This window comes from Pagrus pagrus (assembly GCF_965226575.1).
Source record: "Pagrus pagrus genome assembly, chromosome: 2".
Lineage (NCBI taxonomy): Eukaryota > Metazoa > Chordata > Actinopteri > Spariformes > Sparidae > Pagrus > Pagrus pagrus.
In genome coordinates, this window is record NC_140186.1 from 16,405,599 (window position 1) to 16,527,494 (window position 121,896).

The 121,896-nt window shown below is 41.9% G+C and overlaps 2 protein-coding genes across 2 annotated transcripts; one reads left to right on the forward strand and one right to left on the reverse strand.

The window, feature by feature from the left end:
• Positions 1 to 624: 624 nt before the first annotated feature.
• On the reverse strand, positions 625 to 52,071 carry zcchc7 (zinc finger, CCHC domain containing 7). Its single transcript, XM_084380777.1, has 10 exons — positions 51,982 to 52,071; positions 48,453 to 49,067; positions 47,433 to 47,658; positions 23,861 to 23,913; positions 22,996 to 23,133; positions 22,724 to 22,894; positions 19,960 to 19,995; positions 4,251 to 4,358; positions 3,416 to 3,533; positions 625 to 3,034 (listed from the first exon to the last, which is right to left on the reverse strand). The coding sequence occupies exons 2-10, from the start codon at positions 48,972 to 48,974 to the stop codon at positions 2,436 to 2,438; spliced, it is 1,971 nt and encodes a 656-aa protein (XP_084236903.1). The 5' UTR covers positions 48,975 to 49,067; positions 51,982 to 52,071; the 3' UTR covers positions 625 to 2,435.
• A 12,921-nt stretch (positions 52,072 to 64,992) lies between these two features.
• On the forward strand, positions 64,993 to 119,845 carry pax5 (paired box 5; the record flags this gene model as incomplete). Its single annotated transcript, XM_084368771.1, has 11 exons — positions 64,993 to 65,051; positions 80,617 to 80,782; positions 85,645 to 85,842; positions 86,502 to 86,566; positions 91,121 to 91,246; positions 98,674 to 98,858; positions 107,809 to 107,941; positions 113,564 to 113,665; positions 116,773 to 116,859; positions 118,126 to 118,212; positions 119,763 to 119,845. The coding sequence occupies exons 1-11, from the start codon at positions 65,036 to 65,038 to the stop codon at positions 119,843 to 119,845; spliced, it is 1,248 nt and encodes a 415-aa protein (XP_084224897.1). The 5' UTR covers positions 64,993 to 65,035.
• Between the last annotated feature and the right edge of the window lie 2,051 nt (positions 119,846 to 121,896).

Sequence of the window (121,896 nt, forward strand, 5' to 3'; positions counted from 1 at the left end):
GCTAACTGCAATGAACCAGTGAGAATAATTCATCAATATATCATATATCACCCTGGAAAAAGGGCTGTTCTGTTTGGTTTGCTTTTTGTGCACCAGTACTATTGTACTTTTACTTTACTAAAGTTTTGAATGCAGGATCTATACTTGTATATCTTTATTTTGGTTAAAGTATTTCTGACACTACTGATTAAGTGACAAAATTTGGGGCGGTAAGGCATGTGTAAAGAATAGTTTATCATGTTTGCAGCTAGCTGTATTTTTACTTTTAAGGCATATTCATTATTCATGGCGTGTGTTCTCAGATGAACAAACGTGAAGTAACCACTGATCAACAGGGAGACAGTCCAAGCAGTGACTAGTCTAATCTAATCTTTGACGCCCACTAACATTACTTTAAAAGGTTACTTCTAATTCAGTACAGCACTCGCCTGTATGTTCTTGCTTCACATATTTATGTGGCTATTTTCATCAACAAGGTGGCTCACTTGTTGGAGCATCACTACATCTTTTTTCTGAACATCTTGAACATCGGAAATCTTTCTGGAGACGATAAATGACACACTGAAAAGACGGCTGATGTTCCCATACAGGTATCTCATCTGGTGGGAAAAACGGACACAGGGAGACTGGAACCAAATGACTTTAATGGATTATTTTCATAATTTACATGAATGATTAAGAAACAGTTTCAAGTTAAACCAGGTCTTAGTGAAGCACAAAACTGATTTCTCCTTCTGAATCACAGAACTGAAGTCAGACAGAGAAGATTCAAGTTTTATTCATCCAAGAGACTTCAGGTAACCAGTATTGTTATCAAGGAACCATCTCAAACTCGTTATGTTAGTGATGATGTTTCATCCAGAACAAAAAAGGCCGTGTACAACTGAATTTAAATAGTTAGATAGATGGTTAAAAGTTAATACTGTCAGGGCTGCATGTCAGTGATGCATTTTGTCCAGATCACCCAGGAACTGCTAAAGTCAAATCTGTAGATTTGCATTAAACATGTGTAATAGACATATTTACAGTATGTTCATATATTTAGATGGTAAAAATTAATTCAATTCTAAATGAAAAGTGTATTTGGAAAAAAACAAACATCACCATTCTTTGGTTCCAACTTCAAAAAGCGGCAACAATTTTGAAGCTATATGTTCAGAGCAGAGGCACTAGGAGATTATCTGACTGTCCTTCAAGACGCAGAGTCTGTTCAATGTGCAGAAACTAAAGTGAATAAAGAAATTAAAGTATATGATAGCAATGACAGTGATAGTCCAATTTTAACCATTCATTAAACGATCGACTGAAAAAATTGTAGGTTGATGCAACTAAATTGTTGCTAATTGTGAAAATGTCATGACGTGATGCCACAGTTTGAATCTGTTGTAATTCTAACACTGACCACAGGATGAAACTATGAAAAGCAGCCCAGACTACAGTATCAAACACAATAGATCTTTTCACAGCAGACATTTTGACTTGTTAAAAGCACAGGTGTTAACATTAAAGGATAGGTTCACCATTTTCAAAGCCCATCCTTAAACAATAACCAGGTTCCCTGTGTGAACATTACAGGTTTTGCTTGCTGTAATCATCCCTCCTATTCATATGACATTTAGAGATCCCTTCCTAAAGCACTTCCGGTGTAAGTGATGACAAAATTTGCACTCCAGGTTTGTGCAAAAGTTTATCTGAAGCTAATGTGACACTTTAGGAGTCTGAGTAAGAGAAAGTAAGTAACATAATCATCTCCTCTAGTTTCCCCGTTGAGTTAAAATGGAATGATTATAACAAAGGGAGGAAACTTTGTACTAAAAAGACTAACTTTAAAAGACTTGTTTGTCTCACAGCTGAAGCCTCATACTACTATTGTTACTTGCGTTCGGAGCAGATCTCTTAATGTCGGGGATACACAGGAGGAATGATTACAGCAAGGTCACCCTGTTTAAATGTTAATATGGACACCTGATGATCATTTTAAGATAGAATTGACAAATCGTGAACCTACCCCTCAGAGCAACAAAATGTAGCTTGCTGGAGAAAGATAGTTGGTTGATTAGTCTCATTCCCAGATCATCAAATACTGACATTTTGAGTTGGCAACTCGGGTCAGCAACAACCCAAAGCATCAGTTTTTGACAACTAGGCGACGTATTCAAGTGACAGTGAGCCAACGTGATTAATACCAGGACCCTGAAACTGAAGCAGCTAAATTCAGCCATCATTCATTCTTATTTCTCACATCCTACTGTTACACGTCAAAACATCTTCTGTGAAAAATAACCTAAGAACCCCCTGAAGCAGCCTGACAAACTGTTTTGCAGCGAGACCTGAGTCAACAGGATGTCTGACACGTCCCTAAATGTCATACACACATTCTGCACTATCCTGGTCATAGATGTCTCAGCCCTGACAGCCACACGTCACAAGAACTGCTATCTGCTGCGTTTCCTCTGTTTAATGTTAAACAGGTTTTCATCCGTTGGTTGCGTCTGTGCAGCAGCTTTTTTCTCAGCAGACCTCTTGTTTTTATACCCCCTTTTCCTCTTTGCTTTGTCTGGCTTTGACTCTGACCCGTGCATCTCTCCAGTCCAACTGGGACGGTCTGCTTTGCTGCCTTTGTGTCCTTTCGGTGCTGCTGAAGGAGCTTGCTTTGGTTTCCTCTTCTTTTTCTTCTTCTTTATATCCAGGCTCGCTGCTTTGCCTCCACCTCTGGGAAAGTCATCTGCCTCATCCAAAATTAGTTTAGATGGTGGTTTCCTCGAGGTGGGCACTGGTCTCTTGGGTTTCCACGGTTTCACATTGCTGCTGCTTTCCTGTTGCTTGTGCTTTTTGGATTTATTTGTTTTGGGTGTTGGGGCCATAAAGTCATGTTTGTCACTAAAAAAGATGTGGCTTGGGCTGGGTTTGTGGTTGTTAGGACTTTTGTGAGGTGTATGGTTAGACTTATGGTTGATTTTCTGTTTCTTCTTCGGTGGTCCTGGAGTGCGAGGGGTCAGAGGACCGGCAAGGAAAATGCCATTTTTCTGCAGTTCTATGGAAAACAGAAACAAACAGGCTTTAATGACTTTTTACATTGATAGAAGTGTTTGTCTAACATTTTAAAGTCAGGTTAGACAAAAACTTTTTCCAATGTTTTATCTCTGCAAATAGCCACACCCAATATAAAAACACCATTGCAATTGGAGGAACACAACCATGTTTTTTTCCCCCATTACAATTATTTACTGACCATACACAAATGTTTGAGTGAGTTACAAACACATCAACATTGTGTATTGCTACTGTAGAAGACCACAAGTTCAGAAAGAACAAATGACTGCAGTCATAATATAGAGGAGCAGATGTGTGTGTGTGTGTGTGTGTGTGTGTGTGTGTGTGTGTGTGTGTGTGTGCTTCTATGTTTGAGACTTACCTTGAACCTTCAACCCAATCCTGTGTTGTCTCCGTTTGATGTCCTCCGCAGTGTCGTAGTGGTTGATGAACGGGGTGGTTGGATACGTCCCATTGAACATTCTCTGCCGTGTACATGCCTGAGGAAAACACACAAATAAAACATACAAACAAGACACAAAATGTTTAATGACAAAAGTGGACAGAAACTTGAGGTGCAATCTATCAGGACACAAGAGATGAGGGGAGGTCCGCGTTCGAACTCTGACCAGGGACTATACAATTGCATTGCCAGCAATTTTAACCCTCAGGCCAACAAGATGGCACTTTAGGAAACAAGCAGTTACATCACTGTAGCAGTTAAATTGATTAATTTAAATACACTTGGTGGACAGGTGTGTAGGAGAATGAAATCATGTGAAAGAAAAGGTTGATTCCTGACACATTTCTATGCTTCAAATGTTTAATCTCTAATAGTCTCTTAGTGCTGACAGTGTGCAACATTTTCTTTCATATTTTTGTAGAAGTTAAAACCTCACTGCATACAGGAAGCTCTTAAAGTTGAGCCTGATAAGCAAACCTAAGAAACTGGATATGAAACACAATGTTTGCTCCTAACAGCTCTCTTGCATGCAAAAGCCTGGTGTTATAAGATTTGAATTACTTCTGTAGTGCTGCAGTAAATAAACTTTTCAACCACTTTAATACTTTAAACAGTTCCTGCAAATTTTTTATGCTAGTCATTCTGGATTTTATTTTGGCTAAGAGCTTAGAAAACAGTCTCTAAATGCAAAACATACCCACACATGTAATATTTAACACAATTCAATTAAAATCAAACAGACTGAGCTACTCACGTGGCCATGGTGTCCCTTCCTGGAGCAGTTGTAGCAGTAGGCGGGGGTCCGACCCCGGTCTCCTCCTTTCTTCTTCACAGGAATACCCTTTTTAGACACTTTCTCAGTCTAAACACAGATTGAGAAAATGAAAGGAACTTGTTACTAGAAAAGCAATTTTCTCTCTATGAAGAATGTGGTGGTTTAACGTTCTGTTTGTCTCCCATTCTCCCTCTTCTCTGCCATCATTCCCATGCTGTCTATTGATACGAGCTGCTGTGTATTGTACGGTGAATATGAGTGCTGATATAAACCAGTGATTACTGGGGCTATAGTTAGAGGCCTGTAATGACCCTGTATGATAAGTAACTGTGTGTGTGTGTGTGTGTGTGTGTGTGTGTGTGATTGTGCGATTGTGTGTGTGTGATTGTGTGTGTGTGTTGGACACAGGGTCCCGTCCCCTATGGGCCTTGTGTTCTGAAAGCCTTCCATGCTCCAGCGCCCACAGCAAATATACACTGATAAAGAGAGAGAGAGGAGACACAGGCACAGTGCATTTACTGCTAATGTTACACACACACACACTTAATGCCATTCTTTAAAAACACACACACACACACACACACACACACACACACACACACACACACACACACACACACACACACACACACACACACACACACACACACACACACACACACACCTTCATACTCATCTAAGGTGCCCCCTCCTTCCTCTCTCAACCCTGATTCGGAGATTACAAATCATTTGTGCCCCACGTCATTTCTTAAACATAGCTTAGCTTTTCTTCTCCTCTCCCTTCCCTCTCTCCTCCATCCCCACATCTATCCCTCACACTTGTTTTTCCCCCCTCTCTCTCTCTCTCTCTCTCTCTCCCTCTCTCTCCCTTTTCCGCTTGAGTAGTTTTGCGGCAGAAAGGATGAATGCTATTAGAGCGTCGCGTCATTATCGGGTCAGGCCGGCCGGGCCCATCTCCATCACAAAGGCCAGGAGATCACAGACCTCTTGCAAGCACACACACACAAACACACATGTGCACCCTAAGGAGATCACAGTCCCCCGTCTCAAGCCCCCCCGCCCTCCACCCTTCCTGCCCCTCTTCCCATTCATCTTTCATGTAAATTGGCTGTAGGTCTCCCTCTGTCTCTCCCTCCCTGACCTTGGGCTTGTGTTATCTCCAAATACTCTGATCCAGCACATAGACAGAATGAATGAAAGCACGAGAGAGAGAGGGAGAGACGGAGAGAGAGAGAGAGGGGGAAGAAAAAAGAAGAAATTAAATCCCCTCCCATTCTCCCATTAACCTGTGATAGTTGTCTGCAAACCTGGTGTGAATGTGCGTCCGCATGCACGAGAGGCGGAGTCGTCTGCCTCATACAATATTAATTAACTGGATGAACCTTCATCCCTCCCTCATTCCTGCTCTTTCTGTTTTCATCCGGCGCTTCCTATCAGGGCCATCTAAATTGCTCACAGGGTGAAGGCCTGAGGGATCATATCAGTTTGGTGTCTTTCTCTTTCTTTCTCAGGAGTCCTAGAGAGTCTGGCTGTGCAGTGAAAGTCAATATGATGCAGGCGTATTTTAACTTTTCTGAAAATACACAAACAACAAAAATGTGTAGTTAGAGCTATACGTCTTTCTTTGCAAAATCCAGAAGTAACATTTGAGATGATGAAACCCTGGATCAAATTATATTTTCTTAAGTAAAGGTTTAACCACAGCAGTCTTAAAGCTAATGGGGACATTGCCAGCAGTAAATGATAAAAATGTACAATATTCAGCATTGTAGGTCCCAGAGATGGTCAGAGATCCTTAAACAGTTTAGCTGACGTGGGATCAAGTTAGCAGGTAGGTGAATTCGAGACTTAAACCAAATTGTAGTAGATAGTTTTAAAAGTTTTAAGAACTGAGACTAACTGGGAATCATCGTGTGAATGTTGTACAGCCAATTCTGCAGCGGTAGCCAGAGATGGGGAGGTCATTTTATTACAGAAAATATCTGAGAATTAATTTGCCGTGAAGGGTGCACAGCTGACAAGATGGTGGTTTTTGATTAAGTTTAGCAACAGCGTTAAAAAGAAATTTAAGATTGTGTTTATTGTTCCTGATATGGCGAGAGAAATATGCTGATTTTGATTTTCCACAAGCTCTGTCGCGAGCTGGTCAGGAAAGGGACCAGGATCACTAAGTGCAGTTAACGTGCCGGGCCAATGTAATGAATCGGTGTCAACAAGCTACTTTCTACACTCCAGAGATTCTGCCGAGAATCTTTAATGCAAAAAAAGCGTTGTTCTCATCTGTTTAACCCTAACCGAACACTGGATGGTGAGGTGAAAAGCTGTCACAGAGAGGGGTGAGAGGTGATAACTGTTAAACATGGGGATAGGGGCAGCTACTTCAGACGGTCTTTCCTCGAGGTAATTCATAGCTTTGCATGTTTGCAGACACAAAAAGTGACAGTAACACTAATTGTGTAAAAACACAAAATAAAGAGATACTGAGAGGCAACTTTACACTCTGCTTACCTCCTCACATTCACACGCCCAGCCAATCACTGTGTAAAGTGGGTGTGAGTGTCTGTTTTGGAGTTACAGAAGCAGTTGAACGCAGCCAATTCTGACTACTGATGGATTTCCAGGAAACTTTGATGGCTCTCGGCCCAGACTAGACCCCACTAACTGTTTGTGCAGATCCAGGAATTTTTTCTCACCTTATTAACACTGCGAAATAGGGCAATATTCAAAACTTTTTGTGAATTTCTCAGGGAATAATCAAAAAAACAATCTGGCATGTTTGTTTGGCTTGTATCTATAATTGAGTACAATTTGATGCGGATACTAATAAAATTCTGTATCTAGCAGATTCAAATTAAGCCTTGATTGGATTAAAGGGGACTGTTGGGCCTTGGCGGAGGTATGCGCTCTACTGAGTGCCATTCTAATTTGTTTCATTTATTTTTATATTTTTTGTCTTTTGTCCAAGTCAGATTAAATTTGCGTTTTTTGCTTTGTTTTTCTGTTGTGTGATTATTTGAATATGTGTTTCATGATTGCTGTCAAATCATCAAACATCGAATCATTCCTCATCTATTAAACACGATGTCACAACCACACTTTTCCTGCTTTCCAGAAAGCGCTCCATTCATAAACTTTCTTGGCAGACAATTCACAGCATGGGAGGCTGCATCAAAAACGTCTGTATGTGTTTACCTAATGGTCCCTTTCGAGTGCAGGAGAGATCTGATCCACTTCCTGCTGATGAGACATGAAGAGCTTGTGGAGCTGCTCAGAGACACTTTGCCAGTCAAACAAAAAGAGGACTGACGCTTTAGGATGTGTGTACAGGAGGGTGTTTCGCTGCGTGGACACAGACAACCAGCCATCCGTGACCTCTCATGCATGCATGTGCGCACACACACTGACACACACACACACACACACACACACACACACACACACACACACACACACACACACACACACACACACACACACAACCATGTTTTCCCACAGTTGTCCCAAACACATACACTGTCTCTCTCTAAGCCCAGCTCTCCTCTGCTCCTTGCCTTAGCTGCTGGTGGCAAAGCCGTGATAATCCTTTGGCCAACACAAAGCTCAGACTGTTACAGACTACAATCTGAAGGAACACACACACACACACACACACACACACACACACACACACACACACACACACACACACACAATCCGAGAAGCAAACAGGCTTGTGTGTGTGTGTGTGTGGGGGGGTGGGATCTGAACAGTAACGGGTGGTGGGAGTATGGGGGCCGGGGCCAGCGGCGCTGTTTTGCATATGTTATTGCAGCAATGGGGAGAGGTTTGCATATGTTACTGGACCCACAGGGGACCAACTCTGCATGCTTTATCATAGAAAACAGCCACACAACACAACACAAGACTACTGGGCTCATACCAAAACAAACAGACCCTTGTGGTGCGTGGGTGTGCAACATGCCAGTATGTACACATTAGGTTAACAGGGAGGGTTAATTAGACAGTTGTGAAACGGCTATAAGGTGAACGCCTTCTCAAGGAGAATACAACAAACTACAGGACTGTTAATCCACTTATTCTCATGGGTGAATTTTAATTGTGCAAAATTTAAGCGTTTAATTATGTTTACCTTCACTCATGAACGGGAGCAAGAAAATCAATCACTTAGGAGAACGTTTAAGGTGGAGGTGTGCATGTGTGCGGTTAGGGAGGCTATGGAGGAGGAGGAGGAGAAGAAGAAGGAGGAGGAGGAGAAGGAGGAGGGGGTCCTCCAAATAACCAGATGTGATTCCTGCCCCCTTTGTGTCTGCCAGTTCACAAAGACTCAGACCGAAGCCGTAACCCCGCGCCCTGCGAGGACCCGCACTCACACAGTGTGTAATTCCCAGAGGCTCTTCCTATCTCCTCCCGTCAGTCAGTCAATCAGTCTGAACACAATCAGCAGGAGTCCTGATTTTCTCTTTAGAGAGAGAAAATGCTCCTGGAATGTAACGATAATGTGATGCAGGTGTGAGCGGCGGTGGGCTGCCACCTCTGGAGGAACAACCCCCTCCCCTTCCCGTTTTTTGGGGCAGCGACTGGAGGTAATCTGGTCACACCGTGGAAGGCAGAACAGAGGATACAAGCTAATCTATTTAAATCTAGCTCTAAGTCATTTGATTTCTATTCTGCTGAGTTCAGAGGCTCTTTTTTCTTAATTCTTGCCAGTGTGAGGTCATGTTTATGGAAATATATCATTCAATTTAGTCCCAGCAATTAGACAGAGACAACACATATGTACATGAAAGACATGAGGATTTAGATATAGTTTATACAGATGGACTCGGCCTCTTACGCTCTGGTCAGGATGTTAAACCCTAATTTTACATCTCAGCCAACAAATCACATCAACTCAAACTTCCAGACACACACACACACACACACACACACACACACACACACACACACTAAAATCGACACCATCCAGCTAAGCGGAAAGGCACAAAGACCTGCAAAGCCTGCAAGACCTCTGATAACAGCGCACCTGTATGTGTGAGCGTGTGTGTGCGCATTTATGTGTACATTCCTATGGTTCTGCATGTACATTCAGGAGTGTATGTGAAGACACCTGTACCAAAAAATAAACTCCCAGTGAAGTGTCCCTGTTTCCTTGCATGAAAGGTTTGATAAAACGCTGTGCTTTACTTTACCGCTCTCTTTTTCTTACTTGTTGTTTTAATTGTCACTAAAGATTTCTACCTTTTAACTAAGTGATGGTTTGTTAAAGGGATGAAACGAATGATTATTTTCACCACTGATTAAATGCACATTATGTAATTTAGTAGTGGAATCATGGGAGTTGTTGTCTTCATTATGAAAATCTATCTGACGTGACTCAGGCAGGAATGTGTTAAAGTTGTATTCACATATGTTTAGTTACGTTATCATCTGATGGTTCCCCTGAAATTATAGCAACAGGCAAACAAATTAAATGCACCCTTACCATGAATAAAATTACAGATTTGTCTGGGTTTGAAGATTGTTGGAAACATTAGCGATAAATAAATACACATCAAAACAAAATGGGTGAACAATGGGTCTAGTCGTTTTTAGACATTTTAGGGCAGAGATGTTACATATTATATCTTTAATTCAATCGAATAGAAATCTGCTGATTAATCGTTTGGTCTAATCACTGTCAAGAAAGAAGTGAAAACTATCCATCACAATTTTAAGTTCACGGTAACATCTTCACATTGCTTGTTCTGTCCAATCAACACTTCAAAAACAAGATAGTTTAGCTTACAATAGGCATTGAGCAATATGACAATCTAACATCATGATTATTCTGTCCAAAATAATTGTGATTCACGATGTCATCCTCATAATAATCAAAATAGGCTTAAAACTCAGAAAATCGCACTAAAACAAAATTAGTTTACCATTCATTTAGCTACAAAATAAATACTTTTCATTCCAGCACAGATAGGACATACACTTTTTAATGATCATCCTTTTTTGTGGTGGAAAAAAAGCAATTACAAGCTATGACTATATCTACTGTATCGGTTTCATCAGGAAATCGATAAAGGACTGTACATTATCGAGCCAGACAGCTTTCTCAAGTCTCTTGATTATGGAAATTCACGGTTAATTCACGGTTAAGTTCACAGTTAAAATTTCATGGTTAATTGTTGCAGTTCTAGTTTATTTGTTTTTATTTGGTTCCCTGTCAAAAAGTCTGTTTTCTTTGAGTCTACTTTGAAATGCTGCAAGAAAAGTGTCCCATGTGAGACAATAAAGAACAAACTGAGTCGTTTTTGAGCTGGATGTGAGGCTGTACAAAGATACTGACCGTCGTTAACACTTCACATCTCCTTTGTGAACTGTGCTACCTAACAGACTTGTACCTGCAGGACTTTACTTTCTTTGCCCTTATAGCTGTAATTTTTAATACAACTGGACTGAAAACATACAAAAGCCGTTTCCTTTTTACAAATGTACCCTCCACTCCCCCAGGTGCCGTCAGTGTCTCAGTCTGAGGTGGGAATAAAGAGTTGAGAGCCTTTTGACACGGCAGAGGTGAGAGTCTGTGCTGTACAATGATGAGGCAGCAAAAACAGCTCACTGAATAGATGTGGATTTAAAGGATTTTTACAGAGTGCTGTTTGAATTGAGCACATTCTTGTAAGTGGAGGAGAGAAAAAAAAAGAGGTCAGCCAGACAGAGGGGAGGACAGAAGACGAAGAAGAAGAAGAAGTGGATTAAAGGTCAAAACTTCAATCTGTCATTTCAAGTTCAGAAGGAAGAACAGAAGAGTTAAGAGTCATTACTGTTTCAATTCTGAGTTACTTGTGAGGCTCAACTATTATGTGAATGTGAGGTTTTGTCAGAATAATAATGATAGAATAATAAATATCTCTCTTATAAGTTAGTCCTTCACCAATGCGTCTGTGTACAGTATATTTGTGACTACAAAGTTACACATCCACCGAATGTGTTCTGTCACTGTTACATGCATTATGTAATTTTGTTAATTTATTTAACTCTAGGGCTAATTATTTTCATAGTCCCTTTGTTTTTGGTCTATAAAAAGTCAGAAAATGGTTAAAAAAAAAAAAAAAAGTTCTTGTGTTTCCCAAAGCCCAAAATGACATCCTCAAATGTCTTCTTCTGTTCACAACTCAAAGATATTCAGTTTACTGTCACAGCGACGTAAAGAAACAAGAGAATATTCACTAAAGAAGCTGGAATTAGAGAATCTTGATTTTTTTTTCTTGTGAGAATGATTCAGACTGATTAACTGATTACCAAAATAGTTTAAGATTAATTAAATAGTTGTCAGCTAATTGATTAATTCTGTTTAATTTTGTCAGTAGTTTATAATATGTGTTTGTTGACTATTTTGTTCTTTATTTCAGCGGCAGTCTTCTTCGAGTTTTTACTCGTGACTTTTGCTAGGTGCGTACTACAAATGTCTAATTAATATGGCTGTATGATAATGTCACTTAAACGTACAGAAAAATATACCCACACACAGCCGTTTCATTTTTCTAATTATTCTTTTAGTCTACATGGACAAGACATTTTTTTCCCTGCAAGACTACCATTTGTGTCCATGCAAAATAAAAGAATAGTTGGGAAATAATACAGCAGTGTGTAGGCATTTGTTGTGTTGTAGGTATTTTTGTCTTTTTGTGTACATAATTGTTTTCGTCCATCAGCAAAAACTGCATGAATGTTTGTGTGCCTCCTTAATGATTTATAAAAATAGCACATAACCTTTAATCAAAGAGCTATTGCCACTTTAACCTCTCACTTGGCATGAATTATACCACTGGTGTTTTTCTAAAGAGGGACAGAGGGCTGAAACACCACGTGTGTTTAGGACAAACTAATTCTACATGGAGTTAATTTGATGAATAACTTTCTCCTCATCGCGTGTGATCACAGTGCAGTTCTCTGTCTGACCATTGGAGGGCGCTCTAACACAGCATGCTGAACAGGACCTGGGGTCAATTTTAAACTACTGAAGTGAGGCTGGTTGACTACAGAGAAGATGCACTCTGGCATATTTATTAACTTATATTTCACAGAGTAAAACAGTTTTAAACAAACTTTCCTTCTAACATGAGTCTTTTGAGGGAAAAGATTTTTCAAACCCATGTAGAGGCTGTGCTTTGTGCTTCGTGACCTGACTGGGTCACTGAGGAGGAAAAGCATTTTCTACTTCCGCTTAATGCTCTGGTAGTTATACCTAATCAATATGAAACAAGAAATGTACTCAAAGCTACTGTCTTTGGAGCTCTTGTCCTATAATTCAACAACTGTTTAATTCACTGTAAGTCAGTGAGACAAACAATGAACCTGGAACACAATGTTCCCAACACATTCACTGTGATCGCCTCTACAAAGAAGTGGACAGTTATCAGTTAGATGTAAAACAAGACTAATACGTCTGTATGTACACAAATCATTTCCTGTTGATAGATACATAGAGTTCCTTGTATTTAAAATTATCTTATAATACGAGAATTGTTTGGTTTCAAAAATAAACTCCTCTGTATTCCCATGTCATTGTAGAAACAGAAGAACCAACCTTAACTTTAAACTTGATCATACAAATTCATCAACACAACTTCAATGTATTCAAATTATTTCTCTGTGAATTAAAATCTAAACAACGTCAACTTTTGTTTTATGTTGTTCTTTAAAATGAGATTTATATACATATATACACAGCACATGCTAATACTGCATTTTACTCTGCACATCTGGCGTGCATATCAGGATAGAATTCAAAGAACTGAAATCTCACCTGTACAGACGGTAAAGAATAATATCACAGAAACTACTTGAATATAAGTGATGTACACTCAGCGGCCACTTTATGAGGGACACTTGTGATCCAATATAACAGCACTGCCATTACAAAAATAATAATGTTCAGTTTTGATTGACTTTATCTAAATGTTTATTATTAAGGTTGTAGTTTGCAGAGGTGTTGATCAGGACTGCATTATATTTAGAGGGGTTTTAATAATTTGGCCACCTCATTTACATACATGAGAGAGGCTGTTAGGAATACCTTTCAATACAACGCACTCCAGTACAACACCATCACCCAGGACAACCTCAATAAAAAACATAAAGTAGAATTATTACAGTTCTGAAATTAAAAATCAGTCAATCAAAAATGTATAATAAAAAAAATACAAGCTTTGTAAAAGTAGAATTCATGGCAGAGTTGTGTTGGATTGCCTTACACTGCACCGGTGAACCTAATGAAGTGGCAGGCCAGTGAACATCCTGCAGACAAGGTTTTGGTAAACATCTTTAAAATGGTATAAAAAATAAATAAATAAAAATGAATGCAAGCTAAGGGTCTGCATAACTATTTTCAAGTTTCAAATCAATTTTACACCCGAGGATGAGTAAGTCACACAGACACTGACACTGCAAAGGATTTAGACTCTTAATGTTTTAAAAGTGTCACATGCGTGAAAAATTATTTACTTCAACCTACGAAAGTGGAAGAAATGAGCCATTGAATTATACAGACTAAATATTTTAATAGTTTGAAGCACATTATGCGCTATGAGCTTTAATTTGACATGGACAAACTCAAGGGGTCTACTTTGTTAAAAAGTCATTCTTATTTTTTTTTTCTTAAGAAATTTAAATGTATTTTTTTTTTCTCTGAAAAGAAGAGGATTTTAGGGGGTAAAACGTCCTAACCTTGGGCTAACAAAGGCATGTGTGAATTGAGCATACAGCAAAGAAGCCTGTGGAGAAAGAGAGTGAGACAAAAAAGGTATAAAACGGTTCAAAATACTAAAAGAAAAGGGAGAAAAAAGGGCAGTCAGGTGAGAAAGAGGGACACCGAATGGAGTTTAAGGAAACGGCTTAATTTCTGTGAACAAAAAGGTCACCGGCTGTTTTTTTCCACGGGCTCCCTGAGAGACACACCACACACACACACACACCTGTCCCTGAGGAAAAGATCGATACACACACACTGATACCACCGTGAGGAGAGAATCCGCTCGATACTCACAAACACACACACAACCGCGGGCAGAGGTGCCGATCAATAAACACACCCGTACAGGTGTCACCACTACTATCTAAAGAGAGGCCAATCAATGCTCACACACCGTTATACCTGTACCAATCAGCTGCTGTGTGCTCACATTCACTCTCTCTGCTCGCTCTCGCCCTTTTTAATACGCTCACCCCTCCTTGTTTCTCTCGCTCTCCTACAACAACACACCTCTCTCTCTCCCCTTTCCAGCTATCTCTGTCTTCCCTTCTCTGTCTCTGGTCCATACAGTTTTTCCTCTGTAGGTGTATCATGTTGAATCTAATGTCACGCTCTGATACACCACATATAGCTGGCAAAAACATACCTAAAAGCTACACGGCAGTTAATTATTGATTAGGATTTGATGCACATTCAGAGTTTTACAGATTGAAAAGGAGGAAAATTCTCACTTCAAATATCCTCACTAGTTCAAGTGAGAGACTACACTTCCTTCAGCAGCCACAGGGTGGCGCTCTGGTCCTAACTCAAGCACAGCAGGGTCCTGACAGCACTAACAGGAAGAAAAAGTCACTGTATGTGTGTGTGTTGTGTGCATAAATGCACGCATTTATGCATGATCTTTACATGCATTAATGCAGCCTGTGTAAGGACAGCAGGTCGTTCAACTTGCACTGCCTTTCCTGCCCTTCCTGGTCAATCTCCATCCATCCATCCATCCAGTCCCCTTTTTATCATACTCCACCTTACTTGTCTTCCCCTTTTCCTGTCTTACATCTTGGTTTTTCTCTCTGTTCTCAACCTTTGGATCTAAACCTTATGTTCTTTCTCTTTCCTGTGATGTTTGGCTGATAATGATAAAAGTGATTCTTTATTTCCTTTCTATCCCCTGAAACACCACCACTGTTGAGTTCAGATTACAGTGCATGGTGAGTTACAAAAGACAGAACATTTATCACAAATTATGGTAATCTATTACTTGTTTTGAGCCTTTTATCAACCAACAATGCCAACCATTCCTGAGTGTCAGCTGCAGAATTTGCTGCTTTTCTCTTTTAAATATCATCACAACTTGAATGCCTTTCAGGCTTTAGGCTGTCTGTAGGACATCCAACTTGAAGCAAAATGATTAATTGATTAATCTAAAAAAAATAACAGACTCATTGATAATGAGAATAATTTTAGATTCAGCCTATTGCTACATTTCTTAGTCAGTATGTATGTAGTTGTGTATTCCTGTTATTGATCAGCTTCACATAGACCACATGGCATCACTTTCACATTTTCAAACATTTTTATCTGAAACACCAACAATTAACATTGTGTTTTGGCATCACTCACTCAGAGCCTAAAGAGCTTCTCTCTACAATCTCTGTTTTGCACTGACACTCAACAATCAGCAGAAACCCAAAGCAGGGGAGGCATGATGCAACGTGATTTGTCTGAGAGGTTAGCAAGATCACAGCCTTGCTGCGTTAATAAAAGTGACTCAACCATATGCCCGTCTCAGACTGAGAGTATCACGCTCACACCTGTTCTTTTTGGGCTTGTTCAAAGGCATTCTGGGAAATGAAGGAAAGCGATACCAGAAACAGAATAAATCGATGAGGTTGGCTGGTGGAAATAATTACACATTTTCATCCACCCAAAAATGTGTTGATAGTATTTTGGGGGATTTTTCCAATGAGATTTTGCATGACGAATACTTGGTGAGTAAGATCAGAAGAGACAAAGATGGAAGGAGGTGGGCAGACAGGGGGGTCTCGGCAGGAAAAGGAGACTCCACGCTGTAAAGCTGTATGAAAAAGAAAGAAGTAAAACCAGTCTGTCTGTGGGTGTGTGTCTGTTTGTGTGTGGGTGAGTGAAAGAGAAAGACGGACCGAGAAAAGAGTTGTTGAAGTGAACCTGTTCTTCGAAGCAAATCTTTCTGTGTAAATATCACTGTTGTGTAAAAACGTCCTCCAAACCGTATGACAGAGGCAAGATGAAAATGTTGTGGATAGCTTTTTACTCCATTTACTCACTCTCTATATATATATATTTGTAGAAGTGTTTGCGTGTGTGTGTTTTGTGTGTCCATGTGTGTCAGTATCTTACTTTCACAGTAAATACCCCAGGGCTTTGTGGTCTATACTGTGTGGTTTGGAGGAGTTTGTTAGTCGAGGGCCAGGTGCAGGCAGACAACACATACACTCACGGAAGATAAACGGACTCCACACACACACACATGCTCATACACACACACACATACACACATGCTCGCTCTCTCTCTCTCTCACACACACACACACACACACACACACACACACACACACACATGCTCATACACACATGCTCATACACACACACACACACACACACACACACACACACACACACACACACACACACACACACGAAGGATAAATGGACCCAGTAGCAGGGAGGTCTGACAGAATGCCTTTTCACACCTGGCTGAGCCCAGCGGAAGGTGACAGAGTCACATCTCCCAAAGCAAACACACACTCACACACACACAAGCACAAGTACACACACACACCTTCTCACATTGGGGAGTTCAGGGTCATAAGCAGCATCATGAATAAAATGAGGCTGTCTTAAACAGAAGGAGCCCTGTGTATGCATGTGTGTAGGTGTGTTTGTGTGTGTGGGTGTGCGTTTGCGTCTGTGCGGGCCCCTAACCCCCATGCCAGTTTGGATCTGTAACGACCTTCTGTTCCCAGTGCTTAAATGGCTTAAATACTTCAATTAGACCTGGGTCACAATCCTCCACCCGTTAAAGCACGGCGTCACACACAAACACACACACAAAAAAAAAGGTGGTTTCATCATCTTGCGAGACAACCAAAGGAATCTCTCTTTCATTGGCATCTTCTCTTCCTCTGTGGTTCAAACTCCACAGTAAAACATATAGCAGCATCCCCCGCCACCATGTGAGCAACAATTAAACTTAACTCCCATCCTCTCTGCCAGCGTCTCCCCTGGAACTTCTCTGTCGTCCTCCTCCTTCCTCCTCCTCCCTCCGCCTCTCCCGCCGTGCTACCCTAGCGCTAACGATGCTGCCTTTTCATTAGACAGCCCCTGCTAATTAATCTCCATAGAGGAGAGTGACAGACCTCCCCCAACACACACACAAGTGCATGCCAAGATATATGCAAACACACACTCTTCTTCCCTCTCTCCCTCACTCCCTCGTCCCGAGTGGCGTTGGCAGCCCATTTCATGCTTTATCACGTCTTTTAATTGACAAACAAGCTGCTCTTTTCTCTTAGGCTGAGGTCTATATCACCCCCTCGCTCAGATGCACACACACTCTCTCAGACACACATACACACACTCTCTCTCTCACACACACTCTCTCACACACACACACACACACACACACACACACACACACACACACACAAGGCGCCAAGAAACTAGTTATCTTTTCAGATTTTGGATAAACACACACACACAAATAAGCAAATGCATCCCTGCTGACATCTGGCCCATGTGACTGTCACACAGTTTTCTACTCTTTGACACATTGTTTCTGCACAAGCAAACACATACACACACACATACACACACGCACACACACAGGGATGTCACGTGTGCACTAAGGTTGAAGGGAGAAAAAAAAAAGTAAAAAAAGGTTCCCATCACTCTTGGCACTTCCTTAATCTTCTGAGATGTGTTTTTTCCGCCATGGTTCACCCATCTGCTACAGGGGAAGGTCAATACCAATCACAACTGACTTATTGATTCGGAGTGATCGTGTGACACCTTTGCCTTCATGGTGCTCGTGGAAATTACATTTCTTTTCGGTGGGCTTTTTTTTTTTTTGGGAACATCCACATGCTAAACTACGAATGATCTGGTTCTTGTGAAGGCTGTCACATCACTAAAATTACTGTCACTTTTTGGTTGATGGATCTGGACCTTATCAAACTCGTCCGGCTTTCATTGCATGTCCCTCGAGGTTGTACTGATCTTGGAAGATGTACTTTTAATTTTAAACACCTGATGATCTGAAGCATTTCACAGAGAACTCTAAAATTAACACTTGATAGGATTTGGTGAATTTAAATCTGCAATTACAAACCCTTCAGCCTCTGATTGTACCTGTTTTAATTGAATTGTATCTTTTATGAACTGTATTCATATACTTGTTTTAGTTGATGTTTTTATTTTTGTGTGTTTTCATATTTTGTTTCTTTTATGTTGTTTTAAACTGTTACTCGTGATCATTGTAAATGAAGGTCTGCCCTCAATGATCTTCAAGTTTCAAAGTTTCATAAAGCATCCGGAGCACAGTGAGATGAGGGTCATCATCCAGGGGATTGGTTTGATAAACGCAGCTTCATCAGCACTTTTATGTAATTTTTCGTGTGAGTGTAACATATCGTATTCTAGAGATACAACGATTAAGGAAATAAGTGGTTTAATGTCAACTTTTAAACTGACCACCATTTATTTTGATAGTGGATTAATCAGTTTAAGTAATTTTTCAAGAAGTCAACATTTTCTGATTCCACCTTCTTAAATGTCAATTTTTTTCTTGTTTCTGTAATTTTCTTAGACAATAAAGTGAATATGTTAAGATTGTGGATAAAACATGACATTAGGGGGCATCATCCGGGGCTTTGGGAAACACTGATTGCCATTTTTACCATTTTCTGACCATCGATTAATTGGGAAAATAATCAACAGATTAATTGTTAGTTGCAGCCCTAATCTGTTCTGTTCTGTGAATAATTATAAAGTGTCTCTTGCGGGGTCACTTTGAGCTAATAATTTAGCATTGTTGAATGTACAATTGGTCGAGACGTATTTTGCACAGTAAGATCTAAAATATTTCTATTCTGATGAGGCAGGTTCTGCATGAAAAAGACTTAAAAAGTGTCACTGGCTGTAAGTGGGACAGGGTGAGTGTGCTGCTGGCTTAGTCATCCCCTCCTCCTCCTCCTCCTCCACCACCTTGTTCTTCTACATTTCTCTCATTTTAATTGGGACTCTGAGCAGAACCACTACGTCCACTGGGACTTCGCCAAGTTTCACACAGGTTAAACTGTTAGTACACGCTACATACTTACAACAAGAACTATTTCTAAATGTAGTGTTGGGGGGAGTGTTCCTACTCCTATGTCCAGTCCAAGATTACACATTTTTTGTCACTCCCATATATTTTGGTACCTTTCGTCTTCATTCGTAAGTAGCCTGTCTCTCCCTTTTGTGTTTTGACACTGGTGAGGTGTGAGATAGATCAGCTCATTTTCTTGACTTCAGTTTTTGCCAACAAGTTTATTTTTTAATTTGAGAGGCCTTCAAGCTTACTGTATCCTAAGTACATACCTGTGAAGGAAAAGTTGCTGAAAGTAGCCTCTAGTTATGAAATTGAAATCACTAGCATTGATAGATGAGTAAAACAAAGCATTTAGGAAGCTCTTAAGGCTACTATGGTTGTAAAAAGACAACAACGAGGCATTCCTGAAAAGAAATCACCAGTTACAACTTCCCTCTAATTTGGTAGGACTCTGTCTGTGCATACTACACCCCCATCAAGCATTCATGTGTCCACAGACTTATCATTCCCTGCTCAAGCCCACTAACAAAAACATAAAGAAGCGCAGCACTGCTTAGATGAAAGGATAGACAGCCCCGGTTTAATGGTAAGATACTCACTGTGATGTGATACTGCCTCCAGATCTCTGGACAAGCCTGTGGAGGGGAAAAAAAAACTTGATATGGTCACCAAATACACATACAGATTGTTCATTTATGGAGAACATAAAATGAATAAAGAAGATTGAACAGTGGGCAATGACAATGTCTAAAAAGTGTGTTTGAATGCTGATAATTCTGAGTGGGATACAATAAAGACACAATAAGGAGGAAACATTTAGGCAGATACTGACTAACAGACATGAGAGGACTGAGAGAGGGCCAACAGGAAACTGAAAAACAGACCATGGTGTCATTTGTTTGCCTGCCAGATCCCTTAAGTCTCTTCCTCTGTCTCTGTCTCAACCTTTATCACCCTGATTTCTTAGCCTGTTTCCCTTCAATGTGTCTCTCCACAGTCATTCAGGCAAACAGTCAGTAAGTGAGGCAGTCAGTCAGTCGTTTTGTCCCGGTGTGGCTAAAGAATTATCTCCGGGGCTTCGCCACGCTGTTCCTTAAGCGTTCCGACATCCTTTCCCAACCGCCGCCACTTCCCACTGGGAAATTGAAAATGCCGCAGTCGCCGCAGGCAACAAGATTTATCTACTTACACACCTACTGAGTGAGACAGAGAGAGAAGGAGAGGGAGATCTAAGCCTGTAAAGAAGTCTGTGCTTGAGTTTTGTTTTTGTACACTAAACAAGTTATGCAAATTCTTTCACATTAAAAAAACAGAGTATTTGGCCCTCTGTGTTTGTTCAAAACCTGACCTTTAAAGAGCGCGAGGCACCTTTTCTGGCTTAATCTGAGCTGTTTAGATTTGAATACAGAGACGGAACATGAATTTCGATAGCTGTATCCTCCTCCACCTCTCATCAAGCTTTCTTTTCTTCAACAACCCCCTCCCCACCACCACACCCGCTCCCTCCCGTTTGCTCTCTCCCTCCAGACCGCCGGGGTAGTGTGTTGTTGTCGAGGGCGACAGGCGAGGCGAGCGACACACTCGCGCTCCGTCAACCGTCTGTCTTTAATGAGAGACACAGAAAGGCCCAGGGGACAGAGACCTGACTCTCTTTCTCTCTCAAACACACACACACACACACTAACACGTACAGTATAATTTGAGAGTGTAAGGGGGGAAAAAAAGTTATGCGTTCCAAGAAAAGGGTAATTACAGCACCACGCAACTTTGTACCTTTGTTTGCTGTTGAAAACAATATGTAAAAGAGAGAGGAAGAAGAAGATGAACGTGAGGTTCTGGAGGAAGAATGGGTGTGAGAGAGAGACAGAGAGAGAGAGAGAGAGAGAGAGAGAGAGAGAACGAGAGAGAAAGAGAAAGGGGGAGAGAGAGAGGATAAAATGGGCGGTGTGTGTCCTGGTCTCCCCTCTCCCTCTGGTGTTCACCTGGTTACTCATCCATTACACAGAGCACAGTACATGACTGACTGGCGTATAGCGAGAGAGAGCAAGAGAGAGTAAGAGAGAAAGAGAGAGAGAAGGGGGTTAGAAAGAGAGAGCGTGTGATGTGGGGGAGACACAGGCAGTCTCTTACATGCACACAGGGTTTTCCATTCTATGGCATTAGTGTAAATGGCCAAGGTAATGAACGTTGCGGTGGGATAATTGTCATTGATGGTCATTAGATTCACCCTTCAGTGCCAACGTACACACACACGCACACACACACAAGCCCACAGCTGGAATATGCAGCATGGCAGAGACATAACTAAGCTGTAATTGCTGAAGTGTATCAATTAATGTGAACAGCAGCGTGTGCTGACCCCTGGTCACTCATTATTACTGGGAGAGGAAGTGGGGGAGAAAGAGGGGGGAAAGAAACAGATCGGTAGATGCAAAGAGGGGAAATACGGTGAAAAACGGTGCCTCACCATGTTTACATTCAGCATTAATTGTTTTTACTTCAAGCCAACACCCCTCACACTCATCTGTGTGCTCACTCATACAGCAGCATCAAGTTGATTGATTCAAGTCTTGTAGAGTCACTGTTTAACTACATTACTCATTTGTGACTGCATGACATAACACAGGTGTTGCTATTTGGTTCAGTTATAGTGTGTTGGGTTCCACTGTGTCAAATAGAGCATATGACTAAAAACATGTACATACTTTGGTTTGGCCCTTTACTTTCAATAATGGGTAATCTTAAGGCTACAGCTTACAATGATATCTTAAAGGGGCTCTATCTAACAATCTGCAGCAAGTGACATGCCATGTGTGAGCAGACTCGAATTTTCCACAACAGTCCAAAGGAAGTGACTTTATGCACATTCACGTGTTTCTCGTATCAGTGCCCTTCTCTGCGCTCCACTTTTTTCGTGACGTATGGAGGCTGCACTGCTGAGGGTGCAATTGTACAACTATATGTAAATTTTGTCACAGTCAGTCAGTTTTGCAGTCCATCTTGCACCTGGAACGTTTTGAGGAAACTAGGAAATTCCAACCTCTGACACTGAAATAGAATTTAGAATTCATAATTATGTTTTAATTAGTGCATAATCACCTGAAACTAAGAATCATTGTGTTTTTGTTACGTTCAAATGACCCCTTTTCATCTACAGAGTCTGCCATGTCTCAACACCATGTTTCTGCAGTAGCCCAGAATGGACAAACCAAATACTGACTCACGGGGGGGCCTTTTAGCGTTTTCTGTATTCTGAGCGGCCACCATATAGGTGAGCAATCTGCAACCTCACTGCTAGATGCCACTAAATCCTACACACTGGTCCTTTAACTCCATCCAAATAAACGAGAATGCTATACTCACATCAAAGAAGTGCCCCGTCATCCCGCAGCGGTGACACTGTTTATGCCAGTACGCTTTCTCGCTGCAGGACTCGTAGAGGTGTCCAGGCTGGCCACAGTTGCTGCAGTGCCTATTGGGACACTGACTGACCAGGTGGCCTGGGGTGCCACAGAGGAAGCAGGGTGACAACTTCTGCTCACACACACACACATAACACAGTTAGTAGGTTTACGTTCTTGTACTCATCAGTGTGTATAAGCTGTACATGCTACTGTGCAGTGAGTGGAACTGACTTTGGGCTCAGGGCAGTTCTTGGAGAGATGTCCAAGCTTGTTGCAGTTTCTACATTGGACACTCTTGTCGGTGTAGTATCTGTTTGACAGCCGCTGAACCGCTACCCTGGCACCCTTGTCTTTGTTATAGATCCGAGCCTGAAACACACACACAGTTAGTGCATCATTAACATCATGATTGTGAAACTAACGTCGATATTTTGTACCCACAAAAGATAAAGATCAACTGTTAATTAATTTCTAGTGAAAATCAGACATTATTTTGGAATCACTATCAAAATGTGCAATAAGAGTATGCCATACCTTCTGATGAGAGTAAAATATTTGTTTAAAGTAGCACTATGTAGTTTTGGAAAAGAAATTCAAACTCAGAAATATTCATTTTTTACATAACTGAATAAACAAGCTGCTCTCGGAGGAAAATAAGGTCCCCAGAACACTGTTTGGAGCTAGAAAGGTGGCAGGGTCCGCCAAATATAAACAAAGTAAAACGGTATGAAATTGTGCTGTCCGTCAGTTTGTTTATTTAGTCATGAAACAAAGAGCGTTTGTTTATTTAGTTTGTTTAGGCATAAAAAAATTGTAAGATCTCTTCTTGTCTTACCCAAAACTACATAGTGCACCTTTAACAAATTAAACATTACTGAATATATATGACTTTGGCTTATATTTGTACAGTGCACATTGTCAATGTATATATTTTTAGAGGAAAAATGTTATAGTTTGGATTCAACACTCAGAAATATCATTCATATCATTTCATAGACAAGCACAAACTACAGTATTTTATAAAAAAAAAAAGACCTCAGACGGCAGGAATGGCTGAATGTCAGGACGTATGTTACATGCTGTAATTGCCACCTACCTCCTTGTCCTTTGCAGAGACCAACCAGCTGCTCCCTCGCTTTTCTTTAACATCTGGCAGGACAGAAAAATGTCTATTAAATCACTGCAAATTTAATTGCCTAGGTTTAGGATCTTATTTTCAATTGTACTCATCACATTGTCTAATATGATTGCAATATTACAAGCAAACATCATAATGTTATTTCTCTGTTGTTTTTATGTTTGTCAAGATGCAGCTAACAGGCTAAATGACAGCTATCAACCACACACACACAACGATACAACAAAAAAACATGAACAAATCACAATGCAAAGATTAGAGTCAGATAACGGTGCCTTTCTGAATGGGAATGCACAAGAACACAAGAAGGATTTGTTACAAAATCTGTTTTTATGAAGTGTCCTGATACACTTCTGAAAGCAAAGTTTGGACCAAATGTACATCTTCAATACTGGTTACACGTGTCAGTCCATGTTGCTCTACGAAGTGTGGCTTGACAAATGTCTGTTTATCGCAGCCTAACCTAAATCTAGAAAAAATAAAGTTTTTGCTTTCTACAGTTCGTTTTGTACTCAAACATGTCAAGATTTTGAACCTATAAGAACCAGTTGATAAATTCTCAACAATAGCCAACCTTATTAACAACTCTAAAGCCTGAGGAGTAAGTTTAGCTTCCTGTAAGAGAGGGACACACACATACACACACTGAAACTGACACAGTGGCAGCCCAGCACATCTGTATGAGAGTGGCACTAACAGCGCCCTGAGGGAGACCACTGTATTCTCCTCAGGCCCACAGAACTGTAACTGACATCCAGAAATCGTAACATACACACACACAGACACGCAGAAACACACAGACACGTGTACTCAGCATAAATTATGTGCTGATAGCAACGACCCACACAGCCTCACATGCTTTCACAAACACATACAGACACACCCACGCATCGACCCCCACGATTAGCTGGTTGACAGTCTTTAGCCTTTGGACAAACATACAGCCTTGAGCCATAATCAAATATTACAGTCTCCTTTCCACCTCACTCTCTCTTGCTCTCTTTTTCTTACTCTCTCTATCCGGCCCCTTATCGCAATTCTGCTCAGCCCTCCTTCCTCTGCTTTCGCTCTCGCTCTCTCCCCTTGTTTTCTACCTCTCTTTCCCCCCCTCTCCTCCCCGGGTGTGCGGCTGCAGTGGGAGGTTATCACCACTCTTCCCTGTCAAACAAATTAAAATGGCTGCTGTTTGGATGGGGCTTCTTTCTGCTGCGACCTTCACCTCCAAAAACACTCGCACACGAACACTCCCTCACGAGCAACTAAACATCATCGTCATCACACCAAAAGCTTGTAGCTCCAAATTAAGAGGTTTTTTTTACTTTTAAACATGATTTGAAAGAGGCATCACTTGAGTAGACGAAAACCTTTGAAAATCACTTAGAAGGTGGCCCATTTTGGACAAAAGCAGTTTTTCTACATGTGTGTACCTTGTGTACAACCACACTCAATGTATATCATGTTTTAAGAGGGGCTTCTCTCTAATTTCTGTCGGAAAATAATTACCTTAATGTAGAATTTAAGCCGAACACTGAGATTTTAGACTGTAATATCAGTCTCTACACAAAATCAGTCCAAAGTGAATTGAATCTTTCAATCACGTGTCACTAATTTTGAATTTGGTCCATTAAATCGTAATGTGTACGTGACTATGTTGGACACAACATTGATCATTTTCAGGAGGGTTTCTCAGTTTAGATCCGTATAAATTTGAGGCATTCAAATTTTCTCCTGTCTCTCAAAAGAACTGGGTGGTGATGAAATCAGTAGTCCAATATGTATTCAAAATATTCAAGAGCAAAGCAATGTGTAATGACTAACCTGAAACCAGACAGCTATGAGGTAAGCAGTATTTTAAGAAATATTCACAGAAAATGCACATAGTTTATAAATAGGAGCAACACAGAAAAAGCATTTAGGTGACCTGGTATCAGTTAAGGACTGCAAACAATAATTATTTTCATTATCGATAAATCTATCAATGTCACTCTGATTAATTTATTAGTTGTCTAATAATAATGAGAAATGTCCACCACAGTTTATAGAGCCCAATGAAATGTCTTAAAATGTCATGTTCGGTCTGATTATCAGACAAAGATATTACATTTCTAATGATATAAAATAGAGATAGGCAGTGAATTATCACATTGGAGAAGCTGGAAGAGCAAAATGTTTGGCATGTTTGAGGTTTTGTTTTTCCTCAATCGACTAATCTTTTCAGCTGTATTTCAGTTAAATAGCAGGGGAAGAGAAAGAAACCACAAACTAACCATAGTTCTCCTAAGACATAAGTATTTCAATGTGTTTGAGAGAGATTGGATGAAATTGTTAAAAGCTGCTTGGTCAGTTTAGTTTATCTTGACTAGCTTCCATCCACCAGCTTGCAAATGTTCCCAAGGGTCAAACGGTAAATGGTACAACCACAGAAGATCGTTGTCTAATCCATGTTTTGGTATGTTCACTTTAAGCTTCAAGTACTTCTTTCACTATTTCATGTCTTTATTTTCAATGCTCTCACTTCAGTGACGCTTTTAAATTCACTGTACTGTCCATGGGTTGTTTCTCTCTGTCACACTGGAGTAAGAGTTAGTCCAAGGTAGTTTGCGTGGTAAGTATTCAGAAGTGAATGCGGGAACCTCTGCGGTGCTCACCTACTGTGAACAGACTGGGGGGCCTCTGTGTGACGTGTGTGTGTGTGTGTGTGTGTGTGTGTGTTTCTGTGTGTCCGTGCACACGTAGTTGTTGTTACACAACAGCTAGCACCCAGTCAATGGGCAGCTTGAAGAAAAGGCAGGGGTGAAAGGTGTGTGTGTGTGTGCGCGGAAGTGCGTCTGAGTGTGTGTGTGTGTGTGTGTGTGTGTGTGTGCGCGTGCGCGAGTAGGCGTTAGTGACTCAACGAAAGTCATTCCCAAAGCGTCTCCCGGGGGGACTCCCCAAATAAAGAGCAGGAAGCTTTCCCTTAATCTAAGGGCCCCCCATCTCACCAACACACACACGGATAAAGGGTGAAGCTCTTTGTCACGGCCGAGGAATCAAACACATGGGTGGGGGTGCCGGGTGGTGGAAGAGAGGATGGAGGAGGAAAAGAAGAGAGGGTGGATGTGTGGGTGGGGGGGCTGTTGTCTGTACACTGGGTGAAAATATGCTAATCAACATTGAGGCCCTGTTCAAAACCAAACCATCAGAGCTGCTCGCTTCATCGTGGCCCGACTGATCTGAAGGAGTCTGGAGCTGAATAAGCAGATGGCAGCGGCTTCATCGAGCAGCTGAACGGACTCGAGAGAGAGGCCTCCGCCATGTTGGCTGCAACTGTTCAATTTCAACCGATCTAATGGCGAAGCGTTTCTTACAGCCATCTTTAAAGACATAAAAACAAAACTGTGGGTCAGAAGAAGAACAACAACCTCTGGGTCTTGACACGTTTTTACGTGTATTCAATCAAACAATCAACAGAGAGAAATTTCTGCGGGTTCCACTGATTTTTATTCTGCGGGACACACTCGTACATTATCACATCACCGTGTCGTCGAGGGAGAGTCGACACAATGGCGTGGAAGAGGGGGAGACAGAGAAACAGGGGGAGGGAAGGATCAGGGGAGAGAAGGCGACAGATGCTACCTGTCTGTCTCATAGGTACCCTGATTACTAGAAGATGAGGAGGAGAGGGGAGGAGACTGCGTGCCAGTTCATCAGAGCCGGTAGAACAGAACAAAACACGGAAAATGTGTGTGTGCGTGTGTGTGAGGGGGAGCTTGTATGTGTGTATGAATGCTCTGAATCTGTCCCTTCTACCAGTGAGAACAGAACAGAAGTGTACGTGTGGCTAATGAACCATGAACACCCGGCTCTCCTGGGGTGAGACACACACACACACACACACACACACACGCACACACACAGAGACACGCACACGCACACGCACACGCACACACACACACACACACACACACACACACACACACACACACACACACACAAAGGGAATATAAGGGACGAGGAGTAACATCCTCCTCACGGGACAAGGTCCAGGCAGGGTGGTTTAAGTCAAGGACGAGACATAAGACACACACCCAAGTCTTCGGTGTGGCAGTCTCTCCTGACAACAACCCTCAACCAGCTTCCTACGATGTGTGTGTCATCTACTGCAACATCAAAGCCTTGGATTGACCTGCCGTGCCCCTATCCCTCTTTCCCTGTCTCGACACTTAAACAGGCACCCCAAGCCTGCCCGCCCATTGTACCACACTGTTGCCCGGGCCCATTAACACACCAACCAGCAGGCACGCACACAGACACAGACACAGACAAACACACATACACACATACACACACACACACACACACACACACACACACAAAATGGGAGTGAAAGAGAGGCCTTGCCCCCCAAATGGAGGTTATGTTTGATACTGAAGCGACAGGGCCGGATTAGCAACACTATACATGACAATAGTTAGGGTGGGCGGGAGTGTGCAGGCTGTGTGTGTGTGTGTGTGTGTGTGTGTGTGTGTGTGTGTGTGTGTGTGTGTGTGTGTGTGTGTGTGTGCGTGTGTGCACAGAAAAAAAGCGCTTCCTTTGTGACATCACCCTTGCCCTACAGCCTTGAGGTTAAACACACCAAAAAGGTTGGCTAAGTCAGACACTTGCACGCAAGCACAGGCACGCACAAACCCGCCGTAGCTTTTTGGAGCTCTTTTGTGTGACAGAAAAGTCTGGCTGAGGGTGTAAAACACAATGGCAAAGAGAGCAGGAGAACAAGTGAGATGAACAAGAACAGTGAGAGGGAAGGGGGGGGGGGGAGCACATTACAACACAACAAAAGAGAAGCTGGCTGAATATCAAGCTCACCGGACAGCAAGGAACATCCAGGTAGAGGACTAAGTGTTTGTGGGAATGGTAGTGGGGGGTGAGGCAGAGATGATGAAATGATATGCAGAACAAGAAGGAGATAGACTGTGTGTGTGTGTGTGTGTGTGTGTGTGTGTGTGTGTGTGTGTGTGTGTGTGTGTGCGTGTGTGTTTGCCATGCAGGGAATAGATCAATAGCTGTACAGGCCTATTATAGATTAAAGCTGCAGATTTCATTTGGCTTCATTTCATGCTCCTTCTTTGCCCATTTCCACTGATCTCTCTGTTAGACAGACACAGGCTGAGAGAGAAAGAGAGCTGAAATGCACAGGATCAACGACAATACGCTTCCAGTCAACAGGCGTTCTCCAACGGGGGCAAAGATTTGCTTCATTTACAAACGTGATATTAGTCATAAATCTATCTGTTGATGAACACTTGACTGAATTGACATTCACTGTTCAAAGGCCCTTCTTACTTCTTACTTTAAGCATAGCGATCCAGCATGAACATATAAAAGTTTAGTTTCATTGCAACTAATGGATTTCGGTCTATGCTGTTTCAGTCTGTGCTGTCGGAGACATACGAGTCAGAATATGATGACAGTAGATGCGTTTGAGTTTGTTGTTTCTTGCTTGGCAACTGTCAATTAAATCGTATCAAACCACACTGACACAGACTAGCTGTAGCAGATAAGCTGAGTTTTTGAGTGTAAATAAGACCAAACTTGAGTATTTTATTGTGGTTCGGTTGGTTTCCGGTTTTGCTGTACGGGTCTGACGTAAGAGCTTTAACTGGTTTGATTTTGTTCCAACCGACTGAACAGGCATTTGTCAATTGTAACGTTAGGTGGAGAGTTAGCAGGAACCCCGGGAACCAACGATAAGCTCAGCTCCATAGGTGGTGCGGTGCTTATGTCTTGGTATGTTGTACTAGAGTTGAAAGTTGCGTAAATAGCGCCCCTACACTACTCAGACCGCCATCGGCAAGAGAAAAGTCCCATCAGTAACCAGTTGGTGCAGGTTATACTGCAGGTTATAAGCGCTTCAGTACGAAGACTTGTTTTGATCTGCCGCTCCTGTTTGCTCTGTTTAAGCTACTGCATTACACTGTTAATACAAACTCAACACTTGCTGTATTCATTTCAATTCAAAAGTCCTCTAGAGTTTCAGTGTTCAGAAACCCTACATTTCTTAACAAGGCTTTTATGAGAAAGATTTGCAGGAATTTGTTGCGGTAAACTCATTGCAATATTCACAAAAGTGGGCAACCGTTGCTGCTGCCATCTTTTCTCCAGTTTCACTTAGCTGAAGTCTTATTTTATTCATAACGACCAGCTTCCAGCAAAACACACAAGTTCCAAAAACCCCTTTACTTTCATCCTCTGGCTAACCTGTCTGTTTCCCTTATATCACTGAGCATCGCAAATGTTCTTGCGGCACATGGCACACAAAGATGCATGTTTTGTGCATGACTTGGAATCATGCCCGAAAACGTCGGGGATAACATACAGGCACCACATAATGTAAAGGAACAAGTTCCCATGTTGGTAATAAACCTCTGCCAGCACAAGTCAGACAGACGAAGAGATTTTTATAAAAAAATAATCAAAGCTATACTCAAGCCCACCTACATGTAATTGGGTGGCAGAACCCCTTTTAGCCAAGCTCTCTGGAAATCTACCTCAATCACAGTCCAAGAAAACACAGAACATAACCTTGACGTAACAGACTGTACATACATCAAAGGTGATCTGTCAAAGGCAGATCCAAAAGACGTTTTGTGATCAGTGATTTGGCAGATTATTTTCCGACTGCAGGTTGGTGAAAAGGCAAAATGCAGTCAGATGCCATCACCCTGGTCCCTGTTGAATCTGCCTTGTGTTCGGCCATCACATATTTCGTTGCAGCCCGTCTCTGATTATCCACCCCCTACCCTCGCGTGACAAGCCGAGCCTTCACCCCCTGCCAGCCCCGTGCCACCTCCTCCCTTCCTCCTCGCCCCCTTCCACACCATGTTGGCAGCCAGGGCAGGGCAGGTGGCCAAACCTGTCAGTCAAAGCACCGTCGCCACGCGGCAATACCACAGACACCAATTACCACACAGCAGGGGCGCGGCCTGGCAACCGCATGGCAACCACATGGTCCAATCAGGGTACACAACAACAGGGACCAGAGAAGGCCAAGAAAAGTGAGTGAGTCTGTTTGTATGTGTGTGTATGTGTGTGTGTGTGTGTGTGTTTGTGTGTGTGCCTGTGTGAGTACGGCGGAACCATGTTCAAGTTATCCAAAACCGAGCCTGTGCACGTCTGCGGGTTTGACAGGTAGTCATTGTGTCTTTTTAATATCCGTTAGCCGTCTATTTAGTCGAGATTTTCAATTCAAACGCAAAATTTATCTCCATGTATCTGTTGATTATCAGCGGTTCTTATTAAACACACAGCTCTGACTCATGATCAGTTCTGCTGGTCTCACCAATCATGCATCCATGTTTCAAAAAAAAAAAGAAAATCAAAATTTGACTTATTTATGCTTGGCTGGTTTGTGCCTATGACACATCACAGGACAATGAAAAATGGTGCTCACTTTTAATTACCGTTTTACTGACTGTTGCTAACTTGAAGTACAAGATCATGAGATTTTTTCTAAACGATAAGGATGATGGTTTTAAAGTCACATTGATCGAATGAAGACTCTGTAACAGTTTACATCATCGACTCAGACTTCAACTTAAATAGCTTTGAACCAGAAACTCACCTGGAGGTTATAGAAAAAATGGGTTTTTGGTACATTACATTACACAGCATTGTGTAAAAGACGCAAGAGAGGCTTTCAATCGGGAGATGAAACTGCCAAGACCAATTAGTTTGAACAACTAATGATAACTGATTCTGATTCTAAACTGTCTTTAATAGAGATACTATAAGCGCCACTTGTGTAAAGAAATATATCTATTGAAAGAACCCTCGTCCTTGGATGGATATTATGTAGATACACAAAATGTATGTTTTAAAACATAAAAAAAACACTTGTTGAAATTATGTATTATAACATGACTCAAACTGTTTAATTTAGAGTAGATACATTTGTCAATTGACATGCGGCAAATCTTTTGCCATCAATCATTTACGTCAAACAGTACCTCCCCTTTAGCTTCTAAATTGTGAGGATGTCCAGGTTTTCATTGTCCGTTATCTTTGGATTTGGAACATTGGTTGAAAAGAAAAGCAATTGGATGATAAACCCTGGATATAAGGAAATTATAATTGGCATTTTTCACAAATTTCTGACTTTCTATGAGGCAAACAGCTATAAAACAATTGTTGGTTGCATCCCTAATTTAAAGTTAAACCCTCCTAAGAGTTTTACATGATACAGTTTACACAGTCGCCGACAAGAGAATAAAACAACAACTGAATCAGAGGGCACATATGTTTCACTCAGTATGCCTATTTGTAGGGAGGATCACTGTGGACTCAGAACAACAGCAGAGCAGCGTACTAGTCAACAAGTGTTTGTATTTAAAGTCACACTCGTGTGGGCGAGCCCATAAAATATCGCTGATAAAACTGACCAAATTATTCAGGGAGCCCCTTTTGTCTTCTGCGGCGAAACACGCTAACACACCAGCAAACGGCGTCTGTAAGGGGCAAATATATTTTAATAAAACCAGTGAGTTGCAACCTCAATTTCATTTTGATGAATTTCCTCCTGCGGGAGTGAACCAGGCAGTGGGCGGGAGGGCGGAAAGGCGGGAGAGCGGGAGAGGGAAGTGGGGTGATGGGGGCTGGGAGGCAGATAGAATTTTCATGATTGTTATTTTTGTTATTATACAGCGAGAGAAGGGGGGGAGGTGGTGGAGGGGGTTGAGATAAACGGCGTTGGTTAATCTGAGGCATTTTGTGGAGCGCTCCATTATCGGGCAGGTTGGGCACGTCGAGGGGGTTATTTTTCCGAGGGATCTTTGGCCCCGGTAATTAAGCTCCATTCACCAGGCCCTGTTCCCCAAATTAAAAATTTGTCATTAAGTGGAATTTACCATAATGCCTTTTTATCTGCCGGCGCTTCAGCATGCCTGCATACATGTGTGTGTGCAGGGTAGAGGTGAGGAGGGGCAACCAATAAGGGGTTAGACTGTGGTCACATGCACGTACAAACACACATATGAATGGCCATGCACGCACACACACACACGAACACACACAGAGGAGCAGAAAGGGCAAATTGAAAAACTGAAATAATCCTGGACAGCAGCAAGCGTTTGCATGAGCAAACACACACACACACACACACACACACACACACACACACACACACACACACACACACACACACACACACACACGCACACACACACACACACACACACACCCTTCAATCCTTCAAATCCACAGCCTTTGGGGTAATTAAATAATGGTGCTTTAAAGTTTTAATTTAGATTTGGCTTTTTCCTTCCTGCTCCTACTGTATGCCGTACAGAGCGCACACACACACCCACACATTAATCCACACACACACAGACACGCACACTCAAAACAGTCACAGTAGGTTATAGACTTCACCCGGCGAGATAGCCCTCGATGGGCAGGGTACATTGGAGGAGAGAGTGAATGATTGAAGAGCAGAATCTCTGTCTCTATAGGCTTTATAAAACAATACAATTATTAGTCTTTAATTAGAGCAGTCCCTCTGTGGGACAGGGGACAGACAAAGAACAATAGAGGATTAGAAGAGGAGCTCCTAATATGGCTCTTTTATCGCTCTGTTCAAATACAGTTTATAAATGCATCCAGCTGTCCTTTTCATCTGGCAAAGTTGGAAGTCGGTGGCAGATTTGGGAGGGAATGGGAATAAAACAATATTACCTTTTATTATAACCAAGGTCTGCAAATAAATATTAATTTTGTTATCAATTCATGTGAAGTGTTCAAATTATTGATTGCTAATGACATAAATAAATGTCAAATATAGACATTTTAGGCTCCAACCATGAAGTGGTCCAGCAGAGGACCTTTGTTACACGTCATTCCCGATCTCTCACATTTCCTGTCATCTCTCTATCGGCGAAAGAAAGAAACTATAAAAAATTACTAGGATCACAATTTCAGTTTAACTACAAAAAAAGATGCCAGTTTTGTCTTTAAAAGCTTATTTTATCGAACTGTTTATTAATAAAACACAAGCATTGCTGTGAAAAAAAACAAAGAATGCAAAAATGTATTTACATAAACCTGTAATAACCAAATGTTACCTTTTTTTATCATGATTAATGATTCAGACAAGTAATAGGATATCAAACCTTCTATTATCCTGGCATAACTCAACATTATCATTATCAAGAGGGGAAAGAAAGCAGGAATGGAGGCCTGGTGGGATGATCAATACAGCACAAAGTCTCAAAAATGATCAGGCAGTAGACAGCCTTTTCTATGCCAAGGAATAGAAAATAGGGGATACGTGTGATTAGTAAGACAATTTGACCTTAAAAACATTATTAGTCAGATGTTACTGGATGTCTAAAACCCAGCGATAATGACATAATGATAACTGCCCACATACTAAATGTTAAAAGGGTGCCGTGAGTAAAACTAATACTGAGTCATTAAGACTTTTTATGACTGCTTCACACCATCTTTGCTAAAAAAAAAAACTTCTGACTTAGGCCACTGTGCAAATACAAAAATATCCCTCCGACTCCTCAAGGTAAAATTCTCCACATGCCATCAGAGACTGAAGGTGGGGGCCTTAAAATGAACAGAGGGGGGAGCTGGGGGCTGGAGGAAGAAGAGGAAGAGCAGAGGAGGAGGGTGAAAGGAAGGAGTAGGAAGAGAGGAGAAGGAGGGGGGTGGACAGATGGCAGAGGTTATGCCTGGCTGAAGGGGGCACTGGGAGGAGGCTGTTCTGGGTGTTCAGGGTGAGTGTGTGTGTGTGTGTGTGTGTGTGTGTGTGTGTGTGTGTTTTTAATGGGAGGAAACACCACGCTTTACCCCCACCTCTCCAAATGCAGAGCTCATCCTTAAGAAATCCCTCCATCTCCCCTCTTCCTCCTTCCGCCCCCTTTTTCTTTAATTTCCCATGATTCCCTGCTCATAGATGTCAAAAGTGCATTAAATCCATCTAAATAAACATCTGACTTTTACTTTAATATCAAATCCAGTTCTTGGCTCAGTTGATCCATATTGGCTGCAGATTGAACAAAATAATTAGGTCTTCCTGCATCTGATTGACAGATAAAACCTGGTTAAGGTAAACTACAGATAGAGCCGAACAACAACATGCTGTCAAAATCTGTAAATGTGTGTGTATGTGTGTCTCCAAAATACAGTGCAGGGAGAAATGGCAGAATGGCAGGGGGAGAGCTAGAGAGAGATAGGGGGTCTTATTTACTGTCGTTTAATTTGCTCCCCTCTGCTCCGTCCATCCCTTGGTTTTTCTGACAGGTAATAAAAAGCTGGAGCTTTCCTGACAAGCCCATTTGAATTTGGATTGAATAATATAACTGTAGGGTTTCCCACATAATGCTCTGTCCAAGCGTGCAACGGTGCACAGACACTGGCAGCCCCCTCTGCCTGCCAGGGTGTGAGTTGTCTCCTCGTGCGTGTGCGTGTGTGTGTGTGTGTGTCTATGGTACTTATCACTGCACACACACAGACAAACACACAGGTTCTTACGTCATGGTAGTTAATGCAACAACAATAATGAATTCCTGCAACTACCCACCATGCCACTCCCATATGCCAATCTCCACGTCTCTGCCCGAACCTTTCCTTCTCCTTTTCTTCACCCCCTCTCCTTTGCTGCCCAAGATCCCTTCATCCCACCTCCTCTTCTTGTCTTACCTCATCCACCACTCACACTCCCTCTCTCCCTCCCTCCCTCCCGCTCTGCCTCTCTTTCTCCCTCCTCCTGCTCTCGGTAGCTGCTGAAATCCCATTCCCCGTGGGGCAGGCTAAATTGAATTGGCGTGTTTATATGAACAACAGGGCCGTTGCTTTAATATACCTTAGAGTTTATGCCTAATGCCTCCCTGCTAATACCACTGGAGCTTGCCGCCCTCGCTCAACACACATCGCTTTTATGGAAGTCATAAAAGAGACAGAATAGCGAGCGAGGAGGATGAAGAGATACTCCAGGAGAGTGCTTGTGTTTGTAAGCAAGAGGGAGAAAGAGACTGTTAATACATCTTAACAAGTCATCTGTTTTATCACACCTCTTAAAGATCATCCTACAGTAGAAACCTGCACACACACATACACACAAATACACACCACAGACACACACCATCCCTCCAGTGTGGAGTGTGAATGAAAGGAAGAGAAGACAGAAAGGGAGGAAGATTTTTTTAGATTAGTGAGTAATGCTGAATAAATATCCGGAGATTTGGTTGAGGGAGTCAGTCATGCTCGTCGACTTGCAAACATCCTCCATTTTCTCTCCATCTCCCCCCTTCTCTCTTCCTTTTCTTTCTCCCTCCTGTCCCCCCTTTCTCTCCCGGCCCTGTGTCAGCCTACAAAAGGCCCACAGTACAAAGGAGAGACACAGGCCTGAGACACTCAACCCAATTACTATTGATCAGTCTGCACTCAGAGGAGAAAAATGCGCTCACCTGCACTCACGCACACACAGCCACACACACACACATATATAAATCTGTCTAGATACAAAAAGTCCTGTAAGGTCAGCGACGGGTATTTGTTCGCAGCTGATTTGTAACACTGACCACTCAGTCAGGAAAAAGGAAAATCATGTCAAGGCTACCGTCTACTGTCACCAGGCTACATTACTTCTTGCCGTTTTCATTCTATGGCACAAAAACAGCGAGTTGTAACAGCCGAAGAGTCTGGTTTGTTGTTTAATTTTCATTATTTGTGTTGTAAAAAGCAAAGCAGCGACAAAATGTGTTGAGTGTTGATAAATCTGCTTGAAAAAAAACAATGTTTTATCCATTTAGAAATATTTTAAACTAAAGGGGGAGAAAAACATGAAACAAAAACCAGAGAGAGGACGCACATTTCAAGGTGGTATATTGGTTGGTGCTACTCAATAAAAAAAAAATCCTGTGTGCTTTGAGAATATAAAACAATAAATCAGTCTTGTAAAGCGAAATGAAGCCATACAGTTTGTGTTTACTTGTTTACAATGTTACTGTACATTCTGGTGCTTCTTTACAATGACCCCTCAGTATGTATGACACAGATCCTCTTTAACACAGAGATGGTTTCTTTCTTTTCATGTACCTAAAGCAAAACCTTTTCAGATTTCCACCATTTTGGAGGCATTTGCTTTACTTGTAGAGAAAATTCATATTGTGGAACACATTTGATCAATTAAAAGCCAAATTTGTAGGCGAGAAATAGAGAAATTTGAAAACTGAACAACAAAGTACTCAAATGTCGCTTTAATAATATTTTTTTATTTGCTGTTGCTGACAATTATTCCGTTTTAATTCAATACTCACAGAAATTTAAAAACCCGCCTTTGAGCAAACCTGCATTCTTTACTAGTTGGACGGTTCAGATTAAATTTCAAATTAGCTTCTTTCCCTGAGTAATTCATTTCACACTTACTTCACTAACTTTGTCAAAATTCAAATATAATTCTGGTTAGAATGTTTTTAAAACTTGTTCAAACTTAAGCGAAGGATAAAAACCAAATATGAAATTTATAATGTTTGAATTCTGATTGATGACAAGTACAAGTACCACCTAACAGTGTGTAAGAGGAGACCAGGAGCTGTAGGAGAACCTGTGGACATTCCAGTTGATCCGCAGGGGGGTAAAAAGCTACATCAGCCTGTAAAGACTGCGTAAAACATGAACGCTTTTCTATTTGAGTATCCCTGACCAAAACCTTGAAAAGCCTGCAAAGCCCTACCCGTGGGTGTACGCACACACACACACACACACACACACACACACACACACTCACAGTCTCACATTAGGGTGTGATGAACTCTGTGTGTTGTCGGGAAGGCTGCGCCGAAATATCAATGACTAAACTCCCCAACGAGTTGGTAACTATCTCCTTCGCTCTGATTTTATCCTCAATAATTAATTTTCTCTCCCAACGCCGACTTCGGCTTTATCGGTCGCTCGCCGCCAGAATCTCAGCATTCCATTTAACCATAATCCCCCGGATAAAGGGGCGGCCTAGGTGTGCTAATGCACAGGCGTGCGTGCACGCAGGAGGACGCGCACGAGCAAAGACTTAAACTTCATTCACAGACACATAATGTTATAAACGAGGTATATAGATGTGCAGGGACGACCGGTCATACTAATGCTGGGCCATTTCTTCAACAAAAGGAAATGCACCTTACTGATAATCACCATTCCCCACATTCAGACACATCAAGCCTCTCTGCTGGAAGTCTACATATGCAGAATGTGGACGCGGAGTTTAATGTCAGCTGTGTGACCCCTCAAACTGATCCCAGATACAGGCTGGATTAGCACAGGAAAGCCTATAGCATGAATCCTGACCCTGCGAGCCCGGCATAGCAACAGCCACGTAACCAGGGCTTGGTCTTGTTGTATGGAAGGATGGTTGGGAATGGGAGTGGAGAAATAAAGAGATGGGATGGATGGAGCAGAGGGAGGGAGGGGTGGAGCTGAAGTGTTAGGGGAAGAAAGGTGGAGTGCGGGTATGGGCGCGGGCTGATGTTGAATTTCCGTGACACCCTTTTTAGAAATATTCACGATATGTTAACTTCCGCTTAAGACCGCATGAAGATCTATTTACTATTGATCACCCCGGTGTATTTTTTTCTGATATATAGATGAATTCAGGCTATACCTTAGCATGAATGAGGGCTGTGAGTGTGCTTTAGCCTTATTTAGTGCCAGTTTGAGAAGGAGATGTTCCAGTTAGACACCAGGTAATGCAACCACTGAAGTATACAGTGGAAATGAGGAAATGGCTTCCATCCTGACCAGTCTGACTTATCTAATAACTGATATGAGCACTACCTGCTTGTTTTTAAGAGATTAATGACCTTTTTCAGATATGGGCCTTTTCTTTCATCTGTCAGAGAAGAAACACTTGCATTTCATCTGTTAAGAGCTGGCATTTGCCTCCCTTAAGTCTTTCCAACTAAACACGTAAACCCTAGTATTTAAGGGCCTATTAACTGGCAAGCTCTTGCATCCTAATGGGACTCCTAATTAGCGCTTTATTGAAGGCAGGTGTGATGGAAAGGTCAACCAGTTAAGCTTACACATGTCGTAAACAGATAGTGTTTAGTACATCAGTATACAACACATAACAGTGGGTCGAATCAGAATGAAAGAAACACAGACACAAGGGGCGAAGAAATCAGCAAAAACGAAGAAGGGAAAGTAAGTGAGATGGAAAGAGAAAGAGAAAGAGAAGAAGATGAGGGAAGAGGGCTAGATTGACTGAAATATGGTGAGTGCCAGCTAGGCCAGACCAGGCCCAGCTGGTCTCTGTCTGACGAGTGCCTTAATTAAGAGACATGGGGAGAAAGCCTTGGAATGGCCACATACACACTGCAAGGAGCCTCTGGAGAGGAAACTGCTAAACAGGCACACTTGTGTGTCTGTGTGGTATACTGCCAAGAATCTCTCTCTCTCTCACACACACACACTCTCACACACACACACACACACACGGTCATCCTCTGGGACCTTCTGAAAAACACGCCCGGCTATTATTAGGCAACCCTTTGCATACCGGAGCAAGCGTACTAACCCTAAATGTACGTATTTGTGTGTTTGGGGTTCTCCCTCTCATCCTGTTGACTGTTAAACTGAACTTCTGATTCCAAAACAGCTCTGCTCGTGCTGAAGAAGATGGGAGAGGAAAAAAAAGGGGGGAGACGAATGAACGAACGAGGCAAGGGGAGAGAGGGGGTGATTTTGTGGATCCATGACTGCCTTTGCTCCCCCCCAACCCTCATCCTCCCTGCTCCGCTCGCCCCTCTTCCTCCTGTTCCTCATCCCAAAAACGTATTAATATTAATACATATCCCTTCAAACCCTTCTCCTCCTCAACCCCCCTAGCCCAAAAAAATATCACCACCCTAGGCTACCAGTTAATAAAGCCCTCTCGACGACCCCTCCCAGCTTAAAAAAAAAAAAAAAAAAGCAAAGGAAAGACAATAAGGGGAAAGTTCTCCGGCCAAATAAAAGAAGAGAAATTAATACAGTCCCACGAGACCTCCCTCTGTCCCACTGTCACCCCCCACAATAATTTGATTTCCTATTAAGTGATTGCTTAATTATAATGATTATTATTGGTAATTGTAATTGACATTTTTTTTCTCCTTCCGCTACCCTCATCCCTGTCCCTTCCCTCCCAACCTGCTCTTCTTAAAAGACAGGACGGAAGGAGAAAATGCACGAGGGAGTAAAAAAGACGGGTGGTGGAAATCAGGCCAAACTGAATGGCACTCAGAAATGTGACATTTAAAATACTGTTACAGTCTCACGCTGCCCAACAAGAACATACAATATGGGATTAAGGTGTCCAGGTTTTGAAGTTTTATTTAATCATACATGAGTGTGTTTCTGTGTGTGTATTCGTCTAGATGTCTTTTCCTGTAGCTTCAGGGCACAATGTCTGCTGCAGGTCTCTTTAGAAGAGAGATTTTTGCTCTCAATGGGATACCCTGGTTAAATAAAGGTTAAAGAAGAAGACAGGGATTCCCTATTCTATCCCCCCCCTTCTACACACACACATTAAACTACAGTAGGGACCCTCTGGTCTCCAGTTTATTACCGCTTCCTCCAGGCTACAGCCACTGAAAAATTGAGGTTGTATGTTTTTATATATATATATATATATATATATATATTTATATATATATATATAAATATAAAAACACACCTCCCACCACCATATTCTTTCTGACACCTTCTGCCGAAAATTTGACATTTAAAAAAAAATCAAAAACCCACAGTTCAACAGCAGCACATAAAAACCGCACCGTGTTGAAAACTATTTCATTTAATGTCACATTCTTTCTCTATTCGGAACTAAAGACGGTGAAACTTCGTTCCAGTGGGCCAGGGCACGGTTATTGGGCTCACCTCAGGCGTGGTGAGGCTGACACCGGCTGGCACACACACACACACACTTTTGTCTTAAGATGCACACACCTTCACACTCCAACACACACACCATCCAACCTCGCATCACACCTTCACTTTCACTCTAAAATGTCCTCTCATTTCCACAAAATATTAAACTGTAACTATCACGGCGCCTAATAAATATCTTTAAAAAGAGAAGACGTGTTAAAATATAAACGCAATCCGTCGACAGTGGGATCTCGGTTTCAAGACGCGTGTGCGTGTGTGCGAGGGGGTGTCTGTAAGTTTAGTCGAAATATTTTCTAGTTGATTATATTTAAATGCTCGCGTCTCACTCACTCTGAAGACAAACAGCCGCATTAATACAAATGAGCACCTGCAGCCTTCACCGCAGATGTCTGTGGGTGTTTTTCAGTCAAAGTTTCCAAGAAAAAAATAGAGAAATTTTCATAGATTATTTTGACAAAGATGACTTTCAGACAGGATGGCTTGTCCCTCTGCAGATGCAGATAAACGTGGTATAAATAAACTCATATCGGCACAGAAGAAAGACACTCGGCAGCAGAGGAAGCACCGCTGAAATCAGAATGTCCGCAGTAACTAATAGCAAAATTAATAATCTGATCAATTCTGCCATAAGACCACAACCAAAGTCATAAAATGTAACAATAACCATGATATCTATAAAACATTATTAAAATTACATTTCTGTAATCATGTAAAATACACAAATCAATCATGAAATAGTGCCATCGCAAATCACGTCAACTCAAAGCTTCAAACGAAACAATTCAAATGTGGCTGACGTCTTACGAATCTGAAACGGCTCACAAGATAAAACAGCCGTTTCATTTAACTTGGAAAAACAGAGCTGAAACCAGATGTGCAGTTTTTTGTGCGTCAGGTCAAAGTGTTATAGGCGACGGTTGGACTGTCAGAACTACACACAGACTGACAGACGGCGCTGGATGTCAAGTGTGTGTGCAGAATCCAGCCGTGTTCGAGCCACTCTGAGATCTTAGCCTGGAGACAAACCGGCCCTGACCGACAGCAACACCGTGGCCGATCCTTTTCAAGGCCTGTCTCATCCACTTTAGCTTACCCACCCTCATCTCTCTCTCCCTCCGTCTGAATCTGAGTCCTTCTGTCCGTCCACACAGATTTCTTTGGATGTAAACTCCAGTGATGCTTCACGTTACGGTCAGATGTTCTACTGCCTTATTCCTGCTTTTTTTAACTTGTCTAAACAATCATTTTTCCTCCATTGTTTAAAGCAAGACGTAAAAGAAGCATTAAATTTTTGACAGAACTGAATTGACAGTGGATCTGTTTTGCAGCGACATGAACAATAGAGGAACCATGAATAGTGAACAGAGACAAAATAAGGCAATTTATTGAAGCTTCATTTATGGTTGTGCATACTTTTAGTAAAATATTTCTTTAGGTGAGTGAAGGCAAGTTCACGGGTCTGAAAAACAAATACCACAAGCAAATCAGTGCTTCTAAAAATTTGCTCTAATGATTCAAAACAATGAATATTTCTATAAGCAGAGGCCAAATGTTGAATTTATTTTGACAAGTATAAGAAGCCGACCCCAGAAAATACTCAAAGGACACGATAATGGACACAACTGCTTAATAAAGGGATTTTTCACCTTACAAAGAAACAGCTATTTCATTTAACAGATTACAGTTGTCATAACAGTTCAGTGGCCGCTGGCATCAAATGATTCAATCAAACGTGTTTTTTAAAAAGTGAAGGCATCCGACTTTCAACTGAATTTCTACAATTTATTTTGCATTTGCTAATATTAGGCCTACACAGTAGTCTCATCTAATTTGCATTTCCTCTGTAAAAACTGGATAATACAAGTCAAACTATGGCACAGCGATTTCATGGTGCGTGTGTGTGTGTGTGTGCCTGTTCAAACACACTGTGTGGTAGTGTGGGTGTGGCGTTACACCTCGTGTGGCACTGGGCAGCCAAGATAAGAGCTGATCCTATCCATGCCTCCCTTCTGCAGCGCCTGCCCGCCCACCCACACACCCACAACACACACACACACACACACACACACACACACACACACACACACAAAACACACACTTAGTGTGGTACCCAACATGCCATTGTAATCTCATTTTACAATCCCGATGCCCACAGCCGCAAACACACAGAGAAGCCAACTAAATCCATATTCCACTCGTTGGTACAGTACACTGCCGTTTGAGTTAAGATTATACACTTCACAATATACAAAAGGCCAACTGAGGTCTCAGAGTGCGAGAAGCTCCAGGCCCACAGCAGCATCATCCCATTACACACATATGATGGCAAAGAGCAAAAACACTTATAGTACTGGTCTAACACAGACTGTAAGGAAATTGTTGTTATGTGTAAGCAATGTAAGCAGCATGACAAAACTGTAAAGGACAATACAGCAGAGAGAAGATTGTGGGAGAGGAGAGGAGAGGAGAAGAGAGGAGAGGAGAGAAGAGAAGAGAAGAGAAGAGAAGAGAAGAGAAGAGAAGAGAAGAGAAGAGAAGAGAAGAGAAGAGAAGAGAAGAGCTTACCTTCCTCCTCTGTGAGATAGAGAGAGCTAACCTTGGGCTGCAAACACACAAACACACTCACTTCTCTCTAATTCACCAAGACTTTCAATGAAGCACACACACACTTTCTGACACACAGACACACTCTGATGTGATCGGCCACCCCGATAGCGAGCCAGAACTGACTCTCTAAGCCTCAAACAAAGTTTGGTGTGCACTGACCAAGACCGAGGGGACAAAAAAAAGGGAAAGAAGAGAACTGGGGGGAGCAACAGAGAAAAGAAAAAAAAAGTGTGACCACTGAGTGAAGTTTAACCACTTATGATTCAAGTTTAGCTTCAGCACACCCCGCCTACACCCCGCATTCATTCACAGGCATGTACACGCACACCTCTCCGGGTGCGAGAGGCACTGAGCTGGATTTTGGGAAGCCCTGCTTTCTCTCTCTTGTTCCATCTGGTTGCTGCTGCATGGCTGCCGGACAGGCAGACGGCCCTCGCTCATCCCCCTTTTCTCTACTATCTTTTCTCTTTTTCTTATCCAGTGTCCCTACAGATCCACCCACCAAGCAGCTGCCCTCTGCACAGCCAGGTGACAGATAGCTGCCGAGGCCGAGTGTGCATGTGTGTCCATGTGTTTGATAAAAAAAAAAATAAAAACATGTGAGGGGAGTGAGAAAAGATTAGATTGTAGAAGTATGTGAACAAGTGACACCATGTAGGAGAGACAGAACGAGAAAGAGGATGAAAGGATTCAATTTCTGTAGACTAAGTGTAGTGAATGTGATTTGATGGTGATGCTGAGATGGGCTTTAGGCGTACAAATACTATTAGTCACTGTTGTGCAAACCTGTTACTCTCACACACACACGAACACACACACGAACACACATACACACACATATACACACAAATGTGAAAAAAACAAGCCAGGCTCCCAGGCTACAGGAGTCAACACATAACATGGCATATAAAAAACAGAAATCAATCTTTATATCCATCCAACAGCCCTCGGTTACGGATGCAACGGTTATTGTAGTCATAAAAATTCGACTAGCCATATCTCAGGGACCTAAAAATTGGCCTTCTCTCTCCAATTCTTTGTAAAATCAAAAGGGTACGTGAAACAAATTCCCAGAAGAAAATAAGTCAGTATACAATCTCGGCATGAAGCATAACCAAACTGATGCCAGCAGAGGACAAGAGGAGGCGTAATCAAAACTGTGTCCCAGTTCCATACAACATATCCAGTGTGTACAGTATGTACTATACTTTAGTTGTTGAAAGGAAAATTACGGAATATTTCAGCTGACTGACTCGAATCAAAAGGAGTCTGGAATGCCACTACAGCCACAGACGAATATTTTCACAATTATTCATTTTGTTTATAAAAAAGTCGAAAACTGTGAAAATGTTTCCGAAGACAATGCTGACGTCTTCAAATGTCTTGTTCTGTTCGATAAACAGTTCACAACCCAAATGTATTCAGTTCTGAAGATATAAACCAGAGTACAGCAGCAAATTCTCACATTTATGGAGCTAGAACCAGCAAATGCTCTGCACTTGTGCTTGAAAAGTGAATTTTAATATTTTTCAACTATCAAAACAGTTCCAAAATAATTTTTCTGTTTCAGCTCTCAATACCGCCGTCAATTAAACTTCATAAACAGAGAGAAAAATGTTTGCCCAATGTTTATTAGTACTTATTTGTTTTCCCAGATCTCCCACAAGCGGTCTCACCACCAGCTGTATTCTTTGTTGAATGGTTTTGACAAGCTAATCCATTTGTGCAATGCATTATGGTAAAAGGGTGTACATCAACACAGCTAAATTCAGAAATCATATGCACACTGTTTTTAGTATAATGAAGGACCAAGGTTGGCAGGGGTGCCCCAAATGATTGTTTAGCAGAGACCTTCATTCACCTTATTATCAACTGATTTAGCATATCACTCACCTAGACAGATAATTATTATTTTTTCTATGTGAAATAGCACCTCTGCTTTTTTGGTAACAGTTGATGTTTTAGTTTAAGAAGATGTTTTCTTTGTGATGAAGTCAGCAGAGGTTATCTTGTGATAAAAGACTACAGGAGACATGTTTTATATTTTTCTTAATGTCAACAAATCGCACTAAAAGATCATAACCAACAGTGTGTTTGTTTGCCTCTCAGTGCTGTCTGACTTTCCTACCCTGTCTGTGGAAGATGTACTAATGATGTACTAATCACTCATTTTCAGGGCTGCATTATGTGGTAAAATAATTTATGACATATATTACCATGATTCAAGATTAGTGTGAATTATCATTTTTACATCATAATTTTAATTTTCACTAAAAAAACTACTACATCATGATGATACGACATTTCTTGGGGTTTGCACCAAACAAACACATCTAGAGAACAACATTTTTAGGCCTCGACTTCTGCAGCTCTTTCTTTATGATGCTGTTTTGCCACATATTTTACCTTTAACTGAGGCTTGCACACTTCTGCAATTTGGATACATTTCGATAATATTTTGATTTATTGCGCAGCCCTTCTAATTTCCTAAAAGAGCTGGACACTCACTACGTTTCACAAACAGAAGTAAACAGTGCATTTGTTAGGAACCAGTTTCAGCTGTGAATTCATACACATTTAGTGAGCGTTTACAGCAGAAGGAGAAACTGAAAATAAACTACAGTGCTTATTTTCACTATAATGAATTAACATGCCATGCAGTGAAATAATTTGGCTTACAGATGTGTTTTAAATCATTTTTGAACAACAATTGAGCTCTTTGACACCAAGTATAAGCTCTATCAGGCTTTACCTTTACAACTCGTTGTTGGATCTTTTCTAGTAATGCACGACAGGGAAAATCATTTTGCCACTTATACAGTGTAAACACACACTACATACTCAAAACCTGGTTAGATCTGCTGTTTAGTGTTGAATTAGCTCCAAGCTCAAGACTATGGAGGCTCATTCCTCAAATTTCCTTTCCTTCAATTCTTTTTTTTTTCTACTAAACCCTCCCCCATTCCTCCATCTTTAAGACCCCTTCCTCACCACACCCATGACCCCCCATGTGCAGACATGAGGTCAAGCTCCAAAGATCACAGAGAGAAGCCAGACGAGGAAAAGAGAGGGAGAGAGAGAGAGAGAAAGAGAGGCAGAGACCTAAAATCCTTCTTTCCTCCCAAAACCAGGCCGAAACCTCAAGCCTTCCCACCAGCTCCAGACCCCCTCCTTTAGCCCAGTTGTGTGTAGAGGAGGCAGTGAGCACTCTTGCAGAAACATCAGCCCAGGGAAATTCAAATGAGGAGGAAACGGTGAGAGAGACACAGAGAGACGGAGAGTAGGAGAGAGAGGGAGCACAATAGTGAGAAAATAGGATAAAAGAATGAGATGGGAAAGCGTTAGGTAAAAGAGAGGAGGAGGGGGGAGAGCGGGAGAGGAGCTGGAGAGGTTGCTGAGGCTGCAGGTTAAAATAATGTGTAGATCTGAAGAGATTTGCAGGGAACATTTTTATTCATTTTTTGATTACTCCCATCTCTCCCGACCTCCCCTCCCCTCTCCTCCTGCGTTGTTGTCTCTCCGTTTGTTTGTTTTTGGCATTAGTGTTATGACTGTTGCTATGCGTGTGTATGTACACATGCATGCTGATTAGACCTGGAATATTTTATAAACACAAATATTCACACTCGCACAAGCACTCGCGCACATATCAATACATAATGCACACAAACATACTTAAAGATGCATCAGAGAAGCAAGCTGCTGGGCAGACAGCGCCAGGAATGCTCAGAGCTTACAAATTCGTAAAACATGCAGAAACAGATGCTGCATATGTACATACAAACATGCACCCACACAGATTGTTCACAGTGTAGCCCGTTGCTGTGCCCGCTCCTTATCAATGTTCTGCAGGTAGGTTAAGTGTTCTGAATGAGCTGGACCGTACAAAATTACTCACCGCTTCCATTCTCCTGGTCACACACATTCAAATCCAACAAAACCATCTCACAAAGGTCTGAATGCTACACAACACACACAGTACTAACAGTGCACACACACAGAGAAACAGAAGACACACCTGCACGGCTGTCAAAGCCTCCCTCCAGGTGGAGTGAGATGGTCTCCTCTCCCTCCAGGTTAAGTGAGATGCTCTGGTCTCCATCCTGTTTACCTCGACCCAGGATCATCCAGTTCTCCAGATCTTCCGATTCAGAAGAGTCAGACAACGAATCTGAATCAGACTCTGAGCTGCTGAGGTCCACAATCACTGGCTTACCAAGACTCCTCTTCCTTTTCTGGGTTCCCTAGATGACCAAACAACCATATTGTAGATCACACAAAGCTTTGAGATGCACCAGAATGCATCCTTTACTGAACTTATCATATCTCTCATTAGATGAATTAAAAGTGAAAGAAAATGTGTCCTTTGTAAAACACTATTACCTCAATTGTTGCTCAACTTTTAGGCAAAGCTCAGCTAAAGTAGCAAGTACCCTACGGGCATCGCTACATGCCCCACTGATACAGTAGCTGTAGCTCAACAGCAATCAATCAGCTAGCTGAAAGTGACCACTGGACAGTGACAAAAAAAAAAAAAAAAATCACTGAAAAAAGCACTGTGAATTCAGACTAAAGGAAACACAAATGGCCAAAGTGGGAAACAGCAGGTCAGGTCTGCGTGCTGAAGATGGAAGACATAAAGGTCTCTAATGTTTTCTTGTCAACTAGAGTCAAATTAGTGTTTTTCTGACTTTGCAGTTACGTTCAAGGAGTTATGTTGAAGAAGGCAATTCTATGTGCTTTACGTGGGCAAAGAAATGCATTAGAATGATGTTCAAATGAAAGCAGACATGAGGGAGTATATAAAGGCTGAGTAAGAGTGGCCTCAGAATTGAACCCTTGGGGACTCTCCAATGAGAAGCTGCTTTTGTCTACCACTGTCTAAAATCAGTGAAAGCTTCAGAAATATCCTGTGGTAAATTTGCCATCATTTGTGCTGTGCATGAATGGAAAGCTCGAAGTGTAACAGGGGCGTAGCAAGCAATACATTTTTTGTACACAAGAAGTCACACACAACATGTGACTCTTTGTTCTTTACCTGTTGGGCAGGGGTGGAAGTCTGCCCCCACTGTAAGCCTTGCCCCTTTAAGGCACAGACACCTTCGTCATCATCATCAGCAGTGTCGTCAGAGATGGAGATGACATTAGGGCTGGAGTCGATCACGATGACTTCCTCGAAAAGAGATGAAGATGACCTCTGATCTTTATGGGTTCTTTTCCCCCTTTTCTCCCTTTTCTCCTCCCTCTCCTCCTTCTTCTTCAGGTTCTGCAGTAGCTTGCTTATATCAAGCGACCGAGGCCTACTTTCTCCATTGTGTTCCTGTTCTCCGTCAACATCTGCAGACTTCTCAGTCGCCTTAGGCTGCTGGATGTCCCGACCCACCGCTTCCTCTCCTCTGTCCACCTGCTCCTCAGTCTCCCCAGCGTTAGAAGAGTAGTGGAGCTGGCTATAGAGGTGGAACTCCAGCTCGCTGTTGGCCTCTGACTCGTCAGAGTCCCCGTCACCCTCTTGATAGAGATCATCCTCCAACTCCTCCCGATCCTGGTACGAACAGTACATCACTCCAAAACACACTCAATGAACACACACACACATGCACACAGCCACACACTCACACTCGCAGGAGACAGTGAGCTCAGTGGCTGAGGCCCACTGCAGGGAAAAAAAACACACAAAACCAAGACAAGTTATTATATTTATCACAATAAAAGTATTACTAGATTGCAACAATATTATAATCCAGAGGAACACATACAATAGATGTACAATTTGTGATTAAGTAATAATAAAGTAACACTAAATGAAAATTAGTCTTAGAGGAACATTCATTAAGCCTGTTTACTTTAATTAATATAAAAATATCCATCACATGCAGACACGTGACACAATTATGTCAAATTTTATCTCAGGACTGATGATTAAGTGAACACAGAGCAGCATCAATTACAGTAAGAGTGCAGACTTTGGTCTTGTTCTGAAATCCTTAAGGGCTTGTTAACAAAGCTGGGAGAGAGCATGGATCAGCTACACTCATTTCTTTTCACCTGTAGTCTGTTTTATCAAAGCTTTGGTGCTAAGAAACAGCTTGGATCCAGGTTTATCACCTGTTAGGCTAGGTGATGATGTCAACAAACACTTTAACAAGACATGATCTTGGACCCACTTTGAATGACAATGTTAGAAACCGTGAAATTATCTTCATACTACACCCACCTAACACACAGTGTTGCTAATTTTCCCAATCTCTGTCTCTCTAACCCGCTCACACACACACACACACACACACACACACACACACACACACACACACACACACACTGGACAGAGAAGAGGCACTGGCCCATTGCTCTGTCCAGTCCTGCGTGTCTGTGCCATGATGGCTGGAGATGATTGGCTCCCAGACCGCACACACCGCAGAAACGCCACGCTACACGGTCATAAGCCGGCCGCCGGGGATTAAAGGGACAGGAAGAAGAGTCTTCCCGGCTGCCGAGGGAGAGCAACAGTTCTGAAGTTTAGCAGTGCACAGAGACCTGGAGCTGACAAATGTCTGAGTGTGTTTTACAGTGGAGGAATGTAAAGTACTAAAAAGCCCAGGCACAGTCATGGTCCACCAGCACAGGTGTGCTCACTTAATCTGCCCAATTAAAGAACTACTCAGCACTATGTGCTTATATACAGACTGTACTGACTGACATGTCCCAGATTCTCCTGTTAGCTTGGTTGTATCTGTTAAGGTGGGACAGCCCAGATCGTCATAACACTAATGGCGTGTTCCAACAGAAAGCAAAGCAAGTTTTTTACGTGTCAATATTACATACAAAGTCAATGCCAAGACGCAGACAGATGCAAATTCGTGTCTATGCACGTCCGGTGACATGAATGACATGACTTTCGCATATTCATGCAAGTTTTAGAAATATTCAACTTTCAGCAAAAAATTCACATATGTGGTGGGAGTGTGATGTAGGGAGGGCCGGGCCGAGCATTTAGGGGCAAAGGCCGCTCCTCTGCTTCTCCCAGGGAGCTCTGGAGGAGAGATCAGTTTGATCTGTGATATGTGCAGAGCCAGATCCTCTGGAGGAACAAACACTCGGAGCACATAGGTTCTGTCGACGGGTGGAATTATTTTCTAACTTTTGGGATTAAAAAGTGGATTATTTTTCGTCATTTTTATCAACCTGAGCAACCTGTGCATGCTGACTTGCTGTCAGACTGTTAAGTTCTACTGGGATACTTGAGTCATCATTGTTATGAGCAACACTGGATCTTTTCCTTTACAAATAGCAAATAATCTGTCTGTGAGAGCAATCCTACAGTTTGTAGTCCGGTAAAGTAAGTTGTACAAATGGATTCTACATTTCCAGACACTGAGCGCCAATCTATCAGCCAACCAAGCACATCCAATTAGGTCAACGCTGAACAAAAGTGAACTAACACTGTTGATAGTACTGAAACAGGAAGTCCAATCAACCAGCGCAACTTAAAACACCCATCTTTACTGAAGTATTTTATTTTCGTGACACTTTATACTTCTATTCCACCACATTACATTTATATCCCACCTGTAGTTAAAAGTTGCTTTGTAGATTAAGATTTTAAATAGAGAACATATCATCATCTTATAAAATACCAAAAGGTAACATAATTATATACATATGATTAAATGAGTTCTGCCTCAACTGGATGCATGCTAATGCAGCAATAATACTGATCTATTATATAAAAATATAACAGGGGTCAAACAGCATAATGAGTACTTTCGATAATAAATGTACATGCCGTTGTCAGTGCTTGGTATTTTAAATGCAATTTGACTTTTACTTGTAATGTACAGTTTGCATAGGTGCATGTATTTTTATGATGTAGTTCTGCTACTTATTTATTTGGACAAGTCTAAAGTGTGTACAGTATTTATGACAGGATCAGATCAAATCAAATCAATCAGTGCATATATGTTATTCCCTTGAAACAGGTCATTTTAAGAGGGATAATTGTGAAAATAAGTGTATGAAATAATTGATATGAAGATGTTGGATTGTCATGGTGTTAGGTTGTTCATGAAAATACACACATATTAGAGTGACAGGGTGAAGTCCCTAACATACAGCCCACGACTAATTACACTAATAGCACACGCAAAACCGCAGAAATGACATTTTAATGAGCAAATATGCTGTTTAACTGGAGTTAGCCTAGTGGTAGCCACGGCTAGCTGCATGCTAACGAGCTAGCAGGTAGGCTATGGCACAAGTTAGCTCTGTGGGAAGCTACTGTGAAGTGACTAACGCTTAACTGGACCAGAAACGCAGAAATATTCGAGAAACTGTCCCTGAGAAGTGATTATTTATGTTTACTTCCACCTGTCGACAGTCAATGGTTAGCATGTGTCCCCCCTCTCAGTCCACGTGTTTATAAGCAGCAGAGCAGCCGGTCGGATGTAAACAATGAAGCACTTCAGTCACAAACACGCATGAAAAACCATAAATACTTGGGAGTAAAGTAAACCTACTCAAAGCCATCAATGTATATGATGAATGTTTAATGTCAGTAAGCATGAGCTCACCTTTATCCAACAAACTGGAGAGCTTACAGGAGTCCGAGCTGCTCTCCTGCTTCCAGTCAGAGGGACACAGGCAAACAACTTCCGGGTTCGTCACAGGGAAATAAGTGGGCCGACCGGAACGTTTCACCGCGTGCTGCTGAGGCTGTTACTATGGGGATACTTAGGAAGCCCTAAACCCTTGTAATTAATGTGAAGTTTGATTAAATTAAAGTTTAAATGAGTGATTTTTGTAGGTTTCAACTAGGCTTGAAATTCAGGCAAAGCTGTAGCCATGATTTTAGAAATACTGTCGTTAGTGTCCCCTTATTTCTTCAGCCCTCATCCCAGAACAGGTCATCTTCACCAGACTCCATAAAAAACGTATGGAGTTTAATATTTTAATATTAATAATATAAAATATATTAATATTTTATAATACTTGAAGAATTTCGCTTTTTTCCTGACTGGAAAACAGTGAAATTGCTCTCCCCCCCCAAGTTCAGTTGTATGTCTGTCAGATAAGAAACTTCTTATTACCTGTATAAATGTGTGCACTTCATGGGACTCTTTTCCCTAAACCTTAAGCCAAATTCTTTTAATGTATTACATTTTTTCCTGCTGTGTTTCTACGCACTGTTTGAACCATTTCAGGGTCTTTTTTCCCCCTTCATTAAATAATAGCACAAGACACAAAAAAAGGTGATAACCTTAATTGTCTAGAAAATAAACTTAGAGTTAGGAATGTTGGAGCTAACCAAGCTATACGATGCAAAATAATCTACAGATTATATGTTTATAGGCTAATATATGTTAAAGGGATACTGTTTGCACATTTAAATAGTGTTTGTTGAAATACATTTCATAGGCTACATTTTCTTACAAACACCAGACATGCTAAATCTCACACTCGTGCAACCTACAAAGATGTTTGGTTGAACTTGACAGATTTTTGGGCACTTGTGCAACCAAAACAGTTGCCTGGAGTCCTGGCACTCATTTTTGTTTTGTCTGCTATTGAGACTTTAATCCTTTATATTCATATATGATAAAAAGGCTTCTAATTTTGCTGTGATGTGAAGTTATTCTAAAATGATATGATTACAGTTTCATCCCCAATGTGCTGCTATAATCTGGTCAAATCTGTCAAATTAAGAAATTCTTTCGGGCCTATATTTGTTCAGACCAGAGGATGTGGAGGTCACAGTCCCTTGTGTCTTCATCAGATGGGGATTAGAGGAGGTCATTGGAAGATTTAAACGATAGAATATAAATAATATTTTCTATCAAGGATACTTGTTACAATCTGCATCTTTGTTGTTGTTATTTCTTAGTGTTTTGCTACTTGTTGGATAGGATTATTATTTTTTCAATCACTAGACCCAACTTTAAAAATCATCATATGAAAGCGTTGGATTAGGTCTAACAAAACTAAAATAAATCCTGTGAGAACAGAACTTTCCTCGTTGAAGTCCAGCTTCGGTTCTTTGCTGCCTGTCAGCCCCCGTCTCTCTCTCTCTATCCCAAAGTTTCCTATCAGCTCTTCAATATACTGCCGCTGTCTAATAAAATGCCCTAATAACACTTGCAAAATATAACAAATAAAAAAAATAGGGGCTCTGGAATGACACTGCGTTTGAACTCTACTGTTATGCAAAATATTATCTTTTTATGGTTGCACATGTTCTATACCCTCAGACTACATTATTGTGAAACATGTACTCTGATTATAAAATGTCATTATTAAAGTTGACGTAGAACGGTAAACTGGGGGACTTCTGAGGAATCATATCTCTTTCTGCAGACAAAAGATCCAGCAGGGCCCGACACTGTTTTCCACTACACAGACTATTGTCAGTCTGATGGATGTTACGTGTTTTCACCTTCCTCAATAAGGCACAAATATTAGCTATGAAATGTCAGAATATGTGCATGTGCACACTGAGTGTGTGCATGCATGTCTGAGTGACTAGTGCGGACCTTCAGGCCTCTGCTATTATTACATGTTGATGGGAATGTAAATCTATATGTAAATGTAATTCAACACACTGGCTATCGCCATCAGTCATATTTATAACACGTAGAATACAGCAAAATTATGCCAACTTGGCTCTCGTGCAGACTGTGTAACATTAACATCCATCTTGTCCCCCCTTCCATATCATGAGAATAATTGTGAACTCTGTATATCCAACTATAGGCGTCACCATCATAATGATAGTGAGCGTGTGGCGTTATGATAGGGAATCAGAGGGTGAATGCCATCTGATTCGGGAGGTTTCTCCATGCGTGTCAACACAGGAAAGGCCATCACAGAGTTGGATTGTTTCCTTCAAAAGGTTAGGCTGCACCTCATGTCTCAACACTATCACCTCTTTTAGCCCATGTATACATCTGACACACACACACACACATACACACACACTTAATATCCTGCATCTGTTTTGTTTTTGGGAAGTGCACATGGGGGCCCTCTGCCTCCTCTGCTCCTCATATCTCTCTAAATTGGATGCAGGTCCGGGATGCCTCACTGCCTCAGTGAAATTGTGATGTGGCCGCCTGATTTTGGCTTCCATGCATTTTGACGGCATTTACTATTATTATTTTAAAAAAGGTAGAGGAGACAGGCTGAATGGAGGCATCTGCTTCAGCGGTTCATCTCGGAGCGTCCAGGACCAGTGGCGTGTTGAAGATGGATGGAGAGTCCTGGACAGGGATTTAAAGTCCCCCGATTTCCAATCACACATTCCTGAGGGATGGTTCTGCCTGATGAATGATCTTTATTGAGGAGAAGGAGTTAAAAGAAGCATGTCATTGCTCTCATTTGATGGTGTTTCTACGTGCCATGGTGGCTCCTACTTCCATTTGGCACCAGATGCTGCAGCCAACACTTTGGATGAAGTGGTTTATCAAAACAGGATTCTCGTCAGACACGAGGTGTATTGGCAATATTCTGCAACTGAGGGTCATTTGTGTACAAAAGTCTGTCCTATACACTGCTATTGCTTGGATTTAGTGTGATGAAAAACTCATGGGAGGATTTTCATAGAAACTGAGTTCAGATTCGGACAAGATTTTGACCTGAGGTGCACTAGAGAAATGGTTTATAAATCCAGATTTTTAGTAAATAAGTACAGCTGAAACAATCAGTCTATTAATCATTTACAGATCTGCTCCATACATGTATTCAAGGGGCTCTATGTAACAATTTGTAGCAATCCATTTCTTACTTTTCTATTGGCCATATGTGAGTGGATTGTAACGTGATATCAAAAAAATGAGACCTTCCTCTTCTCTCCCGGTTGCCTTTACAAGCCCTTGGATGATTTGTTTAAGTAGTTTAATGCTGCTGGACTGTGAATTTCTTTGTGAAGGACTCGAGTTGGATTTTCTCGAGTGCCTCGTGTCAGTGCCTCTCTTCGCTCTGCTAGCAGAGAGCAACGATAGCTAACGATAGTTTAGAAATGGGTCCGCTAACACAAACTAATGATCGGCTTCCAGCACAACACAGAAGTTCTGCAGAGCCCCTTTTAAAGGTCATGCTGTATTGATAACATTTTTATGGAGACAAATCTTTTCTTTTTAAAAAAAATAATACACATACACAGCTTGTAGAAAGGAGCAGAATAAAAGTATCTCTTTTCCCCAAAAATAGGAATGCACAATATATATTTGGACCAATAAATTATTGGCCCAATAATGAAAAATGTACATTTTAGGTTATTGGCAGATAATGAAATTATAGCCTATAAACAGAACAGATAATACAAAGACAAATTGCTTTAGTTGACTTAACAAGTGCAGCATGTACACACAGTATGTGACGGTATGCACCACCAACAATGCTGTTGTCGCGTTCATGACGTAGAACTGCTGCACCTCTAAAGAGCCACACGTGTCGTCGCTGGAGTGGGCGTTTGTTTTTCAAGTTCATAAGAAGACAACACAATTGTAACAATAAATCTTATTAGGACTATGAATAATAAATCATCCATCTTTGCCTGCTACATCTTAGCCTTTTTAGCCTCAGGGGTGCATAAACTACAGGCTATGAACTTATCTTAAAAATACAAAATGTGAAATTATTATCGGTATCAGCCATCAGAAGCAGGTAATTATCAGTTATTGGTATCGGCTGAAAAAATCAATATCGTGCATCCCCACTTAAAAACATTATTATGATTGTGAGTAAGTCATTTTAAAATGTTTGTCGGGTCCAAAATGTTTGTTTTGTTTATGTTTGAATTCCAACGATTGGTTCCAGCTCCTACCAAACTTTGTCAATCCATAGTTTAACAGATTTGGTATCACGTTGTATCTGTGTTTTGTTAGCGGTCAACAGTCTTGGTGTACGCCAGTTAGTGGAAAAAAACGTAAGAATGTCCGAGCTTCCAGCACACTGCACTGCCCTAATTTTAACTAGCGTCAGCATCATTAACGTTACCTAATGGTAGTAACGTTAACGTTTGGGGGGGTTATCAATTACAACTTTAATGTCACAGGTTAAACTGCTGGACATTAGATGCCTCTCAGTGTATGCGCAATGGAGGCTTCAAGTTTTAACTTGTGCATGCTCAATATTGACTTCCAAACTATTTGTGATGTCACAAATTACGCTCGTAGGCCCGCCTCTTAAATCCGATTTTCAATGAGCACAGAAAAAATGTACACTTTCAGCAATGAATGCGCTGCTGTAGAGTGTACCTCAAAAATTCAACAGTTGTAACAAGAATAAAAACACATTTTTGACTGGAGGAGACTTTAAAGACGCAGAATTTCTGTGTTGAGCTGGAAGCCAGTCCTTAGCTTTTGTTTGCAGACTCCACTAAACCAACGTAAGCTACTGTTGCTCTCTGTTAGCAGAGCGGAGAGAGGCACTGAGATGAGGCACTCGAGAACGTGCATAAAGTCCCATCCTTTGGACTGTCGCGGAAAGAAATTCGCAGTCCAGCAGCATTAAACAAATCATCCAACAGCAATCAAGAGAGACGGAGAAGGTCATTTTACAATCTGCTCACATATGGCCAGTAAAAAAGTGATAAATATATGGAAATTGCAAAAATAAAAAGTTAAATAGAGCTCCTTTAAGCTAATATGACAAAAAGGTTTCATCTTTTTGGTTCTCTTTGTGTTCTATAATAGTGCACTAAATATTATGTGTTTTTTGTTTGATGTTCAGACAAAATAAGACACATTATGGGCTCTGGGAACATGTGATTTTTGCTATTTGCTGACTCTCTACAGACTAAACAATTGATTAATCAAGAATAAAGTCAGTAATAGTGAGTAGCACCCCTAGAAATAATTTGTGAGATGAATGAAAGACGTGTCTGGCACCTGCTGATGCAGATTCCAACCGTAACCGGTTGCATCAGCTTGTTTCAGTTCTGTAGCGAGACTTCTGTTGAAAACAAGTCTGCTTCCTTTTCTGCTGCTGGTGCAGGCGTCCTTGTTACTGTATGTATGTAAATACTACCAGCCAGCCTGTATCAAAGCAGCCAGGCAGGAGGAATTCCCTCTAAAAAAAAGAGACTCGCCCTGGATCAGCGCTTCTGAACAAAAATGGCTCCCATGCATCACCCATATGGGGCCCTCTTTGCTGGAGTCGTTCGCAAACTCCGGGTGTACAGCATTTTGTGAAGCTACAGTCCCCTCACCAGTGTTTTTCTTTCACTGCAGCACACAGACTCCCTTGTATCACTTCAGTGAACGTTGGATCTTTTCAATCATATTAACACAGGTGTTATATTTTCATTAAATAATAGATATCACAGCATCAAATAGCTTTGCAGGATAAGACACTGATGGTGTATTAGAGATATTCAGTAGATTCTGGAGTTAATATGCCAAGTAGAGCATGTAGTAATCAGTGGCAAAGCTCACATGCAGGAGGAAACAAATGATAAAACACAGCCGGAGGGGAATGATGACTCGTCACAGGGGCAAAACCTCAAATTCTGAGCTGTGTAACAGAATATTTTTTTTGGTTTCACAGTCATATTGTAATTTTAAGACATTTTCAGGCGTGCGATATGGGTAGGAACACCTCCACACCACCTTTTATGCCACCAGCTTTGATATTGTCTATCATACAATGCTGGAAAAGCAGTAATATTGACATGCTTTTCTTTTTTTCTTGCATTTTTACATTGAAATTACATGGTCATTGTGAGTGGTTCCCCCCCTGAGAAGTAAGGACCTGTCCCAAAAAAGGCAAAAAATAACTTGCGTTTTCTTTTATTTCTTTGTGAAATACTGGATAATTAAAGCTTCTAGAATTGCTTCACATAAAGGGTGGAAGATATGAATAAAATGTTCAATCATGGTGTACGTAACCTTACATCAACATATTGATACATCTTGTGATGTAGTGCTTTTCTACTAAAATTAATTAAGAAAGTGTTTGTAGATAAAATAATCGCACATGTCTGGTTATTTTGTTGAATCCACCACATTAAATAATCGACAAAAATCAAAGTACTTCATCACATCGGGGCAAAAAACATACAGAAGGACAACATATCCATTAATTAGTCCTGCTCGTTGATTTGCAACACCGCCCACGATGGCTTGACAGTTGAAAAGTTTATATTGTCTGATGATGTGTATCATCACATCGCCAAACTCTTCCTGAAATGAGACCAAAAATCACTCTTTGCTTTCAACTTGTGTTCACATTACAAGTAGTCATCGCCTCATTTTAAAGGGTCAGAAAAGGTGGGAAACAATTGTCTTAGCAAAGCAGGATGTTCCTGTGTTGATGGGCCATTTTTGTGCAGCCAGTGGATAAATTAAAGGATAAGTTCACCAAAGAAATGACAATTTAGTCATTATCTAGTCATCCTCATGCCGATGAATGGTCGGGTGAGGTTTCACAGTCCACCAAACATTTCTGGAGCAAAATAGTGTTGCAACATTCTCCTAAACAACTGAAGCAGATGGGGACTTGTTTTAAAACGTAAAAAATAATTGAACAAATAAAACAAAATGGCTCCATATAACTCGTATAGAGTAACCGAAGTCTCCGAAGCCCAGAGATCGCAAATTGATTTGAAAATGGCATTATACACCTGTGACATGTGGTCAAGCAGCTGTTTTTTTTGTTTTTTTTTACATTTTAAAACAAGTCCCCATCTACTTCAGATGTTTAAGAGAATGCTGCATCATTGTTTTGCTGTGAAGCTCCAAAAATGTTTTGTGGACTATACGAACTTCCCGACTTTCCATTGACAGGAGGGGTGAATAGTTTTTTTGGTTGAACTTATCCTTTAAAATCTCTGCCATTGGACCCTTCTGGGAGTGACTGCCACACTTTTTCAAATTAAATGAATAACCAGTTCAGGTGAACCCCTCCTCCCCCAACAAACACACACACATCAGTCTAAGAAACACTTTTAGTGGCGCTCTGTAATCAACACTCTGTCAGTGCTTTCAGCAGGAAAAGACTTGGACAAGGAGAACAAGCCTGACAACACCTTTTCAGACCGGACCAAGTGACTTGTGTCTATGGGGATTAAATTTGTGAACAGAAGCTCTATACACTCACACACACACACACACACACACACACGGCGCCACACGATGCCACAACACCTCTTTCTCAGCTGCGAGTATAAAACCACATTGACAGGAGCCTTGTCCGCTCTTGTCGAATCGTCACGCTGAAATGTTTACCTTTACATACAAATGGCCTGGTGTCATGTTGTGTCACATAATGTTTCATGGACAAATAATGTGTCCCATTTCTCAATCCGCCCTGCAGCCCTTAAGCCCCCTTCTAGCCTCTATAGTCACAGCAACACCCAGGCACCATGGCCGCAGAAAGGGAAGCTTGTGTCGCCACAGTGAAGTGCCACTCTGAATTAAATCCCAGGGATATAGAGGTGAGCTCAATCAGCACTGCGGTGCGGCACTCTCACTGTTTTGGGGAAGGCAATGACTAACACATGAGCACCAGAGGAGAGTTGTTATCACACTGTTTTAGTTCAGGTCTCCACAAAAATATGAGACACACAGCTGGATCAAAAGTGGTATTATGAGATACACGAGGGACTACTGTTGAAGCCATGCATGAGTTGTCTCAAGTGCAGAGTTAGAAGTATTAAAACTATGAGATGGAACTTTTGGGTAAGTTAATAAGTAAATATGTATTCTTTCAAAACTAAAATGTACACAGTTCTTCAAAATAAAAGCACTGATAGCACGGAATATAAAGCTGACAGGATAGCAGCAAACACAACAAAAACAACATCAACAAAAAAGCAGGAGCCAGTTAAGAAAAATGTGGGACTATTGTTGAGATTTTTTTTTTAATGTTAACTGAACTAATGGTGTGAGTTGAACTATTCAAAAGTTTTAGGAGCAAAACTAATGCATAGTCTCCTTTTATCTTAAGCGAAGCTCTCTGGGTGTACAGGGGGGACTGGGCTGATGTGAATTATGCGAATTACGCTGAATAAATTAAAACAAATTGCTCTAAAACCAAGCTTTTTAGTAGGAGCTGCCAGATGAGTAAATCTGGTTAGCCCTGTGGTAAAAATCATTTGATTAACATTTACTAAGAACTGACTAAAGGAAAATATTTATGAGCAGAGGTAACAGTACAGATTATTTAAACACTTTTGAACTAGGGACTTTGACATTATTTAAGTATTTAAATTTCTGCTTCACTCCAATTCAGAGGCAAATATTGAACTTTTATCTGACAACTAAAGTCCCTTTGCAGAAAAAAAGGGATTCACATAGAAAACATATGATGAGATGATAAAAATATAAACTCATCATATATTAAAGTTCAACTTTGGTCCACAGCTACAACATTAGATTCTGCACTTACATGTTAATGCACCAAACCCCTAACATATAATGATTTAAGACACATGATAAATAAATCAATAAATAAAATAAATAAAATAACACAACATTAAATTAATTAAAGGGCTCATTCTGCATGAGTGCCTTTCACATCTTGCTGTGACTACACTCCTATTTTGAAAGAAGGAGAGACTTTTCCTTGTAATAAAGTATGTTTTTTTAAATTGCAGTATTTCTACCAGTTGCTAAAGTAAAAGACTGTTTCTGAGCTCCCACCAGTCGGACCGGTCATGCAGATGTAATTCTTCATTAACACATTAACACATCATTGTCTCTCTCCCACACATGCACTGACTGAACCCTGTCAGAACTGGGGCCTTTCAGCTGTCCTTCCCTGTAGTTGACACTGCATTTAAACGGTCTGCTGGAAACCAGAAAGTCCCAGAGAGACACTGAGCATCTCCTCCTGTGTTTACGTGTTTACTTATTGTTCTAATCGTCCCTTTGGTTCTTCTTTCTCGCGCTTTAATGCGATTCTTTCCGGTTCCGCTCGGTCAGAGCGCGGGTCACCGATCCAACTACTCCCCCCTCATATTAATTACATTAATTAGCACGGGGGGTGGAAAACAAACAAGTGATGATTAATATCTAAACTATGGCGAATTCTTTGAGGAGATGCTGCTGAAGGCAAAACAAACGTGGAGCGACTGAGACAAATGAGAGGATATTAGAAAAACTATTCAAGGCACAACATAATAAAAATAGATATATTGTTAGCTATTTGCTATGGGGGTATTATAAGATAACATTTTATAATAACCATCATTAGAAAATAATACATTTATAGTTGAATAAACTTTAGTTGATAGTTATTTTACTGTTATTATAACATTTATTAAGCAATTGTTTATTGTAAAGTTGCCACTGATGTTTATACTACTTTGTAAATGTTTTATAAATACTCTATAAACATTATTTGAATGGCTATTAAAAAGTTGCAACTGTTTATAAACCTTAACAATTGTTAATAAATGGTTTATAAAGCATTATATTGTTGTTTAACAGGGAAATAACTATCAATTCATGTTTAATTAACTGCAAATTTACCATTTATTGATGATAGTTATTATAAAGTGAAGTGGGTCTAAATATAATTCTGCCTATTATCTCTAAAAATGGCAGCTGATGTGTACATTTTGATATATAATAATAACAATAATATTATTAATAATAATAACACACTGTCCTTGACTGATAATAACAATTTTATTACAATCTTTACAACTGCATTATATTTATAAATATCCTGTTCTTTATATAAAAAAAGAACAATACATGAAAATGCTCTATTATTCACATTAACACCACTGTGTAAATTAATTGTCAGGTAAAGCTCCATTAAAATAGGCCTCATTAATCCTATTTCCCTCAGACTGTGTGACTGTTCTACATTAGATATTACATTTTTAATGTCTTCTTCCTGTCCTTCACTGCACAGCCTGGCAAAAACACCCCACAAAATTAAATCGTATATAGAATATAATAACTAGTTTTCTTCAAATAGCTCAATAGCAGATAATTGTACAGTCTTTTCTGCGAGCTAACACGTTTAGGAAATGCACTGAATAATCCTCTGCCATGGCCTCGCATACAGATTGAACTTTGGGGCCTATGAAAAGATAAGGGTGAGGGAAGTCTGCCGAGGATTCAAGATCGTTTCCTCCTGTGGAGAGTCAGTCTACAGGCTCTGTGGTGTACACAATACATCTTCAGCAGTCTGATACGTGACGTCAGTGGGTTATAATCAGTAAGAAAAATGACTTTAATTTGTAAAAAAAAAAAGTAGATTTCATCTCACTTCCCACCACGTTTCTATTGTGGCTCACAGAACATTTCACCCACTTCATACAAACATTCATCTGACTCAAACACTCAACTTGAGATTAATCATGGGTCTTTTTTTTTCCTGATATCAGACTATAATCGATTTATCGGTGCGTATCCCTCCGCCTTGGAGGTCGAGGAACTTCCTGTTGTAGTTTCCCGCCATCACGCGGGAACATCAGGAGCCTATCTCTATTTTGATGTTGTGGGCGCGAGCCGGAGGTCAGGGTCGTAGTGTTGCAGCGCGAGGCGACAAGCAGAGCAAAATGGGTCGCTGTCTCGCGCTTTGTTCCGCACTCAATTGTCTCGGGGCTGCGCGTGAACCCTGAGACCCGCAGCTGTCTGGAGGACAGACAGGAGGAGATGGTTGATAATAACACGCTGCAACTCAAACGCATCTATTTTAAATCTTCACTTCTCTCTTTCACAGCTTGTAGAAGAGGTATTTGTGGGGATATCCTTCATCAGTGACAGAGTGAAGTGAAGGAAAGTGGCCTTCACCTCACCCTCACCACTCATTTCATCTGTCGTCTTCTTTTCTCACCTGGCGTGTTCACATGAATCTGTCGTCTGTGGATATTTCTGGTATATTATCTGGCAGGGACGCTTCACTTCCGGCTCAGGTTCGAGCCCATCCGTCACTGAACACGCAGCAGGACGCACTGCTGCACGCCTAACTATTATAATATTCACTCCCGCAAAGAGACACTTCCGCTGTTCTCATAGTTTCAGCTTTTGTCTTAAAATACGGATATGCAAATATTTACACAAGAGGATACTCAGGTTTTTGATCATCTGTGTTTAAGGCTGTTTGTATCACTGTTCTTATACTGGAGGAAAGTGATTATTAAAAATGTATTTCATGTTGTGTATTTGTAGTTGGTTTGGTTGAAAAAAAAAAGAAAAGAAAAGAAAAGAAAGGATCATTTGTTAAATAAAAAGTGAGAACAGGGATGTTTTTTATTTTGTTTTGTCAGAGGTCTTACCTGTCTTCTCTTTCTTTTCTTTTCTTTTTTTGGGGGCTCAGTTAATGAAAAGCCAAACGAGGTCCTGAGTTGCACAGAGAGGCTGAGCTATAACTAAGTGGAGCAGCACCCTGTGAGTTGGTCTTACAGGACTGTGGATGTTTGCCCTAATAAAACGAAAGCGCCAAAGAGAGTACACATGTTCAGGAAATCTTGAATGTCATTGTTCCGCCAGAGAATAAAGTTCTCTCTGAGAACCAAACAAAGCGGTGAGTATCAGTACGAGTGGAAATTTTCAGTTGGCAAATTAATATTTAAATTCGACGTTGTGCCTTCACAGGTGTGCGTCTGCGAACAATCATAGCCGAGGACCGGAACTATCCGTTTTGTCACAAACACTCCGCGCACACAGTGCGTGCAGGAGGAGAAGACTACACTCTCCAACAGCAGAGCGCTGGAGTTGAAGTTGTAGCCCTGCAGTGCGCCTGCTCCGCGGCGTTTCCGTCCGTGCGTAATGCGTAAAGAGCACCGTGCGTAACAGGTGTACACCATCAGAGGAGGGGAAGAGTTTGGAGAAACTCTCGCAAACGCTCTCTTGGAAGTTGCTGAAAGGACACTGCACCAAACAACCAACTTTCTCTGGTTTGTAAGTCAATGTAAACAGCGAAACCTTCACGAGCATTACGCACGTAGTTCACCTGCCTCCACAGCTATCTGGCGCCCCAGAGGAAATGAATCTCACATGAAAGAGGGGGAGAGAGTCGGAGAAAGAGAAGGGGAGAGTGGGGCGGGAAAGTTTAGTAAAGTGGAACTTGGTAACAGATGCGACGGAGGGGGGCGCGGCCCTGCAGGGATGGGTGGAGGTTGTGTGTCGTGTGTATGTGTGTGTGTGTGTGTGCGCGCGCGTTTGGTGCGCGTGCACGTCGCTTGCATTTGTGTGTGCGAGCTCGTGCAGGGTGGAGAAAAAAAAGGGGGGACAGGACATGAGCGCACATTGAGAGAGCGGCTCTTTTACTCGGCGTGATCATTTCACGCTTCCCTTCGAAGCCTTTTTTCCACCTAAAGCGTTTAGTTGCAGCTGACTGAGCACTTGCAGGGAGTGCAATAGGGAGCGGAAGGGTCGAATTATTTCAACCTACAATCGCCCCAAAAGTACTGTGGGACGAAAAGGGGGGGTGAAGGAGAGAGAGGGAGAGACAGAGAGAGAGGGAGGAAAACAGTGTCAGAGAGTGAGGGAGGAGAGAGAGAGGGGGAGAGGGGGACACTGGAAAAGTTTTTGTTCTTTTCCTTTTTTTCCTCCCTTCATCGCCTCCCCCTGTTCTAACCGGGGAACATGGACCAGGGGCCCAAGAGTCCTGCACTGCGGCTGGGGAGAGCAGGTAGGGTCACCGGCTTCATTTCACTTTTAGGAAGAGATGAACTTTTCAACAAGTGAGACACGTTTGGTGCCTTTTGGTTTCTTTGTCTGCTGAAGTTTCTTTTCTTTTCTTTCTTTCTTTCTTTCTTTCTTTTTCTTTCTTTCTTTCTTTCTTTCTTTCTTTCTTTCTTTTTTTTTGCTAATGCGAAACTTTTAAACTGAAGTTGTTTGTGGAAATGTAATTTATTAGAAATCCTTCTTTTTTAAAAACTTTTCTAATTTGTCCTGAGTTTTTACAAGTAATACAAAGTTTGTTGAACTGGTGCTTTATGGCGGAAAATAGCCAGAGCTGGAAAGTTAACTTATTTTTTAAGCTGCCGAGTTGCACATACACCAATCAAACTGTTTCATGTGAAGCTTGTGACTTTTGTGGACCAGCGATAACACCTTGGACATCAGGATGATTAGCTGGTAGGAGTTCTCAACTTTTTTGCTGCAGGATTTATATTTTTACTTAGGTTCAAATATGATTTTGATTTCAGTCAGTGTTTGATCAAACACCCTATTTTTGGCGTTGTGTGATCGTAGAGAGACATGTGGCTGAAGGTGTTGGTTTGGGTTCACATTCTGCGTCAGGTCTCCTCCACGTGTTGGTCCTCACACCTGAGAGGGGTACACTGATAAAACGCACACAATGGATTTGTGTGTGTGTTTGTGTAGCACAGGTTTGTTGTTCACAGAGTTACAAATGAAAACTCTTGGTGTCTTGTTTGTGTTTTGTTGAAGTTCAGTCTAAAATACCTCTCTGAAGGAGTCTGGTCTGGTCTCTCTCCTGCGTGTCTCCATCAGTTTATTCAACAGGTTCATCTCCTATGGGCCTATTCATAAAAACAGCGGGGTCTGGTAGAGCAGTGGATCAGGCCATCGACCTTGTTATGGCACCCAATGGATATCACATCATTTCATAATGCTGCCCGCTGCGTCTGCATTGATAAAACGTCGTTTGTCATTAAGAAACGGTGGGCAGGTGATCCCCTGCGCTTCGTGGAGATGCTTTTGTCCATTGAAGAACAGAAAAACTGCTGCAGTGGTGCCTCTGCCTGCCTGTCAGAATGAAAGCACGCATGTTATAAAAGGTTAAGACGGCCATGAAGCAACATTTTCATGATGGTGCAGTGTTGTTTTCCATATTCATTTCACATTGTTGTAGCAAGGAGGCGTTTTCCATGTTGTCTCATAAAAGAAAAACATCACCTTGCGCTCGGCCTTCTATAGAAAATCTGTCATCAAACAATGCCTATTGCTCTGTAGCACAAATAAGGCCCCCTTTGCAGTCTTTTGTGGAGTGGGCTTGCCCCTGATAAACGGTGAAAGCGATGGGATTTGTAGCAATTGGATAATAACCTTTTAACCGCGGAGGAAATCAGAGTTTAAAGGAGGCCCTCCCCTGTTGGCGTGTCGAGTCTTTAGGGCCCAGGGCCTTCACCTACAGCCTCTCTCTATTTCCTCTCACTTTCAAATACGTGCTCGGGGTACAAAGGAGGTGCGGTGAGAATGAACGTGGATCTAATGAGACCCCCCTTCTCTCCCCTTCGCTTCCCGCCCTGTAGGGTGGCCGTGCGTAAAAGTGCGAACAGGCCGGTTGTTTCCCAAAAAAAGCGGGGCCGCCATTTCAGTCTGCCTCTGACTTTTAATTATCATTTTACTAATGAGGGAAGAATCATGGACTGATCACTTATCTGTCCCAGTCTTTGATCCCTGAAACTTCCTGTGATTTTATGTGAAATCAACACTGAAGAGTTGTTTGCAGAATATGACTTTGACTCCCTGTAACAACACCAACTGTTTATTTGAGGAATAACCACTTTGTAGTTGGATTAAACTAAACAAGAGTTGAAATCACTATATTTACTTAATCCATCTCTGGAAATCTAACACTTGATTTCAACAAAAATGTGCCATCCTTGCTCCTTTCATTATAACAACAGAAAACCCGCACACAAATAGGCGAAACTGGATTCCCTGACGCTAAAGTATGATCAGTTCTCCCTGAGAGAGGAATTGTGGGTCCCGGTTTGGGTTCAAATATACTGTATCACCCTCAAACAACCCTGTGTGTGTGTGTGTGTGTGTGTGTGTGTGTGGGTGTGTGTGTGTGTGTGGGTGGGTGCGTGCGTCCCTGCAGCTTGATAACCAAACGGCACATCAGCAGACCTCCTGACTATTTCGGCTCCATACATTCTCCATTTTTTGATTAAATACATTTGATCCACCACTTAAAGGTCATTGCCAAAACATTTATCAAAAAGAGATTACATCCTGTGTGAAGTATAGGTCAGATTTGCTTTCTGATGTTGCGGAAACCAAGAGGAAAAAGCCGCGATGGAGAGAGATAGAGGGCTGAGGAGAGAGCACGAGAGGAGGGAGGGGAGATGACCTCACATGGCATAGCCTACTTTCGTTTTGACCTCAAGTGCCCCGTCATAACACAGCTCTGATATCACGTCCAGCGGGGCCTTGTGCGCGTACTCCATCATGACAGATGACAGACTTATCTTTACCTGCGTTGTCATCGATCCAAATGGCGACAAAACAGGCCGAGAGGCAGCAGCGAGGAGCGCGATCCACCTGCTCGGGGGGAAGTCCAAGACGGTTCACTCTCCTCCAAGTCCATATATTTTATTTATTAGTTATGACTTTTATATTTTATAAGCAAATGAAAACTTAAGAAGAGATACGGCAGCTTTCTCATTATGTTTACAGTCAGCGGGCGTGTAATAAACGAGCTGGTGGAGTTAACATGCGCTATTAATTTTTCATTGCTTTTTCGTTTCGAGGCTCGGGCGCAAAAAAGCAAAACAGCCGAGGCTTTCATGGTGGGATGGAGGGAAGGGAGAGGAAGGGAAGGGAAGGGAAGGGAAGGGAGGAAAGAGAGGAACACTTAAACAACGGCGTCGCCTCCAAATTGCCTCCGAATGATTATCACAACTCCGCCACATTCTTACTAATGTTTAAAAAAGTATACACACCCTCTTCCTCACCCCCTCCCTCCCTCCTCCCTCCCATCCTCCCATTTCCAAGGTAATGAAATATGGTAATGGAGTTGGACCCCCGGATTAAAGTCGTCCTACCCTGATGGAAGTTTTCTCCAAATTTTCAACCCTAAAGCAACAACAATTTGTATACATGATTGATTGTGTTTGGATTTTTTAATTGCTTATGTATTTAATTTGCAAATCGGAGAGACAAGGGCGACGGCTGCAATTTACTTCTGTGTGGGGAGGAAAGGCGCCCGTGTCTATATCTCAATAAATAAAAACAGACTCAGAGGGAGAACAATGAAAAAAAACCACACACACACACACGCAGGATATCATATCGCTGTTGTGTTTTTGCTGTGGAGTCCTTGTTTGGAGACCTCAAGAGCCAATTACTCCACAAAAATGTTTATTTATTTATATGGAAAAGGAATTAAATACTTCACACAAAAAAATCTGAAATATTGAATTTAAGATTCTGTTTATTGTTACACGCTTGACAAATAGTAAATAGCTGAAAGAGTTCCCAGTTTGCGGAGTGTTTTCTCGCAGCAGCGCCTGTTTCGGTCGTCCGCATTGTCTGAATCCGCCTGATTTTGGTCATATGAGGCCTAAACAGCAGGCCAACGTCTTTAGCACACGATCCAAGTCTGAATATATAAGTTCAGATTTCTTGACAGCAATCTGGTTCATTTGTTTTTGGTCTTTATTGGATAAAAAAAAAAAAAAAAACACATAACAAAAAAAACAACAAAAATCAATGAGGTTTGTTGTCTGTCAGGTTTGTTGGAGGCCTCTAATTCATGAATACTCAGTAAAGCAGATGTGAAATATGAATGAGGATTAGTGTGAATGTCTCAGGCTGCACTTTACTGTCAGTGGATTAAAGAGCAGGGACGTGGAATCAATGAAGATTCACGAAACCATATTTACTGTGGAGCCAAAAATCACAGAGAGACACAGAGATCCAATATACAGTGCGGTGTGGTGCGTCCATGCGGGCCTGGACGCACGCTGGGTCACTTCATGGCCACACTGGAGATCCAGGAAGACTCACGAGTTCAAAGTGTTGATTGTAAAGTTCCTGTATGTCTTCTATATGCGCGTGGGTGTGTGTGCCTGTGTGCACGCGCGTGCACGCACGGGCATATTGTCCCGAGGTTGAGCGCCCCCTCGTGGCTCATCCTGCAAACAGCCTCGCCAGGAGAAGCGAGAGCAAAGCCCAAAGAAAACCCCTCCAAGCTTCCACTTTCTGCGTTAAACACAAAGCAAAGACACAAATAAGACGAAAAAAATGTTAATATGTTTGTTTTTAATGAGGACAACCTGAGTGTAAAGTCTCCTCCAGTCTGGGAGGGTGCAGGAGGAGGGAGCGCACGTCTTTTGACAGGAGGCGAAGAAACCAATAATTCAAAAGAAGAAATCTGCGAATTAAAAATTAGAAATTTAATCCGCTCAATAATATCAGACGTTGACCTTTTCAGGATCAGATTCATCGCCTTGAGGTACGCCAAGAAGCCTGTCAGTCTGCAGAGGATAAGCCTGAAAACTATAGGAGGAATAAGGTGGAGACTGTTTTAGTTGTTCACCAGTGATTATCACAGGAGGCTTCTTTAATGATATTCTCTGAAAAGGTAAGAGCCGCATGTTCAGTGCGTCCAATCTGAGGGCAAGGTGCGCGCCGTATACAAACACCGTGGAGCTGAAATGATTAAATGTCTAGAAAACAGGAAGAAGGGAAATAACACTTTTTAATTTGGCTCATGCTTTAGGCTATTTGTGTGGTTAATATTACAGGGGCGAGGCTTAGATATGCCCTCTCAAATCAGGTGGGACGAGCATGTAATGAATCCCTCTCTCTTTCAGTTTGGAGTGTAAATGCGCAGCTCGCCAATTGCATTTCATTAAGAAAAAGGGGAGAAAAAACGACATCCGTTTGGATCAGCAATCAATTAGGTAATGAGTCGGGTATGCATGTTTCATATGTTTTTCCTCTCAAGTCTCCCCAAGCTAAAGATTTATAACATTGTGCTGAAGGAGGGGAGGAGGGGGGATTGTTTCCATAACATCTGACAGCTTTCACTCACTCATGTTAAACTCTCGTGTGTTTGTGGGCCTGTAATTCGGATCTTTCTTTTTTTTTTGCGCGGTTATGTGTTCCTGTTTTCCCCTGAAAGATGGACAATCTCCTGTTTGAGTTCCCTCATTTATTAAGTCTTGCTGCAACTAAGCCTCATTTTTAGTAATACTCAATTAATTAGCCATTTAATATTGACATGAATAAATTGAGCGCAAACGGGTATAAAGGCATTAACTTTTTTACTTCGTTAATTGAAATTAAACATATGATCATCTACTCCCCGAGCCCTGCGTCGCTGCGCCGAGCCTCCCCATTGGCGGATGCACAATACATGCGGGGCGTCATTGGCCCACGGGATTCTCGCCGGCCAATCGGCGCGCTCCCCCGCCCGATTCTATCTGGAGCCGGCGGTGACGCGGAGGCAGGGCTCGCCCAGTGATTGGCCGCTTCCTCTGTGATTGACGGACAGCTGGCCGGCGCGTGTAGGTTAGGGTTCCAGGGGGTTGGGAGCGCGGGCGCTGTCCGCACGAGAGCAGGTCCTGAAACGCGGCGTGCGCCACCGTGGACTGTGGGCGCATGAAGCCAGCTCGTCTCTTCAGAGTTAAAGAAGCCTGTTTACGTTTATTTGCAGCGCAGTTTTTGGCGTTTTCTGGCGTGAGCGCGGAGAAAACTACCCTTTGAATTTGGACAGGACTATTTTTCTTTTTCCAGCGCGAAGAAACGCGTCTCCAAAGTCTCATATATAAACCAGGAGTCCCGGTCAACACAGAGGGGGGGTGCAGAGCTGTAGTAGAGTGAGCGAGAGCTGGATAACAACTCTCACATCAGCCTCAGCAGCTTTTACTCCAACCAGAGAGTGCTGCTTTTTTATTTTCCCGCTGCGTAATTCTTTCTTCTTTCTTTTTTTTTTTTGGCACGGTGGATATGAGACTTCAAGATGTGAGCACTCATCCGCTCTCAGTCGCTGTGTTCATGGGAGATTACCAAGTGTTAATGTGAAAGCAACTGCCGAGGACGATTTCTGACCAGACGAAATGTGCAGCAAGTAACCTGGAAGAAAGAAAAAAAAGCAAACGTGGATCTGTGAAGAGAATTACCTATTTTATTTCCAGTTGGGTTTTTTTTTTTGTTTTGTTTTGTTTTTGTTTTTTTTAATTTTTGTATTTTTGAAATATTTTTGTACAGACTGAGAGGAGAAAGTTCAGCCTCCATCGCAGTTCAGGGGTCACGGCCAGCGGACCGAGAAGGGGGAGAGAGAGAACAGAGGAGGCCACTTTGTTTGCCCTGCATATTATTATTATTATTTTGTTTTGTTTTGTTTTTGCAGAAGTTTGAATCTGTTTTCTCGGACTGAGGAGACTCGCTGTTGACGAGCAGCTGAAGGAATGAGCGCCGTTGTTTCCCTCCTCTGGTTTTGGAGACGCCAGAGCGGAGCCGGTGTGGTGTCCCGTCCCCATGAGGAGGGAGCCCGTCTCTGACTCGCACTTCTGACGCCATTTCTTCCTGAAAATCTCCCATCTTACGTGTTTTTTTGATTTTCAAAGTGTCAACCAAGTAAAAAAAAAAATCCCAGTTTTTAAATCAATTAAGAAAAAGGGGAACTGGTTTCTTTTCCGATTAATTGGAGGTCACAGTGGCCGGCTGAAGCGGGGCGTCCGGTGGCATTTTTTTTCTTTAAAGACCCTCGTCTCGTACCGGGGCCCTCCAGCTCTCCTGATGGAGATTCACTGTAAGCACGACCCGTTTGCTGCGATGCACAGTAAGTTTACACCTTTATAATTTCCTCCATCTGATCTGCATGAACTGAAACAACCCCCCACATCACAACACCACAACTCTGCGTGCATATGCGACAATGACAGCGTTTTCCAGCTGCACCTCACACTGCAAAAAAACATAATCGGATAACGTGTTATACGTCTATTATTATCATTATTATCATTATTTTTATTAATAATAATATTCTTTTTTTTTCGCCTTAACAAAACGACTTCAAAAAGTCTCCCAACGCTGCTGAAATATTAATTAAAAAAACCTTTTTCGATTAACGTTTTGATGTTTCTTTAATTTAAAGAAATCTTGATTCAGCCTGCTTGAAGATTCGTTGTGCAAGTGAAGTATCTCCTCCTATCAGACGCATATTTTTAAAGCTTCGTTTGATGGGTTTCTCCACTTAACGACCTCCTCAACCATAGATATATTTTTGCAGTGTTTTAAATGTGGATACATGGAAAAAGTTTAGGCCCAAATTCAGTTATTTTCTCGTGGCATCTTTTGTAAATTTGCTATTCATCCCTCAACTTTTTTATTTTTTAAATGATTTTGTCTCTCGCAGCAGTGTATAACAGGTGTAACTCGTCGAAATTGGGCACAAGACGTGAAGCTGAAGTGATTTAAAAATATATATATATATTATGATAAAATGCATCGTAATCCAGGCAGCGCAGGCCTGCATATTGCTGTGTTTGTGTGAGACGGTTTGCTGTGTTTGTCCCTTTGAAGGGAAGAGGAGGTGCAGGGGTCAGGGAGAGAGGGAGAGAGGGAGAGCGGGGTAACAAAGCATGACTAAAAGCTGAACTTGATCCACAAACAGTATCAGTGTTTCTGCACATAACCAGGTTAGACAGACACACACTGCACTCACCACACACCGGGTGATCTGCTCAGGTCTTAGAATAATAACAAGGTGAGACTCTGTTGATCCCCCGCAGGGAGATTCTCCTTTCACTGCCCAGCAGGTCACACACACACACACACACACACACACACACACACACACACACACACACACACACACACACAGGTTCAGCCTGTCTTGCCCAAGGACACTCCAGCAGCCTTGGGGACGCGCTACATGAATGGAGGAGGAGGAGGGGGGGGGACACAACTTGTTCACTCAGTCGTGACATGGCGGGCACTGCTTTGTTTTTTCCCTCCCCAAATACTCGCTCCCTCCCCTTCGCACTGATACTTATTTTATTTTTTAACACAAGTGAAAAATCAGGACTTCCGTGTTTCATCTTTCAGTGTTTGCGCTTTAAAGGAGAATCCCAAAACAATAGCTCAAACTGTAATATATGAAATGAACATGTTTTATCTGTTCCAACAATTGGCTGTGATGAAGGCCCAGGAAATTACTAAATGAAGAACTTTACACGTATTGTCAACAAGCCTGATTAATGGCATTTCAAAAAAACACGAGTCCCACACTCGGTGCCTCTGCGTAATAACGCGTCCAACAGGCATTTCAGCGTGTAATAGATCTCACTTTATATATTTTATTGCACTTTAGTCCCGCAGAGGACTCGTGTTATGTGACTGACAGAGGTTCCCACGGTGCGTTATCCTGCAGGATTAAACATAGAAGCCACACACACACACACACACACACACACACACACACACACACACACACACACACACACACACACACACACACTCTATCTCTCTCTCTCTTTCGCTTCCTCACACACACACGCACACATCTGAGAAGAAAACTAGAACGAATCATGTTTCCTCTTCCCTGCCGTCTCACCAAAGCCAATGATCCGCAGTGCTGACGGTAACAGCGCAGCTAAAGTTATATATGTCAAAGCCCGGAGACGCTTTAAAACGATTACACCTAAAAAATGTCAAAGGTACACACACACACACACACACACACACACACACACACACACACACACACAGAGAGAGAGAGAGAGAGAGAGAGAGAGAGAGAGAGAGAGAGGTTGGGATGAATCGACTGTGACGCGTGGAAATGTTGTTGAGCCAGTGTGTCTTTGTGTGTGTGTGTGTGTGTGTGTGTGAGCGTGACACTTAAACACTTAAAAAAATCATTATAAAATAGCCTAAAGTTCATGATGTTAGGACTCTTTGTTGCATCTGTGCTTGAGGGTTATGATACTGATTTTAAAGCTTAATTGTAGCGTGTAACGCTTTGTTTTACTCATTATAAACACATTTCACTGAGTGTTTCACACTCACACGCTGTGCACTGTGTGTACGTGTTCGTGTGTGTCCTCGCCCTAAAAGCTGACACTGAAATTCACGTATTTGCAAGAAAAAAAATAATGTTTTCAAGTTTTTTACCTATAAAGTTACGTTATCTTCCTCCAGTCTTGTTGATCATAACACAGAAAAAGTCATTATTCACTGGTTCATCTCATCCCTGACTCACCTTGATCATTTGGGTTTAACTTTCCTATAACTTTGGAGCGTGTTTGGCACCACAAGCAACAATATACAGGCTGCCAGTGACGTTTAAAAAATCCATAGCAGGTAATTGTGATGATAATGAGCTGAATTTCATAATCACGCATTGTAATGGTAATGGTGGCATGCTGAATATTAAGTAGGCGAGGCTGCGGCCTACCTTTAGTGACCGACTCATGAGTTAGCCCAAAGCGAAGGGGTTAAAAAATATATATGCACCACGTTTAATACATGAAGAAAATGCATTAAATGTATTTGAATCAAACTTTATCCCGACAACTGTCGAATGAAAACAACGAAAGTGAAGAAATAGCAATTTAAATGTTAATTTATTGCACATTTACGCTGACATGCGAGCCCTTTTTTTTTATTATTTCTTTTTTTTTTTTTATCAAATCATATGTTTTCTTCCATGTTCAAAAAAACCCCCTCTCCTTTTGATGAAACACAACTATTTATAAATCTAAGCGTTTATTAACAAGACCCCCTGAGTCCTCCTCCGCCGACAAAATATTAATTATTCCACCTTTCAGGAGGAAAAATAACAGTGCGCGTCCAAAACGCCTGCCTGGCACATCTCACAGATCTATTCACTGTTTGCTCAAGGAAATTTGCTTCATCTGTATTCTCGCGGGCAACTTTCCAAACAGGTTTTCAGCCAAAAGTAATTTCTAGTTCCCTTTTTTTTTTTCAAGACAGAGAGAGAGAAAGAGAGAGAGAGAGAGAGGAGACCGGTGGCGTTTTGTTGCGATTTCTCTTTTGCTTTATTTTTGAGTCGTCAGGCCGTGACGAGGCAGATGAGAGATGGGAGAGAGAGAGGGGGGGAGACAGACAGAAAGAGAGAGAGACATAGAGGAATGTAGCGGGAAGAGAGAGACAGAGAGCCTAATGGACCTTATTTTCTGGATGGGGGAGCTCGAATATATTCTGCTTTATCTCTGTATTTCTTTCCTCCCGGAAACAGTGAATCAATCAAACATTTAAGGAGGTGCTGGGCTCTTAAGTCAGCTCCTATAAAGGGTAAATAAATAAAATACAACAGGGATGCATAATGACCCCTGGTCCCCTGGCTGTCTCTGTCTGTCCCCCTCTGATTCTGCGTCTCCAGGATGAAAATGAAGCTGCTTGCCTCTGCCAGCACTCTCTCTCTCTCTCCCCCCTCCTCCTCTAGAGACTGTATAGATTCAGCTTTTTGTAAAAAAAAAAAAAAAAAAAAAAAACCTTTAAAAAGCCAAGAGCCCTAATTTGGCAAAAAAAAGATCTTTGTATCTAATTTGCATCAAAACCTCCCGGAGCCGGCCAATGTTGATTGAATTTCTGGGAGCAAGTGGTTAATTTGTTTGGTCAGTGTGATGAATTACTGGACCTCTGTCACTAAACTCACACAGCTGTGAGGGAACGTCCGTCCTGAATTCTTCTGTTTCCTAATTAATTTTTTTTTTTTAGCCATCTGTCTACAAGGAGTTGGAGAGATTCCTCTCAGAATGAATTTTACAGGTGTTGTCCTGTTTTTCATGATAAAAACTGCAGCATCGACTAAGGTCGCGTACCATTTCTTGCTTAAAAACCTGGCCTGCGGTCGTTAAAATGCAACTTATATCACACATTTGGAGAATTATGCTACAGCGGCCGATAAACAAATGGCTTCATATAATGTGTGAGTTATTGCGTTTGTCCCTATCAGTATTTATGGGCTTGGGAAAATAAATTTTAAACACATAATCCCCATTGCCTGCCCCAAGAATGGTGAGAGTCTGAACGCCTAATGCCAACAGTAAATACACAGATAAGTGAATAAATAGTTATCTGGAGGTTTTTGTAGGTCACAAGTCATTCCTCTCCATCTCTTTACAAAGCAAGGCGTATTTCATGCCCTGGCCCAGATAGGAAGGGTGAAAGGAACCATTTCATTTACTCTTATCTGGGAAAGAGGGAGCGAGAGAGGGATGGGGGGGGGGAGTCTTCTCTGCAGATACCTGTGGTGAGGAGGACGTTGCACAGTAGGCTTCTATAAACGAGCCTATGCGAAAACCGTGCTTTCATTCAGCGGAAAGATTTCGGGACATAATAATAAAGAGAGGAGGAGGGAATAATGCCTCCACACGACCGCACAAAACATTCACACAGAGCGAGCGAGAGTGTGAAGGAGCTGGAAGTGTCCATGTAGGTCAGCAGGGTCGCTCTCGAATGAGGTATATCTGGTGTGAGCGTGAGTTTTTTCTCTGAAGGAAAATCACAGGAACTGGTGATAATAAATCTGTGGGTTACTAAAGAGACAAAAAAATTACAAGAGCAGTAGCGGTTCAGGGTCACGCAGATTGGGCTCGGCTCAAAGGTGCAATAAGCGATTCTGGAGAAAGATAGTTGAGTGTTGAGTTTCATTACCAGGTCGTCAATACCGACACTTTGGGTTAGTGGCTCGGACACAGTGAAATCATCCCTGTTCAATCAGCAGTAGGGTTCATGGGCAAGTTCAGCGAGGTTTAAAGGCGCAATAACGATTCTAGAGAAAGATCGTTGATCGTCAAGTCTCGTGTCGAGTTTTGGCCACCAACCGAAAGTGTTGGTATTTGACAACATTGAAATGACACTCAACAATAGACTATGTTACACGTTGCAGCTTTAAGTCGTTGACCATGTGCCGCAGCATCCCTGGTTCAAGTCCAGCCACTGACCCTTCTGTCCCTCCCACCTTTTTTTGTTTCCAAAAAAACCTCAACGGGATTCAACAATAGCAGACTGTAGTGAGTCCCCATATCTCCAGTGAACCATGGATGTAAAGATAAAAGATGTAGCATACGTTATAAAACAGATTGTAAATCCCTTTGAGGTAAATTTGAGAACTGTGATTTGTGACTTGACTTGAGTCGCCACCCTGCGCTGACCCAGGAGCAGAGAGTGCAGAGTGGCAGTGGTGGAAGAGGAGCTCAGATCTTTAACCACAGCATATAAATACTTTGTCAAACTGAATCTAAAAGTACAAAAGTATTTTAGCATCAAAATATACTTATACGCAGAATGGCCCGTTTTAGATCTCTAATGATACCACATGATTTATTTGAATCTGTAAAGTAACCAATAAATGTAGTGGAGTAAGTAAAGTACAAGTATCTCAAAAGTGTAGGTGAGTAAATGTACTATGTAACTTTCCACCACTGCTTTCACACACACACACACGAAAAAAACAAAAAACAGACCAGCAGGCTCACACACACTGAAGCAAAGTTTAAACAGCACACAGTATAAAACAGCTTCCTGTGTTCCCAGAGCCAGTTCACCCAGTAGAAGATATCAGGTTTTCTCACTTGTGAATGATCCTCTTCAATCAGATATTGCTTTGCTGCGCATCAGACATACCAAGGACGTAAAGAAATATTATACTTTATTATACTTTAAAACACCGATTACCTCAGTTCAGGAATGATTCTCCAGCTGGGCAGAACCACAGCTGATTCAATGAAAGGGCGAGATTTAGTTCTGCATATAGGTTAAAAAAGCAGCAGCATTTTTAGAGCTTGACCCACACTGAGAACTAAAAGCCAGGACGAGTTTGAGTTCTTAGTTTGGGTCAAGCTCCAAAAACACTGCATCCCACACAGAAGTGTCTGTGTTGGATGCTCCAAACCTGAAAATCGTCTTTCAACCAGGTTTTCAGCTTCAAAATTCAAAAAACGACTGTTTTTTACAAACAGAGCAGGATTACTAAGATGAAATCAGCCCCTTTAATTCACCTGTCCCACCACAGCCACGAATCATAAAAGCTTCTTTAATCGAACAGGTCTGATGTGATTATATTGTCTCTAAAAGTTGATGCTGGTTTTATGTTTATTTGCCATTTAAACTTTGAGCCTCGGTTGAGCCCCGCTTTCATGGACGTTGCATAAAATATGACTCTGTCTATATATTGCTGTCTTTTGTAAAAAAAAAAAAAAAAAAAAATGAAAAAAAAAAAAGATTGCTTTTCAAATTGTGCTGTCTGCAGCAGGCATCTGCATAATGAGGCTTCTTCTATCTCAAAGAATAAAGTAGTAAAGGATGGAAGAGAGTGACCGTCCACACACCGGCCGTTTGGAAATAGCTTCGTTTGATTCCACAGAATGAGACTACACATTTCTTTATTTATCCTCCATGTGTGGATCTATTTATATTTGCGCTGGAGGAGGCTGTGTGTGTGCGTGTGTGTGTGTGTGTGCGTGCGCGGGCGTGTGTGTGTGCGTCTGCTGCTTTATTTTATGCTGATGGAGGAAAGACGAGGACAGGGGGACAGGTTCAGGGGACAGCTTTGTGTTTAAGGGGGTATCCCTGCTGGGGTTATGTGTTTAAAATCTATTACCCCCACAGCTAGGATTAGTGTGTGCATGTGTGTGTGTGTTTCCCCTAAAGACGTAATCACTATGGTAATACAAAAGCCAGTGGATTATGTGGTAGAAAAAAATCTTGTTGATTTATACTCTGCCTTTGGTGAGATATATACATATACAGTATATATACACACACACTATTGGGAAGCAGGAGAGAGAGAGTTCGTCTTACTTTCTCTCTCATGCTTACTGTATCGTCTGGTTAGCCGTGCTGAGAGCTGTAGTATCGAAGTGCCTCACCTGGCTTGGCTGGTTGGAGCCTTTCAATGTAAATTTCACATAGGTGTGAATGTGTTGCATGCTGGGATAGACTCAACAACTGTTGTAAGAGCTGAGATAATTAGTTGCTTAATCCGTTAGTCGACCGACAGCAAGTTCATTTGCAAGAATTGGGATAATCAATTAATTGCTTTTTGTCATTTTTAAGCAAAAATAACAACAAGTCATTGGTTTCAGCTTCTCTTATGTCATTATTATTCTATATCTTTGTTTTGGGGGTCTTGGTTGAACAAAACAAGTCTTTTAAAGCATCACATTGGGAATTTTTTAAATTATTTACTGACCTACTACATGCAAACTATATCCCTATAAATCAACCCGCTGTCGCTGCACTTCACATCCATTATCGTCCCTGCTTCTTTGCTGCTGTTTAAATCTTGTTGATCAAAAACCACGGAAGTCTGAATTAACAGGCAGCTGTTATTTTCTGTGTCTTATAGTTGCAGTAGTAGAAGAGCAAAGGATTAAAACAGTTTCTAACAAGGTTCGGCTCTATCCCCGTGCATACCCGTCTTATTCTCTTTCATTCATTTCCTCTTATACTTTCATCCCTCAGGGGGAATATTAGTGGTATCTTTCAGTAAGGGGCCAGGGCCAGGCCTTGGTCAATAATTAATTGAAATCCCTTCATTTACTTAAGATCTCAGCGTACTCCGCCCCGGGTGAAAATGGGCAAAGTTTGCACTTTGGAATAGTCCAATTGGTACTATTATGCTGAGCCAGAGAAATCAGATGTATTTGAGATAGTAAATTGACTCCAACCAGAAGCTAACAGCGGTGGGATCCAAGAAAGTACACATTTCTTAACCAAACCTCATAAATAATAATCATACATACACACAAAGCAACTCCAGTAGCTAAAAAGAGATTTCTTGTATAAACAGTAAATATTTTCAGTGTTATCGTCAGTGGTTCAAGAGACCTGACACGCCTAAAAGTATGTTTTAATGTGAGAATACAACTGTTAACAAACCGAAAAACAAGTTGTTAATGGCACAAACACAACTCAGTCTTTTTGTTGAGGTCTTAGAGGGCAGTTATTAGTCGACCTTAAGCCATCAGTGGACAAGACAAATCCACGTGTCTGACAACAGGCGGCACTAAAGAAGAGCAACTGTGGATGCTTTAATCCAGACTGTAATGTAGTTATTGGAAAAAGAAAGATCCTGATGAATGACCAGTGATGTTTGTGTGAACGTTACCCAAAAATGGCCGCCTGAACAGCCTTTTACCAAGGCATCTTAACTCCAACTACATGCACGGAGCTGTCCAGCAGTCGGCAATGGTGACTCTTGATGTTGAATTGAGTTGCCTCCTTCCTGTCTGATTTTCTGTTGTGTCTTTCCAAAAACTTAATTAGAGGAAACACTCTGGACACCAATGATCGTGTTAATTAAGAAGTTTTTATCTTTGATTTTGTCGATCACTGGGTATTTTTTTACGACTTGCACAATCGTTTAGTCTTCTCAAATTCTTGTCTTGCCTCATTTGGTCACTCCCATTCGAATAAGTTTATCTTTGTTTCATTTCACTGCCTGTAACCTAATTAAATTTCTCAATGGCTTGAGCTCGACAGCCATAATATTCCTCTCCCTCCCTCTCCCTCTCTCTCCCTCTGTCTTATTCATCCCTGACTTTATTCTTGATTCATTCTTCTCTCTTGTAGGACATGGCGGAGTGAACCAGCTCGGAGGTGTGTTTGTAAATGGCAGGCCCCTCCCAGATGTTGTGCGACAGCGAATAGTAGAACTCGCCCACCAAGGGGTTCGGCCCTGCGACATCTCACGCCAGCTACGAGTCAGCCATGGATGTGTCAGCAAAATACTGGGCAGGTAAACGGCACACGAGCACCTACGACCATATGATCGCAACACGGACAGGAGTGTGCTGAAAGACTGCAAGGTTGTGCGACCAGACACTCCTCGGCCAGTCGACTAAGGTGTATAAAGAGGTCGTCTTCCTGGTTTTGAAGCATAACGGAAACAGGAAAGGGAAAGTGTCTATCTCATTTCTTTATTGTCAGGGTCAAAGGCTGATTCTGTGTTGCTTAGGTGTCAAACTGAAGCTCCTGTAAGGTCACACCGACTCATTTAGCGTCTATTTCTCGTTTTCACAAGCTGTTGTCTTCCTCTCTTTTCCGCCTGCCTCTTATTTCTCTATCTCCAGTTTCTCCCCTCTCTCCTCTCTGTATCCTATATTTCTCGTCCGACCCCTCTCAATATGTCTGTGTCTGTCTTCGCCCCCCTTTTCTCTTACTCTCGCTGTCCGTCTCTCTCTGCCTTTTCAAAGCTAAATTCAAGAGTAAATCCCTGCTCGTTCCATCCCCCAGAGAAGAAAGGGGCACAAAAGGGAAAAGATTCATCACTTTTTGGAATTAGCATCAAAATGAAAGTGGCACCATATTTCTGCACCCCACCAAAAAAAAAAAAAAAAAAGAGAGAAGAAGACAGAGCGAGATGGAGAATGGGAGACAGACAAGAACAAGGGACACAATCAAAAGGGGAAAAGGCGTGTTAAAGAAGAAGAGGAGCGCAGGAAAAAGGAAAAAAATGAGAGACGGAGAGACCATTTGAGGGGACGGAGGGGAAGGATTAGCTACAGCGACCCTCAGCTATATCAAAAAAATGTGTTGCTCATTGTTCTCCCCTTGCCTCTCTTTCTCTCTCTCTCTCCCTTCCCCTCGTTCTCTCTCTCTCTCTCTCTCTCTCTCTCTCTCTCCCCTGTCCTGGCCGTTCAACTCACTGAAGCGTTACCGTGAGGGGGGGAGGAGGAGGAGGAGGAGGAGGAGAGGGGGATCGAGGGATGGAAGGAGGGAGGGAGGGTTGTTTTATCCTCTCCTCTCTGTCTCTCTGGTGCCAGCAGAACAAAAACACCAACTCTACCACTCTCTGTGTGTGTGTGTGTGTGTGTGTGTGTGTGTGTATTGGCTCATCGTTGCGCGGATATCAATAACCATGCTCGTTTATTCACCAATGATTCAGCTGTGAATAATTTAAATAGTTTTCCATTTGGAAATAGATTGTTTTTCCTCTTAGCTGTGTTTATACTCCAGCTGCGAACAGTCAAAATGTGCAGCTCACACACACATCTTTTACACACGTGCAAGCGCGCGCACACACACACACACACACACACACACACACACACACACAAACACACACACACACTCACACACACACACACTCAAAAAGAAAGACAAGGAAACACACATTTACAGGAACACACATCTTCACGGAAGGGATTACTCTACCGTACAGCGGTGGAGAGAGAGAGAGAGAGACATAGAGAGAGAGAGTGAGAGAGGGAGAGAGAGAGAGAGAGAGAGAGAGAGAGAGAGAGCAGCAGGTTTAAGACTGACTGACAGCTTGCATCCACAGACAGCATCCCCCCTTTTTCTGCAAGCTGTGTAGCACATTTGCTGTCCTCCCACCCCCTGCCCCCCCCATGCCCCTTCTGCATGCAAATACATTCATGAAATAGCCATGGTGGACACGAAATGCCTGAATCTGTGACTGTGTGTGTGTTTGCTTTAGCGTGTGCGTGTGCGTGTGCGTGTGCGTATCAGTGCCACCGTCTTCTTAAAATACCAAAGAACAGCAGCCAGAGCTGACACCGCATCCGCAGTTTATCTGAGTGACTGCGACGTCACGAACAGCTATGACGTTTTTGTTTCACCTGAATTTAATCAGCAAAGAGTTCAGGTCAGTTTCATATGTAGTAAGTCCGGGGAAGCTTAAACGGACAGTTCACTTCCTCTTACCTGTAGTTATTTACCAATCTTGACTGTTTTGTTTCTAGCTGAGCCTCTTGTCCGTGAGTAGATTCCTGTTTCCTTCTGCGCTGTGGTTCGTTGTCGTTCAGTAGAAAGAAAATAGTTCCTACATTAAACTGCTCACAACAAGGTTTGTAGATTATCTTGAGTAACCAGGTCATGATTTCGGGGGAGACTTACTGCTGTTGACTTCTTTAAATGTATTTTTGAACGCTTTTTTGGACGCTTCGAGCGCCACAAACCGAGTGCCATTTAATTACATTATACTCAAGAGACAGCAGAAATCTCTACAGCTGATGTCTCCAAACCGTGGCAACTCACGCCAAAACAATCTAGATTATAAATGGCACAGGAGGAAAAAATGTATTTTTGATCTTGGGGTGAACTGTCCCTTTAACCTACCGATGCGAGTGCACCATACTGTGTGTGTGTGTGTGATATTGTTGGTACTGAACTGTAGTTATACTGAGAGAGTCACAGAGTATACGTGTCTTGGTATGTGGCTTGATGAATCATTTACATTTAAACTCAGACTTTTGTGCAGAAACAGATCCCCTTGGACTGTGGAGGTAAACTATAGTTGAGGCAGCCTTTCTCTCATGTTTAGATCATGATAAAATAATCTACAGACATGCTGCTTCTGCTTCTTCTCTCGAACCCCTGGCCTCAGATGATCACCCTGCCATCAGATGCCGGTGATCCCTCAACTTTAGTTCTTGTGCACCAAACACACATGAAATTATCTACGTCACATTGTCAAGACTGACACTCTCCACCCCACTAATTCAAGAGGGTGATGTCGCACCACTTGGCCGCAGTGTGCGATTGTTTTCACTGAATATTGTCCTCTTTTGACATTTTTAACTGTGTTCGTCTGTATCTCGACATCAGTGCTAACGAGGGGAACATAAATGATTTTCGAGGCTTTAAAAAACTGTAAATGACTGAATGAATAATATTTTAATATCATTAGCTGTTTTTCTCCGTGCTGTGGGTCATTTCACTATGTGAAGCAATAATGTTTATTTTCCGGGTGTATGGTCTGTTTATTCTCTTTCTGCCCTGATAAAGAGACCCAAGAGGTTGAAACCAGTCAGGCTTTTATGCCTGACTGAATTTAACTTTTTACATCGGATACCAAAACATCAGCTTTTAAAGTCCTAACAGACAAAAGATTATAACAACAACTAAACTAAAAAGGCCAAATAGAGCTAACAACAGAGACAAATGTAGTCCTTGCATTGATCGTAACTATAATTCCTCCTGTCCACGCTGGCCATGAAACGACTGCGTGCAAGTTTGCATGTAAGACGTGGACAATAAAGCCCATAGTCCTTCTCTGCAAAAAAGGCATTGTGATGTTCAACAGAGGCTTAGATGAGGATTGAGCAGTCTGAGTTAGACAAATCGAGGGGATACCTTGTAAAGATTTACTCTTTTTAGTGCGAGATTCTCTCTTTATGTTTCCCCAGAGAGTGTTGACTTGATAAACCGCATTTGGAGGATGCACTCAAAATTAAATTGAACAAAATCAGAGACGTGTTAGCGTCAGCCGAATTAAAAAAGGACTGTGGCTTTTGTATCCCATTGATCATTTTACTTTACTTTGTCAGTGAGACCATTAACAGTCCATCATTACTCTTTTACTTTTACGGGCACGTGAGTATTGTTTTAAGACAACTTTCTATCCTTGAAGAAATGAAACACAAGGCAGGAGGATCATCTTTTATCAAGATCAAGTGCAAATGGAGGTGGGGAGCGAGGGACGAGCCAGAGGGACGTGAAGTGTTTTTTGAGGCGAGCTAGAGAGAAGTCCTGACCGCAGTGGGAAGGTCGTTCCTCCAGTGGAGAGCCAAGAAAGATTTGAGACAGATGAGAGCTAAACAATGTCCAAATTAACACAAGCAGAAACAGAAGGGTGTTTTTTTTATATGCCAGTTCAGGAGTCCAGTCTGTGACTGCTGAGTTCATGAGTGAAGCAGAACTCAGTATTACGAATTCAGTTTTGATGCTGTCAATAAGTGTGTCTCATCCATCATAATGTGGTTTCAGCTTTTCCATTTCTCAGCTTTTAGAGATCAAGATGGAGGGATTAACAAACGAATGAAAGGTGTCTCGGGTGTCTAATTCAAAGAATAAGGCTGGTGATATTCTACATTTTCTTGTTTTTTTAAATTACGTACTTACAAGTATTCTCTTCACAGCCAAAGCCTGACATAGTTTATTCCTATTTTCCGTAGATTTTTTTTTGCTGCCCAAAAACCCATGAGCTAGACACGCTGTTGCACTGAAGGACACGTCCCTACATAACAATGAGAACTGGCACTGTAGTTTATTTTGTGTCCATCCCACACACACCATCCTGCCGGTGTAAAATGAGTATGCATGAAATCATGAGGACAAAAATAGTTCCCAACAAATATGCTTCTGTCTGAGTCATTTTTTTTGCTAAAAACTACAGAGCCCAGATGTTCTAGAAAATGACTTATCTTTAAAGAAATTGAAACATACGGTGTGACCCATTTTTAAAGATTTACATCTGGAACCCCTGTCAACTATGTAAACATGCTCCGACTCTTGTTTTGGTGGGATTTGTTTTTGGATTGTCTGCATTGATTAATAATGTCAGAATAAGCGCACCAGTGTCAGATCAACTGATCAGGTCACAGAAGTCAGAAATGCATAAACTACAAACTGATTTGGACTTTTTAGAGTCCAAATTTTTTAATTCAAGACAACACGGTACATTTTAAACTACTTAAAACACACTGTGGGACTGCAAGTAGCCTAATAAAAGATGAAAATGACAAATAACTGAAAACAGGTTTTTAACTCACACATTTAAATTTCCAACAGCTTTTATTCAACACCTCCTGTCTCGTGTTTCCCCTTATGACCCACGCTGTGTGCTTTGATTGGCAGGTACTATGAAACGGGCAGTATCCGCCCCGGGGTAATCGGGGGATCCAAACCAAAGGTTGCTACTCCCAAAGTGGTCGACAAGATCGCCGATTACAAACGCCAAAACCCCACCATGTTTGCCTGGGAGATCAGGGACCGGCTGCTCGCAGAGAGAGTGTGTGACAACGACAGCGTTCCCAGTGTCAGCTCCATCAACAGGTACTGCCGTCTCTGTAATCTGTGTGTGTGTTTTCAGCATCAACTCAAAGCAACAGGTACCGGGCGAAGGTAGAGGGCAGAGCAATATAATACCATGCGTTTTATGCGTGTGACTGTGTGTGTGGAGGGGAAAAGAGAATGGCAAAGAGGCCCCGGTCTCCATATGTATGAAGTGGCTGCAGCTCAGTGGTTCAACACGATGGTACAATGACAACCCTTTCCCCTGAGCATAGAGGCAGAGAAAAGGGAGGGATGGTGAAATAAGAGAGAGAAGGAGTGAGCAAAAGAGGCAGACAAAAGAGAAGGAAGGTGCGTGAGAGTAAGGAGAGAAACAGACACAAAAGGGAAGGAAAGAAAGGGAGAGGAAGGGAAGGAAATGAGAGGACAGGAAAGGAGAGGAAAAGGGGAGGAAAGGAGAAGAAAGAGGAAGAAAAGGGCTTGCATGAGCAGCCAAGCAGGAAGTGTGAGGCCCCTCTGCCATGTCAGCCTGCCTCAGCCACTTCACACACACACACGTACACACACACACACACACACACACACACACATTTTGCTCCCACGATGGTCATGTTCTCTCTGTCACTCATCCCCTCTTTCTCTCTCACACACACACCAACAGCCACTTCACACACACTAATATCTCCTCTCTCCTCCTGCAGGATCATTCGGACAAAGGTTCAGCAGCCGCCCGGCCAAACGGGCTCAGTGTCGGCTCACAACTTAGGTAGGTCGCAGCTATAAAAATCCTGTATCCAACTGTCAAAGCAAATTTTACAGCAGAGTCGTTTTTGTGCGAGTCTCTCAGGATCGGATCCTGGAACAACGAGACCTATTGAAATTCTGGACCCCGACTTACAGAGAAAACACGGTGTGAAGTGCTGTGTGCACGAGTGCTCTTTGCCTGAATGCGTTGATGAAGATGTCCCAAAATGAAGATGACGGCTCCTATATATCTTCTTCATAAGAACATTTAGATTTTGTCAGATTGGGTCAGTGTGTTTGGTGAACTGAGGGCTGGAGTAACGGTTGGGGTTAATAATTTCTTAAAGCACTTTTTGCCTTCACTGTCGAGTGTAAGGGAGAGAGACAGAGGGATGGAGGGTAGCATGCAACAAAGATGTCCAGGCACTCAAACTGGGGACATTTCAGTTATGTATTTTTATTTTTCACCTTTATTTTACCAGGAAGTCCCATTGAGATCAAGATCTCATTTATAAGAGAGACCTGGCTGAAGTAGCAGCCATTCAAAATCACAACACAATAAAATGCTACATTTAAAATGTACAAACCTCCACAGAAAGAACAAGAGAGCAGGTATTCAAACATGCCCTTAAATTCATCACTGGATATAATTTCAAAGTCCAAAGTGCAGAGTTTTCCCTAAATTAGAGGAGCGTAGCTGGAAACTCACCGCGTTTAGAAAGAACGGGGTGCGGAGGTAATTTGGAGGTTAACCCCGTATTGCTTTATAAACAAAAATACCCAATACTGTTCTTAAAGTCTTAAACCCCGAGGCCACTGGTACTCTCCATAAATACGCACAAAATCTGTAGCAGGACGACGCTCCGGTTAGATGATTTATGGATGCGAGGACGTTTGAAGCAGACACCGTTCTGCTTGTGAACTGGCTGCACTGTTGCAGCTGAGCACAGATGTGTTTTTGCAACAAGTGCAATATTGTGGCCAGTAGAAGGTTTTTTCAAACAGCAATAATCAACAAAAGTAATGTTATATGTCACACTAAATGTAATTACAGTAACAACAATAATGGATCCAGAAACAATCTTTCTGTTGTTTCCTTCCTGAGCAGGAATGTTAAAGAACCTAATGCCCATAAAACCTGAACCATAAGCAATGAAATGTCTGTAAATGGAAAGTATGAAGGGATGTTTTGCTCACAAATTCCAGTTTAAAGGAAGCCTGGGTTATCAACAAAGTATCTATCTATCATGGTTATAAAATATTATGATTATGATTATTATTCAGTGATAAGAATTATGAATTTGTTGGGGTCTGTCCCAAACAAATATGTTTTCTTACGTCTGGAGAGCAAGCTCTGTAAGCCACGGCATCTCTGCAACACTACAGTACTTCATTATAAAGCTGTTTTATCACATGACCTTTATAAAAAAAAGAAAATGCAGCTTCTTGTGATTATAGGCAGCTGTTTTGTTTTTTGGTTTTTTTAACCTCTTAATCACTTTGTCAACTGAAAAGATAGCGGTTACTGGTCTCGTCTACTAGTCTTACGTCGTCTCGAGTGGCTCTGTGCCAAAATGTACGTTGTGGCTATTTCTATCTAAGTTTATTGTCATGCTGTCCACAGCTGATTTTCACCTCTTGGTAGGTTCATTCAGACATGTTTTGCTTTGCCAGCATAAAGTTGATTTTAAAGACATTTGACTAAATGAGAAAAAAAAGGTAGCCTTACATGTGATCCTGACTTTTGGAGGACTAAAATGAATATTCGTGATTAGAAAGTGAAGCTCTACACAATTATGGACGTCAGTTTTTCTGAATATCCCTCAAAATCTGTAGCTCTTAAAAGATCTTATTCTTATGTCTATTAAAGTTACATTTTGAACTGTATAAACTGAAAATAGACCCAAGCTTTGGCTGTTAATTTGTGGTTTTTAATCGTGTCACGGACTGAAGCAATATATCTATTACAGCTCTGACTGAAACATTATTTCCTTTTTATTCGATGAATATCTCAGAGTACAAATAAATATGAGCCTCTATCTCTCTCCCTCTCTATCTCCTCCTCACTTTGCCCTGCAGTGGATTGTGTTTCGGTGTCTCTCATATCTTCATAATCGCACATTGTCTATTAATCTAAATTAATTTCACACACGCTGCTCCCTGACTCCTGCCTTTTCACACACATTTAGCAGACGTACACGCACACACACCCGCATGCACACACACCTAGACACACGCGCGCACACACATCGCACGCTTACAGATTACACAGATAAATGGGTCCCACTCCCAGGCGGAAAATTGAACATTTGGATTTGCAGAATAAAAGCGTTACATTCTGATAAAAAAAAAAAAGAGTGAAAAGAAAGAGAAAGGAAAATCAGATAATTGAAGTGCTAAATCAAGTGATGGGAAAAGGAGGGATATGCATTCATTATACTCTCCCTGTCGTTAGCGGAGGAGTGAAGGCTGGAAGGGGGCCTTGATCGCCTGGTTTATCGTTTTTTGTTGTTTTTTTTTATTCCCTTTTCGGTCTTGTCTTTCTGTGTTTGGGGGTCTGCTGGGAGAGAGGATTAGGATGTCTGTCTCCACACCTTTCTGTCCCTCCTGGGATACCATACTGTCACTCAACCCCACGTCCGCTTACAGGGGCACAGATAAGAGACCAAGGAATCAGTGACTGTATGTCTCGGTGTGTGTGTATGTGTGCGTGTGTCAGGGGGTTGCAGAATGTATGTGTGTGTGTGTGTGTGTGTGTGTGTGTGTGTGTGTGTGTGTCACTGAAGCGGTGACAAGTATGTCGCCCAGCGAGGAACTTGTCTCCTCCAGGGGGAAGATTAGAGGGAGAGACATGAGGAGCAAAACACAGACAGACTCATGTCCTTTGTGGCTTTTTTTCCCCCGAAGCTTCAATCTGGTCTGTGTGGCTGAGTATAGTTTCAGAAGATTAAAGTGAATCTATGTTGAGTTTAGAGAGAGAAAAAGAGGATTTCGCTTATAGTTTCTTGCTTTGTATCTTTTGCTTGTGAAAGTGTCATAAATAACTGAATCAATACACGTGAGCGTTGCACAAGAAAGAACGATAAACTCACAAATCGTCAGAAGTAGCGCCGGACGTATTCATCCATTTATTAAACAGCCTTCATTGCGTGTAGAAAAATATGATTCAGCATTACAAACAGAAATATTCAACACATTGGGTCCTTTAACTAGAGTTTTTCGGTCATATAGCATGTTATCATATGTGTACATTTAGCTGAGAAATTTGTATTAGAAGGAAATAAGCTGTGTGGTTATGCCACTGAGTTTCTAGCTTCTCTCATGCAGTGATACTTTACATGTCTGTCTAACATCATATAATGAAACAATTTATTACTGTATTAGTAGTAATAAGTTTTAAGTTCTTATGAGATGCTTATTAACATTAATAACATCCTAATAACTTCCTGTCCGTTTTGCAGTCAGCAATCCCGTCCTTTCTCTCTACGTCACCACACTTGCACGACTCTTTTCCTTCTTTTCGAGGCAGCTCTCTTCACCTCTTTCTGTTCTTCAAGTGTTTCTCATCGCTTGCCGTATTTGGTAGCGTAAGCCGTCACCAGGAGGGCCGTAGTAGCTTTCCATGTTTGCTGGTAAAAAGGAGAATCTTGCTCTGTGCGAGTTGCTCGAGCAGACAGGACCGCCTCTTTCTGGACTTCTCTGTCTTGATTGGATAAGGTGGGCAGGGATGCCAGAATATCTTTTCTCTCTTTTACTGCATGAGCAGGAGGAGCAGAGACACGGGCTACTGACCAAACACTCTGTAACAGTGATTACTGTTGGAATATAGAGCTTATTAACACTTATTTTAATAAGAATATAAAACTCACAGCAGCTTTAAAAATAGCACATTTATTGTTAGATTATAAGATATTTATTAGCCATTATATGAAACTTGCTGACAGTTTATTGATACATAAGTTTCTTATAACTGTTTCTAACAACATTAGCAACAAACACATTTATTAAGTTTAACTATGATGTCACTGTGAAACCTTTACTAATCTTTTCTTGTTGCTTTATTAAGATTAATACATATTTTATTAAGCATGTATTAGCAGTTAGCTATGCAACTTGCAGCGACTGGATCTAAAGTGAGAACAATGCTTTATTAAGGTTAATAAATCCTTTATTATACACTTCGCTTCACTAACTACCTTTTTTTTAAGATTATAAGACATGCAGCAAGGACGCCAGGCTGGAACTGAGCAATCAATTTGTTCATTATGTTATAATAAGGGTCTTATTAGCAATGAATTAATGCATATTACAAGAACCTTTATAAAAAAGCTTTACCAAAAAATCCAACATAACCTTGAAACCCCCTTGAAAATGTGTTTCATTCAAATTTCAAAGTCTTAAAGCGTTGCCACCCTTAGTCTCTGATTGTTAAAAGATTTATCTGCATTGTTGAGCTTGAAATTTTCTCAAGGAAGCTTACATACGATACTCAGAAGTACAAACATGTATGGATATTCTTCTCCTTGATCTTGTCTTGTGATCAAACGGTTTGTGCTGTCCTGTGATCTGCCTGCAGGGACGTCCGTGGCTGCCACACAAGTGTCGGCGGTGACCAGTGACTCAGCCGGCTCCTCGTACTCCATCAGCGGCATTCTGGGTATCAGCTCAGCTGCTGATGTCGGCAAGAGGAAGAGGGATGAAGGTGAGCAAAAGAATATATGTGTGTTTACTTGCATTGTTGTACTTTTTTGGTGGTGATGGCACACGTACAAACACAGTACATAACATACATAAACACATTATATGATGACGGACAGTCTGAGGAACCCCCTCCTCACTGTACAGCACAGAAAGCCCAGATGGAAAGAACTCAGCAGGATCAATGACAGATGTGTGCGAGTCTGTGTGTGTGTGTGTGTGTGTGTGTGTTTGTGCGTGTGTGTTTGCGTGTGCAATATGGGAGATCTAAACCAAACATCTTCATTCAGAAAGCCCTATTTGTTTACCAACAGAGCTTCACTGGAGAGCTACTGAGAAGTCGGTTTATGCATGCACTATTGATCATATACGTTGTCATACTGGATCAATGTTGTATGCATGTTAATAGAGGTGTGTGAGCTTGCGTGTGTGGGCGTCTCACATGTACTGTATGTATGTTTGCGTCTGTGTGTGTACAAACACGTGTGCATGATTGTGAGTGTGTGTGTGGCGGTGTCAGTGGCATTAAAAAGCCATCACACAGACAGTCTCCTGCGGTAAATGAGACAGGACCAGATGTCGGAGCGAGGGGGGGTGACAGAACGCCACTGGGGGCTATTTCACACACACACACACACACACACACACGCACACACACACACGCACACAGATATAGTATCCTTTCCCACTGCTGATGAATTTCCAAAACATTCCAGCAGGTTCCAGGATGAATCCCAGGTGCATCTTGTGCGTTCTGATAAGGTCCACACACCCATCAGCAGAGCACAAAGACTTTAGCCCACACACACACACACTCATTCACACACACACACAAACACACACACACACACACACACACACACACACACACACACACACACACACGCACACACGCATGCACACACAGAACGGGTGAATGATGATGACATACAAAGGTAGCTGATAAAAGTTTCTCCGTTTTGTGAACTTATCAGTATCTTACCTTCAATAATTGTAACGTGAATAAAAAAAAGTGGAAATGCCAGAATTTCGTGAAATATTGGAGAAACGTTTTTACGCTTGCCTGAAGTGGAAAGTGTGTTGACAAAGTGGAATGAAAACAGACTTTTGACTAAATCACGACGTATGAACCGTGTGACTTTTTTGTCACTGAGGCTTCTGCTCCACTGAGGAGATGAACATTTGCGAAAGCTTTACTTCCCTGAAATTAGTACAAGAAACAAACACTAATGCCACATTTTCATCATGTTTTACTACATAGTTTTGAAACATTTGACAGGGGTCTTTTAATTATGTCATCTCTAGCACCCTCTTCTTCTGCAGTGCTTTAACAAGCGCCACCAGCTGTTGGTCTCGATGCGACCAACTCCTAATATCCACATAGGCTGCCACAATTTCAGATTTTCACTTCATGATTACCGTGGGCAATCAAATTCACGATAACGATATTATCGCAAAATCTATGGAAATTTGAATTTTTTTATAAAAAATCCTAGCAATCAAATTCATCCTTAACTGTTTTTACTGTGTTTTTTCCTCTTTTTTGGCAAAAAAATTGCTCAAAATACGAGCGTAGGGAGGTGGAGAGTGAATCTGTAACCATAAACTTAAAAAAAATTACGTGAATATTGAAAATATTGTGACACTTCTAATTCATAAAATATGGAAGTTTATGGAAACGTGCAGCCATTCGCATTTTCTGTAGAAGATTAACATGTTTTTTTTTATTTCACTAAACTTTGGTGGAAGCTTGACTATACAGTTAGTGGTTACTCCTTGACGGATGTCATAATTAATACCCACCTGAAATTGTCCCTTTCACAGTCGACATTTTGACTTTTCAAATGATGATAAGCACAGATGTAACTAATAACATAACATGATATTTCTGTTTCATTCAGTTGCTTTACCAGTTATAACGAGTCATAATGTATCAGGGTCGACTTTTCTTTTAAAGCCATATTTAATTGTCAAGAATAATGTGAGTCATGTATAATTACCAAATGATATACTGCTCTGACGTCTGTGGCAAAGACTCTGTGGTTGAATCTGTAGTTGAAGTAAAAGCTCTGTAATCTAATTAGCAACATTATTGTTTCGCTTTGTTCTCTATGTGCATGACGCGCTACACTTTGCGCTAAATGTGTGGTCTGTCTGTTGTTTTACTACGACTCGACGTTGGGTTCTTAATTTATATCAAAAATATTGTATCACTTCAGCGTTTCACTGAAGCATCCAGAAAGCGCCATTGAAGCGTTGTGTCGCTCGGCGTCACGTTTTATCTGCAGTGTTTCCGTGGCAGAGGTCTGCGCGGTTGGCTCTGTGGTCTAATTAACAGCATTGCTAATCACAGCTTCCATTAGAGCAGCCCCCGCTGGATAATGACACACACACACAGCAAGGGGCGACAGGGGGAACAGCATGCACTGACATGGACAGACAAACACATACACAGATACACAATAATGCAAGCCTCTCACACACACACTCACACCCATATGCTTGTCGGCACGGACATTTGTACACGGAAGGGGAAAAGATATAAACATTCACAAGTCACCCACACACACGTCAGCCTTCTCTTGTTGATGTTGTAGTTGTATCTATTGCTCAGCACAGGTGAATGTGTTACACATGTAGTAATGAGACAGTAACAGGGAATCTGTGCGTCTACCTCAAAGTTCAAACACTGACTTCCCACGTATGAAGAAAGAGAAAAGTATTTAAGTAAACAAGGGGAGCAGGTTGAGCCACTTTTTACATTTGGTGATTTTACAGGGAAATCAAAGTGTGTTTGTATCAAATCATAGTTAATATATATACTTCAGGTTCTTATGAACCCGTGGAATTTAAAACAAGTTATCTAATTATGATGGTTTCAGAACAATCACACTAAAAAAAAAATAGTCCTATGGCACAATTTGCCCCAAGGTGGAGGTAAAATGAGCATGGGGTCGGGGAAAATTGAGCTCTCTAGGGCTTAGCAGACACTGTTAAATACTGATGAGATCATATTGAACACTGTAAATTTAACAAAGTGAAAAACTCATACTTTTAATCAAACCATATGTTTGTGTGAGCGCTTGGTAAACATGCTAAAATGATCAAGATATCGAACTCTTTTTGCTGTATTTTGAATTTGAGTGACACCTTTCCCTGACCTTATTCACAGCAGACATTTTGACATGTCATGAGCAGGAGAAACAACGATGGCTGAATCACATTTAGTTTTTCCTGCTCCATGACTCTGACATAGTGCAGAAAGGTTGACTGGTAGGGTGTCTTTGGACACTTGGATGAGACTGAGCTGTTGTAACTTTTATCAGGGCCCTGCCTATGTTTCATTCCATCAAAATACAGTACAGGAGAAGTGCACCTGTTTCCCTTTTATGGACTCAAAGTGATCTTTAGGTGAATAATAATACATATATTTTTTAAATGGGGCATAGCTTCAAGCCACTGAGTAAGCAAACACACTGCTGTAGTGCCCATGAGCAAGCATCGGAGGTGTTTTTGTAGTTGTGACATTATGAAATGATCATATCTTACAATGTATCAACATATATATAAAATTGCGATCAGGAAACCGTTTATCTCTGCTGTAACTTATAAGCACAGAAATGGCAGCTGTTCAAGTGATGGGAACACAAGAAGGCGGGATCGTGGCATGTGTGTTTCTGTGTGTGTGTGTGTGTGTGTGTGTGTGTGTGTGTGTGTGTGTGTGTGTGTGTGTGTGTCGGCAGGAAGAGTGTGTATGGGTAAAGCCCTGTGGTGACCTGTGCCCCCAGCCAAAGCGAGGGGAAGTGGGGGGTGACCGGGGGGCCAAATGTAGATGAATGGGAGTGAATGGAAGAACTTGACTTGTGGGGCCAAAAGGGGACTATTGTATCTTAACCTATTCTCTTATACACAGCGGCTATGTGTGTGTGTGTATGCGTGCGTGCGTGTGTGTGTGTGTGTGTGTGGATACGGAGATCAGGACAGGTGGGCCTGTTAAGATAGGGAACGTTTCTTTCTGTCAGTGATTCCTTAATGAAGTTTGAAGGAAAATTATTTTTACTGGTTGTTATAAAGTCTCTTTTGCACGAAGAAGAAATATTGTCAATGGCGCTTAGCCAGAATGCCGAGATGACCTCTCACCCCCTTGTGCATCCACTGTGACATGCAGCAGCTTAACAGATAAAAGACGCTGGGAGTGAGCAAAAGATGGAGGACGGCGGAGAGGAGAGGAGGGAGGGGTGCTCCGCCCTTCACCCTGAGTTCCTCTCTGTGCCTCCCGCCCCCCAAAAAACTTTGATCTCTGGAGTTTAGATGCCGCACACACACACACACACGCACAGGCTGGGGCTGTGAGGTCAGACTTACGACCTCTGTCCTATCAGTATGATAATCTATGTCATCTATGTCAAGTGCAAAAAGATGCACAGTGGTGGTGTCCTACCCCCTGCAGACACACACACACACACACACACACACACACACACACACACACACAAACAGGTGACAACCCATCTAACTCTCAAAGGTATTTGGATTTAATAATCCAACTGTTCCTGCCTTGTCGAATAAATGGCAGCGGCAGGCCGAGTCAGAGTGACAGGGTGATGGAGGAAGAGAGAGAGAGGGAGAGAAAAAGAGAGAGAGACGGAGAGGGAGAGAGAGGGAGAGACAGAGAAGGCGGAAGAGAGAGGAAAAAGGCAGAAAAGAGAGAACAATAAGGGCTCATTGTTTGTTTTGTTCTGCTCTGAAAAAGAGGGAAGAGAAGCGCTTCCCTTCTGAGACTGACTCACAGAGATAGAGGCAGCTGTGAGTGTGTGTGTGTGGGTGTGAGTGTGTGTGTGTGTATCCGACAGTGAATAGGATTTAACCCGTCACGGCAATGAGTTTCTTTACCCATCCATGGATACAATGAGACCAGCCGGATATCAAGCTACCCACCCACACCCACACCCACATCCACAACAAGACACACACACACACACACTGGTGTACAGACACACACACCTACACACATTCATACAGATGAATGGACAATATTGATTATCATAAATAAAAGCTTTGTTCTTACTGCTCGATTACAGTAGGTCCTGTCTGTCTCCTTCGTTCTCCGTCTTTCTCTGGTCCTTTGTCGGCGCTCCGTCGTGGCTTGGGTCAGTCTTTCAGTGTGTATTTGTGTGAGTGTGTGTGTGTGTGTGTGCGAGTGACAGAGAGAAAGCAGAAAGCAATAAGCTGGCTGAAATGGTGCCATCAGAGCTACATGATTGATCAATTGAATTCCATCATGGGGACTGGCCGGTGGGATTAAATGGGTCGCCGTGGGTTACCAGGCTAAAGCATCATACCGGCTTTATCTCCCCCCTGATTGGTCTGTCACCAGAGACCTGGACCATACACTCACACTGCTCCCAGCATCTGTATATGAGTGTGTGTGTGGCTATAGTAGAGAAAGAGAGATTATGATCAAGCAGTGTGTTTGTGAGAGAGTGGCTGAAAGAGGTTTTTGTGTACTGAAAAGGTGTAGCGAGGTTCTGTTAGTTTCGCAGCACTGTGTGAGTGTGAGAGGTGTTTTGTTGGCAGCTAGATACCATTTCATGATTTGAGGTTTACTCTTGAAGTCTTTGAAATCATATGAAAAGCACGCACCAATGTCCCACCGCTAGATGTATCATTCTATTAAGTTGTCAACAGGTTACAACTCAAATCAGGAAAATGAGTATGTAGCTCACTTTCAGTTTTACCTACGGATAATCTGGCTAAATCATTAGCTGGTTAACATTCAGTCTAATCTTCTGACAGCTCAATCCCTGACACACCAGGCCAATGTTACCCCGTTGGGCATCATCGGGCATTGTCCGAGGCTCCAGTCAGTGCGGTGTGTCCGGCACCGTTGGCACTGGACAGCCCTTATCAGTGGCTGTTTGGCATACAGAATCAGCAGCTCGCTGTAGTATCCATGATTTCACAAATTTTGCACAATTTCTCCTTATATTTCCCCTCCGCCTCTTCACCAGTGCCATTTATTTTTACCAGACATATTCCTCATTAAAAGTGGCTATATTAGCGAGATTGGTGTCAAAAAATGCTCCTTAATCATAACAAGGGTTTGTATATCCGCAGAAAGGTATTTCCTTTCACACAGATGCAGGACCTACTAGCTTGTTGGCTGTCGGCTGTAGTATTTGTGGTGTGTTCAAGTGCAGCTTTTTGACTACTGAAACGTGTGCGGAGTGAGTTTACAAGACCTCTTTAGCCCGCTCCTCATCTCTACTGCAGGCTAGCAACGGTGGTGCTACATTAGCTGCTACTAGCACTCTGAACAAACAATTAGCATGTTGCATTTTTGGGAATCACACATGGCAGGTTTTGAGGAGAAAAAAGAATGGGTAGAAAAAGACAATATCTGTTTCTGCTGCATTTTGATCCTTTTGTTTAACTGTATATCGACTGTCCAAAAAACTAAATTGGTGGATGTTACTGAAAGAATTATCCTTTAATAAATGGTGATTATAGTTTTCTTTCTTTCTTTCTTTCTTTCTTTCATTCTTTCTTTCTTTCTTTCTTTCTTTCTTTCTTTCTTTCTTTGACCTGGCTACATCACTCTTTGTTTTTTCTTTAAGATCACAGTCTGGCACAAATGGATCTGTATTTTCAGTCCAAATGGAAAAAAAATATATTTGAAGCCCCTTCCCCATCTCCACCTGTCTGTCATATCACTCCCTCTGCTGCCGGACAGACACTCACACACTCACACACCAAACACACAGTGACCCCCAGGACTAAAATAGGCTCTCAGGAGCGGTTTGGAGCGATGAATTGGCTCTATAGCGGGGGATTTTCACCCTCATCCCCTTTTTCTCTTTATCTTTTTCTCTCGTTCACTCTTTCTAATCATTTGTGGGCCGCGACTCTTCACAGCTCTTATAATTGTCTCGTTCGGTCCCTCAGCCTTGCAATAACTGCAGGATACGAGAGCTCACAGTCTAATACTGATACCACAGCAATATATATTTGTGTGTCTGTGTGTGTATGGGTGTTACGACAAGAAGTGTGTATATACGAGGGGCGAGAGTGTACTTTTTGAGAGATCAAGAAGGAGGGACAGCGTATGCTTGGTAATGGATTGCATTTGTATAGCATTTTCTCTGAGTCTCCACAATCTATGAAGTCACTCAGTCCTAAATCAGCTCAGTGGGGTTCATTTGAGTCCATACATTGCTCAAACTTCTCTCCCTACATCTGCCTCAGTGATTTATTTTTTCAACCCTCCCTTCAATCCTCTATCATCGCCATCTTTCTGGATTCTCCTGGTTATAGACTCACCACCACCTCCTTTAACTCTCTCTTTGAACCCCTTCTATTTCACTTAATCCTCCATTAAATGTCCTCCATCTACAACCCCTCTAACCTCATCCCTTTCTTCGGTCTTTCTAGGTTTGCAGGAGTCGCCGCTGGCCAACGGGCACGGTCACAGTGGGCGGGACTTCCTCAGGAAGCAGATGAGAGGGGAGCTGTTCTCGCCGCAGCAGATCGAGGTATTGGACCGTCTGTTTGACAGACAGCAACCCTGTCCAATCCAATCCAGCTCTGACCTCTATCTGAGCCCTGACTCTGGCAAGGTAAGGGCGTGGCACCGTGCAGGCTCTGGGCAGAGGTCAACAAGACTATAGGGTGCTCTGATGAAGAATAATGCAGGGGAAAACTTTCCATTAAAAACTAATGAGCGAGACTGACAGGGGCAGAAACAGAGTCAAGGGGTGCTCAGTGGCAGCCGTGGCCACCAGAGACTATAGCCTGGCTTATTCAGAACCACACAGTTCCTCCTTGAGGGTCAGCATTTCTTTTTCCTGGTTGACACCACTCCTGCCTTGCAACAGCACAACCAGGGATGCTTTTTATTGCTTCCCTAACCCATTCCCCCTATCTTGGATTTGATAAAACAAACAGCTATGCTTTCCTAATGCTTTATAGGTCCAGTGTGTAGGATTTAGGCCGATCTATTGGCAGAAACTGAATATAATAATCATAGTTATGTTTTCATTGGAGTATAATTACCTGAAAACAAAGATTGTTGTATTTCGTTACCTTAGAATGAGCCTTTCATATCCACAGAGGGAGCAGGTCCTCTTCAGTGGAGTCCGCCATGTTGCACCGCCATGTTTCTACAGTATCCCAGAACGGACAAACCAAACACTGGCTCTAGAGACAGCGTTTTTGTGTTTTTGCATTCTAAGCGGCCACTTTAGTGGAGGGTGAGTTGAGGGTTGTCACTAAATCCTACACACTAAACCTTTAAATAGTGATGTTATTCCTAGTTATTGCTCGTGCAGGAGTTACTTCAAGTTTGATTACTTTTAGTGCTCGTTACTTCAGTTTGAACGCACTAGTTTCAGGTCACTTTGGATGTAAACGTTCTCCAAATGATTACACATAATATATATATTTTTTGTAATGAATTGTAAGATTGGTGCACATATAACAGTCAATTGCACAAGACATATTTCTGTGCCGGCCACAACAGCCTGATCAAACTGTCTTCTGGCATGTTTGAATAAGAAATCTGCAAAACATGAAGCTGCCCATTATGCAAAGGCTTATAAGCTAATTGAATGCGTTTAAAGAGAGAAAACATTTTAACTCAAAGTGCACTTAAACTGAGACTAAATCTAAAATAGCTGCCAAAATTAACACTGAGCCCAAAGTAGGAAGTGGTCTCAGTCTGGCCATCCCTATGTTGTCTGGTCAGAGTTGCCAAATACAAACTTAATACCTCAACCTTAAACTATAACTGAAACACAAAGGAAAATACAGCATGTACTGAGACTATATTCATTTTGACATAATTAGGCCGTTAGCTCAGTGAGCTAATTATCGGTCAGCAGATAAACAAGTTTGTTTGTTTGATCTGCAATTATATTGTTAATATTTATTTTATAAAGACTCTTAAGGTTATGGGGAAAAGCAACTTCATTAAGACGACTTACAAACGGTGCCCTGTCTTTGAACTTTGTTGCTAGATGAAATGCTTGTCTCTGCTTTTAGCTAAAAGCCTGTCCTGCCTGCTATGCCTTGCCATGCCATGTCAATCTTGAAGAACTCAGTCAGACTGCAAAATGAAAATCAAATTTTGATATTCCTAATTGTGTCTGCAAATCATTGCATTCATCCTGATAGACATTTTTTGCTTCTTCTGTGTTGTTGTTTTTTCACTGAGTGATCTGAAAATGCCAACATCGAGCCGTGTTTCTCTGTCAGTCTCACTGACTGCTGTGAGTTTCTGTGGTCTGATACGACTCAGTCAGGCCTGCCCTATTGATGTTCCTATAATCTAGATACACTGCAGGGGTTAATGAGCATATTGACCCGGCTCTCATTATGACCTCACTTCCTGCTGCTCGGGGACGGCGATGGGAGCTGTCCACATGCTGATGCATCTTGGGATTGTACTGCATATGTGTGTGTGTGTGAGAAAGGGTGTGTCTGTGTGTCTTAATGTTGCATCTAAATTGACCTCCCACCCTCTCCCAGCAGTAAGTAAATCTGAGTGGAATAGACAGGTGTAAGTATGACGCTGAATAACAAAATGACAAAAAGCCAGCATTTGTATTCTCTCTACACCTTTTCTCAGATGTCCTCTAATCTGCAGCCCTGCGGAAATATTTTGTGAACGTCTTAAAATGACACTTCCTTTAAAGATGTGCCTACTTCAGGTTTATTTAATCAGTGGATGTCAAGGGCAAAAGGACAAACACTCACTAAAGGAGTAGCAGTATATGGAGTCACATCCAGGCTACAGCCTTAGACCTATAGGGCAGAGTTTCTTCTTTTAGCCCATTCACTTCCCTCTGACCGACATGGGGAGTGGAGTGGCACAGGGCGAGAGGTCGACAGGGATTGGCTCTAGTAGCTCTATAGACTACGACTCAAGACTATAATACCCATGATTCATAGGTCAGTGTCCTCTCTGAGCCCGGTCAAGCCACTGGGGTTGGGGATAGGGGCTCTAAACCACGGGTCGCAACGGGGTCAAACTGGAGCTGTATTGTGATTACAAAGAGGCGCACACACACTCGCTCTCTCACACACACATTAATCTACATCACTATCTGTCCCTCTACCTCCGCTCCCTTCTCTCACCCTGTCTAGCCGACCACCCCCCTTTTACTCGCCTGCATTTCCCAGAGGGAATGATTGACAGTCATACCCTCCAACACTGACACGCTGACAGCCACAGCTCAGCCGCTCTGGTATGTGGGCTGAGGTGTGTGTGTGTGTGTTTGTGTGTGTGAGAGGTTATGGTCAAGGAGGGTCATGCTGTGCTGTGACTGACATTCCTAAAAGATGTCTGATAAATACTTGGTCCTGCTGTTGGGGGTGCATTTGACAGAGTGTCAGCTTGTGTGTGTGTGTGAAAGAGAAAGAGAAAAGGAGCGAGTGGGAAACAGAGGTGCGAGCGGCTCAATTTCAGGTACCAACAGTATATTATAATGCTATACTAATATACTGTAATTTCAGCGGTTATTTCAAGCTCTTCATTATCTTTTCGCTTTCTTGCCCTGAAACACGAGCCTCATTCATTATTTCTTCTCCCTTCATCCGGCCTGAATAGATAAAAAAGTAAAAATTGCTCACGTTCCTCACAAGCAAATCTTATTTTATCTGTCACCAGTAGTTACTCTGCTATCCTGTTTGTCTCAGACCTTTTCTTTATCTTTCCTCCCTAACAAGCCATCCTTTTATCTCATCTCCCTCTCCTGCTCTTGTTCCCTCTCTCCCTGTAGTCTATTAAGTCCCACTATTAATTTGTGTGTGCGTGCTCCTATGTGTGTCTGCATGTGTGCCTGTCGGAGAGAGTTCATTTGAATTTCCCTTCAATCACTTCCTATTACCCAGGTGATAAATCAGCAGGGCTGACGGAGCCCCCACCCATCAGTGCTGCCCCCGGGTCCAAATGCCCACCCCAGCACCAACCAGTGTGGCTACACTGGGATATAAAAAGAAAAGTCTGTTTACTCTATTCATCCAAAAAGCTTAAAAAGACAGAGAGAGTTTAATGGTGACCTCTTGTGAATGGTTAAACTGGTCAAAAGATGTTGAGGACTCATGATGCACACAAGTGCTGCCTTATAAACAGATTGTTACCCCCTTTACCTCTGTCCGAGTTATTCAAGTTAGAGGCTCATGCTTTTCTGCATATGTCTTCTCGTCAACAAGTTCCAAGAAAGACCGTCTCTCAATACGTCTCTCACGACTCCAAAGTTATAAGTATCCATAGAAATTGTAAATCTTAAAAAACAGGTCACAAATTTATAGCGCCATTAACAAAAAGGCTTTAGGTAATTTCTTATAGCAGCTGAGCACTTTAGTTTTTACCAAACAGAATTGAATAGTGCATTTTTGGGGATTATTTTCACCCGCGCATTGATTGACATTGAGGAAGTATTTAGGTCAGCAGGACCTGGGAACACACATGTTCACTGCAACATCACCCAGTTCACCAGTGTGGCCTGCTGTTGTGTTTGAATGACACAGAGGTAAAGACTACATCAAGGTTTTCATACAGTAAGCAAAGTCATTTGCTCAAATTCAACGTCTGGACCGTTTGTGCTTCGTCTCTGTTGATTGCTAGCTGTAAGCTAGCTAACAACAGACGCTCCTGCAACAATAGGATTGTTGTCGGTAGTTTGTGTTGCTCCAGGGAGCACACATAGTGTGACGCGGGCCACAATGCGGGTTGCCATGGTAACATTAATTTCTCACTAATAAGCTAATTACCTAAGTAATACTACTAAGCTCATGACAACAATGGTGTTTCCGTTTACACTGGGCTTTTTACCAGAAAAGATGTTTACTCTCCGGGGAGCACTGTGTTTAATTACTGCTCACACATTTCCTGCTGCGGCAGCTTCACTTCAGAAGCATTTAACTGGCAAAACACGAGTTGACTTTTATTGTGAAGTAGGCTAGTCACAGGAAATGCACTGTGTTCAGTGAGATTAGCACATACTGCTATCATTAATCAAAAATGCGTTTACGGAGCAAAACAGCCATCATTTTCAGCATGTGTTGACAGCGAGTCAATTTTATGTCAGGGAGTAGTTTTACACAGTCTGTGGGAGTAATGGCACAATGATGAGATGTTAGATGAAGAGCTTCAGGTGACAGGTTGCACTCCTCCAACAGTGAGGTAGACTTGGGTTTAAATGAGAATTACTGCCAAAAAGGCACTTTTGGTTTCACTTAAACAACAAATCCTCTGCCATCATCTTGTCGGTTAACTCTCTTTACTCGCGTCACCTGATAAGTGAAGTTAATAAGAAGATAAGTGAAGTTGATAAGTCTTTAGTAAGAACCGAACAAAACGACACATCATGGCAGGAAGAGTTTCCTGATAGATGTAGACAGTGCTGACTAACTTTCCAACGTTTGAGTGGAGAAAAATGTGCATGTAATTGTCCAATTTACTTGATTTTACTCTAAAATTCACTTTGCACTCTGTTTAAACACACTGTCAGGCTTTTGGCCTCACAGACAATACTTTACAAGTTGGATCAATTCATTGTTGGTTCTGGTTTTATCATGAGTTTTGTTGACTGTGAGAGAAACAGCCTCACCCTCTCACTTCTGTGATGGGATCACTATTCTTCATATGGAACAACAAAAAAAGGCACTGGGCACCAATGCACAAATATTTAATTTCCAAATTTAAATCAATAAATCATTCATAAAATAGAAATGTTAGGCCAATTTTCCATCCAAAATGTATGAACTTTTACAGCCTCTCCCCAGAGTTGAGGTCCATCTGGCTCGTCAGGAAATGAATATCCTCCCCACTGCTGCCACGCTCAGTTTGAGCGCAGATGAATTCCTTCCCCACAATCCCTGTCTCAGTTTGTGGGCCTCTGAGGGAATTGTATTTGTTTATAGTCAAGCCTTTTTCCATCAGGAGTACACAAGACAATGTGGAGAGAAGCAGAGAGAGAGAGAGATGGAGAAATCGGGAGCTATTTGGGGAATGGAGAAAAGGGAAATACTATTATGCAAATAGGGCAAGCCAACAAGGCCAGCATGTGTGTGTGTGTGTGTGTGTGTGTGTGTGTGTGTGTCGGAGGGCCGATTAGGACTCATCTGTTATTGATGTGAAATTTGAACCAAACCATTACCTATCCAGATCTGAGTCAGTAGACCAACCTGCTGTGTGTAAGTGAGGGCGTGGGAGAGAGGATGAAGACACTGGCAGTGGCCTCACACTGTAAAGTTAAATGACTATTCAGATACAAAGTTATTTTTCATTATTAGGATGTAAGTTGTTCGTTCAGTCATCGTAACGTCAGCCTCAGGTTTCTGAAGAGCCATCGTGAAGCTCAGTGTGGTGGTTCACTACTTAGCAGCTAGCTGTCAGTCAAAATGGCCACGCCTGCAAACTTTAGGCTTTAATATAATTCAATACAGTTGCCATGATGGGGGAAATAAGATTATAGAAACCAAAACTGTTTTTGTACCAGGCTGTAAACATGTAGTATGCCATTTGATTGGGGGACATGGGGATTTATGGGGACTTAAGACTAAGTTCAAGTATAAATCCAAGAACTTTTTTTAAATGCGGCCCCTAGTTCAGACCAAAAACAGCACAGTACAAGGGGCGTGCGAAGGCCTTAAAATGCCAAAACACTGCACAGGGGTTTATAATACTGTGAAGAAAACAAGTAGAATTACGCTGCTGAAGTTACAAAGTAATCCAAAAGATCTGAATACCTGCAACTGACTGGCCAACGCAATGCAAAATTTTGCAGTGGAGTCAGGTCCAACTTTTATTCCGGACACTGCATTCTTCTTTTTTTTTGCTGGTATCTCTCTGCCCACTGTGTCAATAGAGCAGCTGCTTTTTATTCGTTCAGCACCGAACACGGCCTCCATCCCAAAGGAACCGTGCTTACTTTGTTGCAATTCTTTCCACATTATTTTCTCGCCTCCACTTTTTCTTATGTCTGACAAGCATTCAGCTCTCTCCGTCATCTCCATCCCATCTGTTCTCCTCTCGTCCTTCTTTATGCCCATGACTTCCTGCCCCCTGGCCCAGCTCCTGTGCCACCTTTTCTTTTAACCCTCCATCCTGCAATGTACAACTCCCCCACCACCATCACCACCTCCACCTCCAGCACCCCCCAAACCCCAACCCTTCCATGGCCCGGCAGCTGCGTCCCTCCTCTTTGATGAGGGCTGATGGCGCTGTATGAGCGGTGGAATTGACAACATTTACGGGGCCGAATGAGAATGATCCATCTTCCTTAGCGGGCCTGTCACCCCACTGGCCAAACTTCATCATGGCCAATTACCACGGCAGACCCCTTCTTCTCCGCTGCTGCTGCTGCCCGGCCCCCATCTACATGGATACATGGACACATTAGACACCATTATAATAAGACAGAGAGCGGCCAAGAGAGGGAGGAGGAGGGGATAGCATGTATGATTGGGTGAAAAAAAAACTACAGGTGTGATGTGTGGGGGGGAGGGAGGGGGAGGCATTAAGAGAGAAAAGAGGGCTTAAAAATGTGTCTGAAGTGTAAAGAGAGAGAGAGAGAGAGAGAGAGAGAGAGAGAGAGAGAGAGATGTGTGTGTAGTGTACTGGGTAAGCTCTTATTTGGCAGGTCACAGTCCAGTGGTTGTGTTGTGTGTTGACGAGCACAGGGGTGTTTAAGAGGTCAGTGAGCACAAACACACGCCTACACTTACACGTCCTCACACACACACACACACACACACACACGGATGCAGAGGTATTAAAAGGGTCAGTGCAAAACTCTCACCTCATCACCTAAAGGAAATTCTGATTGCTGTCATTAGTGTACACACACACACACACACACACACACACACACACACACACACACACACACACACATACACACACAGGTCAGCTGTATAGACATTTATTTTTATAATTTTTCTACACAAAGCCACAGCCATTGCAGAAGTATATTACAATTATTTGCACATATTCTTACCGCTCAACATACTGGAGTTGAATTTTAATAGCCAATGTTGGCTGTTTAACAATGAAGACAACATCTCCCATGATCCTGTTCTACGTCACAACATCAGAAATTACGTACTGTGCGTTTAATCCTATAACATCCTATAACCCTAACATTTTCACTGTTTTTCTATATATACATTCTATAAACTACACAACTCATATAATCAATCACACACATACACACCACACCACACATATAGCCAGCAGACAGGTCATTTGCCCATCATGAGTGTAGCAGCCCTGAGAATTGGTGGTTAATCTATATATAGTTGGTCATCAGCATCATTGCCATCACTCTAAATCACCACACACACACCGGGGCAGAGGGATGAGGATGGATGGGTCATGGTTTAGTGTTGGGGTCAGACTGAGGTGAGGGGACAGTTTCCATTATCCATCTATCTGTCTGCATTTTGGGAAAGCGAGAGAGAGAGAGCACGCTCAGCTAGTTTGTAACAGTGGCTGCTTCATGATTTTTTGTCTGCATGAACTTGGTTGATACAAAGGTCATGAAATATACTAGGGACAACAGACTTTTAAAAATGTTTTTTAGATGAACAGAATGTAACATTTTTAGTGTTTTCTATTGTGTTAATTTGACTATTTTGTGGCACTAGAATAGATTAGAGATAAAATCAGAAGAGGAGAAATTTTATGACATGATGAACATTTGATTAAAAACATGCATATTCGCATAAACAAATCACTATTACATGTACGTTACTGTAACATGGTAACCTCTATTTATTTTGACACTTTTTAATCTGCACTGTAGCTTCAAGGTCTGACTATCTGGAAGATCCTCAAGAGAGTTTTCACAGAGAAAAGAATCTGTACAACTAGATAACAACCTGATATTGCTTTGTCACTTCAGTCTCTTCTTTTCTATATGTCTTTAACTTGTGCACACTGTGTGTGTGTGTGTGTGTGTGTGTGTGTGTGTGTGTGTGTGTGTGTGTGTGTGTGTTAAGAGCACTGGGAGTCTGTGTGGATGTGTGTTGAGATGATCACAGTTCTTATTGTTGTTGGTATCTGGGGAGACAAGAGGCTTTGTGTTAGCCATGGTCTATGCAATGCCACTGCTTATATGTGTACAACATGTACAATGTGTGTGTAGGTCTGTGTGTGTGTGAGTGTGTGAGGGTGAGAGAGGAGAGATGAAGAGAAGGAGCAAGCTGATCCGCTGGTTATAGACTGTTGGACTTGGTTGTTCAGTAAATCCCTGTCTTTGTAAACAGATCAATAAACTCTCAGCTGTAGGTGTGTTCCTGTGTGTGTGTGTGTGTGTGTGTGTGTGTGTGTGTGTGTGTGTGTGTGTGTGTGTGTGTGTGTGTGTGTTCATACTAAAGCTTCATTGCTCTTTGCTATAAGGAAGGGGCAGCATGTTGGATTGTAGCAGGATGTAACAAACAAATTGATCACAGCTGTAAGCAACATCCAGCACTACAGTATTTATTCATGTTGTATCGAACAGGAAACGTCATGATTTGTTCCCTTTTTTTATTCTCTCTCCACTTCCTGCCTCTGCTCAGACGTCAGATTATTCGGCCATGGCCTCACTAAGTGGTGGACTGGACGAGATGAAGAACAGTTTGGCCAATCCTGGTACAGGGGCGGAGTTAGGAGCCAGTGTGTCCGGTCCACAGTCCTATTCACTCGTTCCAGGTAAGAAAGACAAGTATTTAACTGAACTCTTCTTTTTTTATTTATACCTGATAACAAATTAAAGGTCCAACTCAACACCCCTTGTCTCTGCGTCCCCTATTGTAGCTGCTAAAAACATGAAAAGCGGCCGGTCCTCATCAGGAAAATGACCATTTAGGTTAACTGTGAGTGCAGCTCATTACGACCCATATTGTCGTTTGTTGTTAGGCAGTGGCCTCTAGTGCTTGTAGTAGTTATTACAACAGCAAAGGAGGAAGTCAGGTAAAGTAGCATAAAGAGCTGTTCAAGTCCAGTGCGAAACCACAAGTTAAGGGTGAGTTGTTTTAACTAACTTAGTTAATTTCGTCATTTATGCTCCAATAGAAGCTCCTCTCTCCCACAGAAAACACCGCTCCTGAAACGCCTCGTCATCACACTACGTCACAGAGTCACATATTCACATAATTTATGCCTCGCGGCTGGTTTGGCATGCAAGAATTGCTTTAGCTCAGCTCCTCTGTCTTTGTAAGTGGTGCTGGGTCAGGCTTGTGCGAGCTGACCAATCAGAGCAGACTGGGTATTTAGGAGGGGAGGTGTTAAAGAGACAGGAGCTAAAACAGAGGGTTTCAGACAGAGGGGGAATACAGTGCTGCAGCACTGGACAATATGAGAAAGCGGATGTGTTTTCTTAACATTAAAGCATATGAACCTAATCTAGTAGCAACCCAAAATAAAATTATGAACCTGATGTATTTTTTTTCTTACCATTTTTGCCTTTTGGAAATGCACATGAACGTTTTTTCATTTGCGGAGCGTTGTCAGCGACATTAGTTTCATGCCTGGTGAGGTTACATTTAATCTATGGTAGGAGCCCTGAAAAACTAATTAATATAAAGTAAATTACCATAAACATTTTCAATGAATCCAGCAGTACAGTATGCTTCATTTTGCATATTAACAACATCCAAATCCTAAAAAGATACAGAGTCAGATATTGGTTGAGAATATAAACTAAATGGTCGTGCAACAAAATAATGCTAAGATGATAATTCAGAGCTAATTGAAGCAGATTTTTTTCTATTTAACTATTGCGACTGATGTGATGAATTTCTTTTTTGCTCTGGCTGTGTGATCACAGCTCAGTCCATATCAATACATGAAAGAGAAAAAAATGAAGCCTAGTGCACAGGTCTGACCTCAGTATAAAAAAACAGAGTAATTCGTATTCCAAACACAGTGAGCCAAACATCGTTTAAGTCCACCTCAGCAGCGAGCGAAGCTACATGGATTCTAAGTGATCCTGTTTAAAGAGCTCAGTGCTTTGGATCTCAGGAGAGGTGAGAAGCCCAGAGGAAAAGAAGGGAAAGAAAGGTGGAAGGATAGAGGAAAAGTGAGAGCCTCGTCTCGTCCTCTGTCTCCATTTAGGGGCGCCGGGAGAGGCAGCGGTTAATTAAGAGCAGACCGGGGAGCGCTTGGACAAGGCTTCGACGTTCCCATCTGTAATGAGGGGAATCATAGAGCTGGGAATTTGGGATATCTGGGAGAGGGCTCTTTTTTTGCCCTTTGAAACCACTGAGGAATATTACCTGCTCAAGTCAGGAGAGAGAGAGACACAGAGACACAGAGAAAAAAAGAGAGAGGGAGATAAAATTTCCATTTCTGCTTATGCATGCAAACACACATTCATATTCACACACACACCCTCTGAATATTATGCATGCATTTCCTTTCCTGTCTTTTCCCTCAGAATAGAGCTCCCTCTAGGGGATCAGACGTCTCTGTGTTTGACGCAATGTTATTGCATCCTTGAAGTGTTGATACTCCGGACACATGCCGTAGAGCAACATTTACACATTCAATCTTCCTTTCTGAGGCCTTTTCCAAATCTGTAGGGCATTTTCCTTTTTTTTGCCCTGAACGCCACCTAGTCAACATGAGTGCAAAGGGACGCGCTGTACACCCTCGATTCCCTCCAGGTTTGACACATGTTCCTCTGATGGCTGTTTGATGTGGAGGAGTTAGATCGGGAGAGAGTAAAAGAGAAAAAGAGGAAGGGGATACGTGTTCATGTGTAGCTGCAAGCGAGCACGGAGGAGACTTGTACTTGTTCGTTGACCTCTACGGCAAAGCTGTGGAGAACAGATACATCAACACAACTGGCATACATATGCACAAATACACTGCGTGCACAGACACAGACACAGAAACACACACACACACACACCTCAGAGGATCTGGCCCTGTCTGCCCCCTCTAAGTTGGGCTGTAGAGAGTCCATCTCTCCTCTCTTCCACCCTCTCCTCCCTCTCCTCCTTGCCCTGTGCACTGACCCTGAGCGGATGAGTAGCCCGTCTGCACTAATGCCTCGCTGTCGCGTCAAACGCAGAGAAAAACTTTACTACACTGAGACAGCAGAGAGGAGGCGGAGAGGGACAGAGGAGGCTGGAGTCGAGAGGGGATCAGTGAGAGAGAAACACAAGTAGGGAGGGAGGTGAGGAGGCAAATATCAAGTGGAGAGGACAGAAATATGAGAGGATGAGATGTTGGATTCGTTTGTAAACACACGTTTTTCTGTGCTTACTCCCCGTCCTCATTTCAAGTCCATTTCTTCCCCCCATTTCTGTTCTACTTGATTTTTCTCCCTTAAAGCCTGACTGACAACTGATTTTTGAGGTTGACCAACACTGATATTTAGGAACTAAAAGAGTAACAACGATGAATAATCCATTAACACATTTACACATAAACATGCATTCCCTTAAATAAGAGTTTTAGCCAAGCTATCAGCAGGGGTCTAACAATGACAGCGTCAGTCTGTCGTTCCACTACTCCAGACCGCAATATCTCAGTTTTGTACAGACATTCAAGGTCCCCAGAGGATCTAAGCCTGTCCTAATGGTGCCTAATAGAATATTTAGGGCTTTGCAATTAATCAAAATATTATCAAAATCAAAACGTTGCCAAGTGTAATATCCAAATCTTGATTGCCAAATGTAAGAAAACATGTTTGTTTGATTCCAACCTCAACATGCTAAAACGCTAAACTAAAATGTTTATCATTATGCAAATCAAACCTGCTTAACATCATTCTAACAACATCATTTCTGTGTAAGCTTAAAGCACCACTGTGTCAACACATTTGTTAGCATGGCTGACCTTTGACTAAGATTTGTTCTGAGCAGGACAGTTTACCTTTGAAAAATTATCTTGTTGGAACACTTTGGTGAACAAAGTTGGTGATCTCTAAATCACTTCAAATATCTTCTGTATTTCTGTTCTGCAATAACTTCTTTAGTTATCGGCCGACATACACAAGCACATATGCACTAAGCTAAACTAATATTGACTTGTTTATCAGTACAGCTACTTTATCTGCCTGGTTCTATTCCCCTGTGTCAGAAGCTAATTACATTAACTCCACCGCTGACTTAAAAACATTTTTAAGTACTTGTACATTAGCCAATCATATTCATTTTATCTTTACATATTAATTGATCAGATATTCTTTGCATAAAGATTTCACATTCAAAACATATACATTCAAATTAGCTCCGGCTCGATAAACTACAACGATAAAACGCTGCGTACATGTTTATACATCTTAAGAACTAGTATGAATTTGTGCATAATGAATACTTTTGTGTTGGATACTCTAATTCTGAAGGACTTTTACTTGTAATCGAGCATTAACATTGTGGTATTACTTTTACTGAAGTAAAGCCATCATTTTCAGCTACTGCTGTTGTCCTCCTCCATTCACTCCTCTTCCTCTCTGTCTTCCATGTTCTCTCTGTTTTGTGTGACACCATCTTTCTCCATGTCTTTTATATTCCCTTCTCTATTTCCCATCTCCTCCTCCCCTTCCTCCTCCTCCTCCTCCTCCTCCTGCTCCTCCTCTCAGTTAGTTAGTGGTGGTTAAGTGGAGGGGAAGTGAATGGGATTGATGGTGTTAGCATCTGAGCTGTTTATGATGATGATAAATGTGTGTGTGCAGGGGGGAGGAGTAGGGTGTTGACGCGTGTGTGTGCATGTGTGCGGTTGTGTGTGTGTGTATGATGATGATGAATGGAGGGCTCCCTCTCCACGCACTCCCAATGTCTACTGCGTGCAAACATAGAGAAATGATTTGGGCCGACACACTGTCATGTAGTCTAATGCAGTTATATATCCAATCCACCAAATGACAGAGAGAGGAAGGAGGGGGGAGACGGTGGTAACGAGAGAAGGGGGAGTTGGTAAATTAATAGATGTCAGTGGATGGAAAACAAGAAGGAAAGAACAAAAGAAGGATAGACATCCTAAATGTGTTTCTGGAGGAATTTTACAGTAAAGATCCTGTATGAGATTTAGAGTTTTCAACAGGATATTTGCAGAATTTTAACAGTAAAATGTTTCTACATTCACTTTTTTGTGTTTATCATAATGACTATCAGGGGTGGAAAGTAAAAACTACAGCAAAGAGTAACAAACTTAAAGGGTCAGTTCATCCCAAAATCATCCATCTAGAATGTTGTGCTGTGAGTTGTCAAGTTTTGGAGATATTAGCCGAGAGATGCTTGACTTCTCTTGAATGCAAAGGAACCAGATGGCACTCGACTCGGAAAAACTCAACAGCAATGTCTCTTTACAGAAGTCATGACCGAGTTACTCAAGATAATCCACAGACCTTGTTGTGAGCAGTTTCATGCGGGAACTATTTTCTACTCATGGACGATATAGTGCGGGATGTAAACATTAATGGCGTCTTCCTCGGCTGACCGGCAACGTTCGCTAGTTTAGTGAGGTAGCCTCTCGTCCCTGAGTAGACGCAAGCTTCCTTCTGCACAGCAATACAGTTTGCTGATGTTGTTCGGTAGAGAGAAAATACTCCCTACATGAAACTGGAATATCACAAGAAACCAGTTAATGATTTTCGGGAAAGAAATCGGCTTGTGGTGCTTTGAGCACAAAGGCAGAGTGCTGTCTAGTTCCAATATATTCAAGAGAAGGCAGACCAACATATGAAAAAAATGTTAATTGATTTGGGGTGAACGTCTCTTTATCTTGTTACTGTAAAGATGTTGTCACTTGTTATTGTCATCGTCAATGTGAGTTCATCTGACAATGATACACTAAAGTTAAAACTTGTTTTATAGTTTCTTTGCTGTACAAACGTTAAAATTCTGTCAGAGCAAACAGTCAGAGATCACAAATAACTTTAGTCTTATGATGTCTAACTTTAATTTGGTGCTGCAACAATTAGCCGATTAATCGATTAGCTGATGGGCCAAAGAACAACAGCAACAATTCTAACAATCAACAATATTTTTTAAGCAATGATGGCAAAATTCACCATAAACAACAATTTTTATCTAGTTTCTTACATTTTTATGACAAAGGGGTAAATATCTGACTGTTGATCGCACAAAAAAAAGACATTTGAAGACAAGAAAATAATCGTTAGCTGTATTCATAAATTAATTGATCCTGTGTCATATAGAAGAACGTAAAGGACAACTGTACAACGTAGCAACTGTTTCTAACAGAGTTGACACTGCTGATTATACTGATAGCAGTAAAATCTTGATAACAGCATATGTGTGTGTTTGTGTGTGTGTGTGTGTGTGTGTTTGTGTGTGTGTGTGTGTGTGTGTGTCATTACAGGTCGAGATCTAGCCAGCACCACTCTGCCAGGCTACCCTCCTCATGTTCCTCCCACTGGACAGGGCAGCTACTCCACCCCCTCCCTCACTGGCATGGTACCTGGTGAGTAAACAAACACACACAGAGCACACACCACTTACACACAATCACCATTTACACACATACACTGACTCAAACAATTTAAATTTTTCTCACTGGCAAAAAATGACAGCTCTTGACATCCTTACAGGAATTCTTCCTCCTCTCGCCACATTTCGTCAGATCTGTAACTGTACTTTCATATCTGTTTGAATTCCCACTGGGTGTGTGTGCCCAGTGTGTCCTGTGTGTGTGTGTGTGTGTGTGTGTGTGTGTGTGTGTGTGTATGCGCCTCTTCAGGGGGTGTACTTAGCATTGCCACTTCCTCCTTCTTGTCTGTCTACACTATGGCTGACAGTGCTCCCAGGGGGTTGGCATGTGTGTGTGTGTGTGTTTGTGTGCACCTATATGTGTGTGTGTTTGTGCCTGTGTTGTGTGTGCGTCTCTCTGTGTATCATTAGAAACCAGCCACAGTAGCACAGCTGTCCCTCCTCAACATTAGTAATTTGTTTTTAATGAGAATCACCAGTGACCCACGACTAATTCATTCATTCCCTTCCACTCCGCCTTCAACGCTGCTTTTGTGTTTCAATCCTGGACCGCCATTCTTCTTCTTCTTCATCTTCTTCTTCTTCTTGTCTCCTTTTCTCTCTCTCTCAGCCTGGCAGTCTTGCTCATGGTCAGTGTGAAGTACACTGCAGAGAAATAAAGGCAGAAACACAAAAGCAACAGCAGCAAAGTCAAAACAATGTTTACAAGTTCTTGTCTCTGAGAATCCCCAATCATTCAGTCTGTGACACGCACACACACACACACACACACACACACACACACACACACACACACACACACACACACACACACACACACACACTCTCAGTGGACATGTAGGAACAGCACATCTAAAGACGGGTAACCCCGTCCTGTCCTCAGGTTTGACAGCATATTTGTGTGTGTGTGTTTGGGTTGCTGTATATTGTGTGCTGGCATGCGGTTGTTTGTGCGCGTGTGTGTGTGTTTGTTTTTGACAGTGTGTGTGTGTGTGTGTGTGTGTGCGACCTTGACACTGAGCTACACGAGGGAGACCCCTGAGCCTTTTCCACCCTCCCTCCCCTCGTCTCCTAAACAACCTGACACGTTGCCGTCACTACGGTGATGACAAGGGGAGGATGTTCGCACCCAGGGATGCCATGGAGACCGCATCCCGACCCCACCTGACAGACGCAGCTAAACATAAGCTCACAAACACACACACACAAAGGGTAGTGTGAGAAAGAAAACTTGTACATCCAAACACAGACACGCACACAAACAGTCTCGACATCTACATTCTTCTCAGTGAATACTCGAAGCTGCCTGAATCCCCGAGCCGACTGGAAAGAGTGGAGGAGATAATCTCCCAACTTTGCTTCTCCAGCTCCGCCATGTTTTATCTCAGCACTTCTCAGGCAAATTATCCTCCTTTTTGTCCGCTCTGTCTAATATCATACCTTCATTAAGCGAGCAACTCTCTTCTGCTGTTCTTCTTCTCCCTCTCTGTCTCTCTCTCTCTCTCTGCAGCAGGGGGGCTGACACTCAGAGGGGGTGTAGAGGAGCAGTGAGGCAGAACCGACAGAACGAGAGGGAGAGAGGAGGGATGGGGAGGGGGTGAGGATGGAGGAGGAGTGTGGGGGGGCATCAGGGTCTGTGACTGTCAGCTATGGGAGAGGGATCCCCCCGGGAGGAGTGAAGGTTCAGGAGAAAAGAAAAGAGAGAGCAAAAGAGTGGAAAAAAAGGGAGAGCAAGTCAGCAGAGAGATGGGGTTAAAAAAAAAAAAAAGGAGGAGAAGAAATGGGGAAGAATGTTGTTTTGATGTGAAGGGTGACGGGCGGGCTGTAGTCAGGCGGGCCAGAGGACGAGGGAGAAAAATAAAAGAGAGAGGGGTGAAGGGAGGAGCGGGGAGGGGAAGACAAGAGGAAGAGTAGACCCCAGACAGTAAGTAGTAAATGAGGGAGAAAAGCTACGCTATCATCCACTGTATGGGAGGACCACTACAGTCTCGCTGAGATCTTCAGTTCAGTCAACTGGTGTGCAAACCGTTCCACTGAAACGAAGGGCAGGTTGAAGCGAAAGAATCTAAATAAGTCCTCCAAAGTAAACGCGAACATTCGTCATTTAAAAACAAGCCATCTTCCAACACCATTAAAATTGGCATTAAAATTACTTCTTCAACTTAAAAAAATCGTTGTTAAATATAGTTGATATCGTTAAGATTCATGAATTATTCCCTGAGAAAGTAGCACGAATGTGGAAAAACCTCCAGTCGCACAATGTTAAAGAAAGTGAGAAATTCCTGGATCCGTTCCTTTATCAAGATTTACACCAAAAGTTAATGGGATCTATTCTGGGCTGACACCCGGCCTCCATCCAATTTTAGTGGAAATCCGTTTCTGAGTAGTTTTTGTGTAATCCTGCTGACAAACTAATAACAAACACACACGGGCAAAAACATTGATGTACTTATCTCTGTCTGGTCTGGTTTTTTGCTTGTGGGGTAGGTTTGTTTGTAGTTTTTTTCCTCTGCCTGTATAATAAAAATGAAATATAATCTTTTAAAAAAAAAGCTTAATCGTGGTTTAGTTAGACTGTTTTAGGGGCGGTGCTCGTATGAAACACAGGATACTTTGGTGTATAATCACCTCATCCAGATGTCTGATCGGTGTTTTTAAAGTGCATCATGAACTTGATTTACACGTCAGTTAGTCAGTGGAACAAAAATATGATGATAATAATGAAATTTAAATTAAAGTCTGACTTCTCTCTCTGGTTGCTCTCATCATGTATTCCTGGTGATCAGAGGGAGAAACTAAATCGTTCAGAGTGGTAACTCAGGTGGTAAAGAAAAGTGAAGAGTGGACAGAGATGACCAGTCTTTAGTGTCATGTATACGGGATATGAAAAACCAGGTTTATTTTTGTGTCATGTGAACATTATATCCTAAATATGATCCAAACGTCTTAGCCATGCCTTTGGTGACTCAAAATATTCAGGACTCAGTGAAACATCACATTTCTCAAGGACATAGTAAAGGAAACAGACATCCTCTGCCGTTTCTAAGCACGCTCTGTGTCTTGTTTTGTGCTCTCTTCCAGGGGGAGATTTCTCCGGAAGTCCATATTCCCATCCCCAGTATTCCACATACAATGAATCGTGGAGATTTCCCAACCCCAGCTTATTAGGTAGGTGTATGGCATATCTCTGCTGCACCCACTTCTGCTGACCAGAACTGGATCAATAATTGTATCAATGAATTTCATTTCATTCCACCTCACATCCCAGTTCCAGCCTCTCTAATACTCTCTTGTAATATGCTGTATCTTTCATGCTCCGCTGTTCATTTTTCCATTACATTACATTTCTTTCTGTATTGTACCATACAGTACAATACATCAGAGACATACTAATGGCTCTGTGGAAGGATTTTTTTTTAAAAGACTGGCAATTTAGGAGTGTGAATGGATTTGAAGAAAAGCGAAGACAGACGGAGGGAGAGAAAGAGGAAAGAACTGATTAACAGGCATTTATCTGCATAAACCATCAATGTTGCATTTTGGGATTTTCATGTTATTGTGGAGGAAGTTCAGTCCGACCACTTATTTTTCATTTTTCATGCAGTTCCTCTCACATTAATGACTGAGGCTGAACCAGACTTCCACCAGCGTTGATCTGCTGCATTACAATGAACAGGAATTATTAGTTTATATGAATAATTCACTTTGAAAGGAAACATGACATGGCATCAGTCTGAAAAACCTGTTCTCAGACAACCTGGAGAGAGGTGTGACGGCAGGATCCAGCAATAGAAATATAGAAAAAGATTAAAGGTGCACTATGTAGTTTTGGAAAATAAATTTCCAAGGTAATGGAAAGGTAATATTTACAATATTACTGAGGCACAAACTCAGACATTTAATCCATTTATTTGATATATTTTCCAGAACTAAATAAACAAGCCATCTTCAGAGGGGAATAAGGACTCTCTTTTAAAAAAAGCCAATATCTCAAGGCACACTTGTATTCATATTGGTGCAAAATAGCCTCCAAAACACATCTTTTCTAATCTCTTTGTCTATGTTTATTTTTAGGATTTTTTTAGGGTATCGACTATAGCTCAAATTTTAGCAGATACAGAACACGATCCAGTGAATGGAGTTTGTCTAGATTCAGCTCCATGTGAGCCATCCTTTCCATGATGGCGTCTTCACATCTCTGCATCAGTGTTCAAGAGGAACAATTAACCCAGAGCCTTTAAACAGTCAGTGTCAAAGTCATTGTCTTGGGAGCCATTTCAGGGGTCACGTTTAAAGGTGAATCGGTCAGGAGGTGACGGCGTAAAGGTCAGTAGGTGAGAAGGGTCAGTGCCGTGCTGACCTGCAGCCCCCCACCCGTTTCTCTCCTCTCCTCACCTCTCGTCTCCCTCCTTCCCTCCACCCCTCTGTCCCCAGTGTTTCAGCAGGATTATGGGTCTCTCCTGGGGACGGAAATCGGCTGCTCCTCCAGTCTCTTCACCAGCCAGGCAGGACAGATGCAAGGTAGGTGGAGAAAGAAAGAGAGACAAAAAGCAAATGAAAGAATCAGGTAGAGCGTATGTGTGATTATTCAGGTGTAATGATGAGGAAACATGATGATAGGGAAGAAGAGGAAGAGACTGTAAGGGAACTTTAGTATGATAACGGATGAGCGGCCACATAATCTGAGGACAAGATGCACATTAGGAGACACTGAAAGGTTTGAGATTGATGGCAGAGGCTGTGATGCTGAGGAAAGGCGGGGGAGGAAGGATGAGAGTAGAGGTGACAAATGAAAGAAAGAGTTTTAAAAAAAAAAGAGGCAAAAGGGGAAAGAGGGCGTCTGAAGTCTTGACTGAGACTAAATAGTTTGTCAGGCCGGCTTAATGCCTCACTTCCCCAAAGAGCCTCCTGAGATTACCTGGACTGTGGACAGACATAACCTGTCAACACACAGCTGGCCTGATTGATGGAAGTGACAGAGACAGGTGTGTGTGAGTGTGTGTGTGTGTGTGTGTGTGTGTGTGTGTGTGTGTGTGTGTGTGTGTGTGTGTGTGTGTGGAGGTGAGTTTTTTTCTGTGTGTATTAAGGTGTGTGGGTGTGGGTTTCTGTGTGTCTTTGGGGTTACAGTATTGAATTGACCTCTTCCCTGAGGAGAGAATAGACTCAAGGGATCAGCGGTAGTAGAGCTGTACTCAGTGTGTCAGCTTAGACTGTCACTTAGATAGTGTGTGTGTGCGTGTGTGTGTGTGTGTGTCTGTGTGTGTGTTAGAGCGAGTCAAGGTAGGAGATGAGGAGAAGAGCGTCAGAAAGTCGACTGAGTTCCTTTTATTGGTTGTACACGACAAGGAGACTAATTTTTTCTGTCATTAGCTTCATCAGCTCATGTCATCTCATCCCAGCCTTTCACCACTCACATTCAGTGAGTAAAATATAATCTGAACAGAAAATTGAACCTGCTCATTCCACATTTGCGCTGCATTTATTTCAGTAACCCAACTATTTGAAGGATAATTCAGATTTATTACAACCCCGGTCTTATTTTTTTTGTCATTTTGACCATCACTGCTATCGGTAATAAAAAAATTGCACTCGCCAAGTTAATTGCTCAGATCTGTGAATGTGACGACATTGTGAAGCAGGGAAAGATATGTGAGCAGAAGCGTGAGAAGAGTCGTACACGTCTTAAACAAATTGCTTCAAGGTCGTGTATGCACATCCTAACATATCAAGCAGGTAGTTTTACATTTTACAGCATTTTGACATTATTTTAGGCAAAAGGAAGCAATTTGCTGACATGTTCATTGTAGCAACCTTATAAGGTGATAATATGTTAGCTTGTTAGCTTTGCTCACTGCCCACAAGTGGCCAAAAATTTCATTATTGGCTTCGTAGTGGCTATGACACTATGTTTCCACATCCATCCACACCTGCTGAACACAATAGTATGATTACCAAAAGCAGACAAAACTACAAAAACAAGACCCAAGTTTAAATAAACCAGACTCATGTTTTCATGTCTAATGAATGAATGAAAAAATGAATGAAGCATTTGTCTGTGTGTTTCTTCCCAGGGTCACCGTACTACTACAGTGCAACATCACGGGGGGCGGGCCCTGCTGCCACTGCAACAGCCTCCGCCTACGACCGCCACTGACCCCTCCGACTGAGAGAAGAGGAGGATTAGGAGAAGGAGACGAGGGAGAGGGGGGGAGGGATGGATAGCACCAGCACCGCTCAGTACAAACCTGCCTACGTATTGACGACAGTGAGGAGGAAGATTTCAAATTTGTGACGTCAGTGAAGTTTGAATTTTCTTTGGTTGACACTTGACAAGCCAACGAACACACTGCTGGGCCGCAACACAGACAAACTATATGGGTTTTGTTGTAATGTCAGTAGCTGATGTAAGCACGTGAATTTGGGCCGTACCATAATCTATCGAGACTTGTTTCTAACCAATCATCTACAAATCCAAGACGTCAGTGGAGCAGTGATTGCGACCGTATTGTGATCTTCTAGGTAAAATGTTGTGTTTTCAGGTTGGGAATATTTTTGATGAAAATATTGAGAGTTGATTAGAGCAAAAATCACTTTTTCAAACAAACAGTTGTTTTTTTTATGCCCCAACATCAATCAATCAATCAATTTTCTATGCCATGCTACGGTGAAGTAAAGACAATCCAATTCTCGTAACTTTAAATGACCAAAATCACCCATATCATTATCATTGTAGTCTCTCTGCTGTACATTCAACACATTTCCCCTGGGATCACAATGCTTCATTAACGGGATACTCTACTTTTTGAAAGTCTTGAGTTTCACGATTGACCGTTTGCTAAGCCCCGCGCTCCTCAGGTAGGCCTGCTGTTGTTATGCCTATCAAAAAAATTCTATTTATGATGATGGTGGCAGATTAACCATCAAAACTGTCGTGATTTTTGGAAACAATGGGTCCTTTATTTCAAACAGAAGTAAACAATTACAGCTTGCAAGCAACCATCAATTTAGTCGAGTGAAATAAGATAACAACTTTCATTAGGAGATTTCATCAGCTGTATCCAGCTAGCTTATGGAGCTAACTTAGCTTACGTACTTTTACGTTTTCATTTACACATCTTACCAATGTGTTTGACAAATTTAATACTGTCTTGGGCAACGTTGACGTCGGACAACTTGATAGCATGATACACAGGGGGTTTGCTTGTCGTTCCCCTTTTTTGGTAACATAACCTGTAATCGTATAAGCTAAATTAGTTGGTTATTGATGTGCTCTTGGACTTCAGAGTAACTTGATTACTGATTAATAAGGCTGCTACTGTAGGTATTAAGCTAGTTTGCTTGACATGCTAACGTAACACAAACACATACGGCCTAATTTACTAAGGTAGGAGCTCATAACGTATTGAGTTCCTGCTCCAGCCAGCGTTGCCAGATGGGTAAAGTTAAACTATTGTACCAGAGGTGTAAAATTACCTTATTTTGAGGAAATTGAAAAGACATGAGTCATAACCACATGAACAAAAATGTGCTAATTTTACAGAACATGTGTTTAAAATAAAAAAAAACTAGGCTTACTGGTGCATTCAAAACAACTTGAATTGAACGCAGCATACCTTAGTGAGAAAGTTTGAGCTCCACCTCCACCTAAGTCACTTTGAACGACTTATCATCATTCATTATCATAGCCTAGGCTGAAAAGAGGTCACATGTGGCTTTCGATCCATATTTTACCATCCTGATCATGTCAGGAAGTGAATTAAAACAAGTCAGTGTTGGATGTCAATGAGGTAAATGACCCCACTTTCCAAAGTCTTTAAACTCTGAGTAACACTCTACCTACAGCCCCATGCACACTGCTTCAGCACGAGGAGAAATCCGAAGCTTGACAGACCTGCCGTGCCTCGTTACGGCTGCTAAGATATGTTATGTTAATGAGGCGGGCTTCAGCAAACGGTCAATTGCAGGAGTTGTAGCCAGATCCCAAACTGCATCTTCACAGCCACACTTGCATTCAAAGTGGTTTGAATGCTGCTGACTGACAGACAGGCCTTTCAGTAAAGCACAGCCAAGAATCTGAGCCCTCAGTGTAACATGTTCACATCAGACCAAAATCAAATCTGCCAGGGAGTGTCATTGTACAGGAAGGTGCTATCCTGCCTCCCCAGCCAAGATGTAGTCCTGATCAAGAGCTATTTATAATGGAGG

Bases quoted from the DNA above. Each gene is read 5' to 3' on its own strand.
- zcchc7 (XM_084380777.1), bottom strand. From the start codon at position 48,974: ATGTACTGTTCGTACCAGGATCGGGAGGAGTTGGAGGATGATCTCTAT. The intron at 23,134-23,860 runs GTAGGTGGCAAT...TGTGTGTTTCAG, and splicing joins TCTCTGCAAAGGACAAGGAG to GCTCGGATCTATAACAAAGA. The intron at 4,359-19,959 runs GTGAGTATCTTA...ATCTGTGTTTAG, and splicing joins GGAGGCAGTATCACATCACA to ACTGAGAAAGTGTCTAAAAA.